Genomic DNA, 144,179 nt, shown 5'->3' on the forward strand with positions numbered 1-144,179 from the left:
TTGAAGACTCAGCCAAAATATGTTTGGGATGCTAAAAAGTTCAAAATACAGCCCCACAGACACTGTTACAGCCATGGGAATGGCCGTCATCACCACAGGAAAGAGTACATATCAACTTTGCTGGGCTACTCATGGACTCTACGTTTCTGATTGCCGTGGATGCTTATTTGATGAAGTCAAAGGTTATACCAATGAAGTCAACCACGTCAACAAAGACCGTCTCTATCCTGAGGACTATCTTTACCAGAAATGGCTTACCAGAAAAAAATTGTGAGTGACAATTCACCAAAATACATGTCAGAAGAATTCTGACTGTTCATGAAGAAAAATGGCATCAGACATTTCATGTCAGCTCCTCACCACCAGCAACAAATGGGTTAGCTGAAAGGCTTATCCAAACCTTCAAGAAGTCCATTAAAGCAATGGACAAGGACATTTCTCTACAGCACAAGATGGACAACTTCCTTTTTGTGTATTGGAAGTCTGTTCATGTGATGACAAATAAACACCTGCAATGCTGTTCATGAACAGGAATCTGAGATCTCACATAGACCTCCTGAAACCAGATCTACAGAGCGATGCGCAGAATAAACAGTTCAGCCTGTTGCCAAGTGAAGCAGCAAGGAGCTTCAAGATTGGACAGTGGATACTGGAGATCAGACATGGTTTTGTCATGTGGACCAGATACTGGAAGCCCAACTGAAGAACACATCTGAGTCGATTGCATCCAACAAGATGGACACATTACAGTCACCAGACTTGCCTCTCAGTGATGATGTCAAACACCTCCCAAACCTGATACCACAGGTCCAGAGATGCAAAAGGAAAGTTATCATCAACAAAACACTTTTCAAACCTAATGCCACAGGTCTAGAGACACGATAGGAATGTTATCATCGAAAAACACCTCCCAAACCTGATGCCACAGGTCCAGAGACGTGATGGGAATGTGATCATTGACAAAACTGCTCCCAAACCTGATGCTACAGGTCCAGTGATGAGACGGGAATGTTATCATTGACAAAACACCCACTGAATTTGATGCCACAGGTCTAGAGACTCTATCCTCAAAGAAACTGAAAAGACTGAACCTTTAGAACTGTGAAGTTAGTTATGGACTATTATTGTGAAAGCATGTTTATTTGGAATATGGGTTTATGAGAGGGAAATTGAACATATACTGTTTTATGTTGTATTAATCTAAAGGAGAAGGAAGTGTAATGTATGGATCTATTTCTTTTAGAGCAATGGCCCCCCTTAGCACTACATATGGATTGTTATCTATGCATGCACATGACCCTCTCTTTCTCACTCTCTCTCACTGCAATGTGAATACACTAGTTAAAGCCGTCTACCACGTGAATGCTTTTATTTTAAATGATCTGTAGTTGTACACAGACATAACAGTGTCCTGTGGTCTTAGACTCCCTGAGCGTAGGAAAGGTACTCTTGATACCCGCTCTTTCAAGGCCTTGCAACATTCCATAGGTTTCAATTAGATCCTGTCTCATTCTTCTGAATTCTAGTGCGTGCAGAACCAGAGCCATCAAACGCTCCTCATCTGATAAACCTTTCATTCTAGGAATTATTCTTGTGAACCTCCTTTGAGCCCACACCAATATCAGAACATTCTCTCTTAGATAAGGGGCCCAAACCGCTCACAATACTCTAAGTGAGGCCTCGCCAGTATCTTATAAGGTCTGAACATTACATCCTTGCTTTTATATTCTAGTCCCCTTGAAATGAATGCTAATATCATATTTGTCTTTCTCACCATCCTCTAAACATCCAGATTAATCATTAGGGAACCCTGCAGAAGGACTCCCGAGTCCCTTTGCACATCAGATTTTTGTGTTTATTTTTCCAGAGAAAATAGTCTATGCTTTTATTTCTTCTACCAAAGTGCATGACCACACACTTGCCAACATTGTATCCCATCTGCCACTTCTTTCCCCATTCTTCTAATCTGTTTCAGTCCTTAATCAACCTTCCTGCTTCCTCAACCCCCTCCACCTATCTTTGTATCATCTCCAAACTTGACACAGAGACATCAATTTCAGCAACAAAGTCATTGACGTATATATGTAAAAAGAAGTGGTCCCAGCACAGACTCCTGTGGGGCACCACTAGTCACCAGCAGCCAATCAGAAAAGGCTCCATTTATTCTCACTCTACCTCCTGCCAATCGGCCACGCTCTATCCATGCCAGGATCTTTCCTGCAATACCACGGGCTTTTAACTTGTTAAGCAGCCTCATATGTGGCATCTTAGAAACATAGAAAACCTACAGCACAATATAGGCCCTTTGGCCCACAAAGCTGTGCCAAACATGTCCTTACCTTAGAACTACCTAGGCTTACCCATAACCCTCTATTTTTCTAAGCTCCATGTACCTATCTAAATGTCTCTTAAAAGACCCTATCATATCCGCCTCCACCACTGCCACAGGCAGCTCATTCCACACACTCACCACTCTCTGTGTAAAAAACTTACCCCTGACATCTGAAGGTCAAAGACCTTCTGAAAATCCAAGTACACAACATCCACCAATTTTCCTTTGTCTATCCTGCTTGTTATTTTTTCAAAGAATTCTGACAGATTTGTCAGGCAAGATTTTCTATTGAGAAAACCATGCTGACTATGGCTTATTTTATCATGTACCTTCAAGTATCCTGAAACTAATTCGACAAGTCAAATCAAGTCAAGTCACTTTTATTGTCATTTCGACCATACTGCGGGTACAGTACAATGTAAAAATGAGACAATGTCTTTCAGGACCATGGTGTCACATCCTTAACAATTGACTCCAACATCTTCCCAACCACTGAGGTCAGACTAACTTGTCCATAATTTCCTTTCTACTGCCTCTCTCCCTTCTTGAAGAGTGGAGTGACATTTGCAATTTTTCAGTCCTCCAGAAGCATGTAAGAATCTATTAATTCATGAAAGATAATTTCTAATGCCTCCAGAATCTTTTCAGACACTTCTTTCAGAATCATAGGGTGTAGATCACCTGCTCCAGGTGACCTATCTACCTTCAGACCTTTCACTTTGGTATCCTCTTTGACATTATTGGCTAGCTTATCTTTGTATTTCATCTTATCCTTTTTTTGTGAATTTTTTCATTGGTTCTGTTGGTTTTTAAAAGCTTCCCAATCCTCTAACTTCTCACTATTTTTTACTCTATCAGATGCCCTGCCCTTGGCTTTGAGTTCTCTTGTCAGACACAGTTGTGTCATCCTGCCTTGAGAATACATCTTCTTCTTGGGATGTATCTATCCTGCACCTTCCAAATTGCTCCCAGAAATTCCAGACATTGCTGCTCTGATATCATTCCTGCTAATTAATTTTGGCCAGCTCATCTCCTATGGCTCTGTGTTTCCTTTACTCCACTGTAATACTGAGACACAGCCAACTTTAGCTTCTTCTCAAAATGCAGGATGAATTCTATCATATTATGATCACAGACTCCTAAGGCAGCCACAATTTTGTAGTTCCAAGTAGAGACCCATGTTAATAAGTTCATCACATTTGTTTATGATGGATCTTGCATTGAACTGGACAGACATTAACCCATCCCACCAACGACAATTTTGCCCTGTCAACTTCCTATCTTTCCTCACAGTCTCTCTACATGTTGCATCTAACTGTATACCAACTGTCCCATCCTCTCACCTATTATTGTTACTCCCATCCCCCTGCCAGATTAGTTTGAACTCTCCCCAACAACCTCTAGTGGGTAGTTGAAACACCCAGGTCTCTCGTGGGACCCAATTCAAAGTGACCCTCGATGTACAGATTTCAAGAAAGGTGGTTTTCTCACTACTGAATCCATTTTCTTGATAGCGAGGGGCTAATAACTGTGTTTCAAGAGATGCCCAGTAAAAAGAGGTTTCAGAAGTCAAGCCTTCCCAGAGGAGATCACATTGATCCACTAATCTGCCGAGTTGGAGATCGCAGAGTTGCAGACAATTATTTGTGGAATTTACGTGCCAGGCTTAGAGTGACCAGGACCATTTGGGACTTGAATACTGAATGGGAGATTGCTTAGGTTATTAGTAACATGGCAAAATAGAGAGGTGTAAGTGGAACAGCCATGGTGTGTGTTTCTATGTAAGAAATATTGTATGAAATGCAGATGATCTCCTGAATGGATCAACACCTAGAATTACGATATTGCAGCCATTAGTCAGACTGTTGCAGGAGGGACAGTACTGGCAGCTCAGTATTCTGGGATTCCTCTGTTTTAGACATAGTAAAGCTCATATAACCATATAACAACTACAGCATGAAAACAGACCATCTCAGCCCTTCTAGTCCGTACCAAATGGTTACTCTCACCTAGTCCCACCTACCCGCACTCAGCCCATAACCCTCCATTCCTTTCCTGTCCATATACCTATCCAATTTTACTTTAAATTACAATACCGAACCTGCCTCTACCACTTCTACTGGAAGCTCATTCCACACAGCTCCCACTCTCTGAGTAAAGAAATTCCCCCTCGTGTTACCCCTAAACTTTTGCCCCCTAATTCTCAAATCATGTCCTCTTGTTTGAATCTCCCCTACTCTCAATGGAAAAAGTCTATCCACGTCAACTCTATCTATCCCCCTCATAATTTTAAATACATCTATCAAGCCCCACTCAACCTTCTATGCTCCAAAGAATAAAGAACTAAATTGTTCAACCTTTCACTGTAACTTAGGTGCTGAAACCCAGGTGACATTCTAGTAAATCTCCTCTGTACTCTCTCTATTTTGTTGACATCTTTCCTATAATTCGGTGACCAGAACTGTACACAATACTCCAAATTCGGCCTCACCAATGCGCTGTACAATTTTAACATTACATCCCAACTCCTATACTCAATGCTCTAATTTATAAAGGCCAGCATACCAAAAGCTTTCTTCACCATCCTATCCACATAAGATTCCACCTTTTGGGAACTATGCACCATTATTCCTAGATCATTCTGTTCTACTGCATTCTTCAATGCCCTACCATTTACCATGTATGTCCTATTTTGATTATTCCTACCAAAATGTAGCACCTCACACTTATCAACATTAAACTCCATCTGTCATCATTCAGCTCACTCTTCTAACTGGCCTAAATCTTTCTGCAAACTTTGAAAACTTACTTCATTATCCACAACCCATCGTGCAGAAAGGGATTATAGTAAAGGGAAAGGAGTGGTATTATTAGTCAGGGAAAACCTATCCCTGTGATCTGTCAGGACAGATTAGAGAATTCATCTGGTGAGGCTTTATGGGTGGAACTGTGGAATAAGAAAAGTATGACCGCATTAATGGGGCTACATTACAGACCACCCAACCATCCACGGGACTTACAGGAACAAACTTGTAGAGAAATCACAGACTGTTGTAAGAAAAATGTTTGTTATCGTTGGCGATTTTAAATTTCCATATATTGACTGGGACTCCCTTGGCTAGATGGGATAGAGATTGCCAAATATAATTATATATAATATATAATAATATATGTATAATTATTTGCATATATAATTATCTGGATAGACAAGGTCTGATTAGGAACAGTCAATATGGATTTGTGCATGGAAGGTCATGTTTGACAAACCTTATTGAATTTTTGAAACAGTTGCTAGGAAAGTTGATGAGGGTAAAGCAGTGGATGTTGACTATATGGACTTCAGTAAGGCCTTTGACAAAGTTCCGCCCGGAAGGTTAGTTAGGAAGATTCAATCGTTAGGTATTAATATTGAAGTAGTAAGATGGATTCAACAGTGGCTGGATGGGAGATGCCAGAGAGTAGTGGTGGATAATTGTTTATCACATTGGAGGCTGAATACTAGTGGAGTGCCTCAGGGAACTGTACTGGGTCCAATGTTGTTTGTCATATACATTAATGATCTGGATGATGTGGTGGTAAATTGGATTAGTAAGTATGCAGATGATAATAAGGTGGGTGGCATTGTGGGTAATGAAGTAGGTTTTTAAAGCTTGCAGAGAGATTTGGGCCTGTTAGGAGAGTGGGCTGAAAGATGGCAGATGGAGTTTAATGCTGATAAGTGTGAGGTGCTACATTTTGGTAGGACTAATCAAAATAAGACACACATGGTAAATGGTAGGGCATTGAAGAATGCAGTAGAACAGAGTAATCTAGGAATAATGGTGCATAGTTCCCTGAAGGTGGAATCTCATGTGGATAGGGTTGTGAAGAAAGCTTTTGGTATGCTGGCCTTTATAAATTAGAGCATTGAGTATAGGAGTTGGGATGTAATGTTAAAATTGTACAAGGCATTGGTGAGGCCGAATTTGGAGTATTGTGTACAGTTCTGGTCACCGAATTATAGGAAAGATGTCAACAAAATAGAGAGAGTACAGAGGAGATTTACTAGAATGTTACCTGGGTTTCGGCACCTAAGTTACAGAGAAAGGTTGAACAAGTTAGGCCTTTATTCTTTGGAGCGTAGAAGGTTAAAGGGGAACTTGATAGATGCATTTAAAATGATGATGGGGCTAGATAGAGTTGACGTGGATAGGCTTTTTCCATTGAAAGTAGGTGAGATTCAAACAATGGGACATGAGTTGAGAGTTTTGAGGCAAAAGTTTAGGGGTAACATGAGGGGGATCTTCTTTATTCAGAGAGTGGTAGCTGTGTGGAATGAGCTTCCAGTAGAAGTGGTAGAGGCAGGTTCAGTATTGTAACTTAAAGTAAAATTGGATAGGAAATGAATGGAGGGTTATGGGCTGAGTGCAGGTTGGTGGGACTAGGTGAGAGTAAGTGTTCAGCACGGACTAGAAGGGGCGAGTTGGCCTGTTTCCGTGCTGTAATTGTTATACGGTTATATGGTTATAAATGTGCTCAGCAGAGTTTTCTAAATCAGTACATAGAAGTCTCAATGAGAGAGTATATGTTACTTGATCTGCTCTTTGGGAACGACACAGGGCAGGTGATAGAAGATTGTGTAGGGGAACACCTTGCATCTAGTGAAGACAATACCGTTAGTCTCAAATTAAATATGTAAAGATAGGTCAGACCATAGATTGAGATTCTAATTAGGAGAAAGGCCACTTTTGATGGTGTCAGAAAGGATCTGGAGTGGGTCATGCTGTGGTAAGACCATAAGACATAGGAGTAGACATAGGCCATTTAGAAATGTCTTCTCCAACATTTCATCATGGCTGATCCATTTTTCCTCTCAGACCCTGCAATGTCCCCTCCAACTAGGATAGGTCTTACACAGTGAATGGCAGGACACTAGGAGTGTGGTAGAACAAAGGGACCTTGGAAATCAGATCCATAATTCATTGCAAGATAGATAGGTTTGTAAAAAATATCTTTTGGCACATTAGGCTTCATGAATCAAAGTTTTGAGTACAAGAGATGGCATGTTATGTTGAAGTTGTATAAGACGTTGGTGAGGCCTAATTTGAAGAATTGTGTGCAGTTTTGGTCACCTACCTACAGGAAAGATGTAAATTACATTGAAAGAGCATGAAGAAAGTTTACAAGTATGTTTCTGGGTCTGGAGTTACTGAATTAAAAGGAAAGATTGAATAGGTTGGGACATTATTCCTTGGAACATCAAAGATTGAGGTATATAAAATTATGTGGGGTATAGATGAGGGTAAATACAAGCAGGCTTTTTCCATTGAAGTTGGGTGGGACTAGTTTAAGGGGAACACAAGGGGAAACATCTTCATTCAGCAGGTCGTGAGAGTGTGGAATAAACTGCCAGCACAGGTGATGCATGTGAGCTTAATTTCATTGTTTTAGAGAAGCTTGGGGAGATACATGAATGGTTGGGGTATGGAGGGCTGTGGTCTCAGTGCAGATCGATGGGAGTAGGTTGGATAATCTGAAGGGCTGTACTTTTCTATGACTCTCTATCTGCAGGAGGTGCACCCAACTTCAGCTCTTGACTGACCAGGACAAGGAACTGGAACTGGAGCTGGATGTTCTCAGGACAATCTGAGAGGCTGAAAATCTCATGGATGAGACTTCTACTGCGGTGGTCACACCCAGAGTGCAGGCTTCTGGTAGAAGGTGGGTGACCAACAGGAGAGGTAAAGGGAGTTTTCAGTTCCCATGGTCATGCACATTGGTGGAAGAAATAAATGTGCAGACTATTTTCCAAATGGGGAGAAAATGCAAAATCTGAGATGTAAAGGGCCTTGGGAATCCTTGTGCAGAACACCCGAAAGGTTAACTTGCAGGTTGAGTTGGTGGTGAGGAAGGCAAATGCAATGTTAGCATTCATTTCAAGAGGTCTAGAATAGAAGAGAAGGGATGTGATGCTGAGGCTTTATGAGGCACTGATCTGGCCTCACTTGGAGTATTGTGAACAGTTTTGGGCCCCTTATCTTAGAAAGGATGTGCTGACACTAGAGAGGGTTCAAAGGGGGTTCAGGAAAATGATTTTGGAATTAGAAGGCTTGTCATATGAAGAGCATTTGATGGCACTGGAATTCAGAAGAATTAAGAGTGACCTCATTGAAATCTTGGAGGGCCTCAATAGAGTGAATGTGAGAGGATGGTTCCTATGGTAGGAGAGTCAATGACCAGAGGACACAGCCTCAGAATAGAGATGAGGAGGAATTTATTTCATTAGAGAGTGGTGAATCTGTGGAATTTGTTGCCACAGGAGGCTTTGGAGGCTAGGTCTTTACATATATTTAAGGCAGAGTTTGATAGATTCTTGATTGGTCAGGGCAAGAAGGGAAATGGGGAGAAGGCAGGAGATTGGGGCTGAGAGGAAAATTGGATCAGCCATGATGAAATGGTGCAGCAAATGGGATGGGCAAAATGGCTTAATTCTGCTTCTCTCGCTGATGGTCTTATGGTCTTATTTCAAAAGATCTCTCTCTCAGGGCCCAGCACATAAGTGCAATTGTGTAGCAAACATGGCAGTTGCTCTACTTCCTGAGAAGTTTCTGAAGATTTAGTATGTCATCTGAAACTTTGACAAAGTACAATAGATTTCTGGTGGAGAATATATTGATGAGATGGATGTTGGCCTGGTGTGGAAACAAAAATGCCTTTGAATGGAAAATTCTTCAAAAAGTAGTGGATGCAGCCCAGTCCTTCATGGGTTAAGACCTACCCAGCATTAGGCATGTCTATACATGCATTGTCACAAGAAAGCAGCATCCATTATTAGGCCCCCCCCCACCACTGCCCCCCAGGACATTCTCTCTTCACGCTACTGCCATCAGGTCGACGGTACAGGGGGCTCGGGCCTCACAGCTCCAGGTTCAGGAATAGTTATCACCCCTCAACCATTAGGGTCTTGAACCATTATTGAACTGTTCCCATAACCTATGGACACACTATTGTGGACTCCTTATTTCATGTTCCCAATATTTATTGTTTATTCATTTATTATTGTTATTTCTTTTTTTTTTGTATTTGCACAGTTTGTTGTCTTTTGCAAATTGGTTGTTTGTCCGTCCTTTTGGTCTTTCATTGATTCTACTATATTTCTTCAATCCCCGTCACTTTCTGTAAGGAGTCTCTATCTTCTCCCCATGACCATGTGTGTTTTCTCTGGCTGTGATGGTTTCCTCCCACAGTCCAAAGATGTGCCATTTGGTTGGATAATTGGTCATTGTGAATTGTCCTGTATCGTGTGGATAGTCAGAGGCTTTTTCCCAGGGCTGAAATGGCTAACACAAGAGGGGACAGTTTGAAGGTGCTTGGAAGTAGGTACAGAGGAGATGTCAGGGTAAGTTGTTTACGCAGAGATTGGTAAGTGAGTGGAATGGGCTGCTGGCGACAGTGGTGGAGGTGGATACGATAGGGTCTTTTAAGAGCATCTTGGATAGCTACATGGAGCTTAGAAAAATAGAGGGCTATGGGTAACCCAAGGTAAATTCTCAGGTAAGGATCATGTTTGGCACAGCTCTGTGGGCCAAAAGGCCTGTATTGTGCTGCAGGTTTTCTATGTTTCTATGTTTAGGCTATTAGGCTATGTTTCTATTAGGCTGGGGTTAAATTTGGGGATGCTGCCTGGTGTGCCTCAAAGTGCCGGAGGGACCAATTCTGTGCTGTGTCTCAGTGATTAAATGAGTAAATTTACTGTGAATGCCCACAAAAATTGAATCTCATGGTTGTATATGGTTACGTATCTGTACTTGCATAATAAATTTACCTTGAATTTTAACTTTGGCTGAAAATTGCAAATGTCAGTCCACTTTTAAAAAGGAGGGAGGCAGAAGAAATGATATAAAAGGATACTTTAGGCCAGTTAGTCTGACTTCATTATTTGGAAAGATTTTGGAGTCCATTATTAAGGATGAGATTTTGGAATATTTGGAAGCACAAGATAAAGTAGGTTAAAGTCAGCATGGTTTCCTCAAGGGAAAATCTTACCTGACAAATGTTATGGAATTCTTTGAGGAAATACCAAGCAGGATAGACAAAGGGGAATCAATTGATGTTGTGTATTTGGATTTTCAGCAGGCCTTTGAGAAGGTGGCACATATGAGGCTGTTTAACAAGCAGATGCTGGAAATCCAAAGCAGCACACACAAAATGCTGGAGGAACTCAACAGCCCAGGCAGCATCTATGGAAAGGAATAAGCAGTCGACGTTTCGGGATGAGACCCTTCATGAGGACTGGCGATAAAGATGAGGTCAGAGTAAGAAGGTGGGGGGAGGGGAGGAAGATGGTAGGTGATGGTTGAAATGGAGAGGGGAAGGAAGTTGATTGGTAAAAAGATAAAGAGCTAGAGGAGGAGGAATCTGATAGGAGAGGGAAGAAAGGGAAGGAGGAGGAGTACCAGAAGAAGGCAATGGGCAGGTAAGGAAAATTGTGTGAGAGGGAAACAGGACTGGGGAATGGTGAATAGGTGGGTAGAACTTCGATAAATTGATGTTCATGCCACCATGTTGGTGGCTAACCAGACAGAATACAAGATGTTGTTCCTCCACCCTGAGTGTGGCCTGATCGCTGCAGTAGAGGAGGCCATGGACTGACATATTGGAATGGGCATAGGAAGTAGAATTGAAATGAGTGGCTACAGGAGATCCCGTTTTTCTGGTGAATGGATTGTAGGTGCTCGGTGAAGTGGTCTCCGGGCATCTACGTTGGGTCTGACCGACATACAGGAAGCCACACCGGGAGCACTGAATACGGTAGATGACCCCTACAGACTCACAGGTTATGGCACCTCACCCAGAAGGACTGTTTGGGACCCTGAATGGTAGTGAGGGGGAAGGTTTAGGGGCAGGTGTAGCACTTGCCCCACTTGCAAGGATAAGTACCAGGAAAGAGATCAGTGGGGAGAGATGAGTCAACAAGGGAAAGTGGAAAGTGGGGACGGTTGGAGAAGATGTGCTTGGTGATGGGATCTCGTGGGAGATGGTGGAAATTACAGAGAATTATGTTCTGGATGTGGAGGCTGGTGGGGTGGTAGGAGAGGACAAGAGGAACCCTATCCCTGGAAGTGTGGTGGGAGGTTGGGGTGAGGGCAGGCGTGCATGAAATGGAAGAGATACAGGTGAAGGCAGCATTAATTGTGGAGGAAGGAAATCCCTTTCTTTGAAAAAGGAGGACATCTCATTAGGTTTGGAAATAAAAACCTCATCCGAAGAGCAGATGCGGTGGAGATGAAGGAACTATGAGAAGGGATGGCAGTTTTACAGTTGACAGGGTAGGAGGAGGTATAGTCCAGGTAGCTGTGAGAATGAGTGGATAGACTTTCTCCAGAGATAGAGACAGATCAAGGAAGGGGAGGGAGGTGTCAGAAATTGACCACGTAAATTTGAGGGCACAGTGGAAGCTGGAAACAAAGCTGGTGAAGTTGACGAGCTCAGCAAGGGTACGGGAAGCATCACCAACGCAGTCGTCCATGTAGCATCGGAAGAGTTGGGGAGTGGTCCTGGTGTAGGCTTGGAAGATGGACTGTTCCACAGAGCTGACAAAAAGGCAGGCGTCAAGGACATCTTCAAAAGCAGATGCCTTAAGAAGGCAACATCCATCATTAAAGACCCTCTCCATCTGGGACAAGCCCTCCTCTCATTGCCACCATCAGGAAGGAGGCACAGGAACCTGAAGACCTACACTCAATGTTTCAGGAGTAGTTTCTTCCCCTCTGCCATCGGATTTCTGAACGGTCTATGAACCCATGAACACCACGTCACGATCTTGCTCTCCTTTGGCACAACTCTTCTGTTTATTATTGTAATTTAATGTAATATTTTTATGTGATGAGTGGTGCACCACGAGGAATGATTCCGGACATTTGCTGTTCTCTACTTCTACAAACAACTTGAGCATTAGACCAGAATTAGGCCATTCAGCCCATCCTGACTGTTTTACTAATCCTCTCAACCACACTCCTGCCTCCTCCCTGTAACTTTTTACACCCTTACTGGTCGCTATGGTAACACAGAGGTGAGCGCGGTGGTATTACACCTTGGAGTTAAGAGTTCCATGATGGCATCGTCTGTCCGGACTCACGTTACACCCTCCTCATGGGATGAGTGGGTTTTCTCCCACAGTTAGACATGCTGGGTAGGTGAGTTGGGAATTGTAAATTGTCCCGTGAAGTGGATTGGGTTAAATCGGGGTTCTCGGGTGTTACTGGGGTGTCCCACCTCGACGAGCTGGAAAGCCTTTTCCACGCTGTATATCAAAATTAATCTTTTGTACCTTGGCCGCAGAGGAAGGCTGTCTCATTCAGCTGTGTCCATGTATGCTTTGAAAGACAATTACACTTGATTTGATTTGAAATAAATAAAATAACCAGGAACCTGTGGATCTCCGGGCAAAATGCAGGGAAATAGGACCGGCTCAGATGGGAATCTTGTTCGGGATGGACGAGTTGGTCTGGAGGTTCTATAACAATATGATGCTGTGCAGATTCGGGGAATTAAGAAGGCAGCAGAGGTGAGTGAGGAGGACCTGGGGGAGAGCAGTGGGACAGACCATTGCATATTTAGAGCCCACCTACCTTGTCGAGACCATTGGAAGAGCTGGAGGTGATGTCACCATTCAGGAAGTGATGTGTGTCCGTAGAAACAGCTGATTGGTGAGCAGCAAGGGTGGGTTGTTCACTGAAATGAAGACAAAGGCAGGGATGTTACATTGTGGCAGGCAGTGTTTATCGAGGAAGAATCTTGCTGGTGGTTTCACTCTCTCCATTACTTTCAGTGCCACACACTCCTGAGTGGAGAACAGGAGGATAGGTTAGATGAACACTGCTGGAGTGATGGTACGGGAGAGAGGGGTTTAGATTTCTACATCACCGAGAATGTTTTGGAGCAACGTGGGACCTTTACAAGCTGGATGGTTTGTGCCCAATCCAGGATCGAGCTGATACCCCTACAGGGGGTTTAAGCTTATCGGACAGGGTGGGGACACACGGGGACTATGACCAGTAGGGGGGATGAGACTGTCAAATATAGAAAGAAGACGAGGTCACTCTAGTGGGCAGATCGGAGCTGGTTTAATAATGCCCAGGGGCGGACTGCAGGGCTAAAATGCATCTGAGTAAATGCAAGGAGACTGACTGGTCAGGCATTGGGAACATGATATTGTTGCAGTCACAGAGATGGGACAAGAGCAGGACTTTGCTGGGGTACAGACACTTCAGGTGTGATGGGGAGGTATGAATAAGTAGAGTATTGATGAATGAGACCATCACTGCAGAAAGGAGGGAGGTTGTCCCAAAGGTTCCACATTAGAACAGGGTGATCACTTTGCTCGGAGTGTGTTACAGAGTTCACAACAGTCAGCGGCAGATGGAGGAGTCGATATGGAGACAGATCACAGAGATGAAAGAGTACTAGGGTGCAGGAACTTGGAGACTTCAGCCTCAGTGTGAAAGGTCTACAGGGGAATGAACTGATAAACTGTGTCCAGGAGATCTCTTTGAGTCCGTCTGAAGATGGTTCTACAAGAGATGCAGACACACTTGAGCTGCTCTTGGGGAATATCCCTCAGCATGGGGATGCCGTGTCCATGGGGGAGTATTATGGGGTCAGACTCCATAAGGATCACAGGAACAGTCTGGTGGGGTTAAAAGCAGAAGGGAAAGGTGGAAAGGTGGATAGAAGGGAGAAGATGACTGACCTCAAGCCAGTAGAAGCTTCCTCCTTGATCTGAATGCAGTCACACTGCCTCACCGGTCACACTCTGTCAGAAATAATATTTGGTCGGAGGGTGAACGGAATTCCAGAGACAACAGTGAATCAGTATAAACCAAACTGTACAACAGCAAAAGGCAGAGTGAGCAATGAACCAGCCGTTTCTGTCAGTGACCCAGATGGTGATTCAGACTCTCTGCTGATACTGTATCCTGTTTACAGAGAGATTCAGAGCTTCCGCTTTCAACTCCACCCAGACCACATCATTTGCTTTTCAGAGAAATCATGTGACTGTATGGAGTCAAATAGACCTTCAGCCTGTTGTCGCGTGAAATTGGGTTTACAGCTTTTAGGAAATGCATTGTTATGAATTCAATCCACAGTACTTTGTCAAGGAACAGAAGACAGGTGGCAGAATCCACTTGCCAAATGTGAATGACCTAAACCCCAAAATTCCCTCTAACAGTCCCTCCTCTTGGCCTTCCTGGACAACATTAAATTTGTACTAGGAAAGGCCAATCTAGGAGGTACTCAAATAGGGCAGCAAAAGCGCCCTGTCTCGAAACACCCCCCCCCCCCCAATTTGTGTTCCTCAATATCTACCCTAGCATTCCCTAAACGCTACCTTCAGATTCAGATTCAGTTTATTGTCATTTAGAAACCACAAACGCAATGCAGTTAAAAAATGAGACAACGTTCCCCCAGAATGATATCACAAAAACACACGACAAAACAGACTACACCAGAAAATCCACATAATGTTTGGCAATCCCCAATCCAGAGTCCGGAGAGGCTGCTGTGTATTAATATCGCGCTACCGTCTGGCGCGTTCCCCGGAAAGGAGCTCCAAATCCACCACACAAAAACAAGACCAAAAACTAAAGCTACAAGACCTGCACAAAACCACATAATTACAACAGTGCAAACAATAGCATAATTGATTAAAAAAAAACAGACCATGGGCACAGTAAAAATAGTCCAAGATGTTAAAGGACTATAAGTTTAAAAGAAATCACCACAGTTTCCACAAGTCCCAGGGTCCCGATAGACTCGCCATCCCACACCAGCGGCAGCAGGGAATACCCCCGCTATGGACTTCCACGGCACCACCCGACTCAGCCTTGCAGACACAGCACACAACAAAAGCTCAGTCGAATCCAGCCTCGCAGACGCAGCACACACAGAAAGCGACCTGACCGCATCGGAATTCGAGTCTGTTGAACCTCCGAGCTGACGACCATCCCCTCCGGCACAGCTTTTCCGATCACCATCCTCTGCCGAGCGTCTTAAGACGGCCCCGCCAACGGCCATCGGCAACACAGCCCCGAGGACTCAGGGCCTGTTCTTCCCAGCAGAGTCCCGGACCTCACAGCAGCAGCAACGAAGAAGGTCTTCCTGGAGATTTCCAGATGTTCCTCTGTGCTCCCACGTCCAATTATGATTGTGCACGGCACCCCACTTCACAAATAACAGATAATCAGCTCCGGAGTGGCCACTGCAAACTGCGTCACACCGCCATCTTTACCTACCAAACGTTAAGCAGAAAGGCTGTTCCAAGTCTTTAGAGATGCGGCTCCTTTCGTGTGCCTGTTGGCTCTTTCCCTGCAGTAGACTGCAGCTTAATCAGGTTCCTTTGTCTTCACCCCTTCATTCTGTGGTTGCTGAGGCTCTCTGTCCAGGAGCACCCACAGGCCCTCTCATTGATGTACAGGAAGGGGTTGGGGTGGCCTCTATGTAAATGTCTGCAAGGACCTCTCCCCAGTGACACCCCGTTCCGAACCGTCCGGTCGATCGCTGGCCCAACTGCTGACAGGGCCCAGCTCCTCAGACTGGGGGTAACTGCTTTCAGATGCCGTGTGCAGTCGGAAATGCCATCGAAGTGGTGGAACTTGCCGTTTCTGCTTTAACTTAAAAATCCCTCCCCAACTATTTTCCAATAATTTTCTATTCTGTGCTGTAAAATCATTCAACCAGCTTTCTTTACAGTACCATTATCATCACACTTTAGCATGCTATTCATGGTTTTGCAACGTGTCTTCTGCCACGCTCTCGGCGTTTTCTGCCTTTGCGCTTCTTCCGGGTATGGTTTCATCAGCTGTGGTCAGGTGCTCTGTAATTACTTGGTTACTGAGTACACTTGATTCCCCGCTCTGTCTGTGGGAGCAACAAGAGGGTGAGTTGTATGTTCAACCTGAGTCCAGTGTTTCCACTGGCTGCCTCGCCGAGTCTGCACACAGACACAAGTATCATGGGTTAAGGGTACCGTCTGTGGTCCTTTCCACCTGGGGGAAAACCCCGGCCTTTCCGGCAGCACCCTCACTATGACCTGTCGTCAGGCTGTGGAAGGATCATCTCCTTTCCCTCTGATCAACGATTCGCTACTGTAGTTTTGCTCGGTCCTTCAGCACTTTAAGTTGGTTACAAAGGTTTTTCACATACTGTGTCATTCTATTCCTGTAAGTCCCAGGCTCCCCACAACCCGTAGCTACCCCATAAGGGAGTTGCATTGTTCGACACATCAATAATTCGTAGGGGCTGAGACCCAAAGTGCAGTTTAGGGTTGAGCACAATCTCATCAGGATTCCCGATAATACATCAACTCATGTCTTTCTTGTCTTGGCTATAGCTTTGGCTAATGCATTCTTGATTGTTTGGTTCATCCTTTCTACCATCCCTGAACTCTGGGGGTGGTAGGGTATGTGGAACCATTGTCAAATCCCTAGCAATCGACACATTTCCTTCATCACTTGCCCTGTGAAATGTGCTCCCTGATCTGAATCCAGCTGGACTGGGGTTCCCCACCTGGGTAGGATTTCCTGAACTAGGATCCAGGCAGCAGTGCTGGCAATGCCGTCCCTTGTTGGGAAAACCTCTACCCACTGGGTGAAGTGATCCATAATTACTAGACAGTAGCTCTTCCCCATGCTTTTCCGCAGGGGCCCTGTGAAGTCTATCTGGATGTTTTCCCAGGGTCCCCTCGGCCGAGAATGAATTGCCAGCTGTAGCTTTCTTCCCTTACCAGGATTATGTTGGGCACAAATGATAAAACGGTGGCAAAATTTCTCAAATCTCAGTCCTGCCGGAGTGTTGTGATCATGCTCTGGCTTCCCTGATGCATCGCCTCATGATATAACTTCAATAGTATCTGCCTAATACATGGTGGGGCCACCATGGTTTAAACAATGAATTGAAAGTTTTGAAAATAATTCAGAGAAGGTCCCCACAATGTTTAAAAGTCTTGACGTGACTCAGAAATTGAACAACAAATCTTCTCTAAATCTAAACATGATATAACATCACATAACCATTGAGCATGAGGAGGAGCAGAACCATCTTTCCATTTAAACAAAAGCATCCTCCTTGCTATAAAAGAGCTAAAGGCCAAAATATGTAAATCAGATGCTTAATATCTTGTCATGCAACAACACCCAATAGGCCCGTCAGAGGGTTAGGCTTAAAATTGACTTTAAAAAGTAATGAAAAAGTTTGAAAAACTTACGATCTTTTTCAAAATTCGGACATGAATTAATGAAGCTTCTCCATTATTACATCTGTTACAGTAGGGAGATATATCTGAATAAAAACGAGGTAGCTTATCCTTAGTCATGTGAGCTCTATGTACCCCCTTAAGTTGTATGAGGGAATGACAAGCACATAGCAATGAAGTATTAATCAGTTTAAAATTTTCATTTTAAGCTTCCTCAGATATTGATGTCAGTAAATCTTGTTTCCAGAGATTCTGAATTTTGCCTGAAGGAACATTCCTCGTCTCCAGTAACATACCATAAATATTAGATATTGAACCATTATGAAAAGGTGTCAAACTAAAAATTACATCTATTAAGTTCTTATCTGAGCTTACAGGAAATGTACATAATTAAGTTTCTGATTTGTAAATACCTAAAAAAGTGAGTTTTGGGTAAGCTATATTTAGCTGACAATTGCTCAGATGAAAAAAAAAGTTTCTTCCAACAAACAGATCCCAAAAACATTTAATACCCAAACTGTCCCATTCCTTAAAAACTAAACCAGTCATGGAAAGTTTAAAAAAAATAGAATAAATGGGACTTGAAAGGGAAAATCTCAATAAACCAAAATGTTTTCTAAATTGTATCCAGATCCTCAGAGTATGTTCAACTATTAAATTATCATTTAGTTTACTTACAAATAAAGGAAGTAAGGATCCAAGAAGAGAAATAATAGAAAATTTATTAACAGAGTGAGCTTCTAAAGAGACCCATTCCGGACAGTCTGCACGGCGAATATAATATAGCCAAAATTTAAAATATCATATATTAACTGCCCAGTAATACATCCTAAAATTAGGTAAGTCTAAACCTCCAGACTTTTTAGATTTTTGAAGATGAACTTTATTTAAACGAGGATGCTTATTTTTTCCATATATAGGAAGATAAAATAGAATCAAGAGAGTCAAAAAAGGAGTTAGGAATAAAACAGGTAAAGCCTGAAAAAGATATATAATTTTAGATAGAATATTCATTTTAACCAAATTAATTCATCCAATCAATGATATTGAAAGAGGTGACCAATTTAATGATATCCTTTTTACATGATTCAATAAAGTAAGAAAGTTTTCTTTAAACAGTTGTTTGTAATTCTTGGTGACTGTTAGACCCAAATGAGTAACTTGATTCCTTACAACTTTAAAAGGGAAATTAGTATTAATTAATATCAAATGATTTAAAGGAAATAATTCACTCTTACGTAGGTTCAATTTATATCCTGAAAACTGGCTAAAACAAGAGAGTAAAGAAAGTACACAAGGTAATGAAGTCTCAACATTAGAGATAAATAGCAATATATCATCAGCGTAAAGCAAAATTTTGTGAGTAATACCTCTCCTTAAAATACTAGATATCATTAGATTCTCGAAAAGCAATGTACAGCCTTGTCTAGCTCCGTGATGATGTTTAAATGGTTTGGAATTTTGAAAATTAGTAAGAACCCAAGCAGAAGGAGATAGATAAAGTAATTTAATCCATTGAATAAAATCTGGTCCAAAATTAGATTTTTCTAAGGTTTTAAATAAATAATTCCATTCAAACCGATCGAAGGCCTTCTCAGCATCTAAGGATATCACACATTCCGATATCTCCTGGGAAGGAGAGTAAATAAAATTTAATACAAGGCTTATATTGAAATGGGAATGTTGGTTTTTAATAAATCCAGTCTGATCATCCGAAATAATAAAAGGTAGAATATTTTCAATCCTATGAGCCACAACTTTGGAAAAGATTTTAGTATCAACATTGAGTAATGAAATTGGCCTATATGAAAAGCATTCTGTTGGGTCTTTGTTCTTCTTTAGGATAAGCGAAATAGAGGCTTCATAGAAGGATTGAGGCAAGCTACCCAATTTGAAAGAATCCAAAAAGACTAAGTGTAACTTCAGTATAATTAATGAAGAAAAGGACTTATAAAATTCTCCAGAAAATCCATTTGGAACCAGAGCCTTCCTGGAGTGTAATGAACATATAGCCTCGGCAATTTCCTCATAAGAAATGGGTTGATCCGTCTGTTTACAATTATCTGCAGAAAGTGCAGGGATATTTAATTAATCCAGAAAATTATTCATTAGAGTATTATCTTTAGGGAAATCAGAACTATAAAATTTAGAATAGAATTCTGTAAAGGTATCATTTATTTCAGAGTGATCAGCTGTCCTATCACCATTAGTTCTGCAAATTTCTGTAATTTATCGTTTAACTACAGAAGTTTTTAATTGGTTGGCCAATATTTTACATTATCTCTGTGAATGTAAAATTGAGTTTTATCTTTAAGAAGCTGAGTTTCAATTGGATATGTTAACAGAAGATCATTTTCAGTTTTAACTTCAACATGTCTTTTATATAAAACAGGATCTGGAACTATAGCATATTTTTGACTTAATTGTTTCAATTGATTGGCTTCAATTATTTCTTTATTAGCTTTATATTAACACTGGCAATATAAGAAATGATTTGTCCTCTAATATAGGCCTTAAAAGTATCCCATACAATAAGATTAGAAGTCTCTTCCTTTTTATTCTCTTCAAAAAACAAAATAACGTGCCGCTCTAGAAATTAAAAAAAAATTCTTATCAGATAACAAAGTTGAATTAAAACGCTAAAATCTGTTTGTTTGAGGAAGACCAGGGAGATTTAAAGATAGCAATACAGGAGCATGATCTGAAACAACAATCTCTCTATATTCACAGGAATGAACTGATGAAATCATTTGACTATCAATAAAAAATAATCAATCCTGGAAAATGTATGATGAGCATGGGAGAAAAATGAGTACTGCCTATCTAAAGGATGTAAAAAATGCCAAGCATCAACTATACCACATTTCAATAAAAAAGATTGAAAAAACAAAGCTGATTTATTAAGAGATGTTGGTTTAGGAGATGATCGGTTCAAAATTGGGTCTAGCCAGCAGCTAAAATCTTCTTCCATCATCAAAGAATAAAGACTCAGATTTGGTAAAAACAAAGAAAAAAATGCTCAAAAAATCCTGGATCATCTACATTTGGGGCATATACATTGGCAAATACTATTAATTTACTGTTTAGTTTTCCTGAAACTATAACAAAACATCCATTAGTATCAAACACTACTTTATGTTGGACAAAGGGAAGTGTATTATCTGTAAGAATCAAAACTCCTTTAGATTTGGCTTGAAAAGACCAATGAAAACAAAGTCCGTTCCAAGGGCTAAAAAAGCACAGATTTACACTTTTGCGTATGTGAGTTTCTTGTAAAAAAATAATAGGGATCTTAAATTTCCTAATATAAGCAAAAATCTTATTATGTTTAACAGGGTGATTTAACCCTTTCATGTTAAATCTGAGTAGATTAATAGTTTGGTCCATTTTTAAAATGTAAGTTAAAACCAACCCATAAACCTTGAGAAATGGTAACCAAGCAACAAGTTGGCTAAATGTTTGAACACAGCTTTTGAGAAAAAAGACCCATACCCCCACCCACCTGCCAAAGAAAGAAGACCAACCAATAGAAAGCTGGCATCTATAACTACGGAACCCCCCACCCCCCAAAAAAAACCCTGGTGATCATTCCAATTAGTTTCAAGGTTATTTATATTCCAACCTAGGCTAAACAATATTCAAACAAGAATTCAATTCTTGTATATCAAAAATACAGTATTAAAAATACAAATTAGTTACAAAGGTTTACCAAACGTAAAAGATACAATTATTCATACAGAAAGACATTAAACACTTAATCTTATATCTTCATGAAAAAACAGGCTAAGCTTTCAAATTTAAAAAATCTTTATGCTTCAACATTCAAATGAAACCATTCAAAGGATCCATCTTTAAAGAGATTCTTGTGTAGCCAAGGGATGGATTAAAACCCTTGTTTAAAAAATTCCAACAAAACTTGTTTAATCTTAGCACATTTCTGCATAACCTCATGCAAGTAGTCTTCGAGACTCTTAATATTCCACTCTATAATGAGTCGTGCCTCTTCAATGGCATTTGTGAATTAAAAGTTTCTCATTTAATCTTGCGTCTTCATGTAAGGACAAACTAAACAGCTAGCCTTTGGATTTTAAAAACATTTGTGCTTCAGCAGTCGAGCAAAACTATTGGAAAGGTCCATTTTTAAGTGTGATTCTGAGTCGAGCTGGTTAGTGAAGGGAGGGCTTGAAACCCTTGTTAAAAAAACTCGGACATAACTTCTTTGAACTTAACACATTCCTGCGTAACCCCAGGTGAGTAATCTTCAATAAATCTGATTTTACAACCATGATAGTCTATAATGCCTCTTTGATGAGATTCATGTATTAACAGTTTCTTGGTTTTAAATTCATGAAAACAAGTTATTACTGATTTTGTTCTATCTCTGTTAGGAGGTCTAAACAAGGGAGACCTGAGAACTCGATCAATCATAGGAAAAGACGCCAAAATTTCCAGAAATAATTCTTGCAGAAAGTTTGCAAAGAATTCTGTAGGATGATTACCTTGAGTCTCCGGTTAATTCTTCGAGACCTGGAACCTGTAGGTTGTTCCTTCCACTTCTATGTTGATAATCTTCTGTCTTAACTTTTCATTGGACTTCGATTGCTTTTCACAAAGCTTTTATAATTCATCAACGTCCGTTTCCAGAGATGACAAAATTGCTTCATTATTTTTTATACGTTTATCATGTTCATTAAGAGTTTGCTGAATAGAATCCAATTTACCATCTATTTGTTTAAATTCGGAGCCGAATTGTTGAAACTTCTCAGAGGCTACTCGTGTATGACTTTTTGCAGCAAATCCATAACAGAATCCAAAGAAGCAGGAGGATCATCCTTTTTAGCATCTCTGCTAGCCCTTGTAGCCATAATGAAAAAATATCACACTAAGATAATTAAAGTTGGAGCAACGGCAGATTGCTGTTACTCCATCAGCCAGCACCGGGAAATCTCTTTGCCCCGTTTCTCCTCCATTTTTCCTTCTCTTCTGCTTCCACCTCTTCATATAATTTTACTAAACTGGCTTCTCTCATTCCTTCCTGCACGCTTGCAATTTCAATTGCTTCTTGTTCCTGATGGGCTGAGCTCAGGCCTTCCTTCAGCATTTTCAGGAAGACTGGGTCATCCCTCCCTGGATTATCCAGCCCTGAACACTCCTCATATGCTCGATATTTATGTTCTGCATAAACCATGGCTGTCTCATCAGCTTTTTGAATCACTGCCATGATCACTCCCCAGTTGCCCTCACCTCCCCTTTAAAAAAGCGATGTCTTTCTTCATTACTGGTGCTCCCGAAAGTTGCAATCCTGCTCCCCCTGGGCCATACTATCCCAAATATTCCTCGGGGACTTCGCTTTCACTAACACATGTGTATCTTTAGGGTACATCTGGTAGATTTCAACCATTTCCTTGAACTTACTCCAGAATTCTGACTTCCAAATTCAGAATTCCAAATTTCCACATGCAACTTTAAGTGACGGCAATTCAGACAAAGTGCTCTGTTTCTCCCCAGGTGTGAAGGGCTTATGAATGGTCGTAATCAAGGTCAATGGGTGGCTCGGATCATCAGGGTTCTCAACCTGACATTCCCTGACCTCAATAGGTGCCATTCTGGTAGATCTATCTGGGTAAAACTTCTCCCCGAGATACCCCACCCTAATTCCCACATTATGCAAAATGTAAAAAAACAGGAAACAGTTAAACAGTACCATTGGTAACCACCCTTTGCAAATGGTGGCTCTGTCTCACCAAGTTAACACGCAAAGTTCCCTCACTTACATAAACACACATGCACAATCACACACCACTTTTTTATCTACCAGTTCAGCTCTCCGCATTCGCAATAACTCGTGTTCCCGTGAACCACTGACCCGAACAGACCCAAGTGTGAGTGCTATTTAGAAAAATACTCACCAACTTAGACTGGCCACACGATGGGTCATGAGGCATCCCACTCCTGACACCGAATGTTGTCGCGTGAATGAAATCACCGGAGATAGAGTTACTGGTAGTGTTATGCCTGCAGCCCCCTCTGTGAGAATTGCAAGATCACTGTTGGGTTGGGTCGGGGGGCCCAGGAGAATGAGAGAGAGACATGTGGAATGTCTTGTTCCCCGGCGATGTAAAGCTACGGGACATGGCCATTGTCTCCAGAAGGCGAAGTTTGTGGATTGGAGACTGTACTAAGTGCAAGCCCTCAGGCAAAGTGGGCTGGTTGAGGGAGAGATTGCATCACCCCCAACCTGATTGACATCTACGACCCTGTGAGTCAGGATAAAAGAGGGTCTGTGGGAACAGCCCCTCAGACGCACCAGAAGAAACGCTAGCACTCCCGTGATCGCGGGACGCCATTTGAAGGAGGCCACGTGCGTTCAGTTCCGTTGCCTGGGACTGGTGGCTGGTACCACGGAAAATGGCTTTTAGCTAACAACGGGGAAACCAACTCCCCGACTCAATGGATTGGCAACCTAAAAGACCTGGACAAGTTTTAAACCATCGCTCTCTTAAACCCAAAACGCCGCAGCTTGAACGAACTAACAGTGACTGTTATATTTCCATCGGACAATACATTATCCCCCTAGACAATGATAGATCTATTTCTTATTGGTTATTATTATACCCGCACTTTAGATTTTGTATTGACGACGTATAATATCTGTATGTTTGCATTAATCTTATTTTTGTGCCCCTATATCAATAAATACTGTTAAAAATATACCATCAGACTTCAACGGACCTCTCTATCTTTGCTGGTAAGTGACCCAGTTACGGGGCTTCATAGCAAGTGGGGGCTCATCTGGGATTTGTCACCAAATTGGGGTGCCAGTGAAACGGACTTGTAAGTCCAAACTTGGATCTGGTTACATAGGTAGCCAGACGGGAAACCAGCAAAGATGGATGTGGGTGAAGATATAGAAAACCCGACTCTGGCGGCGCAAGAGGCGGCCACCAAATCAGACTTGATAAGTTTGCCGAAAGGGGTGAGGTTATCAATGAAAAAGTGGGAGGTGCAAAGGGCAATAACTCAGTATTATATTGGGAAAAATGTGTTTACAGCTGAGGTATTGGAAAATATCCCTGAAGAGGTACCAGCTAGTGGGACGGCTCAGTTAGAGTTGGAGAAATTAAAGTTGGAACATGCAGCTGGAGGCAGCTGAGAGAAAGAAAGAGAGGGAAAGGGCCGAGAGAGAGAAAGAGAGGGAGCGTGCGCTCCAGCTAAAGGAGTTAGAGGTGAAACGGGAGCAGGAAATAGCTGAGAAACAAAGAGAGCATGAACTTTGGTTAAAACAGCTGGAAGCAGCTGAGAAAGAGAAAGAAAGAGCTGAGAAGGAGAGGAAGGCAGAAAAACAGAGGAAACATGACTTGAAGATGGAGAAGTTACTGCAAGAGCCACGAGTTCTGGGGTCAGACCGAGAGGAACGGTTCAATGTTAGTCGAGAGTTGAGGTTAGTACCTCTGTTTGAGGAGACGGATGTTGATAGTTATTTCTTGCATTTTGAAAAGGTGGCAGTGAATCAGAAGTGGCCCCGAGATCAGTGGGTGGCATTGTTACAAAATGTGTTAAAAGGGAAGGCACAGCAGGCATATACGGCGTTGGCCATGGAGGAGGGAGAGGAGGAGAGTTATGACAAAGTAAAGGCGGCCATTCTCCGGAGTTATGAGCTAGTGCCTGAGGCGTATAGACAAAAGTTTAGGAATTTAAAGAAAGGGTGGAATCAGACGTATACCGAGTTTGCCTTTGAGAAGGGTGTGCTCTTGGACCGTTGGTGCACAGCAGAGATAGTGGGGAAGGATTATTGGGGTCTCAGGGAGTTAATTCTGATTGAGGAATTTAAAGGTTGTGTTTCGGAGGATATCCGGATGTATTTGAATGAGAAGCCGAATAAGTCCATCTCGGAATTTCCTAGGTTTGCAGATGAATATGCCCTAAACCACAAAACAAAGTTTTCCTCGAGTAAAAGTTCCCAGAGAGACCGTGGGAACGATCAAGAAAGTCCGCCGGCTGAGGCAGAGGTCCCGCTGCGAGCTAGTGGTAAGGTTGAGGGGGAAAGGCCAGACGGCCAGAGATTTCCGGGCTTGACCTGTTTTAATTGTGGAAAGGGGGGGGGGGCATATTGCATCTCGGTGCTTTGCTCCGAGGAAAGAGACAGGAAAAGGTAAAGCAGCAGTCCCTATTGGATGTGCCGTGGTAATCAGTAAATCGACAAGAGAGCCCCGGGTAGACAGAGTACGAGAAGGGTCTGAGACTTGTCTGTCACACGGAACCATGTCTGTGAGGGAGGGGGACACACCAGTTCCCATACGGATCTGGAGAGACACAGAGGCTGAGCTGTCATTGATCAGCAGTAAGGTACTAGAGTTTGGTTGCAAGACGAGAATGGTAGCTGTGAAGGGAATAAGGAAAGGGACAGAAATAGTGCCCTTGCATAGGGTCATTATGGATGGTGAGCAGGTGTCTGGACCAGTTGAAATAGGGGTGCGATCAGACTTCCCGAGAGCTGACGCGGACGTCCTTCTCGGTAACGATTTAGCAGGTGGTAAGGTTTGGGCAGCAATGATGCTGACCAGCCGGCCGGTGAGTGCTGCGGCCCCGCCCCTAGATTCCAAGATCTATCCCGCATGCGCGGTCACTCGCAGCCTGTCGAGAAAGGCAGCTGAGAAAGAGACCAGTTTAAATCCGGCCAGTTTCGATTTGGCCGAGACATTTCTACCGACCCTGTACCACGAGGGTTTAGAGGGTGGTAAAACGAAAGTGGGTAAAGTGAAAGAGGGTAAGGGAGAGGAGGTAAATCTTCCCTTAACGAGGAGAAAGTTTCTAGAGGCAGAAAATAAAGACGAGAAACAGATAGAGCGGTTAAGAGGTCCAGAGTTGGACATGGATGATCTGTCTGGTTTGGCAGAACTGTTTGAAGAAGTTGAAAATTCTGAAGGTGTTCCCGATAATGAAATGAGGGCAGCCCTAGATGAAAAGGGTGCCCTTGCCTTGAAGAAGTCTGCTGGGTTGGCAGATGAGGTTGTTTCAGCCCGCGGGGTTGAGTTTACTCTGGAAGGGAGTTGCCCAGAGAGTAACTGGGAGACCGGGGGAATTTAGAATTTGGACCGGGTACGGGTATTGAAAGCCTGGAAGAGGCAGATGTCCCGTTTGAGTGTGTCCGAGATGGGGATGCACGTGGTACGGAGCTCAGAAAAAGTCTGAGGTACTTGATTCAGTGGAACGAGACGGCAGTCCTTGTGGGTCAGATAGACTTGGTTCAGTGAAGAAAGGGTTAACCTTGGTAACAGTGGGAAGTGAGAGTTCCCAGGTGTTTGTGCTCGAAGGTGTGTTAAAAGTTAATGCGGAGCTCAAAAATGGGGAGATAAATATTATTATTGAAGGAGACGGGAAATCTGTAGTTCCCAAATCGAATGAAGAAATTTTAAACCCTGCAGATCGCTTACAGATTAAGCCGGGAGATGACGGGGGGGGGGCATGCTATTGTTATTCCAGAGTGTGGTGTGAAAAGGCAGAATTTGAAATGCTGCTTGAGCAAAGAGTTCGAACTGAAAACACATAGCCTGAAGGGTCCTGACGAGAGGGCTAGCCACCTGTGTAAAATTAAAGAGTTGGGTGGAAATTCAGAAGATGGTCTAAGTTTGGGACACAGTGTTGATAAAATAATTCCTATGGAAAAGGTGGGCGAGGGTTAATTTTGCCACATTACCCAAGCTCCCCATGTGGGAACTCACCGGAAAAGAGGCGACGGTTAATGGGGACGCCATTTTTAAATAGAAAAGCCGGTTGTATGGGATTTCGACAAAGCCTGTGAATAATAAAGACAACCCCATGGAAGCCTGCCTGTTAAGTTTGAAAACGACTGAAAGATTAGTATTTACATAAACTTTTGTAGATGCACGTAAGCTAAGATCACAACTCCTTAGTTTTGTTGCTGAAGGGAGGAAATAAAAATAGGTGGTTATTCAATTGAAGTCTGATGCTACAAGACTTTAGTAAGGTACCAGATGTTAAGATATTAAAGGAAGTGACACTGTAATCATTAACTGTTTAGATGCTGAATCGACTGTATAACTGTATTCCTCTGTAGGGAAAAGGAACAGCTTTTGTATTGTGTTAGATTCCACAATCCTGTATGACTCTGTACTTCTTCATTTTAAACGCTGGTAAAAACGCGTTGAAGAAAGGGGGTGTTATGCCTGCAGCCCCCTCCTTTGTGAGAATCGCAAGATCACTGTTGGGTTGGGTCAGGAAATGAGAGAGAGACGTGCCGAATGTCTTGTTCCCCAGCGATGTAAAGCTACGGGACATGGCCATTGTCTCCGGAAGGTGAATTTTGTGGATTGGAGACTGTACTACGTGGAAGCCCTCAGGCAAAGTGGGCTGGTTGAGGGAGAGATTGCATCACCCCCAACCTGATTGACATCTACGACCCTGTGAGTCAGGATAAAAGAGGGTCTGTGGGAACAGCCCCTCAGACGCACCAGAAGAAACGCTAGCACTCCCGTGATCGCGGGACGCCATTTGAAGGAGGCCACGTGCGTTCAGTTCCGTTGCCTGGGACAGGTGGCTGGTAACACGGAAAACGGCTTTTAGCTAACAACGGGGAAACCAACTCCCCGACTCAACGGATTGGCATCATAAAAGACCTGGGCAAGTTTAACCTGTCTCTCTCTTAAACCCAAAACACTGCAGCTTGAATGAACTAACAGTGACTTTTATATTTCCATCGGACAATACATTATCCCCCTAGACAACGATAGAGCTATTTCTTATTGGTTATTATTATACCCGCACTTTAGATTTTGTATTGACGACGTATAATATCTGTATGTTTACATTAATCTTATTTTTGTGCCCCTATATCAATAAATACTTTTAAAAATAGTACCATCAGACTTCAACTGACCTCTCTATCTTTGCTGGTAAGTGACCCAGTTACGGGGCTTCGTAACAGTAGTTACAAAGCTTCTTTATTCAACGCAACAAGGTACAGCAAGCATCATATGGAGACCCTTTGCTGGAAAAGGTCTGCTAGTCCAATGTGGGCTAGATATTTATTTGCTAAGCACAAAGGACAATTCATATTTACAAGTATAGACAATGCTTTTTTTGAAGCTTTCACACTTTTTGATGAAATCCGTTCCACTGGCTCCAGTAGCGTTCAAGCTGGTATTGTTCCAAACTGAATCCACAAAACATTTATTTGGTATTTTACATGCTTAACATGAAGGACAATCAATATTTACAAAGTATAGATAAGGCTGTCTTTGAAACTACCCCCAGACACCAGTGGCATATTCCGGTATTCACACCTTTTAGGAACAGCATTGCTACAAATGAACTGGGTTTACAGCTTTCAGGAAATGCATTGTTATGAATTCAATCCATAGTACTTTGTCAAACAGAACTGAAGACATTTGCTAAGGTTACGTCCACACTACACCGGATAAATCTGTAACCAAAGCTTTTTCTCTTCGTTTTTACCTTTCATCCACACTAAAACAGCATTTTCATCCCCTGAAACCAGAGCTTTTCAGAAACTCTCCAAAGCGCGTATTTTTGAAAATGCTGGATTAGCCAGATCAGTGTGAACAGGGTAACCAGAGACTTCTGAAAACGCTGTCAGACGGCAGTGCACTATTTCATTGTTGTCTTGAATGCAACCTAACAATTTCAGAACAGACGGCAATGAGACTGAAGCCAGAAGAGTTAGAAACTGAGCAGAGTGAGACAGCAAAGCGGGAGTAAGGAGTGCTCGAGGTCGACAGACGACTGGAGATTGGATGATCGGAGGATCAGCCATTGTAGGTAGGCCGAGACCGTCGGGCCTACCTGGACAGTACCTGAGGAGGAAGGTAAAACTGCGCAGGCGCAGGTGACGTCAGCGGCGAGCGCGGAGTTTAAGAAGAGGCCCACTTTCAGGGACGGGCAGCGGAGTGCGTGGGAGCAGAGTGCTGGGCTTTGGCTCAGCGGGCTTCGGTGCAAGGGGACTTTGATGAGAGGAAATCAGTGAGCCTGAGTACATGCTTGCTGAGGTAAAAAGGTAAGGTTGGTAGGTACTTTTTTCATTTATTCTGACTAATCTGGGATCAGGTAATGGGGGAGACAGTCAGAGCAGTGGTGTGCTCCTTATGCAGTATGTGGGAGGTCAGGGTCAACATAGTTGTCCCTGATGACCACACCTGCAAAAGGTGCGTCCAGCTGCAGCTCCTATCAGACCGAGTTAGGGAGTTGGAGCAGGAGCTGGATGAACTACGGATCATTCGGGAGGCAGAGGCAGAGATAGATAAGAGTTATCGGGAGGTAGTCACACCGAAAAGTCAGGAGGTAGGCAAATGGGTGACAGTCAAGAGAGGCAGGGGGAGCAGACAGAGAGAGCAGAGCACCCCTGTGGCCGTTCCCATCAACAATAAGTATACCGTTTTAGATACTGTTGGTGGGGATGACCTACCAGGAACAAGCTGCAGTGGTCCTGTCTCTGGCACTGAGGTTGGACCCTCAACTAGGAAGGGGAGGAGGGAAGAGAAGAGAGCAGTATTGATTGGGGATTCTATAGTCAGGGGGGCGGATAGGAGATTTTGTGGGAAGATCGGGAGTCTCAGATGGTATGTTGCTTCCCTGGTGCCGGGGTCCGGGACATCTCAGATCGGGTGCAGGTTATTCTCGAGAGGGAGGGCAAGAATCCAGATGTTGTGGTCCATGTAGGGACCAACGACGTGGGTAGGATGAGTGAGGGGGTCCTGCGTAGGGAGTTCAGGGAGTTAGGTGCGAAGCTGAAGAGCAGGACCTCCAGGGTAATAATCTCAGGATTGCTACCTGTGCCACGTGTGAGTGAGGCAAGGAACAGGAGGATTATAATGATTAATACATGGCTGAGAGAATGGTGCAGGAGGGAGGGCTTCAGGTTTGTAGATAATTGGGCTTTGTTCCAGGGAAGGTGGGATCTGTTCCGAAGGGACGGTTTACACCTGAACTGGAGCGGTACTAACATTCTTGCAGGAAAGTTTGCTAGTGCTTCTTGGGGAGGGGGGGGGGTTTAAACTAAATTTTCAGGGGGCAGGGATCCAGAATGTGAGAGAGGATAGCGAGATGAAGAATAAAGGGCAGGTGGGGACTACACGGTTCCGGAATATTAAGTGTGTAGTAGAGGAAGGTGGGGTGGAACAAGTGATAAGGAGGACACATCTACAGAGGGATGGTCTGACGGAACATGGAGTTAAATGTGTTGAAAGAATAAGTAAATTTAGGAAGAACAACAAATTTCAAGGGGCGTATAGCCCGATGGGAGTTCGGGGAGCTGGGTTAAGCACAATAGGCAGCGATTTCAACAGAGAGAGGAGAAATGGGCTAAAAATTCTATATCTGAATGCACGGTGTCAGAAATAAAGCTGATGAGCTTGAAGCTCAGGTGCGAATGGGTAACTATGATGTTGTTGGGATAACGGAGACATGGCTGCAGGGGGATCAGACCTGGGAAATGAATGTACAAGGGTATACGTGCTATCGTAGGCAGAGGAGGTGGGGTGGCCCTGACGGTGAGGAATGAGATACAGTCTTTTGAAAGGGGGGACATAGGATCAGGAGAAGTAGAGTCTGTGTGGATAGAACTGAGGAACAGTAAGGGCAAAAGGGCCCAAATGGGTGTTGTCTACAGGCCCCAAAACAGTAGCGTGGATATTGGGTGCAAGTTGAATAGGGAGTTCAGATTGGCATGTGGCAAAGGTAATGTTGCAGTAGTTATGGGGGATTTCAACATGCAGATGAACTGGGAGAATCAGGTTGGTGCTGGACCACAGGATAGGGAGTTTGTAGAGTGCCTACGGGATGCATTCTTGGAACAGCTTGTACGAGAACCGACCAGGGACAAAACTATTCTGGATTTAGTGTTATGTAATGAACAGGATTTGATAAGCAATCTTGCAGTAAAGGAGCCATTAGGAGGTAGTGATCACAATATGATAAGTTTTTATCTGCAATTTGAGAAGGATAAGGGCAGCTCGGAGGTGTCAGTGTTGCAGTTGAACAGGGGAAACTATGGAGCCATGAGGGGGAGCTGGCCAAAGTTATCTGGATGGATATCCTATAGGGGAATCAAGGGATATGGGGACAGGGCAGGAACCGGGTATTGATAGGAATTGATCAGCCATGATCTCAGAATGGTGGTGCAGGCTTGAAGGGCTGAATGGTCTACTTCTGCACCTATTGTCTATTGTCTATAAATGTACTCACCAAATCATTTGACCCATAACTTACTGAATAAATAAGTATACTCACTTTGCCGTTTTCTGTCCTTGCTTGTATGAAGGTGGTTTACCCATTTATGTAAGTACTTCTCTGACAATAGATGTATAACAGCTTAATGTAACATTGTATGGAAATACAAGATTACACTGATGCAGACATGTTTTACACAATTGACAAGGTGCTTTATTAATGCAACAGAGTTAGTCAGTTTTTCAATGTTCGTCATCAGCCGGGTCAATCTGTCCATGAACTCCCTGTTGATTGCTGCCGTACGCTCCAGTATTTGTTTTTTTTTACTTTTAAGTTCTCTTGCATGAAAGCCAACAGCTGTCCGTCGTTTTAAGTTTTTCCAGTCTGTAACTACACAAACGCGCACTTTTACGGCGAGATTCAACACCAAACATGTCGCTTGTTTTGGTAGATGTGTCCTGCGCATGCACAGCAGGAGGAGATTCGCCAAAATCTCCATTTCAATGTGGACAGAGATATTTTTAAAAATGCATAGTGTGGACACCTATCATTTTTACGCGAAACTGGACTTTTCAAAATTATCCGGTCTAGTGTGGACATAGTGTAAGTGTGAATGACCTAAACCCAAAAAATTCACTCTAACAAGCCCAACATATTCATGCAGACCAGTAACTACCTGTCTGTACTGACCCAATTAACAGCTTAAATCCTCGAGACCTCTGACTCCCCTCTCCCCACCCACCCACCTCTCCCTTCCCACACTCCACTCCCTACGCACCCTTCTCTCTCCCCCCACTCCCCAAACACCTCTTTCTCTCTCCCTCCCCACAACCCATACACACTCGCCTCCCACCCACCCCTCTCCCAAATCACCATCAACCCATGTCTCTCTGACCACTCCCTCCACCCACCCTCCTCTCTACTCCCTCCCTCCACCTTCCTCTCTCTCTCTCAATCTCCCACCCACAGCTCTCTCTGCATGCCCTACTCACCTTTCTCTCCCCAATTCCCACCTACCCCTCTCCACCCACCCCACACTTACTCATTTACACTCCCCACTACTCATCCACCCATCTCTCTCCCTACCCTCCTCTCCCTCTCTATTCCTGACTCACTCCTCAACGACCCATCTCGCCCTTCACTCTCTCCCTATTCCCCACCTACTCACCACTCTTTCCACACTCCCCACCCAGCCATATGTCTCTCCCCACTCCCTACATGCACACCTCCCTGTCCCCACTCACCAACCATCCACACTTACCACCCACCTCTATCCCCACTCCCCACCCACCCACCTCTCCCTTCCCACACTCCACTCCCTACGCACCCTTCTCTCTCCCCCCACTCCCCAAACACCTCTTTCTCTCTCCCTCCCCACATCCCATACACACTCGCCTCCCACCCACCCCTCTCCCAAATCACCATCAACCCATGTCTCTCTGACCCAGCATTCTCTGTCCCTTCCCATCCCACACACCTCTCTCCCCTCTCCCCACAACTCACCCACCACCCATCTCACTCTCCCCACTTCCCACCTCCTCACCTCTCTCACAAACACTCCATCCAGCCACCCTTCTCTCCACACTCCTGATTAACCCAACTCTCCCTCCCTTTCTCCCCACCCACTTCTCCCTCTACCCACTCGCCACCCACCTCTCTCTTCAAATTCCAGCCACCCTCTCCCAACCCCTCCACTGACCCATCTCCCTTTCCCCATTTTCTACCCACCCACCTCTCTCCCCAAACCCCCCTTCCACACTCTTCTCTCCACTCCCAACCCACCCACTCCTCCCCACTTTCCACCCACAACCCAACCTACTACCCACCCAGCAGTCTCCCCATCCACAACTCTCTCCCAACCCACCCACCCCAGCCCTTTCTCCCCTCATCTACCTCTCCCCATCCACCTCCCTCTTCCCATTCCACACCACCCAAACTCTGTCCTCCCACCACCCTCTCCTCATTTCCAACCCACCCACCTCTTGCCCCACTTCCAGCCCCGCCTCTCTCCCTACACCCCACCCACCTCTCTTCCACCCCTCTCTCACCACCCCCACCCACCCCAATCTCCCCATTTAGCCACCTACACACCTCCCTCTCCCCACCCACTCACCAATCTGTTCCCTCTCCCCATCCATGCACCTCTCTCTCTCTACTCCCTACCCATTTTTCTCTCCCCACACCCCACCCACCTACCCACTCATCTCACTTTCCCCACCCCCCACCCATGCACCTCTGTTTCCACTTCCACCCACCTCACACCCTACACTTTCCACTCCCCAGCACCCACCTCTCTCTCCCCACTCCCCACCCACCCACCTTTCTCTCTTCACTCCCCACTGTCACTAGGTTCAGATATAGTCCAAGTGTGAAGTGAGAGACACTGAAATGGCTCAATATTTCACAGACTTTAATATGAACAATGTTAAAGGGAAAAGAAAACAATAAAGGCTAGGCTAAATGAAACTCTCAAATGGAAAATGACGCCAACACTGTGGTTGAAAAGAAAAACTAAAAATAAAATGAATACCGCTAGTCTTCAGAGTCCAGTTGACCTGAAAGTTCAATTTCTCAGACAAGGTGGAATGCAGGCAGCAGAGTGTTGCCACGTCCCGTCCAAATCTCAACAAATACTACGATGGAATGAATGGAGTTGAATACTATCACAATGAAATGATAATTGGCTGGCACAGCACATTCACGAGCACAATTGCCCAATCTGCTGCGCTGCTGAACCCATGGTTGTGACAGGTCCCCCCCTCTCTAGGCGCAGCCCTGAGGCGTCACAGACCCGTGTCCGCTGGAAGTCCCAGGTGAGGGAATTGTCCAGGAAGTGCTTCAGTGATGCTGCTGGATACATGTCATGGTGTGCACTGCCAATGTCAGAGCCAAAGACTCCCATGTAGAGACAGAAACAAGAGTTTTTACAGAGGTAGCTCGACCAAGTGACACCGTGAGACAGATCATTGTCAAAGTGAGGGCCCTCCGAATGGAGCTAATTGGACATCTGCTTCAACAATAAAGCTAACAATCCCTGAGTCTATCAAAATGAATTTAAACAGCAAGCACCAGAAACCCAGAAAGCTGGGAATCTGGCTACTTGTGACTTGAAAAGCTTGGAATGGATACTGGAGAAACTCAATGAGAGAAGCTAGGTATGTAGACTCTGGACTCTCGAAATGTAGACTCCGGACTCTCGGTATGTAGACTCCGGACTCTCGAAATGTAGACTCCGGACTCTCGGTATGTAGACTCCGGACTCTCGAAATGTAGACTCCGGACTCTCAGAATGTAGACTCCGGACTCTCGGTATGTAGTCTCCGGACTCTCGGAATGTAGACTCCGGACTCTCGGTATGTAGACTCCGGACTCTCGGAATGTAGACTCCGGACTCTCGGAATGTAGACTCCGGACTCTCGGTATGTAGACTCCGGACTCTCGGAATGTAGACTCCGGACTCTCGGAATGTAGACTCCGGACTCTCGGTATGTAGACTCCGGACTCTCGGTATGTAGACTCCGGACTCTCGGAATGTAGACTCCGGACTCTCGGAATGTAGAGTCAGGACTCTTGGTATGTAGACTCCGGACTCTCGGAATGTAGACTCCGGACTCTCGGAATGTAGACTCCGGACTCTCGGAATGTAGAGTCAGGACTCTTGGTATGTAGACTCCGGACTCTCGGAATGTAGACTCCGGACTCTCGGAATGTAGACTCCGGACTCTCGGAATGTAGAGTCAGGACATGCACTGAGAATAGAAGGCACTGTCTCCTCAAGCACCAATGTCAAAATGTCATTGGGTCCATTACCTGACAAGATCCTTCTGTCACGATGGAAACAGAAACAAGAGTTCACACACAGGAACATTGTTGCCTCAATAAATCATTCTGACCAATGAATTTCATGTGGCCAAGGTCACCTGTTCTCCCTCTGCTGGGTCCATCTCGAGACTTGCTGTCACCCGGTGCGGACATGGTCCAAGTGTGGAGTGAGAGACACGGACACGGGTCGATAGTTCACAGACTTTAATGTGAACAGCATTAAAGGGAAAACCATGAATTCTAGGCCAAACAGGGCAGTTAACTTAAACTCCCAGATGGTGAGCGAAGCCTACAATGCAGCTAAGAACAACTAAGAATAAAACGAATACCGCTGGTCTTCAGAGTCAGTTGGAAACACAGAAACATAGAAACCCTACAGCACAATACAGGCCCTTTGGCCCACAAAGTTGTGCCAAACACGTCCCTAACTTAGAATTACTAGGCTTACCTATAGCCCTCTATTTTACTAAGTACCTATCTAAAAGCCTCTTAAAAGATCCTATCGTATCCACCTCCACCACCGTTGTCGGCAGCCCATTCCACACACTCACCACTCTCTGAGTAAAAAACTTACCCCTGACATCTCCTCTGTACCTACTCCCCAGCACCTTAAACCTGTGTCCTCTTGTGGCAACCATTTCAGCCCTGGGGAAAAGCCTCTGACTATCCACTCAATAAATGCCTCTCATCATCTTATCCACCTCTATCAGGTCACCTCTCATCCTCCATCGCTCCAGGGAGAAAAGGACAAGTTCACGCAACCTATTCTCATAAGGCATGCTCCCCAATCCAGGCAACATCCTTGTACATCTCCTCTGCACCCTTTCTATGGCTTCCTCATCCTTCCTCTAGTGAGGTGACCAGAACTGAGCACAGTACTCCAAGTGGGGTCTGACCAGGGTCCTATATAGCTGCAACATTACCTCTCGGCTCCTAAACTCAATCCCACGATTGATGAAGGCCAATGCACCATATGCTTTCTTAATCACAGAGTCAACCTGCGCAGCTGATTTGAGTGTCCTATGGACTCGCACCCCAAGATCCCTCTGATCCTCCACACTGCCAGGAGTCTTACCATTAATACTATATTCTGCCATATTTGACCAAAATGAACCACCTCACACTTATCTGGGTTGAGCTCCATCTGCCACTTCTCAGCCCAGTTTTGCATCCGATCAATGTCCCATTTTAACCTTTGACAGCCCTCCACACTATCCAGAACACCTCTAACCTTTTGTATCATCAACAAATTTACTAACCCATCCCTCCACTTCCTCATCCAGGTCATTTATAAAAATCACAAAGAGTAAGGGTCCCAGAGCAGATCCCTGAGGCACACCACTGGTCACTGACCTCCATGCAGAATATGACCCGTCTACAACCACTCTTTGCCTTCTGTGGGCAAGCCAGTTCTGGATCTAAAAGCAATGTCCCCTTGGATCCCATAGAAACATAGAAAATAGGTGCAGGAGTAGGCCATTCGGCCCTTTGAGTCTACACCGCCATTCAGTGTGATGGCTGATCATCCAACTCAGAACCCTGTACCTGCCACCTTAACCCATGCCACCTTACACTCTCAATAAGCCTTATATGGGGTACCTTATCAAATGCCTTGCTGAAATCCATATACACTACATCTACTGCTTTTCCTTCATCAATGTGTTTAGTCACATCCTCAAAAAATTCAATCAGGCTCGTAAGGCACAACTGCCCTTGACAAAGCCATGCTGACTACTCCTAATCATATTATACCTCTCCAAATGTTCATAAATCCTGCCTCTCAGGATCTTCTCCATCAACTTACCAGCCACTGAGGTAAGACTCACTGGTCTATAATTTCCTGGGCTATCTCTACTCTCTTTCTTGAATAAGGGAACAACATCTGTAACCCTCCAATCCTCTGGAATCTCTCCTGTCCCATTGATGATGCAAAGATCATCGGCAGAGGCTCAGCAATCTCCTCCCTCACCTCCCACAGTAGCCTGGGGTACATTTTGTCTGGTCCCGGTGACTTATCTAACTTGATGCTTGCCAAAAGCACAAGCACATCCTTTTTCTTAATATCTACATGCTCCAGCTTTTCAGTCCGCTGCAAGTCATCACTACAATCACCAAGATCCTTTTCCATAGTGAATACTGAAGTAAAGTATTCATTAAGTACCTCTGCTATTTCCTCCAGTTCCACACATACTTTCCCACTGTCACACTTGATATGTCCTATTCTTTCACGTCTTATCCTCTTGCTCTTCACATACTTGTAGAATGCCTTGGGGTTTTCCTTAATTCTGTCTGCCAAGGCCTTCTCATGGCCCCTTCTGGCTCTCCTGATTTCTTAAGCTCCTTACTAATATCCTTATAATCTTCTAGCTCTCTAACATTACCTAGCTATCAGAACCTTTTGTAAGCTTTTCTTTCCTTCTTGACTGGATTTATTAGAGTCTTTGTACACCACAGTTCCTGTACCTTACTATAACTTGAAATGTACCTATACAGAGCTCTACACAAATATCCCCTGAGCATTTGCCACATTTCTTCTGTACCTTTCCCTGAGAACATCTGTTTCCAATTTAAGCTTCCAATTTCCTGCCTGATAGCCTCATAATTCCCCTTAGTCCAATTAAACGCTTTTCTAACTTGTCTGTTCCTATCCCTCTCCAATCTTATGGTAAATGAGATAGAATTGTGATCACTATCTCCAAAATGCTCTCCCACTGAGAGACCTGACACCTGACCAGGTTCATTTCCCAATACCAGATCAAGTACAGCCTCTCCTCTTGTAGGCTTATCTAAATATTGTGACATTGTGACATTGTGATATTGTAAATATTGAACATACTTAACAAACTCCACCCCATCTAAACCCCTTGCTCTAGGGAGATGACAATTGATATTTGGGAAATTAAAATCTCCCATCACGACAACTCTTATTATTACATCTTTCCAGGATCGGTTTCCCTATCTGCTCCTCAATATCCCTGTTACTATTGGGCAGCCTATAAAAAACACCCAGTAAAATTATGATCCCTTCCTGTTTCTAACCTCCAACCACAGAGACTCCGTAGACAATCCCTCCATGGTGGTCACTTTTCTGTCCATTGACCGGACAGTCCAATTTCTCAGGCATGGCAGCATGCAAGCAGCAAAGCATAGCCGTGTCCTGTCCAAGTCTCGACAAATATAACGGAATGATTGGAGTTAAATACTATCATAATGAAATAATAATTACCTGACACATGCATATTCATGAGCACTATTGCTGTATCTGCTGTGCTGACAAATCCATGGTTGTGACACCCACATCTCTCCCCACCACCTCTCACTCCCCAATGCCCACCCACCTCACTTTCCCCACTTCCCATACACCCACACCTACCTCCCCTCACCCCACCCACCCACCTAACTTCCCTCTCACCAATTCCCAGCAACCTCTCTCTCCACTCCACCCAGCACTCTCACCCCACCCACCTCCCTCTCCCCACATACTTACCCCTCTCTCCACTCCCAAATCTCTCTCCCCACCCCACCCACCTACATCTATCTCACCTATCCCCTCCCATCCACATTTTTCTGCTCTTCCCACCCCTCATTACCCACCCACCCATCATTCTCTCTCCACTCCTCATTCACCCATCCTTCTCTCCCCTCTCCCCACCACCCACCTCTCTCACCACACCCTACTGCAACTTTGCTTCGCCTGTCTGCTCAGTGCTCATTTCACTCCCCTCCTCCCATCTACAACCCCCTAACTCACCCATCCCTCTCGACCAGCCTCTGCCCCACTCCCATTACACACCACACCCCAGCCCTCTCTGACCATCTCTTTCTTCCTCACTCCTTGTCCCCGTCTCCCCATGTCTGTTCCCGGATTCAATCCTCTCCATCTCCAGCACTGACTGAGAGTCACTGACTTGAATCACTATCTTTGTTTCTCTCTCTGCAGATGCTGCCCGACCTGGTGAGTCTGAGCAGCCGTTTCCAATTTTACCTCAGATTCCCGTGTCTGTAGTTTCCTTTCGATGCTGCTGTTAGTTGAATGTTAGTGCTGTGGGACACACACAATGTACCCGTAATGCGTTCGGCCATATCTACGGCCTTTTGTGTGTGTCAAAGTTTTATATGACAGGCCGAAACTTCACAAACCTCCAAGAGAGTACTGAGAGGGAGCACGAGAAGAGAGCCGTCTTTTCAATCAGGTCTACTCTCAAGATTAACAAGGCAGAACTTCATGGCAGTTTCTCAGAGTTGGACTGCAATTAATCACTGAGCGGGATTCATGAGAGAGGGTGAATAAATATAATTCAAGCACAAGCGGAGCTGCCATTGTAGTGAGTGGGTCAGTGTTCAGAGTGGCTTTGGCTCATCGGGCTTGGGTGGGGTCAGCATCTGTTCAGTTGATGGAGACCATGTTAAGCATCATGGTCTCCACTGTTGTGGTGAGGCCACACTTAGGTTGGAGTGTTTTCCGTTTGGGTTGCCTCCAACCTGATAGCATGAACATTGATTTCTGAAACTTCCGGTAATGACCCCCACCCCCCTTCACCATCTCCAATCCCCTTTACCCTCTCTCGTCCTAACTCCTTGCTCGGCCATCACCTCCCTCTAGTGCTCCTCCCCACTTTTCTTTCTTCCATGGCCTTCTGTCTCATTCACCCATCAACTTCCCAGCTCTTTACTGCATCCCTCCCCCTCTAAGTTTCGCCCATCATCTGCTGTTTCTCTCTCCCCTCCCCACCTTCCTAATCTACTCTTCAACTTTTATTCTCCAGTCCTGCCAAAGGGTTTCGGCCCGAAACATCAACTGTACTCTTTTCCATAGATGCTGCCTGGCCTGCTGAGTTCCTCCAGCATTTTGTGTGTGTTGCATCTGTTGAGTTTCTCCTTTTCTTTGTAATTGTTCACTCCTCATGTGTTAGAGCACAGTAGTGCAGAGAGAATGGCCCCAGGGACGGTGTTTTGTTCTGTGTGTGAGATAGGGGAGACCTCCATTCTCCCAGATAACCACACCTGCACCAGGTGCCCCTCAGAAAATGTGTTGAGGATCTGGAGCTGCAGTTCAGTGACCCTCAGCTCAAACAGGAGAATGAGGAGGTGATAGGCAGGAGTTACAGGAAGCAGGTACCTGGGTGACTGTCAGGAGGAGGAGGGAAAATACACATCGTATCGAATGGAGAGGTAGGTAGGCAGAGGGGGTGGTTTGGCTGGGTTGGTAAAAATAATTCACATCATTAGAAAGAGGTGACATAGGGTCAGAAAGAGTTGAATCGTTGTGGGTAGAGCTAAGGAACTGACAGGGTAAAAAGACTCTGAGAGGAGTTATATGCAGACCCTCAAACAGTAGTAAAAATATGGTTTACAAATTACAATGTGAGGTTCAAAATGCATGCAAAAAATGCAATGTTATGATTGTCATTGGGGATTTCAATATGTATGTAGATTGGGAAAATCAGATTGATGCAGGATCGCAAGGGGGGAATTTCTAGATTACGTATGAGATGGCTTTCTAGTCTGTTCATATTTGAGCCCACTAGGAGGTAAGCTATTCTGAATAGGGTGTTGTGCAATGAACCAGGATTGATTGGAAAGCTTAAGGCAAAGGAACCCTCAGGAGCCAGTGATCACAATGTGACAGAATTCACCTTGCAATTCGAGAAGGAGAAGCTAATGGCAGACGTATCAGTATTACTGTGGAGTAAAGGGAATTACAGAGGCATGAGAGAGGAACTGGCCAAAATTGAATGGAAAAAGAACACTGGCAGGGTTGACGGCAGAGCAGCCATTGTTGGAATTTTTGGGAGCTATTTGGAAGGTTCAGGATTCCTTTCCAAAGTGGAAGAAGTATTCTAAAGGCAGGATGACATAACCATGACTGACAAGTTAACTCAAAGCCAAAAATCAGTGGGAAGTTAAATTGACCAGTGGGGTGTTAGATTGAGCTTTTCCAAAGTCTGCACCATGACCTGATGGAAAATGGCTCGGCGCTGTGCAATACTGGGTAATCCGGTCTACATACACTGCTGCCCATCCAGAGTGGATTGGTCAGACTGGGCACTGATGGGGTGAGTGATTGCGAGTCTGGTATGACTTTCACCTGTTTTTTCTCTCTTCTGTTTTGGACACCGATAGGCCATAGCTGTAGCATATAAACTCCTTTACCCTCCCACATCTATTCTAGCTATTTCTTACTTTGTGCCCTGGCCGCCGATAAACAAAACAAACCCTCTGGGACATCACAGCAGCTGCAACCACTGTAGCCACTTGACAGTTTCTCTTGGTCTATCTCACTGGCCCATGAAACTATTACAGAGTAGGTAATTCCCACTGCTATCCCTAGATCTAAAACTTCCTGATGGGCTGAGCTCAGGCCTTCCTTCAGCATTTTCAGGAAGACTGGGTCGTCCCTCCCTGGATTATCCTACCTGGAATACTCCTCATATGCTCAATGTTTACTTTCTGCATAATCCATGGCTGTTTCATCAGTTCTTTGAATCACTGTCATTACCCAGTTACTCTCACCTCCCCCCAGCCACTGCCTCACTTTCCCTTTAAGAGAGTGACATCTTTCTTCATTGCTGGCATTCCCTGCAGTTGCCCATGTACCATCCCAAATGCCAGGGCCATAGATTCTTCAGGCACTTTGCTATTACCAACAAGTGTATATCTTTACGATGTGTAACACTCACCCAACAGGCTGGTATTTGTCTGGGGGAAAAGGAGATCCAGCCACTCACCAACCCCACCTCCTGTACACACGGATTACTCCTGTAATCAAGTTTATGCCTCGCGCCCGCACACAGTATCAAATTCACACCAGATACCGTTATGAAATACACTTTAAAGAGTTTACTAAAACAAAAAGAGTACTAGGCAATACAATATATATGAAAGGAAAGAAAAAAAACAAAAGGCGCCAACTTATCAAAGTTCAGTCAGTTTAGTGCACATCGTTGGAGCTCAACCATCGAACCATTCGACCCCTCGTCGCTTGCCTCCGACCTCCACGTCTTCGCACCTGGGACCACCCTGGTGGTCAACCAAGCAGTGCAGCGCACGTCCACCTTCCTTGGCGTCTTCCTCTCGACTCTCCTCAAAAGACCACGAAACCACCCCCCAAGCTCCCAGCCTCACAAGACAAAATAACATTCCCCATTGGTTAACAAATGAATACAATCCCCATATCAGCAAGTCTAAAACTAAACAACTAAACAACTGCGAGAGAAACACTTATCAGACAAAGAAGCATTCCTACTCTTAACAAACCAAAGAAGCCATTTTGAGTCACATACACAGGACATTGTACAAAACCATAACTGCCCCTCCTCTCTTTCCTCCACCTCTATCCAACTTGTAATGACTGTACCCTGGACAACTCCTGTCCCTCCATTGGCCATGTCTCTGTGATATCCCAGCCCTACACTCACGGCTCAAATGTTACTTTCACTTACAGCCCTTAAAGTCGTCACACACACACACACACACACACACACACACACACACACTCACACACACACACACTCACTCACACACACACTCACACACACACACACTCACACACACACACACACACACACACACACACACACACACGCACACACACACACACGCACACACACACACACACACACACACACACACACACACTCACACACACACACACTCACACACACACACACTCACACACACACACACACACACACTCACACACACACAATCACTGTGAAACGTCAATGTTTTCTTTGGTATCTCCAGTTTATTCTCATAATGGGTCCAAAAGGGTTGGCTGCTAGACACAGTGGAATACTCCATTTCTTTGGAGATGGGATGTAACAATGTGTGTATGCTGTTTTTATACTCTATTTACAGCGGATCCTTCTGTTTATTTTGTGATATGACTGTAACTGCATTGTGGGGTGCATCATATTCTAATTCATGTGTAGTCTTCAGTTCACTGTGTGAATAATTAAAGATGGTATATCCTGGGGCTCTTCGCTCTCAGAGGGAGAGGGAGATTGGGACTGCCAGGAGATCATATTGGAAAAAATACGATGGAGTTATTTTTGTGTTTTCTGATAAATATCTGTTAGTACATATTAGCAGTTTTATTTTCACTATTTTCACTAACTTTTGTAAGTTTGATTTTTGACGCACTTACTAAACATAATTACACAGAAGTGCTAAGCAACTCCAGATATGTTTTCTTTGGTTACAACCCACCTATCTAACAGATAGCTACTTCACTTGCTAAGGAACGATTTCACAACCACAGATACTGCCACAATGTCTGAGTACTCTCGTAGGTGGAAAGCTGGAAGTCGATGGCAAGTGCTCACGTCACAATGCACATATTCCAGCTAACTGTTTTCTTTGTAATTGTATTTAATTCTCTTCATTTTGCTTCAGTCTTGTCTTTATCGAAGCACAGTATTGATAATGCTCCCAGCTTACTTGGTCCATGTTCCGGGAAAGAAGATGAGTGACTTAGAGTGACATCATCATCAGTGTAATCAACATTCAACATCATCATCATCATCATCATCAAGAACATCAACACCAACATCATCAACATCAATATCATTATCCAATCAGCATCAACATCTTCATCATCAACAACACCATCATCATCAAGATCATCAACATCATCAACATCATTATCATCATCATGTGTTGTGTCGTATGGCATGGGTGATCATGATCTATGACCATGATTGTTCTTGGCAATTTTTTTCTACAGAATTAGTATGCCATTACTTTCTTCTGGGGAGTGTCTTTACAAAACAAGTGACCCCAGCCATTATCGACACACTTTGGAGACGGCCTGTCTGTCGCATAACTAGGACTAGTGATATACACCAGCTGCTCATACGACCATCCACTACCTGTTCCCATGGCTTCACATGACCCTGTTCGAGGGGGCTAAGCAAGTGCTACACCTTGCCCAAGGGTGACTTGCAGGCTAGTGGAGGGAAGGAATGTCTTGCACCTCCTTTGGCAGAGACTGTTGAATCAATAGTGTCACGTACCCCGTGACTGGGTTACCAAACCAGCAGAAATGGAATGATATGTTGGAGTCTGGTGGTACTGTAACTAAAAGTGTTTATTAGTAAACTAAGTAATACAGTATCAAACATGCAAATATGCATATAAAACAGGTTAGCAATGATATATACAGAAGTGTAGGAATAAGAATCAATACCAAGCTCTATGGTAGTCTAGGGGTGAATGAATAGTCTTAAAATAATGCAGAGTTCAGTTCAGTTCAGTTTGGGTTGAGGTAGTTGTTGTTGTAATGTTGGAGAGAGAGAGAGAGAGATGAGCAGCTGCAGCAGGCAAACCTTCTGTTGTCTTCTTGTTCCATTGTACCGTTTGGGTCACCGGTTATGACCCTTCCGTTCCAGACCAGACCGTTCTTCAGTGGTGGGCTCGTCACCCAGGCGAGGGTGGACACACACACACAAGCCCCGACCAGCCTGGTTTCACACACTATCAGCCTCTGACCGATTCCCCCGAATCGATCCTCCAAACCCCCACCTTCCTGTGGGTGCACAAAGCTCGTTCAGTGTCCAGTGGCGTGTCTGCCTGTGTCTCAGCAGACTCGTCTTTTATCTCCCCTGCTGGGTACCAGCCATCCATCAACTGACCATGTCCATGTCCATCAAACTGGGCCACTCCCTGCTGTCTCAGCAAGCACTGGCACCACTCTGCTGAGTCAGCAGGGATTCACACAAACAGGCAGAGTCCTTGGAAGTAAAGTCAACAATTAGCGAAGAAGTCATAACTATAAATCCTTGTTTCTCTCTCTCATTATCAGCATGTGCAGCATGGTGCCTCTCCCTCTTTATCTCTCTCTCTCTCTCTCTCTCTCTCTCTCTTTATCTCTCTCTCTCTCTTTATCTCTCTCTCTCTCTCTCTCTCTCTCTCTCTCTCTCTCTCTCTCTCTCTCTCATTAGCAGCAAAGTTCAGGGGGGTCAACTCTGGACCCCATCTCCCCATGGTTTGCTCATCACACATAACACCCCCACACTTAAAAGGAATTTTTACTGGGGGAAAAATTCAATAGTAAGGCACATTACAGAGTCTTAGATAATACAGAAGTAGACCTTAACCACAGGAGTAACACAGATATAATTTTAAATCTAACACCTAGATAAACAATTACATTGTCAGTCCCCTTTACATGTTGTTACTTTATATCAAATTCTTGTAACATCAGACTCCAACTTAATAGTCGTCCATTCTTATCCTTCATGTTAGTCAAAAATACCACTGAGTTGTGATCAGTATAAACTATCAACTGTGCCGGACAAATGTAACCTTCAAAATGCTGTAATGCCAGAATAAGTGACAGTAATTCATTTTCTACAGTGGAATAAGTTCTCTGGTGCACATTGAACTTCCTAGAGAAATACACCATTGGGTGTTGAATTTCGTCCTCAGCTTTCTGCAATAGGACTGCCCCCGTAGCCTCGTCACTTGTGTCGGTTGCCAGGGAGAAGGGTTTCAAAAAGTCTTTTGCAAGAGCTTAGTAAGAGAGAGGGCAATATCCACAAAGTTCTTACAAAACTTCCAATAATACCCCACCATTCCCAGAAACCTTCTCAGAGCTCTCTTATTAGTTGGCACAGGAACTTCAGCAATAGCCTGTACCTTAGCCTGCACTGGAGCCAGCTGCCCCTGTCCTACCACATACCCCAGGTATGTGACCGTAGCCAGGCCGAACTCACTTTTGGCGAGGTTCACTGTGAGACTGGTTGCAGACAGCCATTTAAACAGTTCCTCCACAGACACAACGTGCTCGTCCCACGTATCACTCCAAACCACTAAATCGTCAATGTAAGCCCTTGTGTTCTTTAATCCTTTAACCCTCACTCAATCATTCTTTGAAATGTCCCTGGAGCGTTTTTCATTCCAAAAGGCCAGACATTATACTCAAAGAACCCTGATGGAGTGACAAATGCTGAAATTTCTTGAGCCCTGGCAGTTAAAGGACACACCAGTATCCTTTAAGCAAGTCAATCTTGGTGATGTATCTCACCTTACCCACTTTATCAATGCAATCATCCACCCTGGGGATGGGGTAAGCATCAGTCTTTGTAATGGCATTCACCTTCCTGTAATCTGTACAGAACCTTACACTACCATGAGGCTTCGGGACAACCACGCATGGAGATGCCCAGTCTGAGGAAGATTCACGGATAATACCAGCAGCTAACATATGTTCAATCTCTTTTTCCACTAGCTTGCTCTTTTCCAAATTCATCTGATAGGGGGGTTGCTTAATAGGTTGGGCTGAAGTAACAATAACATCATGTACTGTTCCCTCACATCTCCTCGGAATGTCTGGACATAAATCTGCATGCTGGTTAATTAGCTTTGTCAGCTGCTCCCTCCGTTCAGACTTCAAATGACCGACATTATCAACAAAGTTGGCCAACACAACAGAGTTCTCTAGTCTGGTGGGCACTATGTTTATCTTTTCAAGATGCTTGGGCCCCTCATTATCAATCCTTACAGCTGCATTTGTTTTTGTGACAGCACCGACTGGCGTGGCTTTAGAATCATGATAAGCTTTCAGCATATTAACATGTACTGACTGGCTCGGCTTCCCCCATCAGGGGTTTTGATAACAGTTCAGAGAGTCTATTTTCTTAATTACCTTGTACGGACCTTGGAAGCTCATCTGTAGTGGGTTGGTCACTAATGGGAACAGAACCAAGACCTTATCGCCCACTTGAAATACCTGTTCCACTACTCGTCTATCATACCACTGCTTCACTTTAGCTTGGGAGTCACGTAGATTTTCCTTGGCAAGGTCACATATCCTGCTAAGCCTCTCTTGGAATTTCAAAACATAGTCAATCACATTGACATGCACTGTCGGGTTAGACCATTGCTCTTTAAGTAAGGTCAGAGGTCCTCTGGGCCTATGACCGAAAACCAGCTCGAATGAGCTGAACCCCAATGATCCCTGTACCATGTCCCTCAATTATGTACCTGTACTCACAGATCCCTCTGTTCTACTGCACTCCTCAATGTCCTACCATTTACCTTGTATGTTCTACCTTGGTTTGACCTTCCGAAGTGCAATACCTCACACTTGTCCGCATTAAACTCCATCTGCCATTTTTCAGCCCGTTCCTCTAACTGGTCCAAATCCCTCTACAAGCTTTGAAAAGTTTCCTCACTGTCTAATACACATCCAATCTTTGTATCATCAGCAAATTTGCTGATCAAATTTGCCACATTATTATCCAGATCATTGATGTAGATGACAAATAACAATGGACCCAGCACTGATCCCTGTGGCACACCACTAGTCACAGTCCTCCACTCAGAGTAGAAATCCTCCACTACCACTCTCTGGCTTCTTCCATTGAGCCAATGTCTAATCCAATTTACTACCTCTCCATGTATACCTAGCGACTGAATCTTCCTAACTAACCTCCCATGTGGGACCTTGTCAAAGACCTTGTAAAGTCCACGTATACAACATCCACTGCCTTCCCTTCATCCACTTTCCTGGTAACTTCCTCGAAAAACTAATAGATTGGTTGAACATGACCTACCATGCACAAAGCCATGTTGACTTTTTCTAATAAGTCCCTGTCTATCCAAATACTTGTAGGTCCTATCTCTTAGTATTCCTTCCAATAATTTACCTACTACCGATATCAAACTTACTGGCCTATAACATTGACTTCTCTAACTTCTGTTAATGCCCCTCCTCCCCTTCTTACCCCATCCCTGACATTTTTAGTTGTTTGCCTGTTCTCCATCTCCCTCTGGTGCTCCCCCCACTCCTTTCTTTCTCCTGAGGCCTCCTGTCCCATGATCCTTTCCCTTCTCCAGCTCTGTATCACTTTCGCCAATCACCTTTCCAGCTCTTAGCTTCACCCCACCCCCTCCGGTCTTCTCCTATCATTTCGCATTTCCCCCTCCCCCCACTACTTTCAAATCTCTTACTATCTTTCCTTTTGGTTAGTCCTGACGAAGGGTCTCGGCCCGAAACGTTGACATCGCTTCTCCCTATAGATGCTGCCTAGCCTGCTGTGTTCTACCAGCATTTTGTGTGTGGCCTATAATTTCCCAGCTTACTTTTTGAGCCTTTTTTAAACAACAGAACTACATGAGCAATCCTCCAATCCTCCGGCACCTGACCCGTGGATATCGACATTTTAAATATTTCTACCAAGGCCCCTACAATTTCAACACTAGTCTCCCTCAAGGTCCGAGGGAATACCCTGTCAGGTCCTGCGGATTTATCTACTCTGATTTGCCTCAAGACAGCAAGCACCTCCTCTTTAATCTGTATAAGTTCCACGAACTCCCTACTTGTTTGCCTTGTTTCCATAGACTCCATTCCAGTTTCCTTAGTAAATACAGATACAAAAACAACATTTAATATCTCTCCCATTTCTTTTGGTTCCATACATAGCCGACCACTCTGATCTTCAAGAGGACCAATTTTATCCCTTACTATCCTTTTGCTCGTAACATACCTGTAGAAGCTCTTAGGATTATCCTTCACCCTGACTGCCAAAGCAACCTCATGTCTTCTTTTAGCCCTCCTGATTTCTTTCTTAAGTATGTTCTTACTCTTTCCATACTCCTCAAGCATCTTATTTCCTCCCTGTTGAAATAACCTACATTCCTCTCTTCTTCTTTATCAGAGTTCCAATATCCCTCGAGAATCAAGGTTCCTTATTCTTATTCATTTTGCCTTTAACCCTGACAGAAACATACAAACTCTGCACTCTCAAAATTTCTCCTTTAAAGGCCTCCCACTTACCAATCACATCCTTGCCAGAGAACAACCTGTCCCAATCCACACTTTTTAGATCCTTTCTCATTTCTTCAAATTTGGTCCTTTTTCCAGTTTAGAACTTCAACCTGAGGACCAGATCTATCTTTATCCATGACTAAGTTGAAACTAATGACGTTATGATCATTGGAACCAAAGTGTTCCCCTACACACACTTCCGTCACCTGCCCTAACTCATTTCCTAATAGGAAATCTAATATTGCATCCTCCCTAGTTGGTACATCTAAATATTGATTTAGAAAACTTTCCTGACCACATTTTACAAACTCGAACCCTTCTAGACCTTTAACAGTATGGGAGTCCCAATCAATGTGTGGAAAATTAAAATCCCCTACAATCACAACTTTCTGTCTCCTGCAGTTGTCTGCCATCTCTCTGCAAATTTGCTCCTCCAATTCTCACTGACTATTGGGTGGTCTATAATACAACCCCATTCATGTGGTCATACCTTTCCTGTTTCTCAGCTCCACCCATATGGCCTCAGTAGACTAGCCCTCTAATCTGTCCTGCCGAAGCACTGCTGTAATATTTTCCCTGACTAGCAAAGCCACCCCTCCCCCACCCTTCATCCCTCTGTCTCTATCACGTCTGAAACATCTGAATCCTGGAACATTGAGCTGCCAGTCCCGACCCTCCTGTAGCCAAGTTTCAGTAATGGCTACAATGTCGTAATTCCACGTGTCAATCCATACCCTCAGCTCTTCTGCCTTTCCAACATTACTCCTCGCTTTGAAATAGACACACCTCAGAAGATTATTACCACCACACACAACCCTTCTATTTGTGACTTTGCATGAACCTTTAACATCATTTATTTTCACCCCTGCTTCACTATCTGCTCTGGCACTCTGGTTCCCATCCCCCTGGAAATCTAGTTTAAACCCCCCCCAATTGCACCAACAAACCTCCCTGCAAGGATATTGGTCCCCTTGTAGTTCAGGTGTAACCCGTCTCTCTTGTACAGGTCCCACCTGCCCCAGAAGAGGTCCCAATGATCTAGAAATCTGAAACCCTGCCCCCTACACCAGTTCCTCAGCCACGTGTTCATCCTCCAGAGCATCCCACTCTTACCCTCACTGGCACGTAGCACAGGCAGCAATCCGGAGATTACTACCCTCGAGGTCCTGTTTTTCAACTTCCTACCAAGCTCTCTGTACTCACTCTTCAGGACCTCCTCACTCTTTCTTCCTACGTCATTGGTACCGATGTGTACCATGACATCTGGCTGATCACCCTCCCACCTCAGAATGCTGTGCATGTGGTCAGAGACATCCCTGACCCTGGCACCCGGGAGGCAAAAAACCATCTGGGAGTCTCTGTCACGACCACAGAACCTCCTGTCTGTACCCCTGACTATGGAGTCCCCTATCACTACCACTCTCCTCTTCATCCTCCCTCCTTTCTGCACTGCAGAACCAGACTCAGTGCCAGAGATCCGGCTGCTGCAGCTTGTCCCAGGTAAGTCATCGCCCCCAACAGTATCCAAATCGGTATACCTGTTTTGGAGGGGAATGGCCACAGGGGAACCCTGCACTACCTGCCCTTTCCCCTTCCCTCGCCTGATGGTAACCCAGTTACCTGTACCCTGTTCCTTGGGTGTAACTATCTCCCAGAAGCTACAATCTATAAATTCCACACTCTCCCGAATGATCCAGAGGTCATCCAGCTCCTGCTCCAGTTCCCTAACACGGTCTGTTAGGAGCTGCAGCTGGATGCACTTCTTGCAGGTGTCATTGTAAGGGACACCAGAGGTCTCCCTGACTTCCCACATCCTGCAAGAGGAACATTCCAACATCCTGCCTGGCATATTCTCTAGTCTGAACAAAAAAAAAGAAAAACAGAAACTCACCGGAACCTACCCTCGCCTCTGCCTGTTTCGAGCCGAAGCCTGATTGAGCCAAAGCCGTCCCACTCTGACTCAGTCCACTCCAATGATGGCCAATATGGCAGTCTTTCCTTTAAACCGCGGCGTGCTACATCACACGCCTGCGCAGTCTAGTCTCTTTTCCTCGCTCAGTTAAAGAGAAACGAGCTTCCCTCCACAATGTTTCAGTCTTCCACTCTCAGCCTCTTGCTTCAATTGAAAAGCAAAAAGCAAACTTGGACCTTTCTCAGCATCCTTGAGCGTTTCACTGCATCTACGCATTTCTCCCTGACCTGTGCGAAGCTCACTCCCTCTTCAAATCGATTGGTCTGCTGTTAATGTGCTGCCCTCTGAAACACTTCTTTTAAACTCTTCTCCCCTACCTGTGCAAAGCTCACTCTCTCTTCAAATCGATTGGACTGCCACTAATGTGCCATGTGAAACGCTCCATTTTTTATACTTTTCTCTCCGACGTGTGAAGCCCACTCTCTCTTTGAAAATTTCATCAATGGCTGATCCAGTTTTCCTCTGAGCCCCAATCTCCTGCCTTCTCCCTGTATCCCTTCATGCCCTGATCAATCAAGAATCTATCAACTTCTGCTTTAAATACGGTATACCCAATGATGACCTCCACTGTTGTCTGTGAGTTTGTAATGTAATTAAGAAATGGCAGTTAACAGGAATGGTGGATGTCAAGTTGATGTCTGGAAGACCAATAAAACTTTCTGAGAGAACTGCTCGTAGGATTGCTAGAAAGGCAAATCAAAACCCCTGTATGACTGCAAAAGACCTTCAGGAAGATTTAGCAAACTCTGGAATGGTGCTGCACTGTTCTACTGTGCAGAGACACCTGCACAAATATGACCTTCATGGAAGAGTCATCAGAAGAAAACCTTTCCTCCATCCTCACCACAAAATTCAGTGTCAGAAGTTTGCAAAGGAACATCTACACAAGCCTGATGAATTTTGGAAACAAGTCCTGTGGACTGATAAAGTTAAAATGGAACTTTTTGGCTGGAATGAGCAGAAGGATATTTGGAGAAAAAAGGGTGCAGAATGTCATGAAGAGAACGCCTGTCCAACTGTTAAGCACCGGGGGTGGATTGATCATGCTTTGGGCCTGTGTTGCAGCCAGTGGCACGGGGAACATTTCACTGGTAGACAGAAGAATGAATTCAATTAAATATCAGCAAATTCTGGAAGCAAACATCACACCATTTGTAAAAAAGCTGAAGATGAAAAGAGGATGGCTTCTACAACAGGATAATTATCCTAAACACAACTCAAAATCCTCAAGATTTGAAAATGCCCTGAACAAGAATTGAAAGACTCTTAGCTGGCTACAGAAAGCGTTTACAAGCTGTGATACTTGCCAAAGGGGGTGTTACTAAGTACTGACCATGCAGGGTGCCCAAACTTTTGCTTTGGTCTCTTTTCCTTTTTTGTTATTTTGAAACTGTAAATGATGGAAAGTAATCTTGCTTAAAATATTAAAGAAATGTGTCATCTTTAACTTTATGCCTCGGGGAAAATATTGTTGAGTTGAATTGAATGATCTTTATTGTCATTATACATCGGTACAATGAAATTCTATCTGGCTTCCTCTCAGGCAATTAAATAAAGCAGTAGATAAAAACAAGACAGTAATAGAAAAATGGTATTAAATAGATAAGTAGCAGAAAATAAGTTGCAGCAGCATCAGAATGTCACAGTAATGCACAAAGTGCCGTTAGTGCAAGTATTTGAGTCCTTGTGTGTGCTCAAAGTTTCAGTCACTGTTCTGTGGGAGTGGTGTGATGGAGGCCACAGCTCTGGGATAGAAACTGTTCCTCAGTCTGTTTGTTCTGGGTTTTAGTGTCCTGAACCTTTTGCTGGATGGCATCGGGTCAGACAGGGAGTGGCCGGGGTGTGTGGTGCCTCTGGTTATGCTGATTGCTTTCCTCCTGAGTCTGCTGGAATAGATGGTGTCCAGTCCTGGGAGCTCCATCCTGACAATTCGCCGGGCCGCCTTCACCACGCGATGCAGGTCTTGTCGCTCAGCCGCTGTGCAGCTGGCAGACCACACTGTGGCACTGTTGGTCAGGATGGTTTCAGTTGTGCTGCTGTAGAAGTTAAGCAACAACTTTTGTGGGAGTTTGGCCTGTTTCAGCTTTCTGTGGAAGGAGAGTCTTTGTTGTGCCTGTTTTACAAGCAGGGAGGTGTTGGTGGTCCATCTCAGCTGTTTTGACAACATAACTCCAAGGAACTTTAGGTTTTCCACACTTTCCTCTACCTCTCCATGTATATGGAGGGGGGTGTGTACTCTGTCCTTTGATCTCCTGAAGTCAATGATCATCTCTTTTATTTTAGAAGTGTTAAGGACCAGGTCGTTGTGCTTACACCACTCCATCAGATGACCCACCTCGAGCCTGTAGACTGTTTCATCCTCGTCTGAGACCATGGTTGTCACAACACCATGTAACTAAGCTTTCTTTCTCCTTCCTGTACTCTGACTCATCGTTATTTGAGATTTGACCCACTACAGTGGTATCACATGCAAATCTAGAGATGAAGTTAGATCACAATCTGTCAGTGCAACATCAGTAGAGTGGGGCAGATATTGCAACCTGGACCTCAATGTCTTCTATGCTTGCTTTGACCATCAAAACATCGAGAGACTATCATGAACTCCCACGTTCCCCAATGATCCTGTGATTTCAGTCTCTGAGGCTGACGTGTGAGCAGCCCTCAGGAGGGTGAACCCACGGAAACCATCCGGCCCAGGTGGGTACCTGGCCGAATACTAAAGACCTGTGCTGATCAACCGGCTGGAGTGTTCACTGAGATCGTTAATCTATGTTAATCTATCGGATCAGCCCTCTCCCTACCCCCTCCACCCTCCTCCCTCCTCTATTCTCTCTACTCTCTCCACCCTCCGCCATCCTCCATCCTCATTCCACTCCTCCCCAAACCTTATCCCTAACCCTTCCTCCCTAACACTACTCGCTAACCCCTCCTCTGCAACCTGCCTCCCTAACTCCACCGTCCACACCCTCCTCCCTAATCCTTTCTCCCCAAAACCCTCCTCTGTACCCTCCATCCTTGTCTCACCACCCTCCTCTCTTCACCCTACTATCTCCTCTCTCCTCCATCCTCCTTCCTTACTCTCCCACCTCTCTCCTCCCTTTGCCTCCACCTACCCACCTCCCCTTCCCCACTCCTCCATCCCTCTTTCCCCTACCCTCCCCTTCCTCGCTATCCCGCTTCCTTCATCCCTCAATCTGCCTTCCTCATCCCTCCCTCGTCTCACCCCATCATTCCACCTCCCTCATCCCTGAAATTCACATCTGGTTGACTGCAGGTGACTAGAGGTCTTCACAGGGACTGTGTGGGGACCGATTCTTTTTATGTTATTTGTCAATGATTTGGATGATGGAATTGATAGTTTTCTGGCCAGATTTGCAGATGATACAAAGACAGGTGGAGGGGAAGGTAGTTTTGAGGAAGTAGAGAGGCTACAGAAGAACTTAGACGGATTAGGAGAATGGGCAAAGAACTGGCAGATGGCATACAATGTCATGCACTTTGTTAGAAGAAATGGAAGAATAGAGTACTTTCTAAGTAGAACCATAGACCATTACAGCACAGAAACAGGCCTTTTGGCCCTTCTTAGCTGTGCGGAACCATTTTTCTGCCTAGTCCCACTGGTGACCTGCACCTGGGCCATATCCCTCCAAACCCCTCTCATCCATGTACCTGTCCAAGTTTTTCTTAATTGTCAAAAGTGAGCCCACATTCACCACTTCATCAGGCAGCTCATTTCACACTCCCACCACTCTCTGCATGAAGAAGCCCCCTCTAATGTTCTCTTTAAACTTTCCCCTTCACCCTTAACCCATGACCTCTGGTTTTTTTCTCCCCTGGCCTCAGTGGAAAAAGCCTGCTTGCATTCTGTCAGAAACGGGGACAGGATTGGACCCAAACGCAGGACACAGACACTGAAGCACTAGGGGTAGGACAGGAGGGGGATGCCATGGCATGCAAGGGGTAATGCTGGGGTTCAGGCAGACAGTGCCTTAGTCGGGCAGGCAGAGCAGGATTCCAGAGTCAGGCGGAAGGCAGGGTCTAGTGGTACATGACTTGGCTGGGGGAGAGCCCTCCCTGGGCGGGCCACATATGTCCCGGGTAGGGCCGCCTCCCAGACAAAAACAGAGGCCTGGGCAAGACTCAAACTCCTAGGTAGGTGCGGGGCACAACCCATCGGAAGTGGGGGTGGGGGAAGGGGCAGAACACCCTGCTGGGTAGCAGCAGGCCAGCTAGGCCTGCCCAATGGAGGCAACAGATAGGAAAGGGCAGAACACCCCGCCGGGCAGCAACAGTCCAGCCAGACCTGCCCGACAGAGGCAACAGATAGGAAAGGGCAGAACACCCCGCCGGGCAGCGACAGTTCAGCCAGACCTGCCCGATGGAGGCAAAGGGGGAGAACGGGGACTATGTCCAGGGTGACCAGCACAACAGCCATGATCCCCAGGTAGCTCAGGAGAGGCAGGCAGACAGCACAAGCAAGGCAAAACAGGCAGAGCAGCAGGACCAGCACATTTGAGAAAAAGTAGGGGACAAGACCAACCTGGACAGAACAAATACAGAGCAGGTCAGAACCTGGGTAGGGTAAACAGGATGCAGAGCAGGTCAGAACCTGGGTAGGGTAAACAGGATGCAGAGCAGGTCAGAACCTGGGCAGGGAACAAGATACAAAGCAACCACCCCCTGGTCTCAGTCCCAAGGCCCCTTATAAACACCTGAGGCTGAATTGGCCACAGGTGTGCCTCCTTAAGCCAGGAGGATCCTGACTGGCTCAAGGGTGACGGGAGGGACAGCTGCAAGACCCGGAGTCCAGAGTCTGCGGACCGGATCAAGACCTGGAACGCGGGCTCCGTACCGGAATCCGACACATTCACTCTATTTATACCCATCATAATTTTATACACCTCTATCAAATCACCTCTCATTCTCCTATGCTCCAGGGAATAAAGCCCTAACTTATTCAACCTTTCTCTGAAACTCAGTTTCTCAAGTCCCAGCAACATCCTTGTAAACATTTTCTGCAATCTTTCAACCTTATTAATATCCTTCCTGTAATTAGGTGACCAAAACTGCAAACAATAATGGGGCGAAAATTCAAAAATATGAGGTACAAAGAGGCTCGGGCATCTTTTTGTAGGATTCTTTGAAGGTTAATTTGTTAATTTACAGGTTGAGTTGGTGGTGAGGATGGCAAACACAATATTACCATTCATTTTGAGAGGAACAGAAGATACAAGAAGGATGTTATAAGGCACTGGTGAGGTTTAACTTGGAGCATTGTGAGCAATTTTGGGTTTCTTGACAAAGAAGCGTTTGCTGACATTGGAGAGGATGCAAAGGAGGCTCATGAAAATGATTCTGGGATTGAAAGACATCACATGAAAAGGAGTTCATGACTGTAGGGCTAAAATTCAGAAGAATGAGGGGGGAAGCCTATCAGATGTTGAAAAGCCTCAATAGAATGGATGTAGAGAATCGACTAGGCTTATACTCACTGGAATTTAGAAGATTGAGGGGGGATCTTATTGAAACATATAAAATTCTAAAGGGATTGGACAGGCCAGATGCAGGAAGATTGTTTCCGATGTTGGGGAAGTCCAGAACGAGGGGTCACAGTTTGAGGATAAAGGGGAAGCCTTTTAGGACTGAGATGAGGAAAAACTTCTTCACACAGAGAGTGGTGAATCTGTGGAATTATCTGCCACAGGAAACAGTTGAGGCCATTTCATTGGCTATATTTACAAGGAAGTTAGATATGGCCCGCGGAGGCTCGAAGGGCCGAATGGCCTACTCCTGCACCTATTTTCTCTATTTCTACAGAGGATGCTTCTTATGGTGGGGGAGTTTAGGACCAGAAGACACTGCCTTAGAGTAGAGGGATGTCCTTTGAGAACGGAGATGAGGAGGAATTAATTTCGCCACAGAGTGGTGTATCTGTGGGGTTCAGACAGCTGTGGAGGCCAAGTCATTGGGTATACATAAGGCAGAGGTCGTTAGATCTTTAATTAATCAGGGATGTAGGGGTACAGGAGATTGGGACGGAGAGGGAAATTGACGATGAAATGGCAGAGCAGACTTGATGGGCCAAATGGTCTAATTCTGCTCCTATATCTGATGGTCTTATAGTTCCACCTGGTGATGTGATCGATTCAGTGGGGGATCTACTCTGGGCATTGACAAGTTCCAGATTCACGACGGGTATTTGTGAAGGGGGCTTGTCCTCATTGATCCGGTATGGACTGATCTGTGTGTGGAGTGAGCTCTGTGTGGGAGGGTGTAAGGAGGATCGGTTCATGGCTGCTTGATGGGTGGTGATCGCACTTTATCTTCCCCGGAGACGGAACAAGCTCCCGGATTCTCTGAACCTGCGTGAACACCCAAGGTGGGGATGCCGAGAGAGGAGGAATCTGGTCTGATTCTCTGAACCTGCGTGAACACCAAGGTGGGGATGCCGGGAGAGGAGGAATCTGGTCTGATTCTCTGAATCTGAGTGAACACCAAGGTGGGGATGCTGGGAGAGGAGGAATCTGGTCTGATTCTCTGAATCCGTATGAACACCCAAGGTGGGGATGCCGGGAGAGGAGGAATCTGGTCTGATTCTCTGATTCCGTATGAACACCCAAGGTGGGGATGCTGGGAGAGGAGGAATCTGGTCTGATTCTCTGATTCTGTATGAACACCCAAGGTGGGGATGTGAGGAGAGGAGGAATCTGGTCTGATTCTCTGATTCTGTATGAACACCCAAGGTGGGGATGTGAGGAGAGGAGGAATCTGGTCTGATTCTCTGATTCTGTATGAACACCCAAGGTGGGGATGCTGGGAGAGGAGGAATCTGGTCTGATTCTCTGATTCTGTATGAACACCCAAGGTGGGGATGCTGGGAGAGGAGGAATCTGGTCTGATTCTCTGATTCTGTATGAACACCCAAGGTGGGGATGCTGGGAGAGGAGGAATCTGGTCTGATTCTCTGAATCCGTATGAACACCCAAGGTGGGGATGCCGGGAGAGGAGGAATCTGGTGGCTAGTTGAATGAATCCAGTGAAGTCTCCCACATGGTGTGGAATGCCACACGGTCACCAGGCAGAGCAAGACCACAGCATGTTGGAAATCAGCTTCATCAGTCTGAAGAGTTTGGTGTCACCCCTCCATCACACATCAGAAGCCGAGTGTCAACCCTCAGTTACACATCAGAAGCCTGGTGTCACCCCTCCATTACACACCAGAAGCCTGGTGTCACCCCTCCATTACACACCAGAAGCCTGGTGTCACCCCTCAGTTACACACCAGAAGCCTGGAGGAGTTTAGAAAAATGAGAGGGTCTCATTGAAATCTATCAAATATTGAAAGGGCTAGATAGAGTGGATGTGGAGAGGATATTTCTGTAGTGGGGGATGTTATGTTTTGTAATTTCAAAACATTACAGTGATTCAAAGGAAGACCCAGGAGTCTGGGACTTGATTCTGAGACTGTAGGAAGTGGTTCTGATAGCTCTGGACTCCTTTCTTCCCCTTCCTTTTTCTTCTTCTAGTTTGTGCATCTTGATCTTGGGACAGTTCATTTAGTTCACTGGAGTTTTCTCCTATTAATCCTTCTAATGCTCCCTTTACGATTTGATCTTTCCCCTTGGGTTTCTCATCCTCAAAACCATCTGGCAAATCCTCTGCTTTCATATCTCCATTCACTCCTTTCTTTTTGCCTTCCAGTCATCCATCTGGGCTTTGGTTTTTGCATCTACTTTTACAAGCAGCTTTCTGTGTCCCACTGCAGTTCTTACAATAACCTTAATTTTTGGTTCTTTATGCCCACAAAATCTGAATGCTTACAACTTTCCTGAAGCTCCTGGAATTTTCTTCCAGCTTAAAGCATAGTCACATTTCACAAGGAACTGCCTGATTACATATCAGAACCTTTCTCAGACACGTTACCCACAAAAACTGTTGTAGTTGGACCACTGCTTTCTTCACTTTCATGAGTGCCATGGTCTGCTCTTTGTCCAATGACTGAAACAGCTGAGCCAGTGTCCAGTTCCACTTTAGTCACTTTGCCGTTCACTGCTGGTGTAAGCCGTATTGTTTGCCTGTTGCTGGTTTTCACCCTGTTAATCTCAAAGCTTCACTCTCATCATTATCAGATATTTCATCAACAGCATGCAGATTAGAGCTCGTTTGGAAACTGCAACTTGACTTTATCTTTTTCTCTTCCCTGTGCAGTCCGTTCATTTTTCTGCCTGACAAGCTCTTTGTATGTGTCCTACTTTGTTGCATTTTCTGCAAGTTTCACCTTTAAACATGCACTGGTCTGGTGTACGTGAGCCCCTGGCATGATGGTTATATGTATAAATTTGTGTACTGCATACATCAACACGTTATTCCATGGCACATGAACGCCTGAACTTGTAATGAATTACTTAAACAAACCAGAATGCTTATCGATATATATAAACACAAGATTGTTCGAATATTGCTTAAATATTAAATACACCTGAGGAGAGTCTATGATTAGAAGATGCAGCCTCAGAATAGAGGGATGTCCATTTAGAACAGAGATGAGGAGGAATTTCTTTAGCCAGATGGTGGTGAATGTATTCATTGCCACAGACAGCTGTGGAGACAATCGTTGGGTATGTTCAAAGTGGAGGTTGAGAAGTCCTTGATTAGAAAGAAGTGAATGGTGTTCCATACCCTGTGGGTATCTTGTGACTGTCTCATGACCATGATGCAATTGCGTATCTGGTAAGCATGATGTAATAGTCTTGTGATGGTGGGGTGATGTATTTTCCCGCCAGTGTGAGGTCACAAGATGTAATTTTCCTGCCAGTGTGAGGTCATGTGATATCCTGTTCCAACAGGTATAAAACGGGGAAAGCCTGCTGTGACGCAGTTTTTGTTGGGATGTTGTTTAAGTCGTCTGTTACTCTGTTATGCTGTGTATTTGGTTTTGTGAAACAGTTTTGTTTTAAGTGGAGTTTTAATTCTTACTGTAAGGTAAATTGTCATTGTGCCGGCAGTTTTGAAAATCACTGTCAGTTATCTTTGATGTATCTTCGATTTAATTTTAAAGTCTAAGTATTGGAGAGTGAAGATTTATCGAGGTACGGAAACCCAAAGGATCGAGTAAAATTGGTGTCATCGGCAGTAAAACAGGATCGACCTTATTGGATCTTCGTTCCGGAGATAGTATCCTTCATCCAAGATAGCCCCTGCTGTAAGAGCAGAAAGGTTTGGGCGCAGCGTTATTCATCAAGGAAAAGGTTAGTTCCTTTAAGCTGTTTTTATTTCCTTCATCGTGAATCCTTTGGGCAAGGCATATTTCGGCTGGGATCAGCAGTAACATCAAGTCATCGAGGAATTTGTTACTTCAGGAAAGTCTCTCCTAATTGACTGTATAAATCATTTGGACTTTCGCATTTATCATTTTAAGGACTGTGTTTGCATTTATCGCTTTAAGAACTGTTCGAGTTGCCATATAGCAGTTAACTTCCGGTTAAGTCAGTCATTTGTTTACTTTTCATTTTTATTGAGCAGAGTTTAAATAAATGTTTATTTGTTTGTAAAAAAAGACCTGTCTCAGTTTTATATTCATTGTTGCCATAGCGTAACTGAGGTTATGGGAGAAGGCATGAGAATGGGGTTGAGATGGATAATAATTCTGCCTCTTCTTTCCTCCTCTTTCACTGAACTTCACCAACACTTGGTCCTGACCTGCACCAGGACATTAGTGTGAACAGAATGTAGAACAGTACAGTCCTTCATTCAGTCTCTTCATACCTACATCCGTGACACTTCACACACTCTGGACCTTTTCAATGATTGCAAGTTCCCTGGCCCCCATCATCTTATTTTTACTATGGACGTACAGTCTCTCTACACCTCCATCCCCCACCAGAAAGGCCTCAAAGCTCTCTGTTTCTATCTGGACACCAGACCCAACCAGATCCCTGTCAGGGTCCGGTTCGGTCTGGAATCCGCATTCCGGGTCTCAATCCGGAAAGAGTGCTCCTGACCGGGTCGTGCAGCTGTCCCTCCAGGCCCCTTTGAGCCAGTTAAGATCATCCTGGATCAAGGAGGCACACCTGTGGCCAATTCATCTGCAGGTGTTTATAAGGGGCCGTGGGACAGAGACCAGCTGGGTGGTTGTTTTGTATCTGTCTGCTCTGAAGCTGGTTTAACCTGCTCTGTACCTGGACTGTTGGCTCTGAATCCTGTCTGTATCCTGTTCTGCCCTGGTTGCTGCCCTGATTGCTGGACTGTCCTGTATATGCTCTATCTGGTTGGTCTTGTTCCCCTGTTTCTCTCCTGTGTGCTGGTTCTGCCTTATTCTCCTTGCTTGTGCTGCCACGCTGTTGGTTGCCTTTCCCAATTTACCAATGTACCCAGTGGATCACTGTACTTCTGCTGCTTACCCTGGACCCAGCTTCCTACCTGTTGCCTCTGTTGGGTGGGTCTGGCTGGACTACTGCTGCCTGGCAGGGGTTCTGCCCCTTCCACCTATTGCTCCCTAAGGGTTGTGCCCTGCACCTGCCCAGGTGTCTGTGACTGGCCCAGGCCTCTGTGTTTCTGCCTGGGAGGGGTCCCTGCCCAGGATCCCTGTGGCCCGCCATGAGGAATTTGCCTGCCTGCCCCAAACAGTGGGATCCTCTTGCCTGCCTGCCTCGTCTGAACTCTTAGATCCAGTCCTGCCTGCATTAACCCTTAAATGCCATGGCATCCCCATCCTGTCCTCCCCCCTAGTACTTCAGTGTCTGCATCCTGTGTTTGGGTCCATCCTGCCCTGTTCCTGACAGTCCCCTCCACCACCACGCTCCTCCGTCTGGCAAGACTTGTCCTCACTTTTAATCATTTCTCCTTTAGCCTCTCACATTTCCATCAAACAAAAGGTGTACCCATAGGCACACGCATGGGTCCCAGCTATTCCTGCCTGTTTGTTGACTATGTAGAAAAGTCTATGTCCCCAGCTTACACTAGTGACTGACCTGCACTTTTCCTTCGCTACATTGACAGCTGCATCAGTGTTGCTTCCTGCACCCGTGCAGAGCTCGTCGACTTCATCCGCTTTGCCTCCAACTTCCACCCTGCCCTCAAATTTACCTGGTGTATTTCTGACACCTCCCTCCCCTTTCTCAATCTCTCTGGCTCTGTCTCTGGAGACAGCTTATCTACTGATGTCTATTTTAAACCCAATGACTCTCACAACCACCTGGACTATACCTCGTTCCACTCCATTACCTGTCAACATGCCATCTTCTACTCTCAATTCTCCACCATATCTGCTCTCAGGATGAGACTTTCCATTTAAGAATGAAGGAGATGTCCTCCTTTTTCACAGAAAGGGGCCTCCCTTCCTCCACCATCAACACTGCCCTCAACCACATCTCTTCTATTTCATGCTGGTCTGCTCTCACCCCATCCTGTCACCACCCTACAAGGGATAGTGTTCCTCTTATCCTAACCTGCTACCCCACCAGCCTCCGTGTCCAGCACATAATTCTCCGGAATTTCTGTCATCTCCAGCGGGATCCCACCACTAAGCACATCTCCCCTCCACCCCACTTTCTGCTTTCCCTAGGATCACTCCCTACGCGACTCCCTTGTCCATTCGAGTGCTACAACTGTCCCTACACATCCACACTCACTACTGTTCTGGCCCCTAAACAGTCCTTCCAGGTGAGGTGTCACTTCACCCATGAGTCTGTTGGGGTCATATACTGTATCTTGTGCTCCCAGTGTTGTCTCCTGTATATCAGTGAGACCCGATATAGATTGGGAGACTGCTTCACCGAGCATCTACGCTCCATCCACCATAAAAAGCAGGATCTCCCAGTGGCCACCCATTTTACTTCCACTTCCCATTCCGATAAGTCCATCCATGGCCTCTACTGTTGAAATGAGGCCACACTCAGGTTGGAGGAACAACACCTGATATTCTTTCTGGGTAGCCTCCTAGCTGATGCAATGAACATGGATTTCTCAAACTTCTGCTAATATCCCCCTACCACCACCCATCACTATTCCCCATCCCCTTCTCCCTCACTCACCTTATCTCTTTCCCTTCCCATCGCCTCCTTGGGGGCTCCTCCCTCCCTTTTTATTCTTCCATGGCCTCCTTCCCTCTCCTATCAGACTCTGCCTTCTCCAGCCCTGTATCTCTTTCACCAATCAAATTCCCAACTATTGTCTTCATCCCTCCCCCTACAGGTTTCACCAATCACCTTGTGTTTCCCTGCCCTCCCACCACATTTTAAATCTACTCCTCAGATTTTTCTCTCCAGTTCTGTGGAAGGGTCTCAGCCCAAAATGCCAACTGTACTCCTCACCATAGATGCTGCCAGGCCTGCTGAGGTCCACCAGCACTTTGTGTGTGTCACTTGGACGTCCAGCATCTGCAGATTTCCTCTTGTTTGTGATAGAAAGTACTGGAGAGGACCAGGCTATTCAGCCCACAATGACTGTGCCTCTTCTAGGCACTGACCCCTCTCTGTATAAAAAGGCATGCACATCTCCTTTACACTCCACCCCACCCCACCCCACCTGAATGCTCGTCCTCTCGGATTGGACTGTTGTATTTTGACTCACATTTAGCTCGACGGTTCCACGGCTTTCTGATCACAAAGTGAACTTCACTGGTGAACCCTATTCCCAGTTAAACACATCACATGATAGAACATTCCAGACGATGACTGACCAATAACTGTTGTCTTTATTGATCAGGATTTGTTCAAGGAGTAATTACACAGTTCAAACATTAACTATTTAGTTACACATCTCTTTAGTTTACTTTCACAACTCCAAACCCCCCCCCCCACCCCTGTTCAGGTGTTCCCCACCCCAGATGAACCTGGCCAGGGTTCACCGTGAGTTCCTCTCCGAGCCCCTGACTCAGGGTCTTCTTCACTGGTTGCTCTCCGGAGTCAGTGCTGTCGGTGATCTTGTCCGGCACCTTTTTATACGTTTCTTCCCAAAGCTCTCAGACATTCAGATTTATTTCTCAGATCTACATTGAAACCTACGGTGAAATGTGTGTTTGCATTCACAACCAAAGGATGTGCTGGAGGCAGCTCACAAACGTCACCAGACTTTCCGGTGCCAAGATAGCAAACCCAACGTTCAGCAGGAAAATACAACCGGCAGTAACAACAACAACAGCAAAACAAGCCCCTTTTCCACATCCGACCCCTCCCCTTCACACACACAGGCAGCTTTTCTTTGGTCCCAGACTCTGACTTACAGATATTGGTCCTCCAGCCTCAGTCCCTGGCACGGACTCACAGACATTGTCCCTCGATCTCCAGGCAGGGCAACCCTGGGGATTCTACCTTCAGGCCTTGATCTCCAGGCTCACCAACTTTGCTGTTTGATCTTTAGATGTCACTCTACAGTCTTGTCCACATCTGAACTTCAACCTTGGGCCATGCGCTCTGGTCTTTCCATCCTCTGGGTATTGACCCACGACCCCACTTATCACAGGCTTTTGACCTTTGGGTCTCCTCCTGCCATGATGGACTACAACCCAAGACTCACTGACTGGGATTGCTAACCTCCATCATCACTGCCTGCCAAACTGACCTTCAATTGTGGAGTGTTCTGATCTGGACTCTGAATACCAGCTCCTGCTCCATGTCCTTAAACCCTAACCCCCAATTCCCCATCTGTCCCCCAATAGACAAACGCTAAAAAAAACCCAAGAAGCAAAACAGAATAATCTGAGTCTGAACCACGACCTCAACAGAGATCACAACTCAGCACCATTTGACTGGTGAGAGATCCCGTCCCTCTCCTCAGGAGAATGTTTCTTGAACTCCTCCCAGCATCAATATCTCTAACTTTCTCTCTCACGCCTCCTATCCCCTCCAAGCTCTACCCTTCACCCTCTCCCCTTCCTCTCCACACTCCACCCTCCACTGTCCCTACTCCCTGTTCCACCTCCCTCCTGTTCCCCTCCCTCTCACCGTGTAGTCTCATTCACAAATCCTGGAGTTATGGGATCTGAAACATGGCTGCTTGAATTCAGAATTGTCTTGCACACAGAAGGCAGAGGGTGGGAGGTGAGGGAGGGTATTCTGCCTGGAGATCCCTGACCCGTGGTGTTGTGGGAGCCGTGCTCTTGGTCATTTTTATAAAGAACTTGGATGAGGAAGTGGATGGACTTTTGCAGATGACATGAAGATTGGTGGAGGTATGGATAGTGCAGGAGGTTTCTGTAGGTTACAACAGGACATTGACAGGATGCAGAACTGGGCTGAGAAGAGGCAGGTGGACTTCAATCCAGAAAAGTGTCAAGTGATTCATTTTGAAAGTTCGAACTTCAAGGCAGAATACAGAGTTAATGGCAGGATTCAGAGCAGTGTCAAGGAACAGGGGAACCTTGGGGTCCATATCCAAAGCTGTTGTTAGTTAACTGGGCCCTTAAGTAGGTGTATGGTGTGTCGGCTTTTATTAGTCAAGATATTGAGTTCAATAGCCACAAGATCATGTTGCAGATCAATAAACCCTGGATAGACCACACTCGGAATATTATGTTCAGTTCCGGTATCTCATTATAGGAAAGATGTGGAAGATTTAGAGAGGGAACTGAGGAGACTAACCAGGATGTTGTCTAGGTTAGAGAGCATGTTTTATGAGGACAGGTTTGAGTGAGGAAGGGCTTTTCTCTTTGGAGACAATGAGGATGAGAGGTGATCTGATAAAGGTGTACGAGACAGATGCCAGAGACTTTTTCTAAGGGCAGTGAGGTTAGACATCTTCACCTGGATGATGAATCATTGGGATTCTCCACCCTGGGGCTGTAGAGAGAGGCTCAGGGCTTGGTGAGATTAGTTCATAGGTTTTAGGTGAAATGTGAAATATTTATGGGGAACATGAGGGAGAACTTTTTCACTCAGGAAGTGCTGCACTTGTGGAAAGAGCTGCCAGTGGAAATCGTCGATGTTGGTTTAATAGTAAATTTTAAGGGACGTTTGCAAAGGACAATGAATGGGAGGCATTTGGAGGGATACGTTTCAGTTGCAAGTAGATGGCATGGACTAGATGGGCCAAAGGGTCTATTTCTGCTCTCAAGTGCTCTATGTAGATCAGCCATGTCCTCAATGAATGACAGCATAGGCTTGGTGGGCTGAATAGCCTGCTGCTCCTTCATATATCTTTAGAATCTCATTGGACATCCTACTTTCCAATTGTCCCTCAATATCTCCTCTACCTTCTGAAATGTTTTTTTTTTAAATCGCTTCCTGGTCACTCTATCTCTCCAATCCCTCATCACTCCATCCCTTAATACCTCTTCACACTATCCTTCAATCCCGCATCATTTTATCCCTCAATTCCCTCCAACGTATCCCTTGATCCTTCCTCACACTATCCTTCGATCACTCACCAACCTATCTGTCAGTCCCTCTTTGGAGTTTCCCTGATCCCATCACTCAAAGCACCTCAATTCCAACACAAGATCCTCATTTCCCACCCTCCACCCTCACATTAAGTCCCTACCTTCTGGATACCTGTTACTCTCTCCAGAAATGCTTCTCATTGATCTCTGATCTGATTCATCAACTATTCCAATTTGATAAACTATCAGTTGAAACATTCCTTCTGTTCTGCTAATTATTTTTATCATTTGTGACTGGATTTAGATTTGAACACTCTGTGATTTACTCTGCCCATTCCTTCTGAGACAGAGAGTTTCTCTTTGTCTGTCTCTCACTGAGTAACGCCATTTAAAGGGACATTACCAAGACGGAATGGTTGTATTATAGGTCTTGTTCATTTCTTCCCTCACCACATCCCAGTCAATGTTCCAGCTTTCATTGATCTCTGCAGGCTTTGCTCTATATACATCAGCAAACTGCTGATTGAAAGTGTAGAAAACCTTCTTCCAATAGGATGCTGCCTGTGCGGAGATCTCCCTTTGGATAATCCAGGATTTGTAGTAATCATTGACTGTTTGATAATCCTTGTAGGGATGGTATTTCCCATTTGTGTCTTTATTTTGGAATTTTGTATCACTTGCGACTAAAGCTGTACAGATATCCGTTACAAGATGTTCACTGTCTGCCCCTCGATGGCTGTTGAGCCCTTTAGGCCAGTGCTGTTTACAGGACTGTAGTGAGTGTACCGGGGTCTCTGAGTCACAGTAAACCCCACAGAAAGGACATTTCTTACTACATTTGAATAACCCTTTGAACAACTCCTCCCTGGGTTTAATGGATAATTCTTCAATCTTTGCTTTGACATCCCAGCCTTTTACCTCACGGAGGAGATCCTGCTCCACCTCTTCAATACATGGCAGAATGGCTTCTGCACATTTCTTGCCATCACTGCCACTCTGAAGCAGAACGAGTTTCATCTCATCTTCGGGCATCGAGATTCTCATGTTTAACTTTTCAACAAACATGTTTAGGAAGCTCCGAGCATTTCCAGCAAAGTTCTGCTTCACTGCATCCTGAACAATGTCCTTAGCTTTCCCAGTGATCTCTGTGATGATTTCTTTAGCCAGACGGGTAAATGTGCTCTCCCTATCGCGTTTTGTCTTGCAGTGTTTAATAACTTGCTGATGGAGCCAGTCTTTGGCGAAATTCACAAAGTCTCTGATGTACCGGAGATATTCATCAAATTGATGTGTTTGTTTCAGGTGGACCAGGAGGGCCACAGTGAAGTTGTTGCGGAGACTGTACTGTCGCTCAGGGTCGTGTTTTTTCATATCATCCACGATGTTCACGCTGAGAGTCTTGAGGGTGGCGTCTCGGAGAGCTGGCAAGAAACAAGATTGTGCAAATCGTTCTGCTTGTCTCTGGTTCTCATCCTGCTCTGTGTAAATATCCATGAAGAGATCAAAGTATTGACTTTTCATGTTTTCCAGTCTTCTCTGTGGGTCGTGGTTGTGGATAAACCTCCTGTGCATCTCCTGGAATCTTGGTACAGCGTAACCACACAGGTGAAGTTTAAACTCGGCCTTGAAAACCTCAGACATTGAAAAGTTTTGATGTGAAATATTGTCAACGTTTCCCTCTATCATGTTCAAAAGTTCAATGCAATATATTTTGTCATAATCCATGTCCTTTTTTGTGATGTCAGTGATCCAATGTCTGCATTCATCCTCGATGGGCTTTGTAATCATTGCTGCTTGATCGAGATCTGATTTCAATCTGGATGGAATGTGTTTACTTGTACCCCATCTCCAATGTGACACATTGATGTGTTTCTCTTCAATCTGAAAGTACTGGGTCCCCAGTTCACAGAGATTGTTACCTTTTAGCCTTTCATTAATCACTCTCCCTTGAGTTTTTGTTTCCTCTCTGAGAAGATTTTCAATCTCCTGTTCAATCTTTCTTTTTCTGCAGGGCTGATACTCCAGTTGAGAGAGTGTACTTTCCCACATCTTGTCAAACTGATTTTCCAGTTCCTGTTGACCCAACACCCAACTTGCTGCTTTACACTTCTGTAAAAGCTCCTTCACCTGTTCTCCAATCTTCTTGTGAAAGTTATTACAAATATCTTCCACACCCTGCAGTCCCACCCGTCTGTTCACGGTATCTCTACATCTCTGCATTGAATCGCACTGAAGTCGGCTGCATAAACTGGAGATGCTGAGTTTAAATTCCTCTCTGTATTTCTCCATCAGATACACATTATCAGCCCCACTTTCATACAGAGCTTGCAGTTTATCCAGAGTGACACCCTCCCTTTTGTCCATCTCTGTCCTCGTCTCCCTCTCCAGATTATGGAGCAGTTCATTGAGATCTCCTCTGGCATTGCTGATTCTGTTTTCAGCCTCATTTCCCCAGGAGTGAGTGAATTTGTGGAGTTCCCACTCCCAGTCCTTGTACTTCACGGAGAGGTGGTTGTAAGCCTCTGCGACCAGACTGTTCTGGAAGCTGAAAATGAAATTTTCATGTTTCACCTGCTCCCAAAGCCCAGCCATCCATTTGATAAAGTCCGGGATAGTGAAAGCTCTTTGGCTTTTGCTCCGTTGGATTAGACACTGAATTAGGTTCTTCTTCAGTTGGGAGACGTGTTCACTGTAGCCGGTGTTGACTGCAGCCATTGGGGGTGTACCATGCCACAGACCAGGGATGTACCAGTTGTCCTTGTCAGCATCATAGTCCATCACATCCCGGAACGTTACTCGGTCTACCTTCTCCAGCTTTGCTGCAGCCTCTGTCATCTTATCCAGCTGTTCCAGGAGTTTCTGACGGCCTCTCAGATTCTGATTGTGCGCACTCACATCACCGACGTTCTGGTGCACAAATATGCACTTTGGCCCTTTTCCTGTCTCCCTCATGCGGATTAAGGAATGGACAACAATCTGTAAAATATCTTTCATCTCTGACAGATTTTCCATCCCGATGTTTACCAACGTTAAGTTGCTTAATCCAACCACGAACGTTGCCAGCTCATTGTCGTGCTCGTAGCTGTCTGTCAGTGTTGCGAGTCCTGGGGCTCTCAGCCCCTCTGTGTCAATGACCAGGATGAACTCACAGCCCAGCTCCTCGGCCAGGCTCCCTGTGACTTTGATCAACTGCATGTAGGCCCCTCGAGTACATCGGCCGCTGCTCACAGCAAACCGCAAACAGAACATTGTGTTGAGGAGTGTGGACTTGCCCGTGCTCTGAACTCCGATCACTGTCAGCACAAACACTCGGCAAGCTCTTCCCACTTTGTTGGCCAGCTCTGTGAGTACGGCAGTGATCCATGGAATGGGAACGTTGGAAACGTCTCCATCGATGAGTTCCAGTGGGAACCCTTCCAGCAACAGTTCAGCAGCAACCCCTGGGAACTGCGACACCTTTGGGTGGATCTGTGTCCTTCGGGTGACGTTGTGTCGAGTCACTGAAAGTTCATAAATCTGGCCAAGTTCCCTCATGAAATGCTCGAGTCCCAGGGAACTATCAGACATCTTCTGATCCAACTCCTTCAGTTCCTTCACCTTCTGCTTTGAGTCTTTGCACAGTTCTTTATAAATTCTACGCAATCCTGCCATAACTTCCCGTGATTTACTGTCCAGTTCCAGCTTCAGCCACTGTAGGGAAATGGCTCTGTCAACCCCACCATGACGGGTGAGGTATTCAATGAACAGCCGCATTTCGTCCGACAGACTCTGTCTGAGCTGAGCTTCCCGGATTCTGTTCTTCTCCTGGTCCAGTTGGTGGTTATACACGACTGTGGTTCTGTCCCCACGGAGTTTCATCCGCGATTTCTCTTTTTCAACTTTAGACAACCCTTGCCAGGGCTCTCCATGAAAGGGCAACACTCTCCTTTTATACCCAGTAATGTCTCCTGAGTCAAGTCTGTCCAGTATTTTGGTCAGTTCCTTGGCTCGTTGTATTTCAGGTTGACGTTCGCCGACCTCAATCCCACTTTCCATTGCAATGTCAGCCATTTTCTCCAGGCTCAGCAAGGTCTGGTCCCTGTCCCTCATTAGAATTACTTGTTTGATCTGAGAACGGAGCTTTTCCACAAGTTTAGCCTCATTTACATTTGTCCGAAGAATGCGTTGTTGACGTTCTAACTTTAGATCTTTGAACAGATTCTTCACCTGCTCAGGGGTTATGTGTTGCTGATTGATGTGGGTGTTGACTATGAGAAAGAGTTTTGTTGGTGACTGTGTGAGAGAGGTGAGGAATTCTCGTTCCTTCTCACCGATAACATCAATGAAAATAAAGAGAGCAGCAGATACTTTTGCCAGAAACCGAGCGTTTCCCTGGAAAGTTTCAGCATCGCCTCGGAGGTTAATGAATGCAGCAGCCTCTGGGAAAATATCCGTGTTTCTCTTCCCAGAAGGGAGATACCAGCTGATCTCAGCCATTCCATCGGATATCCTGCGGGGCACATTCCCACATTCCATCTCGGAGTGCAGGAAGATGTTTTGCTGCAGCTGTGCCTGACTCAGGGTGAGATTGAGGATTCGGGATTTGGACACTGTGCACCTTCCCAGTCTGAGGAAGGACACCGTTGGCATGGCCGCTGTCACGATGGGCACCTCCACAACGGGGCTGCTGTCTGTAGGAGAATGTGGGCACCATGTTTTAACAATGGGCCTCATGGCCCAGAGGAGAAGGGTGGCACCAGGCCCTTCTGTGGGTCCCCTCACCTTGTCCATGGGGTGACTGTGAGTGTCTGGCATCAGAAAGGGTAATGCAAACTGGCACAGAGACATCTTCAGCATCAGTTCCTGCTGGAGAGAGTGGTCAGCACAGAGGAAAATGGCAGCAATGATATCCAGAGGATTCATCCCATGATTCCCATGTCCTTTAACTTCAAAGAAATCACTGAAGTCTTCAGCATCATCATCTTCATCCTCACTGTCCGAGGACAGATCAGGTGGCCAGTCAGGATTCCTCGCCAGTGAATTGGCTGAGAGGATCCTTTGGAGAAATCGCCAGGGAAGATCTTCTGCACAAGTTGGTTTGCTGTCCTCTGGTTTATCCTGGGACACCTCCCGCACGGTCTGAAGAGACAATTTGTGAGGATATAGATCCTGTAATCCCAAATCCTTTACAATTTGTGGGGGGCTGAGATTTACAGACTCATTATTTCCACCAGGTAAAATGTTCGTCATCGTCTCTGATGCGCTCTGTGTTCTCCTGGAATCTCTGTTCTCTTTCTTAGAGGTGGGACTACTTCGGGGAGCGACGTGCTGATTGGGGTGTTTTGGGAATAGGAGTACTGTTCTGTTTCTTGAATTCTCACAAAGATAAAACTTGTCTCCAAAGATTTATGGTTTTCACTTGATTCCTGTCCTGGATATTTGCTGTGCCTGATGTCTTATTGGAATACACAGCTCCTGTCCCAGGATCACAGGGCTGAATGGTTTCGTGCCTCTGGCTGGTGATCGTTGTCCTGGCACAGTGTGTACTGAGTACAGTCGGTAGGTGATCACCATGGCAACCTGGAATTGGTCACAGAATTATAACTGGTCTTCATGACACCACACCAGGAGGACTGGGTACAAACTTGTTGACCGTAGTAAATGAATGATACACTTTCTCTCAAGGGAGTGTAATGAAGATTCTGCAGAATTTTTTCCTGGGGTGAAATCAGAGAATCGTTGAAATATTCAGCAGGTCAGGCAGCATCTGTGGAGAGAGAAACAAGGTCAGTGTTTCAGCTCCATGTGTTGGTGAGTCTGTCACATCAGGAGAAGTTGAGTTGACCAGCCCTCTGTTCACTGGGGGTTAGAAGAATGAGTTGTGATCTCACTGAACTGAGGACAGAGTTTAACATTGCTGGATACAGGGAGGATGTTCCCACTGGCTAATGAGTCTAGGATCAGGGCACAGGCTGACTGTAAGGGGTGGGCTGTTCATGACCATGATGAGGGAAATGTCCAAGTCTCTACACAAATTGAACATAGAACCTAGAACACAGGATGGGAACCAGTGTGACAGAGCTGAGGATGGGCCAGTGGGTTTACAAGTAGATGATGGGTGTAACATGAATGTAAGAAAGAACAGGCCAATGTTTGGGTAAAAATGCAGACAGAGCAAAGAGCTAAATTGTACCACAGAGTCAAAATTTAAAAGGGCAAAGAATACAGGACTAAAGGTGCTGGATTTAAATGTGCATAGCTTTTGGAATAAGGTTGATGAGCTCATGACACAATTAGAGATTGGTCGGTATGACATTGTGGGCATCACTGAGTCGTGGCTGAAAGAAGGCCTAACCTCAGTGGTTGGGAAGGTGTTGGAGTCTGTTATAATGGATGAGGTTTCAGGGTACTTGGAGACTAATGATAAAATAAGTCAAAGTCAGCATGGTTTCTGTAAAGGGAAATCTTGCCTGGCAAATCTGTTAGAGTTCTTTGAGGAAGTAACAAGCAGGGTGGACAAATAAGATGCAGTGGATGTCATTTACTTGGATTTTCAAAAGGCATTTGATAAGGTGCCACACATGAGGATGCTTAACAAGATAAAATCCTATGGTGTTACAGGAAAGATCTTTGTATCAAAACAGCAGACAGGAAGGCACAGGCAGTGGTGTGGCTCTGTTGGTAAGAGATGGAATTACACCTTTAGAAAGAGGTGACATTGTGTCTGAGAATGTTGAATCTTTGTGGGTGGAGTTAAGAAATTGCAAGGGTGAAAAAACATTTTGGGAACCATATATTGGACTCCAAATAGTAGCCAAGATGTGGGGTTCAGATTGCAAGGGAGCTGGAAAAGGCATGAAGTAAGGGTAATGACAATTGTGATGGGGGACTTCAATATGCAAGGGGATTGGGAAAATCAGGTTGGTGTTGGATCACAAGAGAGGGAATATGTTGAATGCCTATGAGATGTTTATTTTAGAACAGCTTGTGCTTGAGCTTACTCGGGGAAAGGTTATCCTGGATTGGGTGTTGTGTAATAACCCAGATCTGATGAGGGAGCTTAATAGAACATAGAACATAGACATTTACAGCACATAACAGGCCCTTCGGCCCACAATGTTGTGCCGACCATGTAACCTACTCTAGAAACTACCTGGAATTTCCCGAGCGCATAGTCCTCTATTTTTATAAGCTCCATGTACCTAACTAGGAGGTTCTTAAAAGACCCTATCGTTTCTGCCTCCACCACCACCGCCGACAGTGCATTCCATGCACCCACCACTCTCTGTGTGAAAAACTTGTCCCTGACATCCTCTCGGTACCTATTTCCAAGCACTTTAAAGCTATGCCCCTCGTGTTAGCCATTTCAGCCCTGGGAAAATGTCCCTGGCTATCCACATGACCATTGTAAAGGAACCCTCAGGAGGCAGTGGTCATGATATGATTCAATTCAGACTGCAATTTGAGAGGGAGAAGCGCAAGTCACATGTATCAGTATCACAATGGAATAAAGGGAATTACAGAGGCATGAGAGACGAGCTTGCCCAGGTGGATTGGAGGAGGATACTGGCAGGAATGATGGCAGGACAGGGATGGCTGAAGTTTCTGGGAATAGTTCACAAGGCTCGGATAGATATGTCCCACAGAAGAAGCAGCTCTCTAATGGCAGATGTAGGCAACCATGGCTGATGAAGGAAGTTAAGGACTGCATAAAAGCCAAGGAAATGGCATATTATGTTGTAAAAGTAAGTGAGAAGTTGGATAATTGGGAAGTTTTTAAAATCCAAGATAATGTAATTACAAAAGCTATAAGAAGGGAAAAAATGAAATGAGGGCAGCCAAGCCAATAATATAAAGCAGGATACTAAAATATTTCTCAGTTATATAAGGAACAAAAGGGAAGTGAGAGTTGATATTGGACCACTGGAAAATGATGCTGGTGACAGTAGTAATGGGGGACAAAGAAATGGCTGATGAACTTAATGGGTACTTTGCATCTGTCTTTACTGTGGAAGACACTAGCAGTGTGCCAGAGGTCCGTGAGTGTCAGGGAGCAGGAGTGAGTGTCATTGATATTACAAAGGAAAAAGTGCTAGGCAAACTGATACATCTTAAGGTGGATAAGTCACCTGGGCCAGATGGACTACATCCCAGAGTCCTGAGAGAGGTTGCTGAAGAGATAACAGATACATTGGTCATGTTATTTCAAGAATCACCTGATTCTGGCATGGTCCCCGAGGACTGGAAGATTGCAAATTTCACTCCACTCTTTAAGTAGGGATGAAGTCAAAAGAGAGGTAATTATAGGCCAGTTAGTCTAACCTCAATGGTAAGGACAGATTTGGAGTCGATTATTATGGACAAAGTTTCGAGCTACTTGGAGACTAATGATAAAATAAGTCAAAGTCAGCATGGTTACTGTGAAGAGTAATCTTGCCTGACAAATCTGTTAGAGTTCTATGAGAAAGTAACAAGCAGGGTGGACAAAGGAGAGGCAGTGGAAAGATACTGGTATGGATTGAGGTGTAGTTGACAGGCAGGAGGCTGTGAATGTAAATAACCTTTTCTGGTTGTCTGTCAGCGTTCCTCAAGGGTCAGAATTGGAACACTTATTTTTCACATTGTCTGTCAATGATTTAGATAATGGAATAGATGGCTTTGTGTTAAAGTTGGCGGATGATACGAAGATTGGTGGACAGGTAGGTGGTGCTGAGGAAGCATTGTGATTGCAGCAGGACTTGGACAAATTGGAAGAATGGGCAAAAAAGTGGCGATGGAATACAGTGTTGGGAAATGTATGATAATGCATTTTGGTAAAAGGAATAATGGTGCAGACTATTATCTAAATGAGGAGAAGGTTCAAATATCAGAGGTTCAGAGGGTTTTAGGAGTCCTTGTGCAAGCCTACCAGAAGGCTAATTTACGGGTTGAGTCTGTGGTAAAGAAGGCAAAAACAATGTTGGCATTTTTTCCCAAGAGGAATAGAACATAAAAGCAAGGATAGAATGCTGAGCTTTTATAAGACACTAGTTAGGCCGCACTTGGAGTATTGATGGCATGAACATTGATTTCTCAAACTTGGAGTAATGCCCCCAGCCACCCCCTCCCCTTCCCCTCTCTCACCTGATCTCCTTGCCCACCCATCACCTCCCTCTGGTGCTCCTTCCCCCTTTTTCTTTCTTCCATCGTCTTCTGTCTCTTTCATCCATCAACTTCCCAGCTCTTTACTCTGTCCCTCCCCCCACCCAGGCTCGTGTTTCCCTCCTCCCCCCACATTTTAAATCTACTCCTCAGCTTTTTTTCTCCCGTCCTGCCGAAGGGTCTCGGCCCAGAATGTCATTTGTACATTTTCCATAGACGCTGCCTGGCCTGCTGAGTTCCTCCAGTGTTTTGTGTGTGTTGCTCGGATTTCCAGCACCTGCAGATTTTCTCTTGTTTGTGACCCTATATTGATTATTAGAATCTTAACAAGATTACCAATAAAAGTCATCACTGCTTACCATTAATGAACTCAGCCTTTGATTTACTACAAGGGTCAAATTCTTCACTAAATTAGATCTTGGATTTAATTCAATTTGGATTTGTCAGTATGATGAATGCGTCAGAAAGTCGGATGGCAATGCTGAAGATGAGGTGGTTGGTTTACAAACAGAGGCACTGTGTAGTGAGGAGAAGCTGTTGACAGGGCAAAATTGCAGTCAGCGTGCTGAGTTGCAATGTAAAAGGCAGACAAGGGTGAATACAGGACTGTAAGTTTTATATTTGAAATGGTGCAGTATATGGAATAAGGCAGATGAACTTGCAGCACAGTTGTAGATTGGCAGGTATAATGTTGAAGTCAACACTGAATCACGGCTGAAAGAAGATTATAGCTGGGAGATTAATCCAGAGATACACATTTTTATTGAAAGGACAGACTGGAAGGCCGGGTGTGCCGGTGGGGGGTTTGTGTTGCTCTATCGGTAAAAAAGTGAAATCAAATCATTAGAAAGAAGTGACACAGGGCCAGAATATTTTAGAAATATAGAAACATAGAAAACCTACAGCACAATACAGGCCCTTTGGCCCACAAAGTTGTGCCGAACATGTCCCTACCTTAGAAATTACTAGCATTAGCCATAGACCTCTATTTTACTAAGCTCCATGAACCTATCCAAAAGTCTCTGAAAAGACCCTATCGTACCCACCTCCACCACTGTTGCCGGCAGCCCACTCCTTGCACTCACCACTCTGTGTGTAAAAAAACTTACCCCTGACATCTCCTTTGTACCTACTCCCCAGCACCTTAAACCTGTGTCCCCTTGTGGCAACCATTTCAGCCCTGGGAAAAAGCCTCTGACTATCCACACGATCAATGCCTCTCATTATCTTATACACCTCTATCAGGTCACTTCTCATCCTCCGTCACTCCAAGGAGAAAAGGCCAAGTTCACTCAACCTATTCTCATAAGGCATGTTCCCCAATCCAGGCAACATCCTTGTAAATCTCCTCTGCACCCTTCCTATGGCTTCCACATCCTTCCTATAGTGAGGCGACCAGAACTGAGCACAGTACTCCAAGTGGGGTCTGACCAGGGTCCTATATAACTGTAACATTATCTCTTGGCTCCGAAATTCAATTCCACGATTGATGAAGGCCAATAAGCCGTATGCCTTCTTAACCAGGAGTCAACCTGCGCAGCTGCTTTGAGCATCCTAAGGACTCAGAACCCAAGATCCCGCTGATCCTCCACACTGCCAAGAGTCTTGCCATTAATACTATATTCTGCCATCATATTTGACCTACCAAAATGAACCACCTCACACTTATCTGGGTTGAATTCCATCTGTCAATTCTCAGTCCAGTTTTGCATCCTATCAATGTCCCGCTGTAATCTCTGACAGCCCTCCACACTATCCACAACACTTCCAACCTTTGTGTCATCAGCAAATTTAACAATGAATCCCTCCAGTTCCTTATCCAGGTCATTTATAAAAATCACAAAGAGTAGGGGTCCCAGAACAGATCCCTGAGGCACTCCACTGGTGACCGACCTCAGGCAGAATATGACCCGTGTACAACCACTCTTTGCCTTCTGTGGGCAAGCCAGTTCTGGATCCACAAAGCAATGTCCCCTTGGATCCCATGCCTCCTTACTTTCTCATTAGCCTTGCATAGGGTACATTATCAAATGCCTTGCTGAAATCCATATACACTACATCTACAGCTCTTCCTCCATCAATGTGTTTAGTCACATCCTCAAAAGATTCAGTCAGGCTCGTAAGGCACAACTGCCCTTGACAAAGCCATGTTGACTATTCCTAATCATATTATACCTCTCCAAATGTTCATAAATCCTGCCTCTCAGGATCTTCTCCATCAACTTACCAACCACTGAAGTAAGACTCACAGGTCTATAATTTCCTGGGCTATCTCTACTCACTTTCTTGAATAAATGAAAAACATTCGCAACCCTCCAATCCTCCGGAACCTCTCCCGTCCCCAATCATGATGCAAAGATCATCGCCAGAGGCTCAGCAATCTCTTCCCTCGCCTCCCACAGTAGCCTGGAGTACATCTCATCTGGTCCGGTGACTTATCTAACTTGATGCTTTCCAAAAGCTCCAGCACATCCTCTTTCTTAATATCCATATGCTCAAACTTTTCAGTCCACTGCAAGTCATCACTACAATCACCAAGATCCTTTTCCATAGTGAATACTGAAGTATTCATTAAGTACCTTCGTTATTTCCTCCAGTTCCATACACTTTACCACTGTCACACTTGATTGGTCCTATTTTTTCACTTCTTATCCTCTTGCTCTTCATATACTTGTAGAATGTCTTGGGGTTTTCCTTAATCCTGTCCGCCAAAGCCTTCTCATGGCTCCTTCTGGCTCTCCACATTTCCTTCTTAAGCTCCTTCCTGTTAGCTTTATAATTTTCTAGATCTCTAACATTACCTAGCTCTCTGAATATTTTGTAAGATTTTTTATTGTCTTGCCTGGATTTACTGCTGCCTTTATACACCACGGTTCCTGTACCCTACCATAACTTCCCTGTCTCATTGGAACGTACCTATACGGAACTCCACACAAATATCCCCTGAACATTTACCACATTTCTTCTGTTCCTTTCCCTGAGAACATCTGTTTCCAATTTAAGCTTCCCAAGTTCCTGCCTGATAGCCTCATAATTCCCCTCATTCCAATTAAATACTTTTCTGACTTATTAAAGACTTTTTTAACTTGAATCATTGTGGGTAGAGCCAGGATCTGCAAGGGTAGAAAGACCCTGATGGGAGATGTATACAAACCCCCAATCAGTAGTAAGGATGTGGTCTACAAATTACAATAGAAGGTTAAAAATATACAAGCCAAAAGGACAATGTTACAATAGTCATGGGGGACTTCATTATGCAGGTAGACTGGTAAAATCAGGTTGGTACTGGATTCCGAGAGGGGAATTTCTAGCATGCCTACGATTGGCTTTTTAGAGCAGCTCGTCATTGAGCCCACTAGGGAATTCTGGATCGGGTGTGGTGCAATGAGCCAGAATTGATTAGCATGTTTAAGGTAAAAGAACCTTTCAGGTCAAGTGATCATAATATGATCAGATTCACCCTGAAATTTGAGAAGGAGAAGCTGAAGTCAGATACATCAGTATTACAGTGGAGCAAAGGGAATTACAGAGGCTTGAGAGAGGAGTTGGCCAGAATTTATTGGAAAAGAACTCCGGCAGGGATGGTGACAGAGCAGCATTGACTGGAATTTCTGGAAGCAATTTGGAAGGCATAGGATATATACATCCCAAAGAGAAAAAAGTATTCTAATAGAAAGCCAGAAGTCCTGATACACATTGGTAACAATGGCATAGGTAGAAAAAGGGAGAAGGTCCTGAAGAGAGAATTCAGGGAGTTGAGTTGGAAGCTGAAAAGCAGGACCTGCAGGGTAGTAATCTCGGGATTGCTGCCTGTGACACATGCTAACGAGCACAAGAACAGCATGATCAGATATATTAATGCGTGGCTGACAGACTGGTGTAGGGGGCAGGGCTTCGGGTTCCTGGATCATTGGGGTATCTTCTGGGGGAGGTACGACCTGCAGAAAAAAGATGGGTTACACCTGAACCCAAAGGGGTCCAATATCTGAGCAGGCAGGTTTAATAGAGCTGTTAGGGAGGGTTTAAATGAATTTAGCAGGGGGATGGGAACCAGAGTGATAGGACTGAGGAGGGGAAAACAGAAATAAATCAAAGACAGTGTGCAACAGAGATGATAGGAAGAACAGGCAGAAGATGAGGCTTAATCACAGCCAGTGGGATGATTTAAACCAAAAGCAACAAATTCTAGACTGAGAGTGTTATATTTGAATGCACGCAGCATAAGAAATAAAATGGAAATCTTAAAATCTTAAAATTGAGCTACAGATTGGCAAGTATGATGTTGTGGCCATCTCTGAAACTTGGCTGAAGGATGGCTGCCATTGGGAGCTGAACGTCCAAGGATATACGTCCAAGAATGTATCAGAGAGATAGGTCAGTAGACAGAGGGGGTGCTGTGGCTCTGTGTATAAGAAATAGTATTAAATCATTGGAAAGAGATGACATAGGATTAGAAGGTGTAGAGTCTCTACGGGTTGAGTTAAGAAATGGCAAGGGTAAAAGTCAAGTCAAGTCAAATTTATTTATAATGCACATTTAAAAACAACCCATGTTGACCAAAGTGCTTTACAAACCATAACAGGTGGCTAAAATCACAAATACAAGAAACCCAGATATAAACAACAAGGCACTCAGCTTATAGGCACAAAATAAACAACACACGAGCCTAGGCACTAGCCACAAATCAACCTGATTTGGAAGATTCAAACGCTAATGAATAAAGGTAAGTTTTGAGCCTGGATTTAAAAGAGTCGATGGAAGGGGCAGATCTGATAGGGAGGGGAATGCTGTTCCACAGTCTCGGGGCTGCAACAGCAAAGGCGTGGCCACCCCTGAGCTTAAATTTAGATCATGGGACAGCCAGGAGCCCCAAGTCAGCCGACCTGAGGGACCTGGAAGTAGAATAAGGGGTTAGAAGGTCTGCGATATAGGAGGGGGCCAGTCCATTCAGGGCTTCATAAACAAACAGGAGAACCTAAAAATAAATTCTAAACTGTACTGGTAGTCAGTGGAGAGAGGCCAGGATAGGAGTAACATGGTCCCTCTTCCGGGCACCTGTCAGGAGCCTGGCTGCGGCATTCTGGACCAATTTCGGGTGGGACAGTGACCACTGACTAATCCCAGTATACCGGGAGTTGGAGTAGTCCAAGTGGGAGGATATAAGGGCATGGATGACTTTCTCGAGACCTTTAAAGAGAGAAACTACTTGATTTTGGCAAAAGTACAAAGCTGAAAAAAACTGGCTTTTACTACTGCATTAACTTGCTTGTCAAGAGGACCCTAATGACAGTTGTATATAGGCCTCCAAACAGCAGCCAGGATGTGGATTACAAATTACAGCAGGAGATAGAAAAGGCGTGTCAGAAAGGCAATGTCATGATAATCGTTGGGGATTTTAACATGAAAGTGGATTGGGAAAACCAGGTCCGTACTGGACCTCAAGAGAGAATTTGTGGAATGTGTAAGGGATGGATTTTTAGAAAAGATTGTTGTTGAGCCCACCGGGGGATCAGCTGTGCTGGACAGGGTGTTGTACAATGATCTGGAGGTGATAAGAGAGCTTAAGGTTAAGGGACGCTTAGGGAAAAGTGATGATCCCGTTCACTTTGAAATTAGAGAAAGAGAAACTAAAATCTAATGAGTCGGTATTTCAGTGGAATACAAGCAATTACAATGGCATGAGAGGTGAACTGGAGCAAGTTGACAGGAGAGGGACATTAGCAGGAAGAACAGCAGAGCAGTAATGGCCGGAGTTTCTGCAAAAAATGAGAGAAGTGCAAGACTGATATATTCCAAATAGGAAGAAATTTTCAAAGGAAAGAAGAATGCTACCATGGCTGTCAAGTGAAGTCAGAGCCAAAGTAACCATATAAACATATAACAATTACAGCACAGAAACAGGCCATCTCGGCCCTTCTAGTCCGTGTTGTACGCTTACTCTCACCTACCCGCACTACTCTCCATTCCTTTCCTGTCCGTATACCTACCCAATTTTTTTTTTAAATGACAAAATCGAACCTGCCTCTACCACTTCCACTGGAAGCTCGTTCCACACAGCTACCACTCTCTGAGTAAAGAAGTTCCCCCTCGTGTTACTCCTAAACTTTTGCCCCTTAACTCTCAACTTATGTCCTTTTGTTTGAATGTTCCCTACTCTCAATGGAAAGAGCCTATCTACATCAACTCTATCTATCCCCCTAATAATTTTAAATACCTCTATCAAGTCCCCCCTCAATCTTCTACTCTCCAAGGAATAAAGACCTAACTTGTTCAACCTTTCTCTGTAACTTAGGTGCTGAAACCCAGGTAACATTCTCGTAGATCTCCTTTGTACTCTCTCTGTTGACATCTTTCCTATAATTTGGTGACCAGAACTGTACACAATACTCCAAATTTGGCCTTACCAATGCCTTGTACAATTTTAACATTACATCCCAACTCCTATACTCAATGCTCTAATTTATAAAGGCCAGCATACCAAAAGCAAAAGTAAAAGCAAAAGAGAGGGCATACAAGGAAGCCAGAGCTAGTGGGAAGATAGAGGATTGAGGAAATTTTAGAAACTTGCAGAAGGAAACTAAGAAAGCCATTAGGAGGGAAAGGATGAATTATGAGAGGAAGGTGGCGATTAATATCAAAGAAGATACTAAAAGCTTTTTTAAGCATATAAAGGGTAAAAGTGAGTTGAGTGTAGACCAATAGAAAATGACGCTGGAGATATTGTAATGAGAGATGCAGAGATGGCAGAGGAACTGAATGTGTATTTTGCATCAGTCTTCACAGTGGAAGACATCTGCAGTATACCGGACATTCCAGAGTGTCAGGGAAGTGAAGTTTGTGCAGTTAAAATTACAACTGAGAAGGTGCTCAGGAAACTTAATGGTCTGAGGGTGGATAAATCTCCTGGACCTGATGGAATGCACCCTCAGATTCTGAAGGAAGTAGCTGAAGAGATTGCAGAGGCATTAACAATGATCTGTCAAGAATCGACAGATTCTGACATTGTACTGGATGACTAGAAAATTGCAAATGTTACTCTGCTATTTAAGAAAAGTGGGAGGCAGCAGAGGAAACTATAGACCTGTTTGCCTGACATCAATCGTTGGGAAGTTGTTCGATTCGATTGTCAGGGATGAGATTACAGAGTACCTGGAGGCACATGACAAGATAGGCCAAAGCCAGCATGGTTTCCTGAAAGGGAAATCCTACCTGACAAACTACTTCAATTCTTTGAGGAAATTACAAGCAGTGTAAACAAGGAAATGTAGTAGATGTGGTGTACTTGGATTTTCAGAAAGCCTTTGACAAGGTGCCACACATGAGGCTGCTTAGCAAGATAAGAGCCCGTGGAATTACAGGGAAGTTACAAGCCTGGGTGGAGCATTGGCTGATTGGCAGAAAACAGAGAGTGGGAATAAAGGGATCCTATTCTGACTGGCTGCTGGTTACCAGCGGAGTTCCACAGGGGTCGGTGTTGGGACCGCTGCTTTTTACAATGTATGTCAATGATTTGGATTATGGGATTAATGGATTTGTGGCTAAATTTGCCAATGATACAAAGATAGGTGGAGGAGCAGGTAGTGTTGAGGAAATGGAGAGTCTGCAGAGAGACTTAGATAGTTTAGGGGCATGTTATCCTTATTAAATGTATGATACACTTTCACTCGAGGGAATGTAATGACGATTCTGCACATTTTTTCACTGGGTTCTAATCAGAGAATCGTTGAAATACTCAGCAAGTCAGGCAGCATCTGTGGAGAGAGAAATGTGTGTTGTTGAGTCTGTCACATCAGGAGAATTACAGTGGTATGAGAGAGGAGTTGGCTGAAGTAAACTGGAAGGAGCTGCTGGCAGGGATGACAGAGCAGCAAGGGTGTGCGTTTCTGGGCAAAATGAGGAAAGTGCAGGACATGTGTATTGCAAAAATGAAGATTTACTCAAATGGTAAAGTAGCATAACTGTGGCTAACAAAGGAAGTCAAAACTATTGTAAAAACAAAAGAGAGGGCATACAACAAAGCAAAAATTAGTGGCAAGCTAAAGGATTGGGAACTTTTTAAACACCTACAGAGAGCAACGAGAAGAATGATAAGAAGGGAATGATGAAATATGAAAGCAAGCTCGCAAATAATTTCAAAGTGGATAGTGAAAGCTTTTTTGAGTATGTTAAAAATAAAAGAGAAATGATAGTGGATATAGGACTGCTTGAAAATGAAGCAGCAGAAATAATAACGGGGGTCAAGGAGAGGGCTGATGAACTAAATGAGTATTTGGCATCAGTCTTCACTGTGGGAGACACCAGCAGTAGTCCTGATGTTGTAGTGTGTGAAGGAAGTGAGTGCAGTTACTGTTACAAGAGAGAAGGTGCTCAAAAAGCTGAAAGACCTAAAAGTACATAAGTCACCCAGACCAGAGAAATTGCACCCTAGGGTTCTGAAAGAGGTAGCGTTAGAGATTGTAGTTGCATTAGAAATGATCTTTCAAAAATAATTGGCAACACGAGTGAATCTGCAGATGCTGGAAATAAATAAAATCACAAAATGCTGGCAGAACTCAGCAGGCCAGACAGCATCTATGGGAGGAGGTAGTGACGACGTTTCAGACCGAAATCCTTCATCAGGAGTCAGAGGAGGAGAAATCAGGAGGAACCCTCCTGATGAAGGGTTTCGGCCCGAAACGTCGTCACTACCTCCTCCCATAGATGCTGTCTGGCCTGCTGAGTTCTGCCAGCATTTTGTGTTTTCAAAAATCATTGTACTCTGGCATGGTGCCAGAGGACTGGAAAACTGAAAATGTTACTCCATTCTTTAAGAAAGGAGGAAGGCAGCAGAAAGAAAATTATAGACCTGTTAGCCTGACCTCAATGGTTGGGAAGATGTTAGAGTCAACTGTTAAGGATGAGGTGATGGAGTACTTGGTGACACAGGACAAGGTAATATAAAGTCAGCATGGTTTCCTTCAGGGAAAATCCTGCCAGACGAACCTGTTGGAGTTCTTTGAGGAGATTACAATTAGGATAGATAAAGGGGATGCAGTGGATGTTGTGTATTTGGACTTTCAGAAGATCTTTGACAAGGTACCACACGTGAGGCTGCTTACCAAGTTGAGAGCCCATGGTATTACAGGAACGTTACTAATGTGGTTAGAGCATTGGCTGATTGGTAGGAAGCAGTGAGTGGGAATAAAAGGATCCTTTTCTGGTTGGCTGCCAGTGACTAGTGGTGTTCCGCAGGGGTCGCTATTGGGATCACTTCTTTTTATGTTGTAAAGAATGATTTAGATGATGGAATAGATGGCTTAGTTGCCAAGTTTTCAGATGGTACAAAGATTGATGGAGGGACAGGTAGTGTCGAGGAAACAGGTAGGATGCAGAAGGACTTAGACAGATGAGAAGAATGAGCAAGAAAATGGCAAATGAAATACAATGTTGGAAAATGCATGGTCATGACTTTGGTAGTAGAAATAAATGCGAGGTCTATTTTCTAACAGGGAGAAAATCCAGGAATCTGAGATGCAGAGGGACTTGGGAGTCCTTGTGCAGAACACCCTAAAGGTTAACTTGCAGGCTGAGTCAGTGGTGAGCAAGGCAAATGCAATCATTGTTAGCATTCATTGCATGAGGTCTAGAATACAAGAGCAAGGATGTGATGCTGAGGCTTCATAAGGCACTGGTGAGGCCTCACCTTGAGTATTGTGAACAGTTTTGGGCCCCTCATCTTAGGCATTGGGGAGGGTCCAGAGGAGGTTCACAAGGATGATTCCAGGAATGAAAGGGTTATCATACGAAGAATGTTTGATGGCTCTGGGTCTGTAATCACTGGAATTCAGAAGGATGAAGGGGGGATCTCATTAAAACCTTTTGAATGTTGAAAGGCCGAGACAGAATAGATGTGGAAAGGATGTTTCCATGTTTCCCATTGTGGGAGAGTCTATGACAAGAAGGCACAGCCTCAGGATAGAGGGGCGCCCTTTTAAAACAGATGCGGAGAAATTTCTTTAGCCAAAGGGTGGTGAATTTGTGGAATTTGTTGCCACATGCAACTGTGGAGGCCAGGTTGTTGGGTGTATTTAAGGCAGAGATTGATAGGTTCTTGTTTGGAGATGGCATCAAAGGTTATCGGGAGAAGGCCGGGAACTGGGGTTGAGGAGGAGAAAATAAAAGGATGAGCTGTGATTGAATGGCGGAGCAGACTCGATGGGCCAAATGGCCTAATTCTGCTCCTGACTTATGATCTTATGGTCTAATATTCAGGTGTTCTGTTGGTTTATACAGAACAGAGTGGGAGGGATTAAAGGAAGGGGGCATTACTAGTCAAGGAAAATGTCATGGCAGTGCTTAGTCAGGACAGACTGGAAAACTCCCCAGTGAAGCGTTATGATGGAACTGAGAATTAAGAAACATACGACCACGTTAGTGGGGCTATATTATAGACCACCCACCAGTCTGAAGGAATTAGAGGAAAAAATTATCGTGACATCACAGACTGTTGAAAAAAAAGTAAGATTGATATAGTAGGTGATTTTAACTCTCCACGTATTCATTGGGACTCCCGTACTGTAAAAGGAGTAGATATTATAGAGTTTGTCAAATGTGTTCTGGAAAGATTTCGTAATAAGTACGTAGAAGTCCCAACAAGAGAGTGCGATACTTGATCTGCTATTAGGGAATGAGACAGGGCAGGTGACATTACTTTGTGTTGGGGAACACTTGACGTTTAGTGATCACAGTGTCTTTAGTTCAAAGTAAATATGGAAAAAGTTAGATCTGGTTTCGGGATGAGATTCTAAATTGGAGAAAGGTCGATTTTGATTCTGTCAACAATGATCTGGCAAGTGTGGATTGGGACAGGCTGTTTTCTGCCAAAGGTGTGCTTGGTAAGTGGGAGGCCTTCAAAGGTGAAATTTCCAGAGATCAAAGTTTGTGTGTGACTGTCAGAATAAAATGTAGAGATAACAGATTCAGGGAGCCTTGGTTTTCAAAAGATACTGAGGCCCTGGTTAAAAAAAGAGAGGTGCGTAGCATGTATAGGCAGGTAGGAACAAATGAGGTATTTATGGAGAAAATGAAACGCAAGAGAACACTTGAGAAGAAAATCAGGGCTAAAAGAAGTATGAGGTTCCCTTACAGACAAGATGAAGGAAGGTCCTATGGTATTCTACAGATATGTTAAGAGCAAAAGGGTTGCAAGGGACAAAACTGGTTGCCTGGAAGATCAGAATGGTGATCTACTCATGCAGTGAAAAGAGATGGGGAGATCTTAAATGGATGTTTTCATCTGTATTTACTCAGGAGACGGACACGGAGTCGATAGAAACGAGACAAAGCAGTAGCAAGGTAATGCACCCAATACTGATTACACAGGAGGAGGTGTTTGCTGTCTTGAGGCAAATCAGGGTGTATAAACCCCCGGTGTCTGAGAAGCTGATCCCTTGGACCCTGAGAGATGCAAGGGCAGAAATTGCCGGGGTCGTAGCAGAGACATTTAAATCATCCTCAGTGACAGGTGAGGTACCGGAGGATTGGAGGATAGCTAATGTTGATCTGCTGTTTAATAAAGGCTCTAAAAGTAAACCAGGAAATTATAGGCCGATGAGCCGGTCATCAGTAGTGGGAAGGTTATTGGAAGGAATTCTAAGACAATAAGACTATAAGATATAGGAGCAGAATCAGACGATTTGGCTCATTGAGCCTGATCCACCATTACATCATGGCTGATCTGCCTTTCCTCCGATAATTCTTGTATTGATGGATATGCAGCTCAGGGCATTAGTCACACCCTGCTCAACGTTATGATTCCTGACTTTGTCTGAGGCTGAAACAACATCTGTCTCCATGATCTCTCCACTAACTGTTCTGGCACTTTGTTTCCCATCCTCCTGTAACTCTAGTTTATTGTGCAGTATTAACAAACCTTCCCACCCTAGTCCTCCTCCAGTTCAGGTGGCAACCGTCTCTTCTGTACACGTCTCACCTTCCCTGGAGGAGAGCCCAATGATACAGAAATCTTGTGCCCTCCCTCCTACACCAACTCCTTAGCCACATGTTAAACTGTATGATATTCCTAGTTCTGGTCTCACTAGCACGTGGCACAGGAAGCAATCCTGGGTCACAACCCCGGAGGTCCTGCCATTTAACTTAACACCTAACTCCCTGAAATCCCTCTGTTGAACCTCATCACTCACCCTACCCATGTCATCTACATGGACCACAACCGTCTGGCTGTTCACCCTCCCAGTTAAGATTACTGAGGTCTCAATCCAAGATACCCTGGACCCTGGCACCCTGGAGGCAACATACCAGCTGAGAATCTTGTTCTTGCCCACAGAACCTTCATTCTGTTCCCCGAAATACTGAATCTCTTATCACCACAACATGCCACTTCTCCCCCCATCACTTCCCTTCTGAGTCACAGAGCCAGAGACCCAACCACTGTGACTTTCCTCTGTTAAGTCACCCCTCCCCACCCCAGCAATATCCGAAGTGATATACCTGTTGTTGAGGGGAATTGCCACGGGCTTCTTAACCCCTTTCCCCCTCCTGTGGAGCAGGGGGTAGGGATTCAGATTTCTGGATAACTGGGACCTCTTCTGGGGCAGGTGTGATCTGTGCAAAAGGATCGGGTTGCACTTGAATCTGAGGGGGACCAATATTCTTCCGGGCAGATTCACTAGAGATGTTGGGAGTGGTTTAAACTAATATGGCAGGGGGATGGGAACCAGTTTATAGAGCTGAGGATGAGCCAGTGGGTTTACAAGTAGATGATGGGTGTAACCTGAATGTAAGTAAGGACAAGCCAATGACTGAGTACAAATGCAGACAGAGTAAAGAGTTAAATTGTACCACAGAGGCAAAATTCAAAAGGGAGAAGAATGCAGGACTGGAGGTGATATATTTAAATGCACATAGTATTCGGGATACGGTGGACAAACCCGTGGTACAGTTAGAGATTGATCAGAATGATGTTTTGGGCATCACTGTGTCAATAGGTGGGCTTAACATCAACGGATATACTTTGTATTGAAAGGACAAGCAGGAAGACATAGGTGTTGGTGTGGCTCTGTTGGTAAGAGATGGAATTACATCTTTTGAAAGAGGTGACATAGGGTGAGAGAATGTTCAGTCTTTGTGGGTGGATCGAAGAAACTGCAAGGGTAAAAAAAAAGTTATGGGAATCATACATAGGCCTCCAAACAGTACCTAAGATGTGAGGTTGAGATTGCAAAGGGATCTGGAAAAGGCATGTAATAAGGGTAATGGCACAATTGTAATGGAGGACTTCGAGATGCAAGGGGATTGGGAAAATCATGTTGGTGTCTGATCACAAGAGAGGGAATTTGCGATGGTATTTTAGAGCAGCTTTTGCTTGAGCCTACTCGGGAAAAGGTTATCTTAGATTGGATGTTGTGTAATAACCTGGATCTTATTAGGGAGCTTAATGTAAAGGAATCCTTAGGAAGCAGTGACCGTAATATGATTGAATTCATACTGTAATTTGAGAGGGAGAAGCAGAAGTCATGTGAGCAGTATCACAATGGAATAAAGGGAGTTACAGAGGCACGAGAGAGGAGCTTGCCCAGGTGGATTGGAGGAGAATACTGGTGGGGATGACGGCAGAGCAGAGGTGCCTGAAGTTTTTAGGAATAGTTCACAAGGTGCAGGATAGATATATCCCACAAATGAAGAAGTTCTCAAATGGCAGGGATAGGCATCTGTGACTGACAAAGGAAGTTGAGGACTGCATAAAAGTCAAGGAAAAGGCATATAAGGTAGCAAAAATGAGTGAAAAGTTGAATGATGGAAAACTTCTAAAACCCCACAAAAGGCAACTGAAAAGACACAAGAAAGAAAAAGATGAAATATGAGAGCAAACAAGCCAATAATATAAAGCAGGATACTAAAAGTTTTTTTTTTAGTTACGTAAAGAGTAAAAGGGAGTTGAGAGTTGATATTGGACCACTGGAAAATGATGCTGGTGAGGTAGTAATGGGGGACAAAGAAATGGCAGATGAACCTAATGGGTACTTTGCATCTGCTTTCACTGTGGAAGACACTAGCAGTGTGCCAGAGATCTGTGAGTGTCAGGGAGCAGGAGTGAGTGACATTGCTATTACAAAGGAATAAGTGCTAGGCAAACTGAAAGGTCTTAAGGTGGATAAGACCAGATGGACAACATCCCACAGTCCTGAGAGAGGTTGCTGAAGAGAAACTGATGCATTGGTCATGATCTTTCAAGAATCACTTGATTCTGGCATTGTCCCGGAGGAGTGGAAGATTGCAAATGTCACTCCACTCTTTAAGAAGGGAGGAGGACAAAAGAAAGGAAATTACAGGCCAGTTAGCCTAACCTCCGTGGTTGGGAAAGTGTTGGAGTCTGTTATTAGGGGCGAGGTTTTGGGATACTTGGAGACTAATGATAAAATAAGTCAAAGTCAGCATGGCACTATAAAAGAAGTTTCATCTAGCGAAGAGGCCATTGTCAGAGCTCGAGAAGGAGAGGATTCATGGGCGTTTTCAGTTTTTTAAATGGCCAACCAATTGAGGGCGAAGGAGCTGAAGACAGCCGGTCAGCTAGCGCACTATAAAAGAAGTTTCGTTTAGCGAAGTGGCCATCGTCGGAGTGGACTGAGTCAGAGTGGGACGGCTTTGGTTCAACAGGCTTTGGCGTGAACAGGCAGAGGTGAGGGTAGGTTCCGGTAAGTTTTTGTTGTTGTTTTTTACTCTTTCAATTTCTTTTTTAACTAGTAAATTTAGAGAGAATGTCAGGCAGGATGTTGGAATGCTCCTCTTGCAGGATGTGGGAAGGCAGGGAGACCTCCAGTGTTCCTGACAACGACACCTGCAAGAAGTGCATCCAGCTGCAGCTCCTAACAAACTGCATTAGGGAACTGGAGCAGGAGCTGGATGACCTCCGGATTATTCGGGAGGATGAGGAGTTTATAGATAGTAGTTTCAGGGTGGCAGCTACCCCAAAGCAGAAGGGCACAGGTAATTGGGTTACCGTCAGGTGAGGGAAGGGGAAAGGGCTATTAGAGCAGTGTTCCCCTGTGGCCATTCCACTCAACAACAAGTATACTGATTTGGATACTGTTGGCGGGGATGACTTACCTGGGACAAGCTGTGGCAGCCGGATCTCTGGCACTAATTTTGCTGACGATACAAAGATTGGAGGTGTAGTGGACAGTGAGGATGGTTTTCAAAGCTAGCAGAGGGATTTGGACCAGCTGGAAAAATGGGCTGACAAATGGCAGATGGAGTTTAATGCGGACAAGTGTAAGGTATTCCACTTTGGAAGGACAAACCAAGGTAGAACATACAAGGTAAATGGTAGGGCACTGAGGAGTGCAGTAGAACAGAGGGATCTGGGAGTACAGATACATAATTCCCTAAAAGTGGCGTCACAAGTAGATGGGGTTGGAAATAGAGCTTTTGGCACATTGGCCTTTATAAATCAAAGTATTGAGTACAAGAGTTGGAATGTAATGGTGAGGTTGTATAAGACATTGGTGAGACCGAATTTGCAGTATTGTGTGCAATTTTGGTCACTTAATTACAGGAAGGATATTAATAAGGTTGAAAGAGTGCAGAGAAGGTTTACAATGATGTTGCCGGGACTTGAGAAACTGAGTTACAGAGAAAGGTTGAATAGGTTAGGACTTTATTCCCTGGAGCATAGGAGAATGAGGGGAGATTCGATAGAGGTACATAAAATTATGATGAGTATAATTAGAGTTAATGCAAGCAGGCTTTTTACTCTGAGGCTAGGGGAGAAAAAAACCAGAGGTCATGGGTTAAGGGTGAAAAGGAAAAAGTTTAAAGGAAACACTAGGGGGGGCTTCTTCATGCAGAGAGTAGTGGGAGTGTGGAACGAGCTGACAGTTGAAGTGGTGAATGCAGGCTCACTTTTAACATTTAAGAAAAACTTGGACAGATACATGGATGAGAGGTGTATGGATGGATATGGTCCAGGTGCAGGTCAGTGGGACTCGGCAGAAAAATGGTTCGGCACAGCCAAGAAGAGCCAAAGGGCTTGTTTCTGTGCTGTAATGTTCTATGGTTCTATAGTTTCTGTGATGGCAAATCTTGCCTGATAAATCTGTTAGAATTCTTTGAGCAAGTAACAAGCATGGCAGGCAAAGGAAAAGCATTGGATGTTATTTAATTGGATTTTCAGAAGGCATTTGATTCTTAACAAGATTAAATATTATGGTGTTACAGCATGGATAGAGGAATGGCTGACAGGTACGAGGGAGCGAGTGGGAATAAAAGAGGCCTTTTCTGGTTGGCTGCCGGTGACTAGTGGTGTTCCTCAGGGGTCAGTATTGGGACTGCTACTTTTCACTTTGTTTGACAATGGTTTAAATAATGGAATTGATGGCTTTATGGCAAAGTTTATGGATGATACAAAGATAGGTGGAGGGGTAGGTCGTGCTGAGGAAGCAATGCGTTTGTAGCAGGGCTCTGACAAATTGGAAGAATGGGCAAAAAGTGGCAGATGGAATACAGTGTTGGGAAATGTATGATAATGCATTTTGGTAAAAGGAACAACAGTTGATGACTATTATCCAAATGGGGAGAAGGTTCAAACATCAGAGGTGCAGAGGGACTTAGGAGTCCTCGCGCAAAACTCCCAGAAGGTTACTTTACAGGTTGAGTCTGTGGTAAAGAAGGCAAGTGAAATGTTAGCATTTATTTCAAGGGGAATAAAATATAAAAGCAAGGAGACTATGCTGAGCCTTTGTAAGACTCTAGTCAGGACCCACTTGGTGTAATATCAATGCTTTTCTGTATTGCCCAATGGCCGTAACCTCAGGTACCCACTTTGGACACTGTTGAGAGGGGAGTCGCACTGACCAGGTCTCTGGCATTGAGTCTGGTGCTGTGGCTCAGAAGAGCAGAGAGGAGAAGAGAACTGCAGTGGTGATCGGAGATTCCATAATCAGAGGAACAGAGACCAGATTGTGTGGGCGCGATAGAGACACTCGGATGCCATGTTGCCTCCCTGGTGCCAGGATCAGGGATGTCTCGGGTTGGGTCAATGGTTTTCTCAAGGAGGAGGGATTGTGTACACCCCCAAGGTTCTGAAAGACATGGTTGAAGAGATTGTGGGGAATGAGTAGTGATCTGCCAAGAATTATTTGATTCTGGCATGCTTCCAGACGAATGGAAAACTGCAAATGTTACTCCATTCTCCAAGAATGCAGAGAGGCAGAAAAATTGAAATTATAGGCCAGTTAGTCTGACCTCAGTGATTGTGAAGAGGTTGCAGTCGATTGTTAAGGGTGTGCTTTTGGGATACTTGAAGGCACAAGATAAAATGGGCCGTAGTCAGCATAGATTCCTCAAGGGAAGATCTTTCCCCACAAATCTGTTGGAATTCTATGAGGAGATAACAGGCAGGATAGACAAAGAAGAGTCGGTGGATGTTGTTTACTTGAATTTTCAGAAGGCCTTTGACAAAGTGCCACACATGAGGCTGCTTAACAAGATAGAAGCCCAGGTATTACATGAGATTTACTAGCATGGATAGAAGATTGGCTGATTGGCAGGAGGCAAAGAGTGGAAATAAAGGGGGCTTTTTCTGGTTGTCTGCCGGTGACTAGTGGTGTTTTGCAGGGGTGGTTTTGGGACCACTTCTTCTTGCGTTATATGTCAATGATTTGGATGATGGAATTGATGGGTTTGTGGCCAAGTTTGCTGATGATATGAAGATAGGTGGAGGTGCAGATAGTGTCAAGGAGGCAGGGAGTCTGCAGAAGAATTTAAGTAGGTTAGAAACACAGGCAAAGAGGTGAAAGATGGAATATAGCTTAGGGAAGTTTATGGTCATACATGTTAGTAGATGGAATAAAGGCATGGACTATTTTCTAACTTGGGGGAAAATTCAAAAACCTAGGTGCAAAGGGTCAAGAATGTATCCAGGAAAGAAAGCATTAATGCATGAGGAGTGTTTGATGGTCCTTAGCCTTCACTTGCTGGAGTTCAGAAGAATTGGGGTTGGGGGGGGGGAGAGAATCTCATTGAAACCTATGAATATTGAAAGGGGTTTATGTGGAGAGGATTTTCTTATAGTGGGGGAGTCTAGAACTAGTGTACTCGGAATAGAAATGAGGAGGAATTTCTTCAGCTCGATGGTGGTGAATCAGTAGAATTCATTGCAAAGCGGAGGTTGGTAGTTTCTTGATTAGTTGGGGCATCAAAAGTTACAGGGAGAAAGCAGGAGAATGGGGCTGATAGGGTTAATAAATCAGCCATGACAGAATGGTTGAGCAGTCTCGATGGGCCTGATGGGTTAATTCTATTCCTCCGTCTTAAGGTCTGATGGTGTCAGCACACACCAGTAACCCCAACCACAAACTGTTCCAGCTGCTACCATCTGGGAAACGGTACCCCAGGACCAACAGCTTCGTCCACCAGGCCATCAGACTGATTAACTCATGCTGACACGATTGTATTTCTATGTTATATTGACTGTCCTGATGGAAAGATTGAGATGCATTCAGGGCTAGTCTAGAAGGTGAGGTCTTCAGAGATCCAAAGGAGGTAAGTGAACTAATTCATATCTGGCTCGATGGGAAGAAGCAGAGGGTGAGGAGAGAAACCAGAGGGAGGTGTTTCTTAGACTGGAGATCTGTGATGAGTGATATATCAGAAGGATTGGTGCTGGGACTGTTGTTCATTATTTATACATAAGACCAGATGACATAAGAGCAGAATTAGGCCATTCAGCCCATCATGTCTGTTCTGCAATTCCAACATGCTGTCTTATTATTCCCTCTGAACCCCATTCTCCTACCTTCTCCCTGTAACTGCTGACACCTTACTGGGTGCCATGGTAACAAAGGGGACAGTGCGATGACGTTCTGTCACCGTTCTGTCAGTATTCTCTGTACATCCTTCCCGTGGAATATGTGGGTGTCCTCCAGATGCCCCCATTCCCTCCCACGGCCCAAAGCCATACTGGGTAGGTAAATTGGTCATTGTAAATTGTTTTATGATTAGGTTAAGGATAAATTGGGGAGTTGTCGGCTGTTCCCAGGCTGACACGGTTCAGAGGGCTGGGAGAGCCTCTTCCTCGATGTACATCAAAATAAATAAATAAAATAACCAGGAACCTGTGGATCTCTGGGCAAAATGCAGGGAAATAGGACCGGCTCAGATGGGAATCTTGTTCAGGATGGACAAGTTGGTCTGGAGGTTCTATAACAATATGATGCTGTGCAGATTTGGGGAATTAAGAAGGCAGCAGAGGTGAGTGAGGAGGACCTGGGGGAGAGCAGTGGGACAGACCATTGCATATTTAGAGCCCACCTACCTTGTCGAGACCATTGGAAGAGCTGGAGGTGATGTCACCATTCAGGAAGTGATGTGTGTCAGTGGAAACAGCTGATTGGTGAGCAGCAAGGGTGGGTTGTTCACTGAAATGAAGACAAAGGCAGGGATGTTACATTGTAACAGGCAGTGTTTATCAACGAAGAATCTTGTTGGTGTAATAAGAAAGTAAGAACATAAGAAATAGGAGCAGGAGTAGGCCATCCGGCCCATCGAGCCTGCCCCGCCATTCAATAAGATCATGGCTGATCCGTCCATAAACTCAGCTCCATCTACCTGCCTTTTTCCCAGAACCCTTAATTCTCCTACTATGGAAAAATCTATCTAACTGTACCTTAAACATTGTGAAGAAGCCTCAACTGCTTCCCTGGGCAGAGAATTCCACAGATTCACCACTGTCTGGGAAAACAGTTTCTCCTCATCGTTGTCCAAAATCGTCTCCCCTGAATCTTGAGGCAATGTCCCCTAGTTCTAGTCTCACCTACCAATGGAAACAACTTTCCTACTTCTATCTTAACTATCCCTTTCAAAATTTTGTATGTTTCTATAAGATCCCCTCTCATTCTTCTGAATTCTAGAGAGTATAGTCCCAGGCGACTCAATCTCTCCTCATAGGTTAACCCCTTCATCCCCGGAATCAACCTCCTCTGCACTGCCTCTGAAGCCAATATATCCTTCCTCAAGTATGGAGACCAGAACTGCACACAGTACTCCAGGTGTGTCCTCACCAGTACCCTGTATAGGTGCAGCATGACCTCCCTGCTCTTGAATTCAATCCCTCTAGCAATGAACGCTAACATTCCGTTTAATAACCTGTTGTACCTGCAAGCCAACTTTTCACGATTCATGCACAAGCACTCCCGTGTCCCTCTGCACAACAGCATGCTGCAATCTTATTCCTTCCAAAGTCGATGATCTCCCATTTACCAACATTGTATTCCATCTGCCAGACCTTGGCCCACTCATTTAATCCATCTCTATCCCTCTGCAGACTCTCCACATGCTCTGTACAATTTGCTTTTCCACTCAGTTTAGTGTCATCAGCAAATTTTGCTACGCTACACTCAGTCCCCTCTTCAAAATCATCAATGTAAATGGTGAACAGGTGCAGGACCAGCACCAAACTCTGCAACACCCCACTCACCAACACCCATTTATACCAACTCTCTGCCTTCTATTGGTTACCCAATCCACTATCCATGCCAATACACTTCCTCCGACTCCATGCATCCGTATCTTATTTATAAGTCTCTTGTACGGCACCTCATTGAACGCCTTCTGGAAATCTAAGCATACGACATCCATCTGTTCCCCTCTATCCACTGCACTCATTATGTCCTCAAAGAACTCCAGTAAGTTTGTCAAACAGGACCTGCCCTTTCTGAATGCATGTTGTGTCTGTCTAATGGAACCACTCCTTTCTAAATGTTTTGCTATTTCTTCCTTAATGACGGCTTCGAGCATTCAATACACTCAGTGAATGTGAGGTGCATGTTCTCTGTCCAGGAGGAAGAGAGGGCCCAGTGCAAGGGTGTCCATGGCAGGAGAACTCCGTCCAGTGGAATGTTCCTGCTGCAAAAGGTGGAAACCAGGGGAAAGTAGCAACAGGAACGTTTGTGTGACCACAGCTGGGGAGGAAAAAGACAGAAAAAGCTGTCGTGACAGGGGACTCGGCTGTAAGGGGTGTAGAGGGGCTTTCCACTGGGTGTAGACAAGCCTCTGAAATGGTATAACACACAAGCTGCTGTAGGAACTCAGCAGGTCAAGCAGTATCTGTGAGGGAAAGGAATTGTCAGTGTCAAAACCCAAAACGTCGACAATTGATCCCCACCCTCTCCCCCCCACACAGATACAGCCTGACTTGTTCAGATCCTCCAGCAGTTTGTTGTCTCTCCACATTCCAGTATCTGCAGTCTCTCCTGTCTCTATAAAGCTGTTGCCTCCCTGGTGCCAGGGGTAGGGACGTTTCTGATGTCTGTAGGACGTCCTGACCAGGGAGGGTGAACAGCCAGTGGTGGTGGGACTTTATACAACCTTGAGATTTATGTCCTTACAGGCAGTGACAGAACAAACACCCAAAGAGTCCATCAAACAAAAGAAGAATGTCAAAGACCTGAGAGGAAAAAAAAGCAATTGGAAGTAAGCAGACAGCATTGAGAAATTAAGTTGCTGAAGGTGAGTCCACAGAAGCCCGTTAGTTGCAGGCCACAGCCTCAGGTCAGTGTGAAGATGAGTAAACCTCACGGAACAGAGAGCTGAACCGGCCCCCACTTCCCCCACCCCCCAATCCCCACATCACACAGTGCCAGAGGGCAACTTCTCCCAGTCTGTCTGCATAACAGTTTAAATTCTTCTTGCTCATGCCTCTTCACTCTTTTTTAAAGGAAGCTGGGGTCTTGTCGGAGTCTGTGATCTACAGACGCACTCAGACTGAGCTCTGACCACCGACCAATCGAACCTCAGAAGTTTGCGAGGAGGGGATTTCACTCGGGTCCACTGTCCAAGTAGAGATAGGCAGCGGCAGATCACCGCAGCAAAACTGAGCTCTGACCACCGACCAATCGAACATCAGAAGTTTGCGAGGAGGGGATTTCACTCGGGTCCACTGTCCAAGTAGAGATAGGCAGCGGCAGATCACCGCAGCAAAACTGAGCTCTGACCAGTGAGCAATCGGCGTTCGGGATTGATCAGCAAGAGCAAATTAAAGGAAGGCGGGGCAAGCAGAGCGGCCATCATTGGAGTGGGCAGAGTTAGAGTGGGGGGTCCTGAGGCTTCAGACAGGGAAAGCAAAGAAAAGAAAGATCCAGAAAAGTTGTTTTCACCCTTTCCCTCTTTATATCTGCTCACTGAGGACAGCAGAGATAACTGGCAGGGTAGCTGAATGCTCCTCTTGCAGGATGTGGGAACGCAGGGAGATCTCCAGTGTTCCTGACAACTACAACTGTGAGAAGTGCTTCCAGCTGCAGCTTCTAACACTCTGCGTTAAGGAGTTGGAGCTGGAACTGGGTGAACTCCGGGTCATTCAGGAGGCTGGGGGGGGGGGGGGGATAGATTGGACTTATAGACAGGTGGTTACACCCAAGGTGCAGGACACAGGAAACTGAGTGACAGTCAGGAAGGGGAAAGGGGTTAAGGAGCTAGTGCAGAATACCCCTGTGGCAATCCCCCTCAACAGGTATATCACTTTGGATACTATCAGCGTGGGCGGTGGTTGGGGTGGGGATAACCAAAAGAGGAAAGTCAGAGTGGTTGTGTCTCTGGCACTGAGTCTGCATCTGTGACTCAGGAGGGAAGAGGAGAGAAGAGGCACACTGTGGTGATAGGGGACTCATTAGTTAGGGGAACAGAAAGGAGGGTCTGTTATCTGGGAAGTATATTCCCAGATGCTAATGTACCTCCCAGGTGCCAGGGTCTGGGTCATCTGGGATTAGGTCTTCAGCATTCTGAAGTGGGAGGGTGAACAGCCAGAAGTCGTGATCCTCGTAGGTACCGATGACATGGGCAGGACAAGTGATGAGGTTCTGCATAGGGGGTTCAGGGAGTTGGGTGCTAAGTTAAAGAGCAGGACATGCAGGGTTGTGATGTCAGGATTGCTGCCTGTGCCACGTGCCAATGAGGCCGGAGTAGGAAGATTATACAGTTTAACATGTTGCTAATGAGTTGGTGTCGGAGGGAGGGTGTAAGCTTTTTGAAACATCGGGATCTCTTCCAAGAAAGGTTGGACCCACACAGAAGGGACAGTTTGCACCTAAACTAGAGTGGGACTAATATCCGAGTGGGAAGGTTTGTTAATGCTGCACAGTGGGGCTTAAACTAGAGTTACAGAGGGATAGAAATCAGAGTGCCAGAACAGTTAGTGGAGAGGTTGAGGAGATAGATGTTGGTAAGAGGTCAGACAAAGTCAGGAATCAAAAGGTTGAGCATGGTGCTGAGCTGCTGATATTTCAATGCAAGAAGCATCGTAGGAAAGGTGGATGAACTTAGCGTATGGATCATCACCTTGTAGCCGTTAGTAAGACTGGGTGGCAGGAGGGGCAGGACTGGCAGCTCAATATTCTGGGGTTCCGTTGTTTAGACGTGACAGAGCAGGAGGAATTACAGGAGGGGGGTGGCATCACTAGTCAGGGAAAATGTCACAGCACTGCTCCATCAGGACAGACTGGAGAACTTGTCTAAGTGAGGTGTTAGGGGTGGAACTGAGAAATAAGAAAGCTATGAGCACATTAATTGGACTATATTACAGACTCCCAACAGTCCTAGAGATTCAGAGGAACAAATTTGTAGAGAGATCACAGACTGTTTCATGAAACACAAGTAGAAGGTGATTTTAAACTTTCCACATGTTGTTTGTGAATCCAATACTGTGAAAGGACTGGATGGGATAGAATTTGTCAAATGTATTCAGGAAAGTTTACTTCCTACAAGTCCTAACGAGGGATCATGCGCTACTGGTTCTGCTATGAGGGAATGAGACAGGGCAGGTGACAGAAGTCTGTGCAGGGTAACACTTTGCATTCAGTGACCACAATGCCATGAGTTTCAAGGATAGGTCTGGTCTGTACGTTGAGATTATAAACTGGAGAAAGGCCAATTGTGATGGTATCAGAGAGGATCTGGCAAGTGTGGATTGGGACAGGCTGTTTTCCGGCAAAGGTGTACTTGCAAAGCGGGAGGCCACTTTCGAGTTTTCAAGAGATATTGAGGCCCTGGTTGAGAAAAAGAGGAGGTGCCCAGCAGGTATAGGCAGGTAGGAACTAATGAGGTGCTTATGGAATACAACAAATGCAAAAGAACACTGAAGTAAGAAATCAGGAAACTAAAGAAGGCGTGAGGTTGCTCTAGCAGACAAAGTGAAGGAGAATCATAGGAAATTCTGCAGATACGTTAAGTGCAAAAGGATTGCAAGGGACAAAATTGGTCTTCTGGAAGATCAGAATGGTGATCCAGACGTGGAGCCAGAAGAGATAGGGGGGAACTGAAATGGAATTTAGGCACCTGTGTTTACTCAGGAGAAGGACACAGAGTCTATCGAAGTGAAACAAAGCAGTGTCGAGTTCGTGGACCCGATACAGATTACCGAGCAGGAGGGGTTTGTGTTTACTCAGGAGAAGGACACAGAGTCTATAGAAGTGAAACAAAGCAGTGTCGAGTTCATGGACCCGATACAGATTACCGAGCAAGAGGGGTTTGCTAACTTGAGGCAAATTGGGGTGGATAAATCCCCAGGGACTGACAATGTGTTCTCTTGGAACCTGCAGGAGGCAAGTGCAGACATTGCAGGGGCCCTAGCAGAGATATTTAAATCATCCTTAGTGACAGGAGAGGCACCAGAGGACTGGAGGATGGCCATTGTTGTTCTGCTGTTTCAACAAGGCTCGAAACAGAAACCAGGAAATGAAAGTCCGGTGAGTCTGACATCAGTTGTGGGAAAGTTATTGGAAGGTATTCTAAGGGATGCCCGACGCTGGCCCCCTAGGCCTGAGTCGACATAGTTATATTCTAAGGGACCGGATGTATAAGTATTTGGATGGACATGGAAAGATTAGGGAGAGTCAGCATGGCTTTGTGTGTGGTAGGTCATGTCTAAACAATCTTATAGAGTTTTTGAGGAAGTTACCAGGAAAATGGGTGAAGACAAGACAGTGGGTGTTATCTACATGGACTTTAGTAAAGCCTTGGACAACGTCCTGCATATGAGGCTGGTCAGAAAGGTTCAATTGCTCGGCATTCAGGATGAGGTAGTAAATTGGATTGGACATTGGCTTTGTGGGAGAAGCCAGAGAGTGGTGGTAGAAGGTTGTCTCTCTGACTGGAGGCCTGTGACCAGTGGTTTACAGCAGGGATCAGTGCTGGGTCCATTGTTGTTTGTCGTCTGTATCAATCAACTGGATGATAAGGTGGTTAACTGGATCAGCAACTTTGCAGATGACACCATGACTGGGGATGTTGTGGACAGCGAAAAGCCTATCATGGTTAGCAGAGGGGTCTGCATCAACTGGAAAAATGGCAGATGGAATTTAGTGCAAACAACTGTGAGTGTAACCAACCAGGATAGGTCCTGGGGAGAAAGGGATCAGCCGTGATTGAATGGCGAAACAGTCTCGATGGGCCAAATGGCCAAACTCTGCTCCTACATCTTATGGTCTTGTAGTCTTGGGTGTCAGGGAGCAGGAGTGAGTGCCATTGCTATTTCAAAAGTGAAAGTCATCTGGACCAGCGTTCTGAGAGAGATTGCTGAAGAGATAACGGATGCATTGGTCATGATCTTTCGAGAATCACTGGATTCTGGCATGGCCCCGGAGGACTGGAAATTTGCAAATGTCACTCCACTCTTTGAGAAGGGAGGAAGGCGAAAGAAAGGAAATTATAGACCAGTTAGCCTAACCTCAGTGGTTGGGAAAGTATTGGAGTCTACTATTAAGGATGAAGTTTCGGGGTACTTGTAGACTCATGATAAAATGAGTCAAAGTCAGCGTGGTTTCTGTGAAGGGAAATTTTGCTGGACTCTTGCTGAAATTTTGTTAGAGGTCTTCAAGGAAGTAACCAGCAGGGTGGACAAAGGAGAGGCAGTGAATGTCATTTACTTGGATTTTCAGAAAGCATTTGATAAGGTGCCACACATGAGACTGGTTAACAAGATAAAATCCTATGGTGTTACAGGAAAGACACTGGCATGGATAGAGGAATGGCTGACAGGCAGGAGGCAGCGAGTGGGAATAAAGGGGGCTTTTTCTGGTTAGCTTATATTGACTAGTGGTGTTCCTCGGGGTCAGTATTGGGACTGCTGCTTTTCACATTGTTTGTCAATGAATTAGATAATGGAATTGATTGCCTTGTGGCAAAGTTTGCAAATAATATGTAGATAGGTGGAGGGGAGGTAGTGCTGAGGAAGCAATGCGATTGTAGCAGGACTTTGACAAATTGGAAGAATGGGGAAAAAGCGGCAGATGGAATACAGTGTTGGGAAATGCCTGATAATGCATTTTGGAAAAAGGAACGATAGTACAGACTATTATCTGAATGGGGAGAAAATTCAAACATCAGAGGTTCAGAGGGACTTAAGGGTCCTCGTGCAAGACTCCAAGAAGGTTAATTCACAGGTTGAGTTTGTGGTAAAAAAAGGCAAATGTAAAGTAGGCATTTATTTCAAGAGGAATAGAATATAAAACCAAGGAGATGATGCTAAGCCTTTCTAAGACACTAGTCAGGCCGCACGGAGTACTGTCAACAGTTTTGGGCTCCATATCTCAGAAAGGATGTGTTGTCATTGGAGAGAGTCCGGAGGAGGTTCCCGAGGATGATTCTGGGAGTGAAGGGGTTAACATATGAGCAGTGTTTGGCAGCTTTGGGCCTGTACTCACTGGAATTTAGATCTCATTGAAACGTACTGAATGTTGAAAGGACTAGATAAGGTGGATGAGGAGAGGATGTTTCCTCTGCTGGGGGTATCTAGAACTAGAAGGTACAGTCTCAAAACTGAGGGGCAACCTTTTAGAACAGAGGTAAGGAGGATTGTCTTTTGCCAGACAGTGGTGAATCTGTGGTTTGCTCTGCCACAGACTGTGGTGGAAGCTCAGTCCAATGTATATTTAACGCAGAAGTTGATAGTTTCCTGATCGGTCAGGGCATCAAAGGATATGGTAGAGGCAGGTGTATGGGGTTGAGTGGGATCCAGGATCAGCCATGATGAAATGGTGGAGTGGACTCGATGGGCTGAATGGCCTAATTCTGCTCCCGTGTGTTATGGCCTTACACTGTGATCGGTAGGGCACTGAGGAGTGTGGTAGAACAAAGGGATCTGGGAATACAGGCCCATCATCACAGGTAGATAGGGTGGTTAATAAAGATTTAGGCACATTAACCGTCATAAATCAATGTACCGAGTACAGGAGATGGGATATTATGCTGGTGAGGCCTGATTTGGGGTGTTGTCTGCAGATTCGGTCACCGAGTGGTCCATGCGAGCTCAGTTTCAACATTGAAGCAAAGTTTAAATAGGTTATTGGATAGTGGGGTTATGGAGGGCAATGGTCCTGGTGCAGGACGATGGGAGTAGGCAGTTCAAATAGTTTGAGCATGGACTAGATGGGCCGAAGGGCCTGTTTCTGTGCTGAAATTCTCTATGCCTCGGACTCTAACTGCGGTTCTTCACGGTGCTGAGTTCCAATCTTGGAGCTTGTTGATTGGTTGGATTTCGATATCTCCAGGAGTGACCTCGGGACGGGTGTCTTCAGGGTGTGGCTGCCGGAGGACTATAAACTGTGCTCTCTCTCTCTCTGTCTCTCTGACTCTCTCTCTCTCCCTCTCCCTCTCCCCCCACTCTCTCTCTCTCCCTCTCCCTCTCCCTCTCGCTCCCCCCTCCCTCTCCCTCCCTCCCCCCATCTCCCCCTCCCCCCTCTGTCTGTCTCTCTCCCTCTCCCCCCTCTCTCTCTCTCTTTCTCACTCTCCCCCTCTCCCTCTTCCCCCTCTGTCTGTCTGTCTCTGTCTCTCTCTCTCCCTCTCCCTCTCTCCCTCTCCCCTCTCTCTCTCTCTCACTCTCTCTCTCTCCCTCTCCCCCCACTCTCTCTCTCCCTCTCCCTCTCGCTCCCCCCTCCCTCTCCCTCCATCCCCCCATCTCCCCCTCCCCCCTCTGTCTGTCTGTCTGTCTGTCTCCCTCTCCCTCTCTCCCTCCCCTCTCTCTCTCTCTCTCTCTTTCTCTCTCTCTCTTTCTCACTCTCTCTTTCTCACTCTCCCCCTCTCCCTCTTCCCCCTCCCTCTCGCCCCCTCTCTGTCTGTCTGTCTCTCTCCCTCTCACTCCCCCCCCACCCCGGTTTCCAATTTTACCTCAGATTCCCCGTGTCTGCAGTTTCCTGTCGATGCTGCTGTGAGCCGAAGGTTCGTGGTGTGGGACACACAGGTTGTCACCGGAGAAATGAAGTCAGCTTTCTTCAGTCTGGAGAAATAATATCTGGAAGGAGAGTGAACGGAATTCCAGAGACAACAGTGAATCAGTCTAAACCAAACTGTAAAACAGCAAAAGGCAGAGTGAGCGTACCCAGGCTTATAGAGAGACTCGGAGCTTTCACTTTCAGTCTCACTCAGACCACATCCTTTGCTTATCAGGGAAATCACGTGACAGTCTGTACAGTCAAACAGACCTTCAGCCCAATATTTTCGTGCTGACTGGTAACCATCTGTCCGTACTGATCCCAATTAACAGTTCAAATCCCCAAAATGTCTCTGTCTCCCCACCCTCCACCCACCCACCACTCTCTCCTCTTCCAGTTTACCCACCTCTCTCTCTCCACTCCCCACCTCTCCACTCCTGACCCACTCACTTCTCTCTCCCCAATCCCCACCCACCTCTCTCCTCTTGACACCCATTCGCACCTCTCTCCACTCCACACTTACCCACCTCTTTGCTCCCCACCCACTCATCTTTCTCTCCCGACTCCCCACCCACTCTCTCTTCCCACTCAACACCCACCCACCCACCCTCCTCTCGCTGTCCTCTCCCCACCTACCCACCTCTTCTCCACTCCCCAGCCACTCACCTGTCTCCCCCTCCACTTCCCATCTATTTACCTCTCTACGCACTCCCCATGCACTTCTCTCCCAACACATCCACCTTTCTCCCTCCTCTTGCCACCTGTCTACCTCTCTCACCACTCCGTACCCACCTCTCTCTCTCCCCATTCCCCATCCACCCCCTCACTTTCCATCCATTCACCTCTCCCTCCCTGCTCCTCACCCACACAATGAATCCCGGTGGACATTTCTCTCCCCATCTCCACTCTACAACCCCTAACTCACCCATCTCTCTCAACCAGCTTCTGCCCCACTCCCAATACACACCACACCCCAGCCCTCTCTGATCATCTCTTTCTTCCTCACTCCTTACCCCCGTCTCCCCACGTCTGTTCCCGGATTCAATCCTCTCCATCTCCAGCACTGACTGAGAGTCACTGACTTGAATCACTATCTTTGTTTCTCTCTCTGCAGATGCTGCCCGACCTGGTGAGTCTGAGCAGCCGTTTCCAAATTTACCTCAGATTCCCGTGTCTGCAGTTTCCTGTCGATGTTGCTGTGAGCCGAAGGTTCGTGGTGTGGGACACACAATGTACCCAGAATGGGATCGGCCATATCTACGGCTTTGTGTGGACCTTTCCAGTCAAAGGTTTTGGTGTTCCCCTACCAAACCATAATTCAACCAGTCAATGTACTGTCCACCACAAATCAATGGAAGTGTGTCAAAGTTTTATACGACAGGCCGAAACTTCACAAACTTCTAAGAGAGTACTGAGAGGGAGCACGAGAAGAGAGCCATCTTTTCAATCAGGTCTACTCTCAAGATTAACAAGGCAGAACTTCATGGCAGTTTGTCAACTAATCACTGAGCGGGATTCATGAGAGAGGGTGAATAAATATAATTCCAGCACAAGTGGAGCGGCCATTGTAGTGAGTGGGTCAGTGTTCAGAGTGGCTTTGGCTCATCAGGCTTGGGTGAGGTCAGCAGCTGTTAAATTTCTCTTTTTCTTTGTAATTGTTCATTCCTCACCTGTTGGGGCACAGCAGTATAGAGAGAATGGCCCCAGGGACGGTGTTTTGTTCTGTGTGTGAGATAGGGGAGACCTCCATTCTCCCAGATAACCATACCTGCACCAGGTGCTCCTCAGAAAATGTGTTGGGGATCTGGAGCTGCAGTTCGGTGACCCTCAGCTCAAACAGGAGAATGAGGAGGTGATAGGCAGGAGTTACAGGGAGGCAGTGACCCCTGAGTTACAGGAAGCAGGTACCTGGGTGACTGTCAGGAGGAGGAGGGAAAATACACATTGTATCGAATGGAGAGGCAGGTAGGCAGAGGGGGTGGTTTGGCTCCATTGATAAAAAAATACACATCATTAGAAGAGGTGACATAGGGTCAGAAAGTGTTGAATCGTTGTGAGTAGAGTTAAGGAACTGACAGGGTAAAAAGACTCTGAGAGGAGTTATATGCAGACCCCCAAACTGTCAGAAAAATATTGTTTACAAATTACAACATGAAGTACACAATGCATGCCAAAAGAATAATGTTATGATAGTCTTGTGGGATTTCAATGTGCAGGTAGATTGGGAAAATCAGGCTGGTGCAGGATCCCAAAAGGGGAAATTTCTAGAGTACGTATGAGACGGCTTTTAAGCCAACTCATGGTTGAGCCCACCAGGGGGATCAGCTATTCTGATTGGGTGTTGTGCAATGAACCAGAACTAATTAGAAATCTTAAGGCAAAGGAACCCTCAGGAGCCAGTGATCACAATGTGACAGAATTCACCTTGCAATTCGAGAAGGAGAAGCTAATGGCAGACATATCAGTATTACTGTGGAGTAAAGGGAATTACAGAGGCATGAGAGAGGATCTGGCCAAAATTGACTGGAAAAGAACACTGGCAGGGAGGAAGGCAGAACAGCCATTGTTGGAATTTTTGGGAGCAATTTGGAAAGTTCAGGATTCCTTCCCAAAGGAGAAGAAGAATTCTAAAGACAGGATGACATAACTGTAGCTGACAAGAGAAGTCAAAGCCAAAAATCAGTGGTAAGTTAGAGGATTGGGAAACTTTTAAAAAGCAACAGAATAAAACTAAAAATAGTCATAAAGAAGGAAAACATGGAATATGAAGGCAATCTAGCCAATAATATTAAAGAGGATGCCAAAAGTTTCTTCAGATACAGAAAGAGTAACAGAGAGGTAAGAGTATATATTGGATTACTGGAAAATGATGCTAGAGAGAGAGGGGACAAGAAATGGTGAATGAACTGAAGAAGTATTTTGCATCAGTCTTCACTGTGGAAGACACTAGCAGTCTGCTGGAAGTTCCAGTGGGTCGGGGGGGGCAGAAATGTGTGATGGTGCCATGATTAGGGAGAAGGTTCTTGGGAAACAGAAAAGTCTAGAGGTATATAAGTCACCTGGACCAGAAGGTATGCACCACAGGGTCCTGAAAGAGGTGACTGAAGAGGTTGTGGAAAAATTGATAGGGATCTTCTAAGAATCAATTGGTTCTGACATGCTTCCAGAGGAATGGAAAATTGCAAATGTCACTCTATTCTTCAAGAAGGGAGCGAGGCAGGAAAAAGTGAAATTATAGGCCAGTTAGTCTGACCTCAGTGATTGTGAAGACATTGCAGTCATTTGTTAAGGATGTGGTTTTGGGGTACTTGAAGGCACATGTTGGAATTCTTTGCCACACATGGCTGTGGAGGCCAAGTCATTTAGTATATTTAAAGTGGAGATTGATAAGTTCTTAATTAGTCAAGGCATCAATGGTTACGGGAAGAAGGCAGGAGAATGGGCTTGACAGGGTTAATAAATTAGCCATGATGGAATGGTTGATAAGCCTCAATGGGCTGAATGGCCTAATTGTGCTGGTCTATCTGAAGGTCTTGTGGTGTTAACACACCCCGGTCCTTGTTGAGGGATCAGCATTGGAAAGGGTGAGCAGTCTCAAGATCCTGGTTGTCAACGTCTCAGAGGACTTATCCTTGACCTGACATATTGATGCAATTATGAGGAAAGGATGTTAGTGACTATATTTCATTAGGAGTTTGGGGAGAATTGTTTTGTCTCCAAAGACTCAGATTTCTGAATGGTTCATGAACGCTATATCACTATCTTGCTCTCTGAAGATAGTCAACTAATTCATAATTAGCTCAACAGGAGGAATTTGCTCCTGAATCATCCAGTGTGGGTCTTTCCTGCACCTCCTCCGTGATGGAAAGAATGAGATGCATACAGGGCTGGTCTAGAAGACAAGGTTTTGAGAGATCCCAGGGTGGTAAGTTAACTAATTCATACCTGGCTCGATGGGCAGAAGCAGAGGGTGAGAACTGAAACCAGAGGAAGGGGTTTCTTGGACAGGAGACCTGTGACGAGTGGTATGCTGCAAGGATTAATGCTGGGACTTTTGTTGTTCATTATTTGTAGAAATGATTTTACCGTAAGACTCTGAGACGTAAGAGCAGAAACACAAGAAACGCGTGTACAGTCCAAGCCCCAGAGCAACATGCAAAGTGATGGTACAACTCCTGGCAATCCAGTCTGTCATTCCACTGGTCGAACACTGGAGGGCAGCACTGCTGGACGAGGCTGGCCCCTAACCCAACAAGAATGCCACACGACACTGTCTCCAGCATCGTCTCACCTGGACTGCAACAGCAGGCAAGCCCGCTTGAGGCCTAGTCCTTGCTACAACCATTGTTCTTGGAATCTGGTACAGTTTAATGATCATACAAATCACATTTTAAAAAGCAAAGAGCACCTTTGGTCGGCCTCCTAGAGGGAAATAGGACCGGCTCAGATGAGAATCTTGTTCGGGATGGACGAGTTGGTCCGGAGGCTCTATAACAATATGATGCTGTGCAGATTTGGGGAATTAAGAAGGCAGCAGAGGTGAGTGAGGGAGAGCAGTGGGACAGACCATTGCCTATTTAGAGCCCACCTACCTTGTCGAGACCATTGGACAAGCTGGAGGTGATGTCACCATTCAGGAAGTGATGTGTGTCAGTGGAAACAGCTGATTGGTGAGCAGCAAGGGTGGGTTGTTCACTGAAATAAAGACAAAGGCAGGGATGTTACATTGTAACAGGCAGTGTTTATCGAGGAAGAATCTTGCTGGTGTAATCAATACACTCAGTGAATGTGAGATGCATGTTCTCTGTCCAGGAGGAAGAGAGGGCCCAGTGCAAGGGTGTCCATGGCAGGAGAACTCCGTCCAGTGGAATGTTCCTGCTGCAAAAGGTGGAAACCAGGGGAAATTAGCAACAGGAACGTTTGTGTGACCACAGCTGGGGAGGCAAAAGACAGACACAGCTCTCGTGACAGGGGACTCGGCTGTAAGGGGTGTAGAGGGGCTTTCCACTGGGTGTAGACAAGCCTCTGAAATGGTATAACACACAAGCTGCTGTAGCAACTCAGCAGGTCAAGCAGTATCTGTGAGGGAAAGGAATTGTCAGTGTCAAAACCCAAACACCAACGATTGATCCCCACCCTCTCTCCCCCACACAGATACATTAGTGAAACTTTTTGCTGGAGGGGTAGGACTGGCAGCTCAATATTCTGAGGTTCTGTTGTTTTGGACAAGATAGAGTGATATTAAAGTGGGAGGGATGGCATTACTAATCAGAAAAAATCAGACAGTGTTGGTCAGACAGTGCTCTGACCAGACAGACTGGAGTGCTCGTCTACTGAGTCTATCTGTCTGGAACTGAGGAGTAGGAAATGATGAGCACATTCCAGGGTTATCGTATTTATAGACCTCCCTTTTGTCAGCAGGATTTGGGGGATAAATCTGTAGACAGATAGCGGACTTTTGCAAGAAAAACAAGGTTGTGTTAGGTGATTTTAACTTCACACACATTGACTCCTATACTGTAAAAGGATTGAATGGCATAGAGATTGTCAGATTTGTTCAGGAAAGTTTCCTTAATCAATATGTAGAGTTCTGAGCTAGAGAGTGTGTGACACTGGACTTCCTATGAAGGAAAAGGAACACGTACAAATTCAAATTTAATTGTCATTCAGCCATACATGAAAACCCCTGAATGCAGCCAAACGAAGCAGCTTTTCACCAGCGTCTCGGTGTAAAACATCTCGTCACACTCAGTAAAATACAGTCACACAAAACAATATTGTCCAAGTTCCTGAGTCCATGAATGTTGCAGCAGTCTGCACTCAAACTCAATAGAGCTTGTCTTCTACCGAGTGAACACTGGGGGCTGCACGGACTCCAGCTTGGACGTCACGCATCACCGCCTCCACACCGTCACATCAACTCTGACACCTCCGCCTCCGAATGAACGCATCAACTCTGACGCCTCTCCCCTGGGTGGTTGTAAACAGGCAACACTGCGGCTTGAGGCCCAGTCCTTGCTACAACCGAGGCCACGCAGCTCCCCCATGCAGGTCATAGAACTGAGTGTACGGGGACACTTTGGATCTGGTGCTCATAATTCCATTAGTTTCAAGTTAAGTATGGAGAATTGCGTAATGTTGTGTACTTGGGTTTTCAGACGGCTTTTGACAAGATGCAACACAAGGCTGCTTAACAAGCTACGAATCATGGTGTTACAGGAAAGATTCTGGCATGGGTGAAGCAGTGGCTGATTGGCAGGAACCAAGAGAGGGAATCAAGGGAGCCTTTTCTGATTGGCTACTGGAGACTAGTGGTGTTTCACGGGGTCTGTGATGGGATCAATTCTTTATATGTTATATTCTATGATTTGGGTGATGGGATTGATGCCTTTGTTACAAAGGTTGCAGATGATATGAGGATAGGTGGAAGGACAGGTTGTTGTAAGGAGGTAGAGAGGCGACAGAAGTACTTAGATTAGGAGAATGGGCAAAGAAATGGCAGATGAACTACAATGTCGGGAAGTGTAGCGTCATGCTCTTTGGTAGGAGTGGAAAGGGTTGACTATTATCTAAATGGAGAAAATACTAAAGAAAAGAACTCATGCGTAAAGGGACTTGCGAGTCCTTGTGCAGGATTCCCTAAAGGTTAATTTTCAGATTGAGTTGGTGGTGAGGAAGGCAAATACAATGTTGGCATTCGTTTCAAGAGGACTAGAATATAAAAGCAAGGATGTAATGTGAGACTTAATGCAGCATTGAGAGTTAATGCTCACTTGGAGTATGGTGAGCAATTTAACGTAGAAACATAGAAAATCTGCAGCACATTACAGGCCCTTTGACCCACAATGTTGTGCTGACCATGTAACCTACTCTAGAAACTGCCTGGAATTTCCCTACCGCATAGCCCTCTATTTTTCTAAGCTCCATGTAACTATCTAAGAGTCTCTTAAAAGACCCTGTTGTATCCGCCTCTACCACCATCACTGACAGTGCCTTCCACACACCCACCTCTCTCTGTGTGAAAAAGTTACCCCTGACATCCCCCTGTACCTACTTCCAAGCACCTTAAAAATATGCCCCCTCATGTTAGCCATTTCAACCTTGGGAAAAAGCCTCTGACTAGCCACACGATCAATGCCTCTAATCATCTTATACGCCTCTATCAGGTCACCTCTCATCCTCCGTCGCTCCAAGGAGAAAAGGCCAAGTTCACTCAACCTATTCTCATAAGGCATGCTCCCCAATCCAGGCAACATCCTGGTAAATCTCCTCTGCACCCTTTCTATGGCTTCCACATCCTCCCTGTAATGAGGCGACCAGAACTGAGCACAGTACTCCAAGTGGGGTCTAACTAAGGTCTTATATAACTGTAACATTACCTCATGGCTCTTGAACTCAATCCCATGGTTGATGAGGCCCAACAAACTTTACACCTTCTTAACAACACTGTCAACCTGCACAGCAGCTTTGAGTGTCCAATGGACATGGACCCCAAGATCTTGCTGTATATCCAAACTGACAAGAGTCTTACGATTAATATTATATTCTGTCTTCAAATTTGACATACCAAAATGAACCACTTCACACTTACCTGGGTTGAACTCCATCAATCACTTCTCAGCCCAGTTCTGCATCCTATCGTTGTCCCACTGTAATCTCCATCAGTCCTCCACACTGTCCACAACACCTCCAACCTTTGTGTCATCAGCAAATTTACTAACCAATCCCTCCACTTCCTCATCCAGGTCATTTGTAAAAATCACAAAGGGGACGGGTCCCAGACCAGATCCCCGAGGCACACAACTGGTCACCATTCTCCATGCAGAATACGAAATATCCACAACCATCTTTTGCCTTCTGTGGAGAAGCCAGTTCTGGATCCACAAAGCAAAGTCTCCTTGGATCCCATGCCTCTTTACTTTCTGAATGAACCTCGCAAAGGAAACCTCATCAAGTGCTTTACTGAAATCCATATACACTGTATCCACTGCTCTACCATCACCAATGTGTTTTGTTACATCCTCAAAGAATTCAATCAGGCTCATAAGGCACGACCTGTCCTTGTCAAAGCCATGCTGGCTATCCCTACTTAGATTATGTCTTTCCAAATGTCACATATTCTGCCTCTCAGGATCTTCTCCAAGAACCTGCTCACCACTGGAGTGAGACTCACTGGTCTATAATTTCCTGAGTTATCTCTACTCCCTTTCTTGAACAAGGGAGCATGGTTTGCAACCTTCCAATTATCTGGTACTTCTCTGATCCCTATTGCTGATGCAAAGATCATCGCCAGAGTCTCAGCAACCTCCTCCCTCGCTTCCCACAGTAGCCTGGGGAACATCTCATCCAGTCCTGGTGACATATCTAACTTAATGCTTTTCAAAAGCTCCAGCACATCCTCTTCCTTAATGTCTGTACACTCAAGCATTTCAGTCATCCCCACAATTGCCAAGGTCCTTTTCAGTGGTGAATATTGAAGCAAAGTATTCATTAAGTACCTCCACTACCTTCTCCCACTCCATGCTCACGTTTCCACTCTCACTCCTGATCGGTCCTATTCTCCCATGGCTCATCCTCTTGCTCTCACATACTAGAATGCCTTGGGGTTTTCATTAATCCTGCTCGCCAAAGCCTTCTCTTGACCCCTTCAAGCTCTCCTTATTTCATTCTTAATCTCCTTCCTGGATACCTTGTAATTTTCTGGAACTCTAACAGTACCTAGTTTCCTGAATCTTTTGTAACCTTTTCTTTTCTTCTTAACTAGATTTTCTACGTCCTTTCTACACCAATGTCCTTTTACCCTACCGTCCTTTCCCTGCCTCAATGGAACATACCTATGTAGAACTCCATGCAAATGTTCCCCGAACATTTTCCATATTGCTGCTGTGCGTTTCCCTGAGAACATCTGCTCCCTATATATGTTCCCAGGTTCCTGCCTAATAGCATCATATATCCCCCCACCCCAATTAAATGTTTTCCCAAATTGTCTGCTCCTATCCCTCTCTAGCCTATGGTGAAGGAGATAGAGTTGTGATCACTATCTCCAAAATGCTCTCCCACTGAGAGACCTGACACCTGACCAGGTTCATTTCCCAATACCAGATCAAGTACAGCCTCTCCTCTCGTTGGCTTATCTACATGTTGTGTCAGGAAACTCTACCCCCTCTAAAGAGATGTTAGTCAATATTAGGAAAGTTAAAATCACCCATCACAACAACCCTATTATTATTGCACCATTGCAGGATCTGCCTCATTCTACTGCTCGATGTCCCTGTTACTATCGGGGGGGTGGGGGGGAGGCTATAATAAAAACACCCAATATCCTTTGCTCTTCACTTGCTAAGCAGCTTCCTGTGCCGCACCTTGTCAAAGGCCCTCTGAAAATCCAAGTACACCACGTCTACTGCATCTCCTTTGTCTACCCTGCTTGTAATTTCCTCAAAGAATTGCAGTAGGTTTGTCAGGTAGGATTTTCCTTCCAGGAAACCATGCTGGCTTTGGCCTATCCCTAACTATCGATTCCAACAACTTCCCAACCACTGATATCAGGCTAACAGGTCTATAGTTTCTTTTCTTCTCCCACCCACTCTTCTTAACTAGCAGAGTAACATTAGCAATTTTCCAGTCATCAGGTACATCGATTCTTGAAACATCATCATTAACGCCTCCGTAATCTCTCCAGCTACTTCCTTCAGAAACTGAGGGTTCATTCCATCACATCCAGGAGATTTATCCACCCTCTGACCATTATGCTTCCTGAACACCTTTTCAGTCGTGATTTTCACTGCACAAACTTCACTTCCTTGACACCCATAAATGTCTGGTATACTGCAGATGTCTTCCACTGTGAAGACTGATGCAAAATATGCATTCAGTTCCTCTGCCATCTCTGCGTCTCTCATTACAATATATCCAGAATCATTTAGTATTGGTCCTATATCTACCCTCGACTCTCTTTTAACCTTTATATACTTAAAAAAGCTTTTAGTATCTTCTTTGATATTAGTCATAGAAACATAGAAAACCTACAGCACAATACAGGCCCTTCGGCCCACAAGGTTGTGCTGAACATGTCCCTACCTTAGAAATTACTAGGCTTACCCATAGCCCTCTATTTTTCTAAGCTCCATGTACCCATCCAAAAGTCTCTTAAAAGACCCTATTGTATCCACCTCCACCACTGTCGCCGATAGCCCATTCCACGCACTCACCACTCTCCGAGTGAAAAACTTACCCCTGACATCTCCTCTGTACCTACTCCCCAGCACCTTAAACCTGCGTCCTCTTGTGGCAACCATTTCAACCCTGGGAAAAAGCCTCTGACTATCCACATGTTCAACACTTCTCAGGTCACCTCTCATCCTCCGTCGCTCCAAGGAGAAAAGGCCGAGTTCACTCAACCTATTCTCATAAGGCATGCTCCCCAATCCAGGCAACATCCTTGTAAATCTCCTCTGCACCCTTTCTATGGCTTCCACATCCTTCCTGTAGTGATTCGACCAGAACTGAGCAGAGTACTCCAAGTGGGGTCTGACCAGGATCCTATATAGCTGCAACATTACCTCTCAGCTCCTAAACTCAATCCCACGATTGATGAAGGCCAATACACCGTACGCCTTCTTAACCACAGAGTCAACCTGCACAGCTGCTTTGAGTGTCCTATGGACTCAGAACCCAAGATCCCTCTGAGTCTTACCATTAATACTATATTCTGCCATCATATTTAACCTACCAAAATAAACCACTTCACACTTCTCTGGGTTGAACTCCATCTGCCACTTCTCAGCCCAGTTTTGCATCCTAACAATCTCCCGCTGTAACCTCTGACAGCCCTCCCCACTATCCACAACACCTCCAACCTTTGTGTCATCAGCAAAATTACTAACCCATCACTCCACTTCCTCATCCAGGTCATTTATAAAAATCACGAAGAGTAAGGGTTCCAGAACAGATCCCTGAGTCACACCACTGGTCACTGGCCTCCATGCAGAATATGACCCATCTACAACCACTCTTTGCCTTCTGTGGGCAAGCCAGTTCTGGATTCACAAAGCAATGTCCCTTTGGATCCCATGCCTCCTTACTTTCTCAATAAGCCTTGCATGGGGTACATTATCAAATGCCATGCTGAAATCCATATACACTACATCTACTGCTCTTCCTTCATCAAAATGTTTAGTCACATCCTCAAAAAATTCAGTCAGGCTTGTAAGACACGACCTGCCCTTGACAAAGCCATGCTGACTATTCCTAATCATGTTATATCTCTCCAAATGTTCATAAATCCTGCCTCTCAGGGTCTTCTCCATCAACTTACCAATCACTGAGGTAAGACTCACTGGTCTATAATTTCCTGGGCTATCTCTACTCCCTTTCTTGAAGAAAGGAATAACATTCGCAACCCTCTAATCCTTGGGAACCTCTCCCGTCCCCATTGATGATGCAAAGATCATTGCCAGAGGCTCAGCAATCTTCTACCTCAACTCCCACAGTAGCTTGGGGTACATCTCATCCGGGCCTGACAACTTATCCAACTTGATGCTTTCCAAAAGCTCCAGCACATCCTCTTTCTTAATATCTACATGCTCAAGCTGTTCAGTCTGCAGCAAGTCGTCACTATTATCACCAAGAGCCTTTTCTATAGTGAATTAAGTACAGACAGACATACTTTATTGATCCCGAGGGAAATTGGGTTTCATTATAGCCGCACCAACCAGGAGTAGCGAAGAAATATAGCAATATAAAACCATAAATAATTAAATAATAATAAGTTAATCATGCCAAGTGGAAATGTCCAGGACCAGCCTATTGGCTCAGAGTGTTTGACACTCCAAGGGAGGAGTTGTAAAGTTTGATGGCCACAGGCAGGAATGACTTCCTATGACGCTCAGTGTTACATCTCGGTGGAATGAGTCTCTGACTGAATGTACTCCTGTGCCTAACCAGTACTCCAACTGCACCATTGATGCGGCTGGACGATCCGGCAGCGCCGACAGCAGGCTGGACAGTACCTCCAGACTCCTGATGGATACGGTAAAGACAGCCAAGCTGCGCGACGCCTTTGGCGACCCCACAGGTGAAGCGCAGCCACAAGCCACCTGGACACAACCGGACGGCTCAGCCCGCTCCCGGATCGACTTCCTCTTCCTGTCAGAGCCCCTCACAGTCAGATCCACCGACATCACGCCGGTGTTCCTCTCTGACCACTGCCTCCTGCGAGCCACCTGCCACCTGCGGGAGGACCGGAAGGTAGGGAGGGGGACGTGGAAGCTGAACATCAAGCTGCTGACCCCAGAGAACATTGAGGAACTAGAGAAGGAGTACACGGGTTGGAGAAACTTGAAAGCCTTCTTTGATTCCCCGGTTCACTGGTGGGAAGCCACCAAGGAGAGCATCAAGAGGTTCTTCATCCGCAAGGGTATCCAGAGAGCAAGGCAGGGGCAGAGGGAACTGCGGGAGGTGAAGGGCCGGCAAACCCAGCACTTTGCCACCGAATCCTCCAAGACCATCTTCCGTTCAAGGGTCCAAACCGTGGAGCAGGACGAGACGTACTCTCACTTCTTCTTCCAGAAGGTGAACAGGGGGAGCTCTGTGATCCACAACCTTAAGGAAGAGGACAGCTCAGTCACGTCCTCGCAGACAGACATACTGAGGATCTGCAGGTCCTTCAATGCCGGTCTGTACGGAGAAAAGGCCACAGACTCCACAGCCTCCCGCAGCTTCCCGTCGTCTATCACGCAGGTCTTGGACGACGGCAAGCGGGAGAGTCTGGAGCAGCCACTGACCCTGGACGAGCCGACTGACCCTGGACGAGCTGACTGACCCTGGACGAGCCGACTGACCCTGGACGAGCCGACTGACCCTGGACGAGCCGACTGACCCTGGACGAGCTGACTGACCCTGGACGAGCCGACTGACCCTGGACGAGCCACTGACCCTGGACGAGTCACTGACCCTGGACGAGCCGACTGACCCTGGACGAGCCGCCTGACCCTGGACGAGCCGACTGACCCTGGACGAGCTGCCCGGCTCCGTCTGTTCCTTTGAGTCGGGTAAGACCCCGGAAGCGACGGGAGAGTCTGGAGCAGCCGCTGACCCTGGACGAGCTGCCCGGCTCCGTCCATTCCTTTGAGTCGGGTAAGACCCCGGAAGCGACGGGAGAGTCTGGAGCAGCCGCTGACCCTGGACGAGCTGCCCGGCTCCGTCCATTCCTTTGAGTCGGGTAAGACCCCGGAAGCGATGGCTTACCGGTCGTGTTGTATTCGGCTCTGTGGAACCAGATGGGCCCCGACCTGCTGGAAGTGAACAACGCTACGCTCCTGGCAGGCAGCATGTCCGAATCCATGCGGAAGGGCATCATCACCCTCATCCACAAGCAGAAGGGGGAGAGGGAAGACATTAGAAATTGGAGGCCCATCTCACTCCTGAATATGGACGACAAGATCCTGTCCAAGGCTCTCGCCAACGGGGTCAAGTCTGCACTGGAGCAGGTGATCCACCCGGACCAAACCATATAACCATATAACAATCACAGCACCGAAACAGGCCATCTCGGCCCTCCTAGTCCGTGCCGAACTCTTAATCTCACCTAGTCCCACCTACCCGCACTCAGCCCATAACCCTCCACTCCTTTCCTGTCCATATACCTATCCAATTTTACCTTAAATGACACAACTGAACTGGCCTCTACTACTTCTACAGGAAGCTCATTCCACACAGCTATCACTCTCTGAGTAAAGAAATACCCCCTCGTGTTTCCCTTAAACTTCTGCCCCCTAACTCTCAAATCATGTCCTCTCGTTTGAATCTCCCCTACTCTCAATGGAATTCAGCCTATTCACGTCAACTCTATCTATCTCTCTCAAAAATTTAAATACCTCGATCAAATCCCCCCTCAACCTTCTACGCTCCAATGAATAGAGACCTAACTTGTTCAACCTTTCTCTGTAACTTAAGCGCTGAAACCCAGGTAACATCCTAGTAAATCATCTCTGCACTCTCCCTAATTTATTGATATCTTTCCTATAATTCGGTGACCAGAACTGTACACAATATTCCAAATTTGGCCTTACCAATGCCTTGTACAATTTTAACATTACATCCCAACTTCTGTACTCAATGCTCTGATTTATAAAGGCCAGCGTTCCAAAAGCCTTCTTCACCACCCTATCTACATGAGACTCCACTTTCAGGGAACTATGCACTGTTATTCCTAGATCTCTCTGTTCCACTGCATTCCTCAATGCCCTACCATTTACCCTGTATGTTCTATTTGGATTATTCCTGCCAAAATGTAGAACCTCACACTTCTCAGCATTAAACTCCATCTGCCAACGTTCAGCCCATTCTTCTAACTGGCATAAATCTCCCTGCAAGCTTTGAAAACCCACCTCATTATCCACAACACCTCCTACCTTAGTATCATCCGCATGTTTACTAATCGAATTTACCACCCCATCATCCAGAGCATTTATGTATATTACAAACAACATTGGACCCAGTACAGATTCCTGAGGCACCCCGCTAGTCACCGGCCTCCATCCTGATAAACAATTATCCACCACTACTCTCTGGCAGCTCCCATCTAGCCACTGTTGAATCCATTTTATTACTCCAGCATTAATACCTAACGACTGAACCTTCTTAACTAACCTTCCATGTGGAACTTTGTCAAAGGCCTTGCTGAAGTCCATATAGACTACATCCACTGCCTTACCCTCGTCAACATTCCTCGTAACTTCAAAAAATTCAATAAGGTTTGTCAAACATGACCTTCCACGCACAAATCCATGCTGGCTACTCCTAATCAGATCCTGTCTATCCAGATAATTATTAATACTATCTCTAAAAATATTTTCCATTAATTTACCCACCACTGATGTCAAACTGACAAGTCTATAATTGCTAGGCTTACTTCTAGAACCCTTTTTAAACAATGGAAACACATGAGCAACACGCCAATCCTCCGGCACAATCCCCGTTTCTAATGATATCTGAAAGATCTCCGTCAGAGCTCTTGCTATCTCTACACAAACTTCCCTCAAGGTCCTGGGGAATATCCTGTCAGGACCTGGAGATTTATCTACTTTTAAATTTCTTAAAAGTGCCAGTACTTCCACCTCTTTAATTGTCATAGGTTCCATAACTTCCTTACTTGTTTCCCACACCTTACACAATTCAATATCCTTCTCCTTAGTGAATACTGAAGAGAAGAAATCATTCAAAATCTCTCCCATCACCCTCGGCTCCACACATAGCTGACCACCCTGATTCTCTAAGGGACCAATTTTATCCCTCACTATCCTCTTGCTTTTAATATAACTGTAGAAACCTTTCGGATTTACTTTCACCTTATTTGCCAAACCAACCTCGTATCTTCTTTTAGCTTTTCTAATCTCTTTCTTAAGATTCCTTTTACATTCTTTATACTCCTCGAGCAATTCCTTTACTCCATTCTGCCTATATCTATTGTAGACATCCCTCTTTTTCCGAACCAAGTTTCTAATATCCCTTGAAAACCATGGTGCTTTCAAACCTTTAGCCTTTCCTTTCAACCTAACAGGAACATAAAGATTCTGTACCCTCATAATTTCACTCTTAAATGACCTCCATTTCTCTATTACATCCTTCCCATAAAACAACTTGACCCAATCCACTCTCTCTAAATTCCTTCGCATCTCCTCAAAGTTAGCCTTTCTCCAATCAAAAATCTCAACTCTAGGTCCAGTCCTGTCCTTCTGCATAATTATATTGAAGCTAATGCTATTGTGATCACTGGACCCGAAGTGCTCCCCAAAACATACATCTGTCAGCTGACCTATCGCATTCCCTAACAGGAGATCCAACACTGCCCCTTCTCTAGTCGGTACTTCTATGTATTGTTGCAAAAAACTATCCTGCACACATTTCACAAACTCTAAACCATCCAGCCCTTTTACAGAATGAGCTTCCCAATCTACGTGTGGAAAATTAAAATCTCCCACAATCACCATCTTGTGTTTCTACAAATATCTGCTATCTCCTTACACATTTGCTCTTCCAACTCACGCTCCCCATTAGGTGGCCTATAATACACTATCAGTGTTAATACACCTTTCCCATTCCTCAATTCCACCCAAATAGCCTCCCTAGAGGAGCTCTCTAATCTATCCTTCCAAAGCACCGTCATATGATTTTCTCGGACAAGCAATGCAACACCTCCTCCTCTGGCCCCTCCTACTCTATCACACCTGAAGCAACTAAATCCAGGAATATTTAGTTTCCAATCACACCCCTCCTGCAACCATGTTTCACTAATAGCTACAACATCATAATTCCAGGTATCAATCCACGCTTTAAGCTCATCCACCTTTCTTACAATGCTCCTAGCATTAAAATAGATACATTTAAGATTCTCTCCACCTCCTCCTCTCTTTTCATCCCTAACAATACATTCAAATTTATTATCCTTTTCTTTCTTCTCCCCTACATCTTCGGGCTGAGCACATCCTTTCTCCATCACCTGCCTCTTCTCCCTCACACATTGTCTACTTACTTGCTCTACTGGTGAACTAACCTCCTCTGGGTTCGTGGAGAAGGTGTGGAGGAGGATGGAAGGGACAGTGTCGAGGTTCATCCCCAGCAGCTGCGTAACAGAGGACTCTCTGATCTACTGGCTGTTCCCGGGGACGCACACCGAGACCAACATCTGGTGCTGCTAGCAGATCATCATCTCGGTGAAGGACGCTCTTTGGTCAGCCCGAAACTTGATGGTCTACCAGCACATGGAGATGTCCGTGGGGGAATGCTGCTGAATGGCACATTCTCGGCTGCAGGAGTACGTGCTGAGGGACGCACTCAAACTTGGTGCAGCCACTGCAAGGGCCCGGTGGGGAAGGGTCACAGTCTAGGGTCCTTCTCCTGTGGGAGTTGAGGGGTTGGGGTTGGGGTGTATACCCCTCAACAGGGGAATGTAAATATGGAATAACAGAGTGCCACCTGGGTGGCGAGAAGTGTGGAAATGTAAAGACTGTAATGGAAACATTTGTAAAGGACTGAAAGTCATTGAATGTTGTATATAATTTTATTTTTGAATAAAGTATATTTTGTTTAATAAAAAAAATTCTGTTAACAGTTTAACACCTGGTACGTCCCTTATTTGGGGATAAAGTATTAAACTGATTTTTGGAACAGGGAGTTGGAGCAGGAGCTTGCTCTGTCCTCTCCAAGCATCAACCTAGTATTGCAGTACTTCTGGGAATGATGCAATTCCCCCTTGGGGTATTTTAAAATATTTGAAAAGTAGATGTTAAGTAACACACATAATGTGCTGGAGGAACTTTGAATCATTGCTTTCTCATGGGACCTGTACAAAAGGGACAGCTTGCACCTGAATTGGAGGGGGACTAATATCTAAGCAACTGAGGCTTTACACTACAGTTACAGGGGATAGGAACCGGTGCCAAAATATGTGCCACAACAGCTGGCTGGTATTTTGCAGCAGCTTTTCAATCTGGGTCTCAGTCACAAAAAGATACCGGTACTATGGAACACTTCCTGCTCCCTCCCCTCTGGTGAGTGGCTTGTTTTCCAATCAACCCACCTCCTCCCTCCCCAGCCTCCATGGGGATGACCACCCTCTCCCACCTGACTGTGACTACAGGTCAGGTTAGGAGTCAGTTCAGCTGGAGAGACTACAGCAAGGCAAGACTCTCTCATAGGTCCCCGTTAAGCCTGCCTTTTTGTCAGCTACGCCGAGCAGTCTATGTTCCAAGCCTACACTGCTCTCTGTTCCTGTCCCCCACTTTATCTCCACGGCATTGACGACTGCAACGCACCCGTGCTGAACTCATCAACTCGACTTCATTCACTTTCCCTCCAAATTCCACCCTGTCATCAAATTCACCCTGTACATTTCCAACACTTCCCTTCTCTTTCTTGACCGCCCTGTATCTGTCTCCGGAGACACCGAGGTCTATTTCAAACCCATGGCCTCTCACAGCTAGCTACCCAGCTAATTGTAAAAATGCCACCCATTTCTTTCAATTCCTCCGTTTCCGCCATATCTGCTCTCAGGAAGCTGCAAAGGATGGGCATAGACAAATCCATTATTTCCTGGATTACTGACTAGCTGACAGGTAGATCCCAGTTTGTACGACTGGGTATTTCTCTGTCTGAGATGATGGTGAGTGACACTGGAGTGCCACAAGTAACTGTCCTTAGTTCATTTCTGTTCACACTGTACACCTCAGACTTTCAGTACAACTCTGAGTCTTTTATCACTGTTGTAGCGGGTGTAATCTTCTTTGCTGCTTTATGTTGGGAAAGTAGCATTGGTGCTGGTGATACTAAAAGACTGAATAAACTCATCGAATAGGCTGGAACTGCCCTTGAGCTACAATCCAGACTCATTGAGTTAGCGGTGGAGAGGAGTCACTAAACAAACTGTTAACCATTACGGACAGTCTGACACGTCCTCTCCATGACCTACTGAATAAAGTGTAGAGCATCTTTCGAACAGACACATTCAGCTCCACTGTCACAAGGATTGTTACAGAAAATCTTTCCTACCAAATGAAATAAACATATACATCAGTTCATCTCTGTGTGACTGGAAAACGTACTTAGTAAAACAGTCTCTGCTTTATTATTTTGTACATTTTTATTGCACATTGGTACACTACTTTTATATTATCACTATTTTACACTACTATTGTTCTGTATTTACTATTAGTTCAGCACACTGCTAAGTGTCTTTTTAAATGTTGTCGCTGTAACGAAAGTATTTCCTACTCGGGAACAATAAATTATTATTATTATTGTTATTTTTATTAAAGGCCAATTTTGTTTGGTATCCAAATATTAGAAATGATCTGGCAAGTATGGCATGGGACAGCTTGTTTTCTGGCAAAGCTGTACTTGGTAAGTGGGAATAAAGTTGCATTCTCATGTGACCTATAGAAAAGGGACCGTTTGCCATTCTGCCTCGACGGTGACGGCCAGTCTCCCCCGCCTAACTACGACTGCAGGTCAGATTAGGAGACAGCTAGAGAGAGTACATCAAGGCAAGGCTCTTGCATGGGTCCCAGCTATGCCTGTTTGTTGGCTACGTGGAACAGTCTATGTTCCAAGCCTACACTGGTCTCTGTCCCTGTCCCCCACTTTTTCTCCACTATGTCGACGATTGCATTGGTGCTGCTTCCTGCACCTGTTCTGAACTCATCGACTTCACCCACTTTGCCTCCAACTTCCACCCTGCCCTCAAATTCAGCTGGTCCATTTCCGACACCTCCCTTCCCTTACTCGATCTCCGTCTCTACCTCTGGAGATATCGATGTCTATTACAAACCCACAGCCTCTCACAGCTACCCTGCTACTTGCAAAAATGCAACCCCCTTCTCTCATTTCCTCCGTTTCCACCGCATCTGCTCTCAGGATGAGGCTTTTCATTCTAGAATGAAGGAGATGGCCTCCTTTTTTCAAAGAAAGGGGCTTCCCTTCCTCCACCATCAATGCTGCCCTCAACCGCATCTCTCCCATTTCATGTACATCTGCTTTTCCTTACTCCATCCTCCCGCCACACTACCAGGGATAGAGTTCCTCTTGTCCTCACCTACCACCCCACCAGCCTCCACGTCCGTTACATAATTTTCCAAAACTTCCGCCACCACCAAGCGCATCTCCCCCCGCCCACATTTTCTGCTTTCCGCAGGGATCACTCCCTACGCAACTCCCTGGTCCAATCTTCCCTCCCCACTGATCTCCCTCCTGGCACTTATCCTTGCAAGCAGAACTAGTGCTTCATCTGCCCCACTTCCTCCATCTCACTACCATTCAGGACTCCAAACAGTCCTTCCATGTGAGGTGACACTTCACCTGTGAGTCTTTTGGGGTCACTTACTGTGTTCGGTGCTCACGGTGTGACCTCATGTATAACAATGAGACTCGACGTAGATTGGGAGACCGCTTCGCTGAGCACCTATGATCTACCAGAACAAGCGGGATCTCCCAGTGGACACTCATTTTAATTCCACTTCCCATTCCCATTCCGATATGTCCATTAACAGCCTCCTCCACTGTCCCGATGAGACCACATTCAGGTTGGAGGAACATCACCTTATATTCCAGCCTGATGGCATGAACATCGATTGCTCAAACTTCCTGTTATTGCCCCCCTTCACTATTCCCCATCACCTCTTCCCTCTCTCACCTTATCTCCTTGCCTGCCCACCACTTCCCTCTGGTGTTCCTCCCCCTTTTTCTTCTTCCATGGCCTTCTGTCTCTTTCACCAATCAACGCTTTACTTTATCCCTCCCTCTCCAGGTTTCACCTATCACCTGGAGTTTCTCTCTCCCATCCCTGCCCCTTTTAAAATCTACTCCTCAGCTTTTTTTTCTCCAGTTCTGCCAAAGGGTCTCAGCTTGAAATGTTGACTGTACTTTTTCCATAGATGCTGTCTAGCCTGCTGAGTTCCTCCAGTATTTTGTGTGAGTTGCTCTGTAACAAACCACACTTGTCACCCCTTCCTGAAACCATCAAAACTGATCTTTCACCAATTTAGATTCTCAGCTCGTGGACCAGGCCTATCTTTCTGCATAATTACTTGGAAAATAATGGCATTATGATCACTAGTTGCAAATTGTTCCTCAACACAAAGTGCTGTCACCTGCTCTGTTCTCATTCCCCAATCGCACACTCTTTCTTTGGGACTTCCACATACTGATGAAGAAAATGTTCCTGAACACATTTAACAAGCTCCAGTCCTTTTAGAGTATGGGAGTTCCGGTTAATATGTGGAAAGTTAAAAATCACCAACTATAGTAACCTTATGTTTCTTGCAGCAGTCTGAGATCTCTCTACAATTCAGTTCCTCTAAATTCCTTTGGACTGTGAGATGGTCTGTAATATAGTCCCATTAATGTGGTCATACCTTTCTTATTTCTCACTTCTATCCATAACGCCTCACTAGACGAGTTCTCCAGTCTGTCCTGATTGAGCACTGCCGTGTTATTTTCCCTAACTAGTAATGCCACCCCTCCTCTTTTAAGCCCTTGCACTCTGTCACTTCTAAAATAAGGAAACTCCAGAATATTGAGCTGGCAGTCCTGCTTCTCCAGCAACCAAGCCCATTAATGGCTGCAATGTCATAATTCTGGGTGTTGGTCCATGCCCTGAGTTCCTCTGCCTTTCCTATGATACTTCTTGCATTGAAATATTGGCAGCTCAGTATATTAGTTGCACCACGTTCAACCTTTTGGTTCACAAACACGAGGAAATCTGCAGATGCTGGAAATACAAGCAACACACACAAAATGCTGGTGGAACACAGCAGGCCAGGCAGCATCTATAGGGAGAAGCGCTGTCGACATTTCAGCCCAAAACGTCAACTGTACTTCTTCCTATAGATGCTGCCTGGCCTGCTGTGATCCACCAGCATTTTGAATGTGTTGCGCAACCTTTTGGTTCCTAACTTTGGCTGAGGTCTCCACATCCTCACCATTAACTGTTGTGGCACTCTGATTCCCATTCTTTGTGACCATACTTTAAACCCCACCGTGCAACACTAGGGAATCTTCTCATTAGGATATTAGTTTCCTTCTAGTTCAAGTGCAAAAGGTCTCTTCTGTTTAGGCCCACCTTCCCTGGAAGAGAGCCCAATGATCTAAAAATTTATGCATTCACTGCTATACCAACTCCTTAGCCATGTGTTAAACTGTATAATCTTCGGATTTCTGTCTGCACTAGCACATGGCACAGGTAACAAACCTGAGATCACATCCCTGGGGGTCCTGCCCTATAACTGTATTGGTAAGTGTATGGGTGAGATGTGTGGGTCTGAAAATTGGATATGGCAAGGAAATGGCTAACAGTTAGAAATTTGTGGGTCTGTCCTGTTTTGAAGGTCTACAAGGGACAAATTGACCCTTGATACTAGACAAGGGTAGAACAATGTGACTCTGCTCTACCTGATTAAATGGCCTGAAAGCAAACCAAAAGTGCTGATTTGTGTAAAAGTAATTAATCACCTTGTCTCTAAAGAATGTTTTTTTTTACACTGTTTGGTTCGCTGGTTCGCTGAGGAGGCAGGGGCCAATTGCTGAAGGACACCAAACCAAGAGGTTAGGGTCGTATAAACGTCGGATTGGATGCTTTGCCCCTAACAGCTGGACTGGGAGGTGGCAACAGGGCTATAAAAGGTGGGCAAGTTATTTCTTAGGCAAACAACTCACCTGGGTCCTACCTTCAGGCCAAGTAGCTGAACGGGCGCCAAGGACCTCCACCCTAGCCAGTACACGGTCGATTGCCTGCCTCAAGGACCACGCAGACGTTGCTAAGTATACTCAGCGGTGTAGACTACTAGGGGTTGCTGAAGTTAGCCCTACCTATTCATGGTGTAGGTAGTGTATAATATAAAGCATTTCTCGCAACTCTCTATTTTTCTTCTCGGTATTAACATAAAGTGAGTCTTGGAGGAGCTACCGAGTCTGGGTCCATTTGTTTGAGCGAAACCAAATAGTTGCAGCATCCATTTGTTACAGTTGTACTTATTTGGGTATCAGTTTTTGTGGAACAATAACTTAGCACCAAACTCCCTAAGATCACTTTGCAGAACCTTGTCATTCTTCCTACCTATGTCATTGTTACCTACCATGTCATTGGATGTTGACCCTCCCACTTAAGAGTTCTGAGGATTTCATCTGAGATGTCCTGAACCCTGGCACCTGAAGGTTTCAATAGGTACACTTAATGTCAGAGAAATGTATACAATTTACATCCTGACATTCTTTTTCTACTCAAACATCCACGAAAACAGAGGAGTGCCCCAAAGAATGAATGACAGTTAAATGTTAGAACCCCAAAGCTCCCCTCCAGCTTCCCCTCCCACTCATACGCAGCAGCAAGGCAACGACCACCCCACCAGCAAAAAAGCATCAGCACCCTTCACCGAGCACCCAAGCATGCAGCAAAGCATCAATAATGACACAGACGCTGTACCCTAAAGACTACTCATTCACCCATAATTCGACATAACACAGGCTCTCTCTCTCTCTCTCTCTCCTGAATAAGGGAAAAAGAAATGTCCCTGTTTCACAGCAAGAGGAGAGACATAGCAAAACATAAGAAACAAATGATGTTAAAAGTCTGTTGCGTCACTTTTTCCGAGCTCTGTGACCAAAAATATTGGGGCTATGGGCACACAACCAGCAGCCACCTTGCTGCTTTTGATTTTCTGTGTACTCCCATGACACACCAGTTTTCTGTGGTGGCACCAACCTGGAATCCGCCCACCTCCAGAGCCAGAAAAATCTGGTACCCTGAAGGCACACTAATCTTTCAGGCCGCGTCCTTGGCATATCGAAAAGCGGCCGGTTGTGAGGCCTGAGAGTGGGTCCCATTCCCATAAAGAACCAAAGTTCGTGTAACTGCAGGCCAGGTCTTCAAAAGAACCCTGAAAATAAAGAGACATTAAAGATAGAAGTAGAGGTGTTTCCAAAGATGCAAGCAAAGGAGTCACCGTTAGGCGCCATTGTCCTAAGCTCCGCCCTCTGCAATATGAACAGGCCATCTGGGAATCTTGTTCTCATGCAGAGAACCTCCTTCATGTTTGCCTAAATAACAAATCTCCTATCAACACAGCTTGCCTCTTGTCCCTCCTTCCTTCAGTGTCAGACACCTGACTGCTGTGACTTTACACTTCTACATCATCCCGCCCAGTAAATCTATCCAAAGGGGTATACCTATTGTTGAGGGGATGGCCCCTGGGGTACTCTGCACTGGCTTTTTAAACTCTTCCTCTTTCCTGACTGTCACTGAACTTCCTATGTCCTGCATTTTGGGTCACAAACTCAGTCTCCTGAAAGATTAAGAGTTCAGCCATTTCCAGCTCCAACTCCTCAAGGCTGGGGGTGCCCCTGGGAACCTCTGGCCCATATCTGCTCAAGAAAAGAAGCTTTATTCAGCATAACTGTGAGAAGCTCGTCCATGAATCATGAGCAGTGTGGCCTAGTGTAAGCGGCAGAAAAGACCCACCAGCTCAAACTGACAACCCCAAAGGACATGTCATGTCCCATCTGTGGAAGAGGATGTGTTTGCCTATGTACTCTTTCAGTCATCTCTGAACCCACAAAAACAATCTGAGATAGAAGTCTGTTGGGGAATGTTCTGGATTTAGGGTGTACAGCAAAATACTAACTTCAGCAACTAATCTTTATACCTGAAAGTGCACTGTAGATTAAATTTAAAATGCAGCTCTGGAAAATAGGTTCCAATTAACATCAGTTAATTGAAAAACTGGACAATGCTGGTTAACCTTCACTTGAGGTGTTTTGGAGTGTGGGTATGAAGAAGGAGGTGCAAAAGTTATAAGTAATTCAAAGGAAGCATTGTAAGTACATTGTAAATATGGAATTGTCTTTTGATATTTAGCATATAAAATATCATGCAACATTAGATCAAACAGTCTTCTTTCAGAGAATATCTCATTCTGTTGAATAAAAGACTACTTATATCTGCCAGCAGTGTCTCTCTGGTGACACTGTTCGCATTACAGCATTTAAGGACCTGTCCAGCATGCCTTTGTGACTCATCATGTGATCAGCAATCTCAACAGTCGAAGTGGGTAAACATTTTTTAAATTAGCACTCACATTTGGACCTGTTTGCATCAGTGGCTAAGGGATCGTGAGGTATCATGAACCCAGCGGAGAGCTGAGTTGGTAGATATTAAAAGTGTGTGTGTGTGTTTATGCAAGAGAATAAACTTTGTGTGTTTATTTGGTGAGACAGGGATACCAGTGCAAAGGGTGGTTACAGATGATTCAGAACGCCAGAGTGAGAGCGTGTATACTCATTCTGAGAACTGTATTTTGCCAGACTCATTTGCGAGTGTGTGCATATTTTAACAATATGTCTGAAACAGTCAGATGCAAAGGAATATACAGGCACAATGAGTTCAGATGCACATAACTGCCAGATTGCAGTGCACGTACTCTGTGGTTTTAAGTGTGTAGTGTTAATTTGTATTGTCATTTATATTTTGCGTAGTGGGGGAATTAATGGTCAGGAATTTCAGGGAGTGGCTTGACCGAGATATATTTGTCAGGATGCAACCTATTGAGGTCAAGCAATGTCAGGTCATGAATCATGATGACCTGAGCCTGACCTTGACTTTGATTATGACCATCCATAAGACCTTCAAGCCCAGGGAGTGGCAGGGCATTTTTTCCAGAATTGCTCGCACTTTAGGTTGCCTGGGGGAATGCAGAATTCTGATGCAACCACAAGGAAATGATCGAAATTCATCAGGTACACCCTAAAGATATCCATGGGTTGGTAAACATAGAAACATAGAAAGACTACAGCACAATACAGGCCCTTCGGCCCACTATGTAGTGCCGAACATGCCCCTACCTTAGAAATTACTAGGCTTACCTATAGTCCTCTATTTTACTAAGCTCCATGTACCTATCCAAAAGTCTCTTAAAAGATGCTATCGTATCTGCCTCCACCACGTTGCCGACAGCCCATTCCACACACTTACCACTCTCTGTGTAAAAACCTCACCCCTGGCATCTCCTCTGTACCTGCTCCCCAGCGTCTTAAAACTGTGTCCTCTTGTGGCAACCATTTCAGCCCTGGGAAAAAGCCTCTGACTATCCACACGATCAATGCCTCTCATCATCTTATACACCTCTATCAGGTCACTTCTCATCCTCCGTCACTCCAAGGAGAAAAGGCCAAGTTCACTCAACCTATTCTCATAAGGCATGCTCCCCAATCCAGGCAACATCCTTGTAAATCTCCTCTGCACCCTTTCTATGGCTTCCACATCCTTCCTGTAGTGAGGCAACCAGAACTGAGCACAGTACTCCAAGTGGGGTCTGACCAGGGTCCTATATAGCTGCAACATTACCTCTCGGCTCCTAAATTCAATTCCACGATTGATGAAGGCCAATACACCGTATACCTTCTTAACCACAGAGTCAACCTGTGCAGCTCCTTTGAGTATCCTATGGATGTGGACCCCAAGATCCCTCTAATCCTGCGCATTTCCAAGAGTCTTACCATTAATACTATATTCTGCCATCATATTTGACGTACCAAAATGAACCACTTCACACTTATCTGGGTTAAACTCCATCTGCCACTGCTCAGCCCAGTTTTACACCCTATCAATGTCCAGCTGTAACCTCTGACGGCCCTCCACACTACCCACAACACCTCCAACTTTTGTGTCATCAGCAAACTTACTAACCCATCCCTCCACTTCCTCACCCAGTTCATTTATAAAAATCACGAAGAGTAAGGGTCCCAGAACAGATCCCTGAGGCAACCCACTGGTAACTGACCTTCATGCAGTATATGACCTGTCTACAACCCCTCAAGTGCCTCCTTACTTTCTCAATAAGTCTTGAATGGGGTATCTTCTCAAATGCCTTGCTGAAACCCATATACACTACATCGACTGCTCTTCCTTCCTCAATGTGTTTAGTCACATCCTCAAAAAATTCAATCAGGCTCGTAAGGCACAACCTGCCTTTGACAAAGCCATGTTGACTATTCCTAATCATATTATGCCTCTCCAAATGTTCATAATTCCTGCCTCTCAGGATCTTCTCCATCAACTTGCCAACCACTGAGGTAAGACTCACTGGTCTATAATTTCCTGGGCTATCTCTACTCCCTTTCTCGTGTAACCCCCGGGTCACCTCAGGCTTGCTCAGCTCTTTCTCGTCTAGGGGGAGCAGCCTTCGGCCCCGCCAAACTGGGTAATCAGCTGGTGTGGATGCTGTGTGATGTCCCCGCCTCGCCCAAAACCAGACAGTACACCATATGTGATTAAATGAGTACAATTTATAAAGGTTACTATAACTAAGTGATTAGTAATGATACAGTATATATGAAGAAAAAAATAAAGAAAAGGCGCCAAACTTATCAAAGTCCAAACCACTTCGTGCACAGCCGTTGGAGCTCAATTACTGAAGTCTTCTGGCCACCATTTGATCCCCTCCGAACTCCTCGACTCGCAGCTCAGGACCCTCCGAACTCCTCGACTCTCCAAACAGCTCAGGACCCTCCGAGTGGTCAACCAAGCACATCTAGCTTCATCCCCCCTCCTTGGAGTACCTCCTGGCCTCGGACCCCCGCTTGGGGTCCGGTCCTTGCCCAGCTTACAGCATTGCGTCCTCTCTCTCACCCCCTCGCGCCAATCTGCCCAAAAGCCCGTCAACAAAAGCTTACAGACTCAGAAGAAAGAACATTAATCCCCATTTGGTTTACAAAGGAATACAATTCTCATTATCAGTAAATTTTAACCCAAACAAGCTTCCAGCACTCTCTCGCAACAAAGAAGCATTCCTGCTAGTTAACAAAAGAAGCCCTTTTGATTACATACACAGTAACAAAGGAAAAAAGCAGAAACCCCCATTCCTGCTAGTTAACAAAACAAAGAAGCCCTTTTGATTACATTCACAGTAACAAAGAAAAAAGAAGAAACCCCTCTTTACACTCTTTACAATAAAAGAACAACATTCACAACCCTCCAATCCTCCGGAACCTCTCCCATCCCCATTGATGATGCAAAGATCATCGCCAGAGGCTCAGCAATCCCCTCCCTCACCTCCCACAGTAGCCTGGGGTACATCTCATGCAGTCCCAATGACTTATCCAACTTGATGCTTTCCAAAAACTCCAGCACATTCTCTTTCTTAATATCTACATGCTCAAGCTTTTCTGTCTATTGCAAGTCTCAATACAATCACCAAGATCCTTTTCCACAGTGAATACTGAAGAAAAGTATTAGACAATAGACAATAGAAAGTAGGTGGAGGAGTAGGCCATTCGGCCCTTCTAGCCAGCACCACCGTTCACTGTGATCATGGCAGACCATACACAATCAGTACCCCGTTCCTGCCCTCTCCCCATATCCCTTGACCCCACTATCTATACGAGCTCTATATAACTCTGTCTTGAATGCATCCAGAGACTTGGCCTCCACTGCCTTCTGGGACAGAGCATTCCACATATCCACCACTCTCTGGGTGAAAAAGTTTTTCCGCATCTCTGTTCTAAATGGCCTACCCCTTATTCTTAAACTGTGGCCTCTAGTTCTGGACTCACCCATCAGCGGGAACATGCTTCCTGCCTCCAGCATGTCCAATCCCTTAATAATCTTATATGTTTCAATCAGATCCCCTCTCATCCTTCCAAATTCCAGTGTATACAAGCCCAATCGCTCCAATCTTTTAACATATGACAGTCCTGCCATTCCGGGAATTAACCTTGTGAACCTACGCTGCACTCCCTCAATAGCAAGAATGTCCTTCCTCAAATTTGGAGACCAAAACTGCACACAATACTCCAGGTGGGGTCTCACCAGAGCCCTGTACAGCTGCAGAAGGACCTCTTTACTCCTATACTCAATTCCTCTTGTTATGAAGGCCAACATGCCATTAGCTTTCTTCACTGCCTGCTGTACCTGCATGTTTGCTTTCATTGACTGATGTACAAGAACACCTAGATCTCGTTGTACTTCCCCTTTTCCTAACTTAACTCCATTTAGATAGTAATCTGCTTTCCTGTTCTTGCAACCAAAGTGGATAACCTCACATTTACCCACATTAAACTGCATCTGCCACACATTTGCCCACTCACCCAAACTGTCCAAGTCACCCTGCATTCTCATAACATCCTCCTGACATTTCACACTGCCACCCAGCTTTGTGTCATCAGCAAATTCACTAATGTTACTTTGAATCCTTTCAACTAAATCATTAATGTATATTGTAAACAGCTGCGGTCCCAGCACCGAACCTTGCGGTACCCCACTGGTCACAGCCTGCCATTCCGAAAGGGACCCGTTAATCAGAGGTATTCATTAAGTACCTCTGCTACTTCCTTCAGTTCCATACAAACTTTCCCACTGTCACACTTGATAGGTCCTATTCTTTCATGTCTCATCCTCTTGCCCTTCACAGACTTGAAGAATGCCTTGGAGTTTTCTTTAATCCTGCCCACCAAAGCCTTCTCATGGCCCCATCTGGCTCTGCTAATTTCCTTCTTAAGCTCTTTCTTGTTAGCCTTATAATCTTCTAGTTCTCTAACATTACCTAGCTCTCTGAACCTTTTGTAAGCTTTACTTTTCTTCTTGACTAGATTTATTCCAGCCTTTGTACACCACGGTTCCTGCACCCTACCATAACTTCCCTGTCTCATTGGAATGTACCTATGTAGAACTCTGCACAAATATCCCCTGAATATTTGCCACATTCCTTCCATACTTTTCCCTGAGAACATCTGTCCCAATTTAAGCTTCCAATTTCCTGCCTGTTAGCCTCATAATTCCGCTTACTCCAGTTAAATGCTTTTCTAACTTGTTTGTTCCTATCTCTCTCCAATGCTATGGTAAAGAATATAGAATTATTATCACTGTCTCCAAAATGCTCCCCCACCGAGAGATCTGACACCTGACCAGCTTCATTTCCCAATACCAAATCAAGTGCAGTCTCTCCTCTTGTAGGCTTATCTACATATTGTGTCAAGAAAACTTCCTGATCACACCTAACAAGCTCCACCCCATCTAAACCCCTTGCTCTAGGGAGATGCCAATCGATATTTGGGAAATTAAAATCTCCCATCATGACAACTCTGTTATTATTACAGCTTTCCAGGATCTGTTTCCCTATCTGCTCCTCGATATCCCTGTTACTATTGGGTGGTCTATAAAAAACACCCAGTAAAGTTATTGACCCCTTCCTGTTCCTAACCTCCAACCACAGAGATTCTGCAGACAATCCCTCCATGACGTCCACCTTTTCTGCAGCCATAACATTATCTCCGATCAACAATGTCACTCCCCCACCTCTTTTGCCTCCCTCCCTTTCCTTTCTGAAACATCTAAAACCCGGCACTTGAAGTAACCATTCCTGAGCCATCCAAGTCTCTGTAATGGCCACCACAAGGTATCTCCAGTAAAAGCGAAGTGTCCGAGAAATACATGAGACAGTATGCTCGAGAGGGTGCAGGGTGGTACATGGGCAACCACGGGAATGCCAACAATGAAGAGCAATATTGCTTCTTTATAGAGGAAGTGAGGCAACGACTGGGGAGGTAAGAGTAACTGGGGAACGATAATATCAGTAATTCAGACAGCTAATGAGCCTGCAGCAGGTTATGCAGGATGAAAATATCGAGTGTATGAGGAGGGATGGTCCAGTCTACCTGAAAATGCTGAAGGAAGGTCTGAGCTCAATCCTCCAGGAAGTTTTAGATTTGTGGATAGCAGTGGGATTGACCTATTCCACGAGAGCATCATGGGTCAGGGAAATCAACCAGAGAAGGTGGGGGCAAATTTATAAAGTAGCTGTAGTGAAGGTAGCTGCTGTGACCTCACAGAGAACTTGCTTTGTGTGCCAGCAGCTGGGGCACATAACAAGGAACGTGGGTGGGTAATGGAGATGAGTTGTTACAACTTTGGCTTCTCAGGCCTCGGCTGGAGACAGTGCTGTGAAAATGAGGAAGTTGTGAAAATCAGTCACCAAAGCAAGCGGAATCCACAGAAGTGCCCTCTCTTTCAGATTTGGCTGCTGAACAGATTATAGAGCAAGTTCGGTCAGACAAACTGCTGATAGTCAACTCTCTTGCCTGTCGTGGTCATCCACAGATGTACACAAGAGGTTTATTAGGGGGCCAACAATGTGAAATGTTTGTGGACATGGGATCATCAGTTTCAATAACTGATCTACCCTTTCCCACGACTGCAGAGGTGATTTTCATTACCAGTGCACGTGGTGAAGCAATGATGCTGGAGGGAAATCAGCCCCAGGTACTTGAGGCTGACGGCGTGTAGCTTCCTGTAGATCTTTGGGTGTGCCCAAACAATGAGGGTACTATCCTGGGTGTAGACACACTGAGTAAGGTAGGTGCTATCATAGACTCAGGAAAAGGAGATGTTACATGGACAAGACAGGGACAGCGATCTTGTGTAACCCACAAGGCAGCCAACACAGCCCACTGAGATACAGCAGCCCCAAGCGGGGAGGAGCGACAGGACGATGTGCAGAAACTTTGTCAGGAGATCCCAGGGTTTGGGGCCAAGCACAGTCAGGAGCTGTTAGAAGTAGTGCAGCTGCCTGAGGAGGGAGCATTAATTAAAGTAAAGGCTCACCAGAAAGGGTATAGAAGGGGCAGAAAGGGAGTGCATGGGCAGATATCAGCATGTGGACGGCAGTGGAAGAACAAGAATAAACTATGACAGTCTGTTTAATAAGATTACGTAGAGATGTGAAGGACTTTTGTAACCAAACTGAAATGTTGACGGACTGAGCAAAACAGCAGCAGCAGATTGCTGATCAGCAAGGGATGGATGGAGAGGACCACAGATTCTCCATCTTTGATTCTTTCTGTCTGTGGTCCTCGCCATCTGTCTACAGATGTCCACAGAAGGACCATGGGTGGAGAGGACCACAAATGGATAGAATCACAAATGAGTAGGACCACAGATGGATAAGACCATGGATGGTTCTTTTGATAAATGACACTTGCGTATGTGTGCAGGCATGGTGAGGTTGCCAGTGGAATCATTCAACTCAGGTTAAAACACATGACTCACCTTCTAGTTGCACCAGCAGCCAGAGTGGGAAATCCAATGTACCCAGTAACAGGGTAATTGAAGATGTTGGAAAAAAAGGGAGAGAGAGATACCGCTTCTGCCTCTTCCAACGATTCTGAGTGAGGCACAGAGAGATCTGTATTAACTGACAATTTCCTTTATTGTTCAAACTAACAAGTACGTGAATTCATACACTAAATACCTTGTGTGCACACCTGCTAAGTATCCCTGACTCTCCTGGATAGTCAAAGAATAGCAAAGGTATTACCCAGGCGGAGGAATTTACGCTGGCCAGGCGTTCCTTGTTCCTCGTGGTCCCGATTCACTCTCCATGTGCTTCACGCAGGGTTCTTCTCGCTTGTATCTGCGATGGTTATTCTTCAAAGTTACCACCACCAGCACCCCCAAAGCATCCACTTTTATATTCATTTCTTATCAATTCAAATGTCGTATTCCCATGTCATTGGCCACAGGTCATGTGTCTGGCCTTTAACACCTGGTCATTGGCTCTGGTCCAAGCCAGCATCCATCTATTGTCCTCTTCCCATCAAGGGACAGTTGCTGACTCATGGCTCCTTGTTCTCAGTCAGCAATGAGCTCGAATGGCCTCAGGCATTCACAAGTCTGCATGTTACAGCCACCCAGAGAACACTTCGCAAACAACTCCTTATCTGGAAATGACCTCCAATCCAGCAGATTACCTGAAGAGTCTTTGTGCCTTCTTTAAAACACTAATCAAGTCCAGCATGTCAAGCTCACAAAATGGAGAATAGAGTGTCTTCACAAAATGGCAGCCTCCATCCCCCAAGCACACGGCAAGAACAAAGACCGCTTCCACTGTCCTTGATTCATTTGAATTCACTGATTTGAAGATTCTCATTCTTTCTGGCCAACACAGAGAACCAAAGTGAGACCTGCATTGGACCTAACCACAGCTGATGGAAGCAGACCCACTGCAAACATGAAGGCAGAGGACACCAAGAGCACGACAGAAGGGATGAATAGCATGTTAAAGAGTAATGGTATTGGTGTTCTGTAATGGAGGCTGGTTGTTGAAGGTAGATGATTTGTTGTACGGTGTAAAATAGAAAGACTTATTGGGGAAAGTAGATAGGAAGGTACGTGAGCTACAGCAGAGACATCAGGTTCCACAAATTCAATGGTGTAGCAGACAGAATAAGGGAAGAAATTGCACATGGCATTTGAGGCCAGACACTCCAGCCTGAATGATGGATGAATACAAACGAGCTAGGTCAGTGGTTGAGACGGTAATCGAATGGCCGGGGCTGCCACTGGGGTGAGGTCCTTGCCATTATTCAAGAAGAGGCATGACCATGCAAGCGCGTGGACATCAGCCAGTTAGGCCGGCGGGAAGGATTTAAAAAGAAGACAGCTTGATAGTGCGGGCAACAGAGAAGGGGGAGGCAGAGTAGGAGGGCTTTGGTTCAACGGGGCTTCAGCGATAGTGGTTCGAGGCAAGGTAAGATTCTTGTAAGGAAAAGGAAGTATGTCTGTGAGGCCAGTGTTCTGTACTGGGTGTCAGATATAGGATGTCCGGGAGACTCCCAGCCTCCCAGACGGCCACATCTGTGCCAGGTGCATCGAGCTGCAGCTCCTTAGGGACCAGGTTAGGGAACTGGAGATGCAGCTCAATGACCTTCATCTGGTCAGAGAAAGTCAGGAGCTGATAGAGAGGAGCTATAGGCAGGTAGTTACACCAGGGCCTTAGGAGACAGATAAGTGGGTAACAGTCAGGAGATAGAAGGGAAAGTGTCAAATACTAGAGAGTATCCTGTGGCTGCCCCTTAACAATAATTATCCTGTTTGAGTACTTTGTGGGGGGGGGGGGGGTGGCCTACCTGGGGACCGGCACAGAGTCCGGCCCTGTGGCTCAGAAGGGTAGGGAAAGGAAGAGGAAGGCAGCAGTGATAGGGGACTCTATAGTCAGGGGGTCAGACAGGCAATTCTGTGGATGCAGGAAAGAAACACGGATGGTAGTTTGCCTCCCAGGTGCCAGGGTCTGTGATGCTTCTGATCAAGTCCACGATATCCTGAAGTGGGAAGGTGAACAGCCAGAGGTCGTGGTACATATTGGTACCAACAACATTGGTAGGAAAAGGGAGGAGTTCCTAAAAACAGACAACAGGGAGTTAGGAAAGAAGCTGAGAAGCAGGACCTCAAAGGTAGTAATCTCGGGATTGCTGCCTGTGCCACGCAACAGTGAGAATAGGAATAGAGTGAGGAGGAGGATAAATGCATTGCTGAGGGTCTGGAGCAGGGGGCAGGGATTCAGATTTCTGGATCATTGGGACCTGTTTTGGGGCAGGAGTGACCTGTACAAAAAGGACGGCTTGCACTTGAATCCCAGGGGGACAAATATCCTGGCAGGGAGGTTTACTAAGGATCAGTACTTGGATCTATAATGTGGTGGCCATTACAGAGACTTGGATGGCTCAGTGGCAGGAATGGTTACTTAGAGTACCAGGCTATAGATGTTTCAGAAAGGACAGGGAGGGAGGCAAAAGAGGTGGGGGCGTGGCACTGTTGATCAGAGATAGTGACAGGGCTGCAGAAAAGGAAGAAGTCATGGAAGGATTGTCTACTGTGTCTCTGTAAGTGGAAGTTAGGAACAGGAAGGGATCAATAGCTCTACTGGGTGTTTTCTATAGATCTCCCAATATTAACAGGGACATCGAAGAGCAGATAGGGAGATAGATTCTGGAAAAGTGTATTAATGATGGGGTAATCATGGTGGAAGATTTTAATTTCCCAAATATTGAATGGCATCTTCCAAGAGCAAGGGGCTTAGATAGGGTGAAGTTTGTGAGGTGTGTTCAGGAAGGTTTCCTGACACAATATGTAGATAAGCCTATAAGCCTACTGGTATTGGGAAATAAACCTGGTCAGGTGTCAGGTCTCTCAATGGGAGAGCATTTTGGAGATAGTGATCATAATTCTGTCTCCTTTATCATAGCATTGGAGAGGGTTAGGAACAGATAAGTTAGGAATGCACTTAATTGGAGTAAGGGGAAATAATAAGCTATCAGGCAGGAACTTGGAAGTATAAATTGGGAACAGATGTTCTCAGGGAAATGTACGGCAGAAATGCGGCAAACATTCTGCGTAGGTACATTGCCTGACTTGGGAAAGGATGGTGTACAAAGGCTAGTCAAGAAGAAAATGTAAATCTAGTCAAAAAGAAAAGAAAAACTTACAAAAGGTTAAAAAAGCTAGGTAATGATAGAGATCTAGAAAATTACAAGGCCAGCAGGAAGAAGCTTAAGAATGAAATTAGGAGAGCCAGAAGGGGCCATGAGAAGGCCTTGGTGAGTAGGATTAAGGAAAACCCCAAGGCATTCCACAAGTATGTGAAGAGCAAGAGGATAAAATGTGAGAGAATAGGACCAATCAAGTCTGACAGTGAAAACGTGTGCATGGAACTGGAGGAGATAACGGAGGTACTTAATGAATACTTTGCTTCAGTATTCATTATGGAAAAAGGATCTTGGCAATTGTAGGGATGACTTGCAGTGCACTGAAAAGCTTGAGCTTATGAATATTAGAAAGAGGATGTGCTGGAACTTTTGGAAAGCATCGATTTGAATAAGTCTCCAGGACCGGATGAGATGTACCCCAGGCTACTGTGGGAGGTGAGGGAGGAGATTGCTGATCCCCTGGCAATGATCTTTGCATCATCAATGGAGATCAGAGAGATTCCAGAGGATTGGAGGGTTGCAGATGTTGTTCCCTTATTCAAGAAAGGGAGTAGAGATAGCCCAGCAAATTATAGTCTAGTGAGTCTTACTTCAGTGGTTGGTAAGTTGATGGAGAAGATCCAGAGAGTCAGGATTTATAAACATTTGGAGAGATATAATATGATTAGGAATAGTCGGCATGGCTTTGTCAAAGGCAGGTAGTGGCTAATGAGCTTGATTAAATTTTTTGAGGATGTGACCAAACACATTGATGAAGGTAGAGTAGTAGATGTAGTGTATATGGATTTCAGCAAGGCATTTGATAAGGTACCCCATGCAAGGCTTATTGAGAAAATAAGGAGGCATGGGATCCAGGGGGACCTTGCTTTGTGGATATAGAATTGGCTTGCCCACAGAAGGCAAAGAGATGGTTCATATTCTGCATGGAAGTCAGTGACTAGTGGTGTGTCTCAGGCATCTGTTCTGGGATGCCTTCTCTTTGTGACTTTTTCTCCAGAGAAAAAGTGACTTCTCTCCGGAGTTCTTTGAGGACATAATGAGTGCAGTGGATAGAGGGGATGTTGTATACTTGGATTTCCAGAAGGCGTTAGGATGACATTATTTTTGGATGTAGCTACCATAGTTTAAACTGGTTCCCATTTTATTATAAGCGTGTATTGTGGTGAGGAATAGAGTCAAAGAGGCTATGTCGAGGACGGTCATTGTAGCAGTGAAATTTGGAGGTTCCATCAAGCAGAGTTGCCTGAGTCCTCAAGCAGTCTGTTGCTGCTCTTGATTCTGATTGGCATGACACATTGAGTACTAGGCTAAACATTTCCATTCATCTGAGAAATCAGCTTTATTTGTCACATGTACATGACATGTTTCATTTCTATCAACAACCAACACAGTCTGAGATGAGCTGGGTGAAGTCCACAAGTGTCACTGTGTTTCAGCTGCCAGCATCACATTCCCACATTCCTACATCTTACTTACCTGAACCAGTGAATTGTTGGAACGTAGGGAAAAACCACAGAACCAAGAGGTCACAGAGAGACAGGGCCATTCCCATGATCACTCTTGTGAACCTACTGTGGACCATTTCCAATACCAGTCTCCCTGTCACAGGGGTCACAGGGAAGCTGTACAAATTCCCTAAAGACAGTGATGGGAATTGAACCCTGATTGCTGATTTCCAGTGCAGTAAAGAGATTTGACTAACTGCTACTCTACCGTATGGCCCCAATGACAACCAATGACTGTTAGGGAGTAGCTAAGCTTCCTAAACCAACATTGGCATTTGTTCTTTTCACCAGGTGTTCTCAGTCGGACGCTTTCTCTTTATGTCCCTGTAGAACTGATTCTATCCCCCTGAGGAATAATGCAGTTTCCAATTCCGGAATGCTTAATCTTTCCATTAATTACTTCCAGATACCAGGGCACTCTCATCTGAGCTGTCCTGCTTCTTTCTGGGAAAGAAGACAAGAACACTTGCAGGTGCCAGTTGTGTTGGGCCTCAGGGCAGCCTGTATTCCACAGTCACTTCACATCACTCAGGCACATCCTGCATTTGTGGCTTCTGTCAATGATAATACTTTGGGGCCTGATCAATAGGCCAAACAGACTGGACTAAGTGGTAATATGGGGGCCAAAAGAAAAAGAGAGAATTAACATTGAACTCAAATAGAGCAAATCATCAGAGCGGACAAATCTTAAGTTTAAAGAAAATGATCCTGGGACAACGTATGGAGTGGAATAATAGATAAGGATGTGCTGGTATTGGAAATGGTCCACAGGAGGTTCGCAAGAGTGATCATGGGAATGAAAAGGTTAACATATGAGGGGCATTTCATGGCTCTCTGCCTGTACTCTCTGGAGTTTGGAAGGATGAGGAAGGGAGAGATGTGATTGAAGCCAACTGAATATTGAAAGGCTCAGATAGAGGGGATGTGGAGAGAATGTTTCCGATTGTGGCAAGACTAGGACCACAGGGCACAACCTCAGAACATAAAAAATATCCCTTTAGAACAGAAATGAGGAGAAATTTCTTTAGCCAGAGGGTGGTGAACCCATGGAGTTCATGGTCACAGATTCAGTGAAAGCCAAGTCATTGGGTATATTTAAAGTGGAGGTTGATGGGTTCTTGATTTGTAAGGGCATCTAGGGTTATGAAGAGAAGGAAAGAGAATGGGATTGGGAGGGATATTAAATCAGCCACAATGAAATTGCAGAGAAGACTCAATGGGCCAAATGGACCAATTCTACACTGATGTCTTATGGTCTTGGAAGTAGTAGTCGGGTCAATAACGAATCTGAATTTGGAAGCAAAAGTAAACATGTAGATTTTAAAGGGTGGGTAGTTTACAAGAAATAAAGAATTTCTACTAATTTAGGGAGAATTAATTCAGAATATCAAAAAACATTTTTATGTGTTCTTTCCAAGATTATGAATCAACCAGATATTTATTCATCTCTGGAGATTACCTATGCTGGAATATGCAACAACACAGGAAATCCAGAAAGAACTCAACACATCAACCAGATGCTGCCTGACCTGTTGAATTTCTTCATTATCTTCCACATTGCCCTGAAATTTCTGCAGCTCAGTGCAGTCCTTCAACTTTGATGCAATTTTCTCAAAATTGCCCCTTTCTTCCTCCATACACTTAGCTACCTCCTGGATCATCTGCAAAATTTCAGTCCCTTGGTCTCTAAATCCTTTATTATCCTTCTGTGCAAAATTAATAACCTTTGCTGCAGTAAGATCTGCCAAAACTCCTGAAATACATTTGAATACTTTTAAGGCATTTTAGTCACTGCTGAAGTAACTGTAGAAATAGGACTCAAGCTGTTTACGATACCCTGATTTGTGACATCAAATACCACACTCGGTACACCCCTCTGCAAGCTTTGAAAACCTTCCTCACTGTCCACTACACCTCCAATCGTTGTATCATCAGCAAATTTGCTGATCCAATTTACCACATTATCATCCCGATCATTGATATAGATGACAAACTACAATGGACCCAGCACTGATCCCTGTGGCACACCACTTGTTACAGGCCTCCACTCAGAAGAGCAATCCTTCACTGCCACTCTGGCTTCTCCCATTGAGCCAATGTCTAATCCAATTTACTACCTCTCCATGTATACCTAGCGACTGAATCTTCCTAACTAACCTCCCATGCGGGACCTTGTCAAAGGCCTTACTGAAGTCCATGTAAACAACATCCACTGCCTTCCCTTCATCCACTTTCCTGGTAACCTCCTCGAAAAACTCTAATAGATTGGTTAAACATGACCTACCACGCACAAAGCCATGTTGACTCTCCCTAATAAGTCCCTGTCTATCCAAATACTTGTAGATCCTATCTCTTAATATTCCTTCCAATAATTTACCTACTACTGACGTCAAACTTACCGGCCTATAATTTCCCGGATTACTTTTAGAGCCTTCTTTTAACAACGAAACTACATGAGCTATCCTCCAATCCTCTGGCAGCTCACCTGTGGATACCAATATTTTAAATATTTCTGCCAGGGCCCCTGCAATTTCAACACTAGTCTCCCTCAAGATCCGAGGTAATACTCCGTCAGGTCCTGGGGATTTATCTACTCTGATTTGCCTCAAGACAGCAAGCACCTCCTCCTCTTCAATCTGTATAAGTTCCATGACCTCCCTACTTGTTTGCCTTGTTTCCATTGACTCCATGCCGGTTTCCTTAGTAAATACAGATGCAAAAAAAAAACATTTAAGAACTCCCCATTTCTTTTGGTTCCATACATACCCTACCACTCTGATCTTCAAGAGGACTAATTTTACCCTTGCTGTCCTTTTGCTCTTAACATACCTGTAGAAGCTCTTAGGATTATCCTTCACCTTGACTGCCAACACAACTCATGTCTTCTTTTAGCTCTCCTGATTTCTTTCTGAAGTATTTTCTTGCACTTTTTATACTTCTCAAGCATCTTATTTGCTCCTTGTTGCCTATACCTGTCATACATCTCTCTCTTTCTTTATCAGATTTCCAATATCCCTTGAAAACCAAGGTTCTTTATTCTTATTCATTTTGCCTTTAATCCTGACAGGAACATACAAACTCTGCACTCTCAAAATTTCTCCTTTGAAGGCCTCCCACTTACCAATCACATCCTTGCCAGAGAACAACCTGTCCCAATCCAAGCTTTTTAGATCCTTTCTCATTTCTTCAAATTTGGACTTTTTCCAGTTTAGAACCTCAACCCGAGGACCAGATCTATCTTTATCCATGACTAAGTTGAAACTAATGGCGTTATGATCACTGAAACCAAAGTGTTCCCCTACACACACTTCCATCACCCACCCTAACTCGTTTCCTAATAGGAGATCTAATACTGCATCCTCCCTAGTTGGTACTTCTATATATTGATTTAGAAAACTTTCCTGAACACATTTTACAAATGCTAATCCATCTAGATCTTTAACAGTATGGGAGTCCCAATCAATATGTGGAGAATTAAAATCCCCTACAATCACAACTTTCTGTCTCCTGCAGTTGTCTGCCATCTCTCTGCAGATTTGCTCCTCCGATTCTCGCTGACTATTGGGTGGTCTATAATACAACCCCATTCATGTGGTCATACCTTTCCTGTTTCTCAGCTCCACTCATATGGCCTCGGTAGTCAAGCCCTCTAATCTGTCCTCTCTGAGCACTATTGTAACATTTTCCCTGACTAGCAAAGCCACCCCTCCCCCACCCTTCATCCCTCTGCCTCTATCACATCTGAAACATTGGAACCCTGGAACATTGAGTTGCCAGTCTTTCCCCTCCTGTAGCCAAGTTTCACTAATGGCTACAATGTCATAATTCCACGTGTCAATCCACACCCTCAGCTCGCCTGCCTGCCCCACAATACTGAAATAGACACAGCTCAGAAGATTATT

At 45.2% G+C, this 144,179-nt stretch overlaps 1 protein-coding gene and 1 pseudogene across 3 annotated transcripts; one reads left to right on the forward strand and one right to left on the reverse strand.

Moving 5' to 3' along the window:
* Positions 1-64,143: 64,143 nt before the first annotated feature.
* Positions 64,144-105,389, reverse strand: LOC132386081 (up-regulator of cell proliferation-like). Of its 3 annotated transcripts, XM_059958377.1 has the most exons (4): positions 105,129-105,389; positions 103,926-104,049; positions 95,086-95,188; positions 64,144-72,399 (listed from the first exon to the last, which is right to left on the reverse strand). In XM_059958377.1, exon 4 carries the CDS (start codon positions 71,880-71,882, stop codon positions 67,053-67,055), a length of 4,830 nt encoding a protein of 1,609 aa, XP_059814360.1. In that variant the 5' UTR covers positions 71,883-72,399; positions 95,086-95,188; positions 103,926-104,049; positions 105,129-105,389; the 3' UTR covers positions 64,144-67,052. The 3 variants fall into 3 exon arrangements, with proteins under 3 accessions (XP_059814360.1, XP_059814359.1, XP_059814361.1); XM_059958376.1 differs by lacking the exon at positions 105,129-105,389 and having other exon boundaries at positions 103,926-104,275; XM_059958378.1 differs by lacking the exons at positions 95,086-95,188; positions 103,926-104,049; positions 105,129-105,389 and adding an exon at positions 74,849-74,939.
* A 15,659-nt stretch (positions 105,390-121,048) lies between these two features.
* Positions 121,049-121,221, forward strand: LOC132386083 (U2 spliceosomal RNA; annotated as a pseudogene).
* The last annotated feature ends 22,958 nt before the right edge of the window (positions 121,222-144,179 follow it).

Source organism: Hypanus sabinus, unplaced genomic scaffold, assembly GCF_030144855.1.
Source record: "Hypanus sabinus isolate sHypSab1 unplaced genomic scaffold, sHypSab1.hap1 H_7, whole genome shotgun sequence".
Lineage (NCBI taxonomy): Eukaryota > Metazoa > Chordata > Chondrichthyes > Myliobatiformes > Dasyatidae > Hypanus > Hypanus sabinus.

Bases quoted from the DNA above. Each gene is read 5' to 3' on its own strand.
- LOC132386081 (XM_059958377.1), bottom strand. From the start codon at position 71,882: ATGACGAACATTTTACCTGGTGGAAATAATGAGTCTGTAAATCTCAGC.